We start from the raw sequence: 112,040 nt of genomic DNA, 5'->3' as shown, positions 1-112,040 counted from the left end.
ATTACTAATTTATGCATGGATATTTTTCGCAACAAATTCTGCCCAAGACAAAACCACTTCCTGAAAGGGTGGCCAAGGAAGCAGAGAAGTAGTTTAACTTCAGAAATTCAGCCTAAAAAGTAAAAGTTCAAGGCTTGAAGATAATGATTTTCATACTTATAAAGGTTCCACCAATGGAATGACAACAATGCCATTTCCATCATAGCTTATACACTGCTCTTCTAATTGAACTTCTTTGGCATCTCAAAATGAATGCTTTCTCAGCTCAACGGTAAAAAATGTAGACCACAAGAGAGAAAAGTATCCATGGCTTTGGGGGGATGAAACTCCCTGCTGGGGGCTTTCAAATTCCCTAAAAAATTTTTCCCTGTGATGTATATACACAGATGGACAGCTGAGGTGCACCCCTATGACCAAGAATCACAGTTTTATGCACAATGCAAAAAATATATATCCGTTGAATGTAGTGAGTTTTGAATTTGAAGATAGATGAACTTTTTAAGGAATCTCTTCAGAATTTTCTAGCTAAGGAATGCATTGAGTACATATATAACATGGGTATTATTGATTGAGCAATGGACAATTTTTTTCAAAATGAGATAGTGTTTACTAATTCCACCAGAGCCCATTAAGTCTAAAATTTTTCATGAAATCAGGGGGATTTTGGGATCAAATACCTATGGAGACCAGTCCATGACAGCTATGGCTATTTAAGTGGTACAAATGTTGAACTCAAGTTTCAGCATCAACCAAACGAAAGTTATAGCTTGTTTAAAGTAACAAATAAATGAGTTAACTATACGTGCAAATATAGCACATACGTGATAGCAATAATCTAATTTGAAATTTGTTTATATTCATATTTCATGAGGAATTAAAATTATTAAGTACCAGTAGGAGGAAACTGCATACCATCCAAGCCCTCAAAATCTCTGGCTAAATGCTCTAAAAGAAATTGTGTGCTTTTCAGAGAAAAACTGATGCTTATATTGTATTGATGCTTATTCATAAATTTATATTGTAACTTAAGTTAAAAATAGAATTAAAAACAATGATTCAGCCAGAAGGTTGGTTTTTGAAGGCTACGGTAGGCAGGACAGCTCATTTCGCAAGGACACCACACACAATTAGAAGACTCCTGCTATGTAACATCCAAAGGCTCCACCCTAGATTTGAACCTGGAACCCTTTATTCAGAAACGAAGTTCTCTACCTCTAAGACTACTATGCTCCCTAACAGAAGGTTAGTTCTATTTCTAATATAGTTTTAGTTTAATGAAAATGGTGCTATGCTTACCAAAAAAAACTGGAAAAACCATTACAGTAGACATTACATTATCGATTCAAAATCATTTTCTTTACAATTTTCACTTCTATTCCCTAGGTCAGCGGTTCCCAAACTGGGGGTCGCGGGCCGTTAGGAAAGGGGTCGCGAGATGTATACAAAAATATGGTGAACTATGTACTTAAACTTAGACAACAATTTTTAAGGGGTCGCGGCTAAAACGTATGGGCTAAAATGGGTCGTGGAAAGAAAAAGTTCGGGAAACGCTGCCCTAGGTCATGCTTTCTTTGTATCTTTTGTGACCATTCAATTAAAAAACGTTTTTTTTTTTTCGATTGAATGGCCAGTGAAGGAAAGTGAGAATGAAGGAGAATGGGTAAATAAGGGTGTTTGTGATGACTAACAAGAGAAATAGAACAGTGAACAGCCAAACTAATGGCAAGTAATCAAGGTTCTACAAGGAGGTTGTAAATATCTGGAGGCGCTGTTTCAGAGTTTTTAGCATGGCCATCTGTTTGCCATCTTGGTTTGACAATTTTTGGACTTGGTCAACAACTGACATTTTGAGGTGGATAAGTTTTGTTCTGAAAATGAACTATATTTGGAGAAAAATGCTTCTATAATCATTAGCATTTCACTGGTTATTATGATATGATTTTTCCCAACATTCACGATATTTATATTAAAGTGCAAACTCTGTTCGTGTTAGCCTCTTTAATGGTGAGGATATCCTTGAAAGTGTACTTTATTCTGTAATTGTTGGATTTTCCTTGGCTACAATAAAATTATATACCAGTATAAGTGCAGGAAAATGTTTAAGTTTACTCTCGTAAAATTTTATTTTCAGCTGAGCTGGTTGTAGAACATGACCGTGGTGATTGATATGAATTTTTCCTTGGGAAAAGATGTTCGAGTCATAAACTCGCAAAGCCTACCAATGAAAGAAGAAGAAAAGGTTTAAAATTGTGCGTTCCATGGTTAATTTTAATGTATTAATGAGTTATGACCAAAAATTTCACCAAATAGTAAGCATTGACCATTATGGCATTGTCAATGTTTTGGTAGAAGTGGGCGTTACCCAAGCACCCCTATTCCTGCCACACTTCGCTCCATCCTCAAAACCAGTGGTGCCCCCTCCAAATATTTATAACATCCTCCAGGTTCTACTAAAATCTGAAAAATATATCATTAGACTTATCCGAATTGTACATTACCTTAATTTGCTCTTCAGCATCCCACAATCCAATATGTGAAAGCAGTATTTAAGTATAATAATTATTATCTGAAATAATTTGGTTAGAGTTATGAAGCCGTGATGGAACCTCCAGATTCTTGGGAAAAAAATTAAAACAGCACCTTTTCAAGAGAATGTCAATTTTCTTAGAAGATATATTAAAATAGAAATTATTTAGTTTTTAACTTAGTTAAAAACAAAATATCTCAGCTGCTTTCAAGTAAGCTATGCTCCAATTTTAAACATCATGTGTATATATGCATATTTAACATATTACAAAGGTGATCCCACAGTTTATTTGGGCATTCATTCGATTGTTCTTAGATACACATTTGATAACTTACAAATTATGTTACAAAGAAATGTTTTGTACAACACTTTAGACAAAAAGCAAGCCCAAAGACAGTAGCAACAATGCATCCACGTCACACAGCCCTGCTTAATTCCATTCGGCATGATTGTGTGATACATGAATCATGTGGCAGCCTTCGTATTAAATAACTCTTTGGCAAGAAAATAAGGAATTGATAACAGTGGAAATTTAAGGTAACCTTACGGTGATACACCTCAGGATTATGATAAATAATTGCTCAATACCATGCACTGGCACATTAACAGGAATAATTGAGGACCTTTCCTTTTGTTAATACTGTACAAAATTGATACATGGTCCTGAGTTCATCAAGTGGTCAAAATAATTAATTAGCACAGCATCATTCCCATCATAATAGATGGCCATTAAAGAGTCTTCAAGGAAAGAATTCCACGTTCTCTCCACCAAGAAGAATGTAATTTTTGACAGTGATATATTTCATTGTTCGTTTCACTCACTTCTCATCACAGAAGCACTTCTGTGTGCTAAATCGAAGTGCAACAAATTCCTTGTCATTTAAAGTCTTTTCTCTTTATATGGAAAGCACAAGGAGAGTGAAAACAATTTCACAAGATGAATTCGGAAAGCGGTAATAACAAAGAAAGTAAATATTTATACAATCTTTCCCATCATCGATAACAACAAGACACTAATTTTTGTGCAAAATCACAATGTCTCTTCCACATAATATCAAGGGTTGCTTCAGAAATGATTGCGATCGTAGAAGGAAACAACTTTCGACTCAGTTGAAGAAGAAAAAAAGACCGAGTCGCTTGTTTATGTTAAGATAAAAGGCCCTGAGCTGGTTAGCAGAGATGAGCAATATATATTCAATTGACTGGAGTCATTATGGGGAAGGAAGTGGTCCCTTTTAAGGGCAAATATCCTCGTCACCCCACAGTCACTTGTACACAGCACCAGGCCCATACCCTGCGACACCATATCTCCATTATAGACTGGAGTACACCGATGCTAACAAAATTTCCCTTTTCATTTGCTTTAATCCCATCCAAAGTCTCAGTTAGGTCGAGCAGGTATGTTGGGCCTGTCAGGAATTCTGGGAGGTATTGAGGGTACAGGACGCCTAGAAACAAAAAAGCAAAGAAAAATAAAGAATAAAATCATAATGGCTGATAATACGTAAAAATAATATGCCAATTACCAAGGATTTAAAAAAAATCAGTGCTTAAGAACATAAGCAGGCCATAAATATGAAATAAAATCCAGCCAGGGAAAATTAAGGGCGAATAAAAGGTTCTGAATATCTAGCAAGCAAAAGATAAGAGGTGCTTCAATAATAAGATTTACTGTTGGCAAGACATTTATTCATTTGAAATATATACTTTTCAACAGCTTTTCATTTTATTTTTTTCAACAATTCTATACATACCAATGTACATTTCCAACAAAATTGTGCAACTGATATATATATTTATATATATTTAATCAAAAAAGGAACAACATTTTTGGTTTGTCGTAACCTTTAATGCCATATCTACACATGAATATAAATACATATGAAATGTTCATCATTTGAGCTTATGTGCTTCACTTGGCTGTTAGTTGAAAGTTGAAAGCCAATGAAATCAAGTGATAAACATGCTGTAATCTCAAAAATATTGCCCCTTAATTGTGAAGTTTTCTTACAATAGGTACCCTTCATTTAAACTTCATTATTTGTCCCCGCTTATCACACATTAGACACAAAACAAAGACACAACAATGGTAAAAAATGCCGACAGCTTAAAGAAAGACCCGACAGGATTTTTGAGATCAAACAATGATATGCTATAAAGCAGTACATGTCAATCAGTATCCCAAGGAAATGACAAAAACATGTTTATAGGAATGTCTTTGGTACATGGAATCAAACAAAAATATGTAAAGTCAATTGAGAAGATTATTATACATTATATTACGCAAAATATACATGCCCATTTTCTGGTTTAGTATGCTTCTTTCAAGAGGTAACTAAAATATTAAAATCATTATTTAATTAGATATCTACAAAGTTTCATAAAGAACTCTATGAATGAACACTCAGGAATTAATACATTAGTCTTTGCATTTTTTTATATGAGCACTACTCCACCTAAATGTTTATATGCAATTATATATTTCATGTCAATATTTACATTTATCAGTGTGTGCTAACAGTTACTACTTTACAGTCATGTGAATCCGAGGAGTTTTTTTATGTATGTACATCCTTCAGTTCTACATTGCTTCAATGATTTTAATTGACTTCATATATGCCTATTTTTATATACACACCTATTACAATGGTTCTCTAGGAAACCAAACCTTAGGCAAGAGCATTCTTGGAGTGCCCATTCTACGTTGAATGAGTGGTAATAACATACTGGTAATCTTTAATAGCCATGCTATGATTACTTTTCATGTTTCCAGATTAATTGAAATTCCCACAATCATCTTAATACTAGCCAAGGTTTCTGCCATATATTTTTTTTCACTCGACCACGCCTCGATACCACGACATTTAAGAACATTAGCATATACCAGCATAAGGCTTTGTTATGAAAACTGCCAACCTCTTTTTATGAAAAGGCCAACAATTCAGACAACAAGAATATAAACGTTCATTGGAACCTAATTCCTACCAGAAATTAGAAAAAAAATTAGAACCCTCTTTCAACTATCAATTACAAAGCGCATATTAAAACTAAACGACATGGACAGTATCTGTACAAGAATCATTCACTGGCCTTGTTATGATTCAATTGGTCACATTAAGAGAAGTTTCTATACACCCATTTACATGGCATTAAAGATGCACACACCTAAATACGCTACTCTCTTAATATCGAAGATACACACAGACTTAACAGCATGTATCAAATGAGATTAAATCCAGAGAGACTAAGCCACAAATGGAATGAGATTCAGGAATGAGACAATCAGATTGGAGCAAAACAGCATTACTCTCGAATATCTTTACCTTAAATGCACAATAAATATACCCTCTGCACACTGAGTACCTTGGGGTATCCTTGAAATTTCATATTCTCTTGACCAAGGGACCGAGCCCAAAATATGCCTACACAATTAAATAACAACTTTATTTTATTTTTTTAAAGAGCCATTCAGAACTGACTATTGACATTTGACATTCTATTGGCTCCATTATGCACTAGTGTCAATCTCTTACAGTGTCAATCTCTTACAGTGTCAATCATCTTTTTGTCCCTCGGCGCATGCTACAACCACGGACAATAAGTTTCAATGAGACTTATTGTCCGTGAATGAGAGAGAAAAAAAAAACAAGGAGTGCAACAATGGTGGGATTTCGTATTTTTGCCCAACAAACACATGAAGGTTAGGTGCAGACACATGACACCCAATCACACAACGAGGCATCCGCAAAATTAAGGCTACAGCCACAGCAGACACTGACAACCATTAGTCCCACTCTGGGATAGAATTTCTAAAAGCCAAAATCGTGTGACAGCAAATCATTGCAAGAAACATCAACAACAGCAGTAAACACCACAAATCCTCACCCAATACCACCCTCTTCGTTTTAACAGCTGACGAAATTTATAATCAAAGAGGACTGCTCTTTCAAAGACCTTCATGAAATTTCATTGGGTCAAAGTTCCTATTGTACCTGAGGAATGTTTCATTGAAGGCGGAAAAATAAGCAACAAATAAAGTTCATTTAATTTGTTTACAAAACTTAAAAAAAAAAAAAAAGTCCTGCAGACTTTTTTTTTCATGAGGAAGGGATCATATTATTAAAGCACACTATTGTTTATCTCAGTCGAATCGTTGTTACGGCAGCACTCTGAATATTTCTATTTTACTTTTTGCCTCGGAATTGATCCATGAGCTCGTTGACAGCAGCCTGTGTCACTGCCTGCCCGACAGCCTGCTGGACCCTCTGTGGTATGGCCGGCATCCCAATACCACCGATACCGCCAGAGCCCCCGCGAGTGCTTCACAAACGGGGCAAAGAGATTGTTATGGCAAATTGACTGACCAAACTTCATCATTCGATATAGACACACAAAATTATCTCATGCTGTTGTATAATAATTAACCATTAAATAACAAGTGTCTATCAAAGAAACCCCAAGAGTTTTTAGTTTTTACACAACTTTGTATTTTAAATGAAAACAAATGAATGTTAATATTGGTCATGCTCTGCACCTGAATCCAATTTTTATCATAGAAAAACTGTTGCACTTCGCCATAAACTTTATAATCTATACGATTCTTTTCAACTCACACACCAACAGCCAGGAGCAAGACAATGTAATCATGCAAGAACACAAATATTTATATATTTATACTAATTCTAGGAGCAGGTGAAGGAGGAGCAAAGGCTGGCTTGAAAATTAATTCCCCAGGGCCGTACTCTTCGGTGGGCAAGGTGAGAGGTGAGAAATTACAATGCTAAAAAGGGGAGTAATACACTGAAACAAGATAAAACACTAAGAGCTGCACGTTTGTTTATCTTTTAGTGTTTTATCTTGTTTCCGTGTATTACTCCCCCTTTTAGCATGGTAACTTCTCACCCCTCACCTTGCCCACCAAAGAGTACGGCCCCGGGGAATTAATTTTCTTTCAACTGTTTCACAGCCGTAGATCGTTCAATCACTTATAGGAGCAAAGGTGTATATTAATTGTCCCTGGAAAGGAGAAGCAATCCCCGAAGTACTCCTCAGCTTGCTTCTCCTTCCAAGGGACATTAACTTTCACACAAAGAACATTCATCACCTAACCTTCTGTCCATTCCCTCACTTCTAGAATTTGTACTTATACCAGCATTCTAGCACAATTACTTTGCCTAGGACCTGATAATGGCACTGTGAGTTGAAACACTAGAGTGCAGTAAATTTTTTTTACAGAAAAGTGAAACAGTTTTGCAACTATGGATACCTTTCCACTCAAGCCCGAATCAATCGATATCAATGCTTATCAGTATGTACTCACACTTGCTTGATAAAAATAATTTGAAATAAGAGAAATTATGTGCTTAGGTGTATGAAAGGTGCAAAATATTTCCTCAATTTCATGTTTAGCATAGTAGTTATATAATTTAGGCCAAGAAATCCCAGGTCTATAACACTTTCCCATTCCATCACAAAAAATATACACACTTCAGGGCAAAAATTAAAGATCATCGTAAATAAGCACCCAGAATTAGAAATTAAACTTCAAATCAATACTTAAATTGAGATCCAATGGCTCCCTGCATACTTAAGGCCATAATTAATTTTAAAAAATATGAAACTAAATGAGAAAAAATTTTCATGAAATACCAGTGACACCATTGAACATTTGTGCAAAAACTATGTATCTAAGCAACTGATTTTAAATTATTCACAAATACCAAAGAATTAAAATATGTAACTTGACAAGAGCTTTGATAATTGTAATTGTACTATCAAACAATCCCCAAGAAAATTGGTTTCTATGATGACAACCCTTACATCATTGATTAGAATAATGATAAAAGCAATGTTAGAATAATATCTAACACATTCAAAATACATACAAGGTGATAGAGATCTTTCGTAGCAAAATATTGTTTGAAACTTAAGATTTTGAGTCTAAATTTTGATGCCAGCAGTATCATTCAGCCATATCAGCTTTTCAAAGAAATCTAGATTGAATCACAGAATGATCTGTTTTTCCAGAGGGGGCTAGAAAAGATATTCCATAAAATTTAGTAAAATTACATTTACAGTCCCAGTTAACCATTCCTCAGAGTAACTATTGAAACACAATTAGGTCTTATTTGGCAATTTAAACCATTTTCCAAACAGGAACGAGTCCCTAATACAGTCAACAGCTGTACATATTCAAGATTTCGTCTCATCAATCAAAAATTCTCTTTCACAAATCAATCAATCAGAAATTACTTTTCACGTTATCAATAACATAACGGCATGATGGAAAAAATATATATCCTCTTTAAACCCTTCACTTCATTCGCAGGTATGAGCTCAGATTTAAATGCAGCGTTTTTCATGAAATGTCCCTCGCTATTTTTTTTAATGGTAAGGCCACTATGTAAGTGTTAATCCTACTTCCCTTGAGCTTTTGGAAAGCAGCATTCATAAGGCACCCAGCACTTTAAGAGGGGCCCAAAAAATTTAAAAAATCTGAAGTATAATTACACGAAAACCTGCTAAGACTAAATATTACATTGACAAAAAAAAAAGTAGTAACTCATCGGAGCAACTGCGTACTTTAAATTACATTATAAGAGTGAACTTCAAAAATCGAAGAGTGATTATCACTAAATTGTAACTCTCAAATTTATTCCCTTACAGATAAATACCACTGTTCCCCCATAAAGTGTAATGGAAGACATACAAGGGTTTGTTATTTGCTATGCCAGTCAAAGTTGGACTAGCTTAACATACCTAGGGTAATCTTAAAAATAAATAGTCATTGATTACGTTAAATATAGATGCTGAACCTTAAGCCTCTAACTTCATCTGTATAAAATCATTACGTTTTCCAGACCACAATTTTCCCACCAGGAGGAAAAAATACTAATCATATTAATCGTTTAAACTGTTACCACGCTAACAGCCTAGATTACTATGGTGGCAGTGGGTGAGATTTGTTGGTATATCACTATGTAGAAACAAAAGTTGTACCAGGATGAGTCAGAGGAAGCATTAATCAAAAAACAACTAAGTACATAGCTTTAGGCAATTGCAAAAATTTTTCTTTTAAACACCATTTATCCAGGAGCATAACATATCTGAACGAATAATGCCCAATCACAATGCATCACGTTTCAATCAGGTACTTGTGGACCACTTTTGCCAAGCATATCTCAGCAGTGTCTAAAGTATAAGAAATACGCAACCGACAACATGCATATCAAGTCCACACAGAAGAAGAAACGTGCTCTCGACTACTATAAGTCTTATTAAAAGACTGAATGCTTAAAACTCCTGCCAGTGCAGAGAAAAATGAAACATACAGTGAAATCTGAGAGATTTTTTTCTCCTTTTCAAAAGACCTCTGAAAGGGACTTAATCCGTAGTACATACTTGATTTTCAGCGATACAATGAGATGTGTTGCATTGAAATGTGTCAATACAGAAAAACGATGATTCTTGTCACTTTAAACATCAGTATTTCGTTGTTTTCAACATTATTGAATACATTCATTATGTTCGATCGATTTTAATTAATTTAGCTCTGAATGAGTTGCCAACCTCAAAGGCAAGTATCCACTTTTAATAACCTTAAACTGAGTTATGTCATCCCACCCATATAATAATTAAAGGTGATGACTGCCCTTCAACTGCATAAATTAATATCATGGCATCTGAAGGCAATTACATTCCAGAAAAGATAAATCGATGTGAAATCGATTTGCAATTGATTTTTACATACGAAAAAACATTCCAGATAACTAGTCAATTTCATACCAAATAATTCCTCACCCTCATTACCCACTGAATGTACATGGTTAGAGAAAAAATACTCAGCATGATCAAAATAGTCATCCATTAAGTCCGCATCAAACCTCTCTTTGGAAATAAACTTGAAATAAAGTTTAACAATCACAGGTTATCACCAAAACATTTTGGTCCCCACACAAACTTTTTTAAAAGGATTTCACTGTATGTTAATATCTAGGGTGCAGAACATATACTAGCTCTCCACATCCTAAGCTATGTTATAAACACCCATTTGGAAATATAATTTCTAAATAAAAAAATCACTTGAGTATGAAACACACAATACATTTCAGTCCAACGACTGACAAAAATTCCTGAAGAGGTTCACTAAAGTATCGTTTGATTACAAAACAATACATGTACAATCAGACCCAATAAAATTATAATTCATGACAGGTCATTTATGCACATAACTTTAGAATATAAATTTGCCAAAACAACTGACTCATGGGATTTTTCATATTCAATCACGTCCCATTTTCTTAAACAAATATTTCCTTTCAAAGTATCACCTGTCAGTATACTATTTACAGAGCTTGGTATTATAAAAATCTTCAAACTGGACCATTCATACATGACTTCATTACATGTACGACCAATAAGTGTTTGGCAAGCTCAGTAATTAGCTATGAATTGAAAAGGGGGAAAAATAGCCAGGAAAATATTCATGTTGAACCTGCTAAAGTACACAGAATTGTTTTGTGCATTAATGTTACGTGTCACAAAGATCAAACTGGCGTTCCCACGGAAATCTAAGTCTCGCTCCTTATGTTCGAAATGCATAACGTAGGCAAGATGATGATGACGACGACGATACCTCCACACCCTATACGGCACTTGCCCAATTGTTACAAGAGAAAGCAAGGGAGAGATGGAATGAAATGAGACAATTCATAGGGTAAAAAGGCTGTAATGAGAGGATGACCGAATGAAGAGAAATGCAGAGGCAACTTGGGCAAGCTGCCTACTGCCTGCCTGAGCGCCTGCAAAAGACAAAGAGACAAAAGATTCTCTTACACAAGAACCAAACATGTTCAAGAAAAATCCTAAGTGAAATATGTACTTTTGGAAAGTTAAACCTCCACGAGCTTAATTAATATTTACAATAAAAATCATTGGTAGAGAGAAAACTCTTCAAATTAACATGACAATTGCCAAATATCAAAATAGGGTTCAGAATTTTGGACTTCCCTTGAGGGAAGTTATTAATATCCATACAAACAATCCAATGATTACAGTCCAGCTGGTGAGAGTTGTCCGATGACATTTCAAAAGGAGGGGTAGATTACCCTGCACCAGCACGGTTGGCAGCCAATTGCTGTCCCCCAAACGCACATTACACCCTCGCTTAGTCATACAATGTTGTCACATGCATATGAAGTACTGAAACAAGCCTGAGCCACCAAAATAAGCCCTTTCTTTGAATCACCAAAATAAAGGATTCTTCCTATGGGTCCTTAATGTTCATCGTCCCTTCTGGCTCCCTCCTTCACGGAACCATTTTGTTTACATATGACGAGGATTTTTCCCTTTCTAACCTGGCAACCTTGCCCCCCCTACCCCGAACTAGACTTTTCTGTCATTGGACAACTCTCAGCGGCTGGACTGTACTTATCCACAGTAAAATTTTCCTGACATACTGAATTCACTCCCTCGCAACATGATCAGGTGGGTGCAATGGAGTGAAACCAATCATTCAGTGAAAATAAAACGGTGGAAAAGTAAAAGCCCTTCAAGATTTAAAGTTATACTACTGCAATCCACATAAGCATCCAGCTGATAAATGTACCATTTACATGGAATAATAGCTAGTTATTTTGACTTTCAAATAAGCAGCAAATGGAATGCTGATCTATTTCTATCATAAAAGAGACAAAAATAGGATTGAATGTAGAGAGAATGGTGCTCAATCCTATGACACCAACTCCAAAAAACTGGTAAGCAAATTGGATCCAATTTTTAAATTTTTAAACATCAATTTCCTTCAGCTTCCAAACGCAGTTACGTCAAGAAAAAATATTCCACCGGTGACTGAAATTACGAAGGGCAAAGAGAAATTGTCCTAAAAATATCATTTCTTTAGAAGCTACCCCATATTAAGGCCTGGTTACACGGTACATTAACACGTACAAGTTATTGTACGTTTGCGTGAATGATTTTTGTGGACCGGAACTGGACATGTATGAATGCATGAACCAAAATAGAAGAGGTTCTATTTTCCGTTCATGCATTTGCACAAGTTGGGTGGTTGCACGGTGCATTTTTGTGTTCATTCACGCATTCATACATTTAGACATTAACCCGTGCATGTTAATGTATTGTGTAGCCAGGCCTTTATGCATTGAAATCAAAGCCAAATTAATGATGAAAATAAAAAATGCACCACTTTCCACATTGAAATTTAACGATTCCAACCAATGAATCAGATTTGTATTCCTAAAATTATAATTTCAGTCAATGAGGAAAAAACCATCATCATTTGAGTATCTCATCATTGAAAACAGCAAATTTAATGTTGTTTTGATAACGTGACTGATTTACTATTATCACTGTTTTCATCATTGAAACTATATAGTAAAAACAGCAGTAACGTTATCTCCAATCATTTCAATTAGTATGAAATAAGACCCTGTGGCACGTCTGAAATATTATTGCTGATAGAAAACTAGTGATGGTGAACATACAGAATATGTATATAAGTTTTAATCACTAGATTGTAGATGATGCTGTATTTTACATACATTTAAGCCCTCTATCCAACCCTTTATCATGAAGTTGGGAGGGAATAATTAATGCTGAATCATATGATAATTTTTTGTGCAGGTGATTTGGTATTGAGCTTTAGCTTTCAAGTAATTTAAATTTAAAACTCTGTCTATTATTTTACCAATCACACGGAAAATCATCATCAACAAAATTTTCATATTAGCCATTGTATTTTCAGTGTTTATGATGGTTGTGACATAGCACTCTAATTAATGACTACCTGATATGGAAAATGGACAATGATGTGCATAGAGGTAGCTTTTAAAATTCATCATACATTCTGATGAAAAACAATATTAACAGAGTAATTATTTAAAGAATGGCAAGGGAATCACCACAAAACAATGCTGATTCTCATTTGACTCCACTAGTCCCTCGTAATTTTACCACCATGAAGATTGAATGGCAAAATAGTAAATAATTTTTACAATATTTCTCAAACTAATTACATCTGCTGATAAGAGTAAAAAATGTCTGAATGAATGTAAGCAGAATGCACATTCAAAAAGTCATTTTTGCCATTCTGACGTCTGCAGTCAATTAAGATTTTACAGTGGCATTGCTCTAACTTTCATAAAATTTGTCAAATAGCCAGTTCTACGCCACAGAGTGAAGACATAAAACATTATGCAATAATACAAAAAATCTAAAGTTCATAACTTGAACTATCAAACGATGATAAAAATCCAGGAGACATTCAATATTAAGAAATTTACCATGCCAACTTTGAACATTCAATGCCTACTTCGAATAATTTTCACTGATACCACATTGGACACAATTTACATTCAATCATCCATAGCAAAATATTCTTTCTCAAATAGAAATATCCTGATATAAGACCCTCAAACCACTCAAAAATATTTTATTTACAATAATGCTATTAAGATTATGACTTCGGCAATAAACTAAGTTTTGATCATGGAATTCCTTCTGCTGGAACTAATTCATTTTCTCCTTTCACAATTTTTATTATTAAAATTATGTAATTTCAACAAATGAACACATCACTAACAGTAAATAGCAAGAATAATGCTTTGACAGATATAAATTAACTAAAATTTTAATTAAAAGCTACATATCCAATGCCGGATAGCTAAACTGAGAAAGTATAAACACCTGAGTACAGAAATTTAAAATTGCACACTTTTAAAAAATTTCAAAATAAATTTTTATCCTCAACTACAAGACCATAAGTTCCTATTTGAAGTTCCAACAATAAATTCTTATTCTTAGCTGCATAAAATACTGATATGATCATTTTTTAAACTACTTGGTAGTGTTCCACCAAATCTAACACCCAAAGCCACAGAATTATTATAAATATGTCCTACATCAGAATAATAATATAAGTATTAGTTTCTAATCGTAAAATGGCTATAAAAAACCTATACACCACTCCATAATTGTCCTGCATACACCAAATGGCACACGTTTAAGACATCAATCCAATTTCACTTCTTTACATACCAAAGGAAATGCTTGTCATTCAATCAAAGAAACAATCAATTTAAGCTCCCTGTCATCATAGCAATTTCACTATGGCCTTCTTGATTCAAAATTCTTCGTGATTTCACTATGCTCTTCTTGCTTCATCTGGATGATTCATGGAACATATCTCATGCTTTCCTGACATATGTTGGCCGTGACATATGTTGTTCCTGTATGACCTATGCTGTCAGTGAAGTCTACAGAAGTTTCCACCTCCTTATTGCCATGGTCAAGCTGTCCATTATCCATGGTATTCTTATCATTATCTGCAGAAAAATCTCTGAATCATTCTCCCTTGGATGGATCTTACATCTCAAGGAAAAGTAAACCTGGTTTCAGCTAGTCAAAGTGTGCGTTGACCTAATGATAGTGCCCCTTCCCGGGCCATTGTTGGGGCCCTCAACTGCGGCACCTCCTTCCTCCCCCTTCTTGAGGTCAGGGCATGAAAATCACCGACTCATGAGCCCTGCCTCAAGGGTGTATCCAGGCGTGAAACGCATGGTTTTTGATCCAATGGTCCATTGCATATTGATAGGAGAATCTCTGGACCATCTCATCCATAGGTTGGTCTTCACATTCTCTCAGATGTGTAAATGTGGTTTTTAGGGATGGACGGATCCAGGATTTTTATCGAATCCGGATTCGGATCGGATCCTTGATTTTCGGAACTGGATCTTTCGGATCGGATATTTTCGTATCCAAATGCATTTTCAAATTCCTGACACTGAGATTCCCCCGATGATTGTTCAATCTCTTGGGAAGAGTCACACTATGTGCCAGTCGTATTTTGCCTTTTTTATTTTCCACGGCTGAAATTCTCCTATGTAACCTCTGCGAGAGCTTTCAAAAAAAGCGGTTCACAAGTAGGACAAGAATCACATGCGACGGCGCATTCGAAAATAGAATTGGAACTCTTTCCACCTTTATGGGGTGTTGCATTCACTGAAGCTATTATTTAAAATTTCAGATCCAGATCCGACCATCCCTAGTGGTTTTGCTGATTCAAGCTTACACCAATCAAAATGACAGCACCAGATTCTTCCATCCTCTCCTTCCTCTCCTTTACAGTAAGTCCTCCAGGTATGAACATTCGACTTACTAACTTTCAAAGATAGGAACACTCAAAATTTAAGGGTGCCCGAAATTTCAAATTTGGTGCCTCACACTTTGAGGCTACAAAAGTGTCAATTAATCCGTTGTGAAGTCTGGAGGTGTTCAGCATTTTGCCCATCCTTTCTTCCCACGGGCAGCAAGACTTTTTCCGCTCCAAACGCATCGCACAAGCAGCAAAATCAGTTTGTCAAAGTCGTAATGCAAAATTGTAATGCAGTGTTGCATTCTGCAGCATAATTACACTTCACGATGCCTAGGGTTTTCAACTCACGAATAAATTCAATTTATGAACAAGGACTTGGAACACATCTTGTTCGTACGTTTGAGAACTTACTGTACCTACCCCAAAGGCCATCTTCGGGCTCATTATCATCTCTTTCCTTTGTTATCCTTCTCATTTCCTCCGTCCAGGGTAAAAAGTTTAGGACTTGTTGACCAGGGCTTGAGGGTGCATCCTTGCTGATCCCACTCCACTTGTCTTTGGGGCTTCATCCCTTGGTTGCGACTATACATGGCTCACGTAGGTAATGTTTCGCCTCAAGTGTTATCTAATTAGCAGGTTTTCTTAACTCTTCCTTTCCTCCTCGCCAACTTTAAGCTCTAGTTTCCACTATCTTGTATGATATCCGGCACAATGTGGTGGAAGTTCGTAATATTAGTTTAATGAAACATTGCAATATTTCCACAGGATTTAATAGAACTCAATACGTTTCATTGTTACAACAGCATTGTCAAGTGCATCATATGCAGCTAAGTTATTCCTTAATTACAGTGAGTCCTCTTTTAACGTCACTTACCGTTCCTGAAAAATGTGACGATAAATGAAATGACGTTAATCGAAACATAATATCCCATAAGAAACAATGTAAAAAGTGAATATCGGCTCCTATACCTAACAATTCCTACACGAAAAAATTTTAGCGTATCATATCCGGGGCATTTTTTACGATGGGAATGCCAAACTATCGCATAAATACGAGTTCCTGTCTTCATTGACGACAATAGCAGCAGTGACGTAAATCCTTCTCCATTTTTGTATCTTCCCATATTTGCTTTTCGGCTTCGATATGGTGGTCGCCTGGGCGAGCGTCGCCTGGGCATCATCATCGCTGAAACATCGTCGCAGTTACAGGAACCAAAATTATTGTTATCACGGCGAAAAAAGTACGACAAAAATTAAGAGTTCTACACGGAAAAATGCCTTGCAATCACTTTTTAGGTTCCTGAAAACCATTATTTCAATTAAAACCTTGCACACCTACCTAAGAATTCATTTAGCAGAAAATTTGCTAAAACCGTAATCGCAATTAACAATAAACACAACGTTTTAAACTTTGTTTGGACTGACTGTATTACCGCCTACAAAACGAACAACCTGCAACGCCCGCCGCTTCGTCTTTTTTCTCGCGGGAAATTTAAAAGACTTGACGTTATCACGAAGCGAAGGTGCGATAAACGAATGACGATCTCCAAATTTTCGTGACGTTATCGCGAAATGACGTTAAACGGGGTGACGTAGATTGAGGACTCACTGTAGTTACTTCCTTTCACACTTGAACATATTTAACGGAGAACTAGGATGCATATAATGTACTTGATAATGTTGTTGTAACAATCAAACATTTTGTGTTTCTATTAAAACCTGTGGATATAATGCAACGTGTCATTTAACTATTATCAAGTTTCCAAGATTAGTTTTTTTTTTAGAGCATCCCAAGTCATGGTTAAGATGGCCACTCAGAGGCATATTTCAATCGATTTGACAAATCTCTCCAAGAATCCATCATCCCTCTAGACAAGGTATATTTGTCCTGAAGCACTCAATGGCATTTGAAAAGTTTGATGTCGAGACATATTTACACTCTGAGCTGAGCAACCAGGGGCATATATTTGTCAAATATCTAATATCAGCATCAAAGAAATCCACCTGATTTCATTAAACAGTCGCTCATAATTAAACTTGAACAACAGCCAAATTCTGAGAAAGAATATCCTGGTCTCGAATTCACTACTTCAATATGGTCATCATTATAAGTACTGTAGTTCACAGCAGACAGCCTTTTCTTTTTCCAAGGGCAGGACTCACTCACTTGGATGGGCACAGAAATTACTGGAGGGGCATCAAAGGTCACAACAAAAACTTTCAAAGGCTCCCCAAGGAAAACAATAAACGGTATTGAATTAAAGGCAAAATTCTTATTTTTTACCTTTTTTTCTTAGTACCACAACTGATTTCAATACCTCTCCACCAGTCTCTATGGGAAAGAATTTGAATCTGTGGCTCAAAAATAGATCTTTTTACAGCCGTACGGCTTAATATCATGTGTATAAATTATATGAAGTTTCGATGATTGGTTAGAAAGGTGAAAGAACAAGTGATGTAATTCACCATTCACAACAATATCATGAAAATAAATATGACATTGCAAGACAGCGAATTAAGCATTTTTTATCACCTTTATGGTTTTTAAAGGACAATTGTAAGAGGACAGAAGTGAGCGTCAATTTTACTCTTTCCACTAATGCTGAGCAAAACTTCTAAAGAAAAGAACTTAGAACTCAATACACATCAAGTATAACAGCAGCATAGTTTGCCAGGCATAATGTATTTACAACTCTGGTAAAATTCATCAACTCCCGTGATAACAATTTACTTCATTCAGAATGAGATCTGTAACTTCAGTTCTTCTGTATTAGTGTTGAATATATCAGTGCCGGCCCTAGCAGGTGCGGGGCTAGGGGCGAACCTTCAGTGCGGGGCCCTTCACTTGAAATATTAAACTCTATACCCCATCTACAAACTCTAGCATTTTGAATCCCTACAACTCTCTGGTTAAGTATGTGTTCCCCTCCCAAATTCAGACTTCGTAATTACGCCGTTATGATACCATCACGCAGTTGAGTTCAAAATAGTACAATACAAGTAAAATTTATAATTATATTTATTCATAAATTATACGTAAAATAAACATAAAAAGCGCGCTTTTTCAATTGGTACGCATTTTTATAAGTTAGATTATGAAAGTTAATTAGTTGTAAGCCTAAAGCAATTACTGTAAAATGAAAAAAGATAGTTTTAATTTCACATGCAGGTCAAAATGGTAATAAATTAATAAAAATGAACTTTGCGATGAATCATCACTCCTCCCCTCGCCACACTAAGCCTTCAACTACCTAGCCGCACCCGCTCACACTCATGTCAAGTTCTCTCACTCGTTGTTATCACTCACACGACACAGTACTGTGCTGACAAATGCAATTGCACAATAAAAATTACTGCATTATTATTCATTTTTCATAATATTATTTTTTGTCTAGCACGGACTTAACAATACAGTAATAGTTGAAATTGCATTTTCAAAACTATCGTATATTTTAATTTTTTTTTTCGAGAACACGGGGCCCCCCAAAGCGCGGGGCCCGGGGCGGTCGCCCCGCCCTAAGGCCGGCCCTGGAATATATTGTGCAATGCTTCCACTAATTGACAAACCTCAAACTGATAAACAATATTTACAGACTCCTTTAAAGTATGCTATAAAAATATCGTGTAAGACATGGCAGCAAGGATACAATATTAAAGCAGTCTGGATCTGTAGTAAGGTATAAAAGAATAAGGAGTTCAAGTGACAAAAAATGTTACCTGATTAAAAAAAAAAGGTTCGCTATGAAGAATAATCTTCTTGCTTCATATTTTATATTGCTAGCTAATATGTGCACAAACCTATACACTCCCATACTTAAGCGCAACATCAAAGACACTTAATTTTCACTCAATAACATTAACTTATCAACATCTAAAAGTGGAGACACTTTTAGAATTCAAGACAACAGTTTCTGTGGTTAGCATTCATATATTTCAAATATACATTTTTCTACTTGGCGAGAAAGATAACTATTGAGTGATGAGAAGAAACTTCACCAATACCAAAATGATTCCATAGCCATAACCGTTCAAACTTCATCAATAAAAGCTAGATATCCCATTTTTATTATTTATCATGTTTGCTGCCCCTTAATTGTGAAACAACTTTCTTCAAAGCCTATTCTATACGTCTAACTTTATATGTATGTTATATGTAAAATCAATAAGAGTTCCGATAAAAATGATCATAAACGGCCACAACGAAAAGAAACGCTCACCTTGATGCTCATAAGCTTTGTACTGGGAACTCATTCCACAGAAGCAATTCACAGTTATTGCATATAATTAGCTAATGAACAAAAAGAGCAAGTGGCGCAATAGAAATTAAATTCATTAAATACGCAAATTTCCACGCAAAATTCAAAGTACAGAACTCCATTTACAAAGGTGAGCCATTAGAGAAAAGCACAGCTATAATTTCCTTGGTCCAAATAGAGACAGGCCCAAAATGTACACAAGTTAGCACTAGTGTACTCATGCAGTATTATTGACAGGTACTGCTACTGAAGATGGTATGTGTAAGAAACATGTCACTACAATACAATTAAAAGTTAAGATATTGTTTCGGACCTTTCATTTCGCTATTCCTAGAAATCAAGATTGTTTGAGGAATTAACTATCAATTTAACTTGATAATTTTTTTTTAAACAACCAGAATATAATGCTCCAAGACATAAATGGTCATTTCAATAATCTAACGCTCCGAAAAGTGAGAAGCCATTTTTTTCATTAAGAACTGAATTTCAATTTATTGCTAATTTTTTTCTGTAAACCAGTCTTAAATCTCCTACACCATTTGAACCAAGATTTAAAAAGGCTTAATTTACAAGCAAATGTAAAGAGCAGAAATAGAAGCCCATAGGCAATAATTTCCTTGGCAGATAGATTAAATAAGCACTTCCATACACGTAAGCTTAAGTTTCCACGGCCATTAGTATTTAAGCACATAAATGATAGTATTGCTGAGTGAATCAGTATATTTTACTCAAAATCAAACCAAATCACATCTCTTTAACAATTTTTAAAACAAAACATGTCTCAAAAAGTTTTGAAGGGAATAAAATAAAACCACTATGATCCATTTTCAAATCAAATTGGGACCCCAAACAAAATATAAAAAGCTTAAAAACTACTAGTAAAAATACATTTTGACAGCAGTTCAGGAAATGACAGGGAATGGAAATTTTCTCAATTTACCCCACACATGAAAGAACCCTTTATCTTCTGGTATCGAAATATTCAAGTAGATAAGATTTTATTTGGTACATTTGCACACCCTTAATTGAAAGACACACACACGTGAAGCTGATCTTTGACTTTCCCTCCCACATTGTTAGGTTATGAATGATAACAACTGAGAAAGTTCTGTCCTTCTTCAGGAGTCACGTTTCCTAGTTATATTTAACACACGATTAAGTACGTGAAGCAAGTAGAGACAAAATATGTGGCAAAATAGAACCCTATCTCTGACTTGACTTATTGTACATTCACAACGCTGTATACACTATGACTGCCACTGCTATCAACGCATTAATCTTACGTCCATTAATTACGTGAGGTGATTTTGGCGATTTTTATCCCCCCCCGTGAGATACAGTAGACTCTCATTGTTACGAAGAACCTTATTATGAAGTTCTCGTTATTACGAAGCTTATCGTTGCTCCCGACGAAATGGCATATCCAATCTATGGTAAAAGAAACGTTATTGAGAAATTTTCGTCAATAAGAAATTACAACTCTCAGTGAGGATTCCCACTTTAACTACATTATAAAATTCACAGTTTTTTCTAGGTTTTCACGGTCTAAATGTCATCAATTTCACGGTTTATAGATAAGGCATTTTAGGCAGTAATATTGATCATGAAACAATCACTGGCCACACATTAACTAAAAACGTAACAAACACAACAGATGCCTTCAATGCAAACGCAGCAATGAAAGTGCTTTCTCTCATGACGTCGCCTATAGTTAGCAAAATTCAGGTCAGGCTTTAGGGTGTGAGTGGGAAAATGGAGAGAGCAGGGTGGCAGGGAAGTGGAGAAGTGCCTGATTTTTTGCCAGGGCTAACGTCTTCAAATCGCAGGCTTAAGGTCAATGTGCTGTCATGGCGCACGGACCAATTAATAATTGCTCTTCGAATACACGTGTGCAGATAAATGCGTGGACAGTGCAGGCGGTCCTCGACTTTCGTACACTTGACTTTCGTACAATTCGCACTTTCGTACGTTCAAAATTGACACCTTTTACTTGACTTTCGTACGCTAAATTCAGACTTCGGACGTTGGTCTGTAATTTTTTTTAAATTCCCGCGATGTTTATTGCGCATCCCAACATTCAATTGTTTCAAATGGCAGTATATGCGAACAATACGAACGTATATAATAAAGGGAATTGTTAGTAGTTGACTCTAATCTAGGTGATTTATTTGGGAGAGAGACTGCCTGCTATAGGCTCCTTTATCAAAAGAAGAAGAAAGCCTTCATTGAAGATATTTTTCAAAAGAAGTTGACTAGACATCATCAAATAGCTTTCAATAAAACTAGTAAGATCTTCTTTCTAATTGTGTTTTTTCGTTTGAGTGCTGTTTAATTCATGTACACCTTCAGCAACGATATTGCACGAAATATCACACGAATTCCGTTTGTCTTTTGTCTTTTTTTAAAAACATGCGAAATATACGCGATCACAAATGTCACCTGCCAAATGTCGAATTTTGGTGTAAATATTAAAAGGTATCCAGAGTGCGGGTTCAACAACTACATTTTGTTATGCTTCTTGATATGTCTTTTTATTTATAGTGGACGTAATAAGTGGAATGTCAACTTAAACGCCAAGAGGAAGTTTCACTCGATAGCCAACGGAGTTCTTGTTTTTTAAACTTTTATTTGCATTTTCTGCGTATTTTTTTCGAAAGAAATTAGATGATTTGAGGAGTTTTATTAACATATTATTAAAATTAAGTCAATTGAAATGAATTCCGTGAAAAAAAAGGTTTCAGCACGTATATTCCGCTCTTCTGGAACGTAGCCCCTAATTAGTATGGAGGTCAATGGTTCGACTTTCGTACATTCGACTTTCGCACAAGTTTTCGGGAACGCATTGTGTACGAAAGTCGGGGACCGCCTGTATTGGCACCTTTCGAGGTGGCCCAAGAGACCCGGTGTGGCGCAAAGGAACTCCCACTTTGGGCATAATCTGAACAAAGTATGACTTAAAGTGATGTGAAGTCAGGAATTGTTCAGCATTTCGCCTGTTTTTCCTTCCTGCAGACAGCAGTATTTTTTTTGGCTCCGGGTGCATCACATGCCCTGTCCAGTTCGTCACAATAGTGAGTTCTCACACAATTGTAATGCAGTGTTGCATTCTGCAGCATAACCCCACTTCTCGATGCCTTGCATAGATTTATGAACGAAAGATTCCTAAAAGAAACGTTCATCTAAATTTCATTATTACAAACCTCCGCTTTTTCGGAACCGTCTACTTTGTAATAAATTAAGTCTACTGTATCATAAAATTCGACTCAATCCCCTTCACCCTCTAATCTCATGTGACATTGTTCAAAATGCATATGGTAACATACCTCCAAGGTGTTCACTTTACAAAAAACGTTCAATTAGAATCATTGCAAAAAAACCTTTTGATGCTTCCTCCAAGCCTATTATTAAAGCACTGAACATTCTCCCACTCCTGTATGTATATTTATTATCAATTTTAATTTTTTACATTGTAATCTTGATATTTTTATACTCAATTGTAATGTTTACAAATATGAAACTAGAAATAGTAATAAACTACATATCAATTAGGACTAACAGATCAAAGTTGGGCCCACGCAAGTTGGGCCTCAGAATTTACAATAAACTTCCTAGGCATTTGTAAGCAATTTACTATATGGTGTCATTTAAAAGGAGTTTCAAATCTTTCATTAAGGAAAAGAATTATTATTCAGTGAACGAATACCTATCAGAATCTTCGAACTAATCATTACGGTCCTTATTACTCCATGACCATACAATTATTTATTTATCTATAGTATTTTTTCATGACGTGTCTTATATCTTTTGTTGTAAGATCTTTGGACAAAATTAATTATTATTATTAAAATTATCACTTTCTGTGTAAATACAATAATCTATGTTTTATTGCCTAGGATTTATTAAAACAATACAATTTGTTTAATTTAAACATTTTGCTTTAATTCAACCCATTTTTCTCACAATTTTTCCCTGTTTCTTGCAGAAAAAAATTTCGTGATACTTGCCAGGACCTCTCCCTCACTTGAGATTGGGTGAGAATCGACTTGCCCCCAAACTCCCTGAATGCCTCACGCAATTAATGGGTGCCATCTTATAACCTCAAACTTAAAGAAATAAATTTAAAAATTTTCAAATTGACAAGTCTATTATGACCAAACAATGTGAAAGAGGGAATCCTAAAAGACCAATTTCATCCAAGACACTCCGCAATCGGTTACTCCACAAAAAAAAAGCCATACGTAGGTAATACTTACGATGGAATGAGGGGTGGGGGGAGTCCGGCACCTCCCTGGGGTCTGCCGGGTGGCATTGGTGGCATGCCGCCACCGCCTGGTCTCGATGGGATGGCCGGGGCTGGCCGCCCGGTCGCCTGGGGGGGAATCGGTGGGGCCCTGCCTCCTCCGCTCATACCGCCCATACCGCCACCCATGCCGCCTCCCATTCCTCCCATGCCGCCCATACCCTGCGGCCCTGAACTGGTTGGCGCCATCCTGCGTGGTCCACCCGGCGATGGAGGTGAGAGCCTGTAAAGTGCCAAGGCTGTACCGCTTTTTCGTGGAGGGTATCGCCATACGTCATGCGGATATTAACATGCCTTTGGTGCAGTGCAGTGCTGGTTTTGTTCTTTTATTTTTTAATCATCTACGTGCCGTGAGAGCTAACGTGTTGGCATCCGGTTGTATGCTAAGAAATTTTCTACACTAATCAATTCAAACTAGTACATGAGTGGAATACCTTATCCCTCAAGGTCATGTAGTGCTCTTTTATATATACTGAATATTTTATCAATGAGGCCACTCAAATATCAAATTGTAATTCCCACTCTATACCAGTCTTTGTGACTACTTCAACAATTTTCCAAAATCATCAAATTGCTTAAACTTTGGTGGTCCATGCTCGTCAATATTAATGGCTTTCTAACTGGGGTCAAGATTTTAAAATGTCACTAGCCCTGATGAGGTATCAGACATAGGATAGGAAACATATATATAATAACAACAAAGAATAATCCAATGTACAGGCATCCCCCGAGTTACGTAAGGGATGCGTTCCGGCATACTCTGCGTAAGTCGAAATTTACGTAAGTCGAACATTCTGCGTTAACGCTTCAGAGATTTCGATCGGTGGGGTGAATTCTCAGCGGAGAAATGCGCGGTACATTCCCGGTGAAGTTTCATTCTATTCACTGCGATATTCATTAACTCTTCCGCGTATTATTACGTTATTAGATACAAAATCAATAACATTGTAATAGTTGGCGAGTTGCATCTCAAGCATTGCCAATCAAAATGCGTAATATTATTCACCGAGTTGACCGATCGCGTAAAAAACTCTATAACTATTCGAAATTTTTTTCTGTCATTGGGTATATGAGCGAATATCTACTTCACGCGCTCGAATATGAAAATTAACGTAATAACTTGAAGTACGGTTATCACTTACGTAAGTACGGATTTGCGTAAGTCGAGGCATACATAACTCGGGGGATGCCTGTACATAAAAAAAATAATCAGTTTTCCCATATTTGCATTCATTAATAAAAACTGCTAATAACTGTGACTATTTGAACATTACTCATGGAGACTAGGATTTTAAGATTATGTTTCTGTATACTTAAGGTACATCTATGTTTGATTAACAACAAACATTACACCCTTGGAACAATAGAGATTGATTCCTAGATTGATGTCAAGTTACATGATTGTAAAGTATTTAAGCAACACATGTGCACATTCCCTCACAATGATATTCAGAATTATCATTTCTCCATAATTTTAGTCCTAACACCAATTCATTAAGTGAATCAGTATTTAGCTCCAAAATTTGCTGCGACTAGATTTTACGTACTGCCGTATGTCTACAATTAGTGCATTATTTTGGGAAGATGTATGAAAAATATAAAGTAGAAGTAAAGAATTCTGGATAGATGCTATTCATCTCAACGTGACAAGATTTAAAAAAATTTTTGGGGGGCTTTTATTAGGCAAGACAAATACTATCCTGCAATTACATTCATTAATTATAAAATTATTTGTAAAGTAAAATGATAAAATTTTAACGATTCAAGAAATTTGAATGAAATGCATTTCTCTTCATTCCATTTCTCTCAAAGACATCTCTTGATACATGTGGCAAGCATGTGGTGAATATATTTACAATAAATTGTGCATTACAAGTGTTAACATTTTCCTACTATAAGAGGGAACAATGCATCATATTTAAAGACAACATACTAAGATGCACATAAATGCAGCTATTTCATAGAGACTTACTACCAAGACTGTAGTTGTTGAGAGAATGTGCTGGTCACACGTGGTGCATGATCAACTTGACTAATAAGCATTGCAAGACCTAAGACACATTGTAGTGAGTTTTTGGAAAGGATCGAGTTGTGTCTGTTGAAATATTAGACTTTTGAAGCCTTAAATGATATTATCGCTCAATTTCACTTAATTACATCTCCATAAATAGGTGCTTATTTGGATTAGAACAGTGAACTAAATTCAGTTCTCTCCATATTAAAGCAGACAATTCAATTAAAGAACTCCATCAGATGCTGCTGGTACTACCAACAAGGGCTACAACACTTGTAATGAGGCAAGATTAAGTAAATAACGAGAGAAACCAAAGCAATTTTGAAGCTATACGTGGCCAGAATGTTTCCAGCAAGGTTAGAGATGATACTTCACTCTCAGTTTGATAACAATGGCTATCTTTTTCTCTTCTGGAAGTGATTTCAAATCTAACATATAGACTATAACTGTCGAGAGAGTTATTTGAAATTGACAGAAACAAGAAGTTGCTCCTAAATCCACCAATCAATGCCTATCACTTTGGATGATGAATTACACATAGTATTATAAGATATTGCAGAACTGGATAATCCAGTTCAGCAGTGAAATACTTTGCACAAGTAATATTTTCTAAGAGCGCCAACGTTTTGGGTTCCGACTCGTTACCCATTCTCATGGCTACAAAAATTTTTTGTTCAGTAGCCGTGAAAATGGGTATCAGGTCAGAATCCAAAGCATTGGCGCTCTTAGAAAACCTTACTTCTTACTAATCTTACCCGCTTGGAATTCCAAGAAAAGTTTAAATATTCTGTTCGCCGGTAAAGTGTAAAACCTTACATACTTTGCGCCAGTTTATTTTCAATAAAGAGACCTATACAGCAATTATAAAAATGATACACACAACTGCTACTAAGTGAATCTTAAAGTTGTTCAGCAGAAAAAAGGGCAACCCTCCATTAGTTGAGTGAAAATAGTCATCCCAAACTACTCATAGAACACAAATGACAATTTCTCAGCTATTTACAATTAAAAAAACAAGCTGGCAAGTAAAGCCTACAATGATGATATTTATCTTGTGAAATGTAAAATTTTTCTAACGTCGGAACACAATGAACCAAAAGACAGTGTTAGGACCATAAAAATATTAAGGTGGTTTGAGTTTAGGGAGACCTAAAATGTATCTGACAATTCTCAAGATGCAATATTGGAAACTGCAGATATTTTACTTTGATAAATTGGCCATGTAAAATGGGACACTATTTATTGTTTTTCATGGATAAATCAATACATAAGTTTAAGTAAGAATGTATCATGCAGATAGAACCACCTATATTTAATTACTTATTGTCTTTTTTATTTATGCCAATGATTTCAACCAGCCGATACATCATACAATGCTAATCCAAAATGCACTTGGCCAACTGATTAAGTGCTAACAACTGCAATCTAATTTCAAGTTCATGAACACTATTTGAAGAGGGTCATAGGAATTGTGCTGTCTTTATCATTGGATCTACAAGCAAATGCATACTTTTACACTGGATAATGAAGCAGAATATTTACACTTGCAGCATAATTATATCATGTGTGAACATTTTTATTATAATGTAAGTGTTGTTTGAGTGCTTATGAGGACCAATTAGTACCCAATTAATAATTTGCTATTACCATTCCTATACAACTTATTTTAATCAATAACAAGTTGCGTAATGTCTCTTCTTCTCCTTTAATTTTCAATAACTATTTTTGTACTTGAGCACAACAAAATAAGCGTACAGCAGATGAAATTTTGGGCCAGGAAAGGAGAACCTTGAAGGATTTCCTACATTTCCTTTCCACTTACATCTGGATGTTAAAATTTTAATGCACTATAAAATATCCCATGAAGAAATTGGTAACTGCAATAGTTGAACTTATTCAACAGTGGAATGAAATAAGTTGTTTAAAAAAAATTAAAATGCAGAGAAGAGGAAAAATGTATGACATCATACTGGGAAATGTCTATTTCAATCAGATGAACATTACGCAGCCCTCAATATGGGAAAGAAGATACAATTCTACACCATTGCCTGCTTGGTATTTAACTGCTGCTCTACTCTAGAGGCTGTTGACATAATAAGACAATGAATACCACAGAATAATATTTCATTGAAGTATCTTCTAAGTATCTTCTAATACATGAAAATTAAATTAAATTGCAACACACTAATAGGAACCTAATGCAACCTAATATGAATAATGCAATGGCGTATCTGCTCTACCAATACTAACTGCAACAATACGCAGATTATTATTTGTTTTTTTTTAATGGATTTAAAATTTTCAAACTCAGTCAACACCAGGGACGCAGACTTACAAAAAATATTGGGGGGGCCCAAACCGGGCATCTTGCCCCGGGAAATTTTAAAAGTAGTGAGTTTTGAGTTTTTTAAGCATTTAAGAAGAGTCATATGATCAACATTAGAACCCTGATAACTCAAATCTCGATATCTGGGCACTCCGGGGAAAATCGACAAGCCTGTCACTTTTTTTTCACACACCCATAACGAATTTTTGAGGGGGCTCGGGCCCCCTCAGGCCCCATGGAGTCGGCGCCACTGGTCAACACACTACTCTCTCCGGACTCTTTCCTCATTCAGGGTTCCCACTCTACCTGAATAATGAAATTCACGGCTTTTTCCAGGTTTTCACGGTTATTTTTTACGTTTTCACGGTTTTTTCAGGTTTTCACGGTCACAATTTCGCTAAATTCACGGACCGTTAATAAGCCAACAGTAAGAAAATCACTGGCCGTATATCAACAGAAAATTAACGTACGCGGCAAACGCTGTGAATGTTAACGCCGCAATGAAAAGTGATGTCTGTTATGACGTGATCTATCGCTTGCAAAATTCAGGGCCGGCTAAAGGACCAGCCCAACCGCGCTCCTGCCTGGACGCCAAATACCCTTCGGACCTCCTTCCGTCCGGACACCCGAGGTCCTTTTTTAATTCCTCGCCGAGAGATTGTTTTTGCGCACGTTGTTATTACTGTACAGTAACCGAATTTCCCCACCCCAATCATTCTTATTTAACGGAAAATATTTTATTTAAATTGTTTATAGAATATAATAAATTGATTCTCTCTTATTTAACGGGAAATATTTTATGAAATTTGTCTATAGAACATAATAAATCGAAAAATAATTTCATACACCGTATTAGCACACATCTAAGACGAACACGATTCTAAGACTACCCTCCTTTTTTGGAACTCCACTAGGGGAAATTTTTTTTTCCTAATAGCGACACGATTATAAAATGAATGCGGAAAAACGATCAATGCTTTATTTTTTGCTAGGTTGCCTATGTCCCAGGAAACGCAGGATTTTGGTGAGTAATTAAGATATTCATTTAAGGTTTCAAACAATATTTTTAGATAATAACAGGAATAGTAGTACTTTATCAAGACACATAGGTCATATTGTTGATTCGACCCATATCCCTTTCAAAATTCTGAAGGAAAACGCCACCTCACTAAAAAAAATGTTTGCTCTCCACTCGGCATTTACACTGCTATTATGGATTTCAGTCTGATGTAAAAATTCTTATCCATCAAACACCATTTCCAGTACACGTTTTCACGAAAGCAATGTGCATGTTGTGCCTAAAACAACCGCATTCGCAGGCACAGTGACTGGTTGTGAGATGGATGATGAACGCCAAAAATAGTCTATTACTTGAATTGTTCCTGTCTATTGAATATATTTTTAATATAATTGAGGTAGTGTGTAAAGCGTGAACAATGTTGCCTTAATCGTCAGTGGCACGCTCATCTGGATCTTCGCCTTCATATCTCTACTTGTTTTCTCCAACTCTACCCCCACCCCTACCGTCATGTGCTAGCGGACAACCCAAGGCGCTCTGCAATATTCACGCGCATCTAGCCCGGATTCTTTTCTCCGTGTTCAATTATTTTCAGTCCATCTCTTTAAGTTCTCAATAGTTTCTTCGGAGGGGCCGAGGTCCGAAGACGAGTAAAATTAAACTAGTGAAAATGAAACCTGACTTTATTAAACCCACATGGAAAACACTCGGTGGTTCGAAGTCCAGCCACCCTGGAAAGTAGGGAACCACTCGTACGAGGTGAAGTTCGGAACTGATGCTATCGCGTGCGGGGGTACGCAGAGCATACTGCAGAGGGCGAAGCGTGACCGTATGACTGCGCCATCTAATTTTTTACCCTAAAGATACTCATTCTTTTCTATCGTAGCGCCAGATGAGCAGATGTATTCGGATTGTTAGTAGAGAGAAACAAAAATCCTGAGAAGATATTCCTTCGTCAGTAACTCTGACAAGTGAGACTTATAGTATAGCTCGTAGATTTATAACTGATAACAACCTGATATCATGTTTCCGGGACAAAATGCCGAATTAACTGCCGAGAAGCTCAGCTACGACGATATCGCGTTTCGCCAAAATGCACCATCGTATTTTTCCATCTATTTCCTTGCTTAAAATACGTCGCGTTTGGCCTCTTTTAATTACGTGCAAATTACTAACATTTCAATCTAATAAAAGCATAATAGCTATTGCTGAATATCATTGTTAGATACCTTTTGGGCTAATACGTGACTCATGCAGCAGTTGACCTCCAGGAACTAGGAACTTTGAAGGAGTTAGGCTGAAAAAGGTCAGTGGGCGAGAAGAGGGGGGAGCGCGAAACACGTTTCTATTGTTCTCGTGTAACTCGATATTTTTTTCGAAGCTAAGGTCTTCGTAATACAATCCCTGCGCGAGCTGGGGCCTTATTTTATTTTGAAGAACCGGAAAGCTTCAGAAGGGGAGAGGCGAATGCTGAATGGAAGGGGATAACGAATCTTGGGAAATGCGCTAATGTTACTTCCCCACGGCACTGAGCTTCTCCCAATGGTAGTTCCATCTCTTGGGGAAGATTCCAACTATGGGCTACTCGTTATTAGTCATAAATGACACATTGTATTTATTTCGTCTCCTTTTCGTCTAACGATGGATGCGGGAAAATTATGCGTCGGAACTGCGATCTTCAAACGATCAATGCGAGAAACGATACTTCGGGGAACGATAGATGCGGGAAAAAATTACATTGTCTATAAGGAACTTTATTTGGGACCAGAAACGGCGAACGATCAATGCGGGAACGATAGATTGAGGTTCCACCGTATAACTTTTCTTTTGAAAGCGGCAGTGTAAGGACTTCTTTTCTCTGCTATCGTAATACTCTGAAACCAAAACTGAATCAATCACTCTAATCAGAGGCAAATCATGTTCCCTTCATACTGTTGCTCTGGGAAAAATGGAACGACTTTGTAGCAGTTAATATCGCGACGGCTTTGAGGCTTTAATGTAACAATCCTAGGCGGATATAGGGAGGGGCACGGGGGCACATACCCCCCAGACACTTAAAAAATATGCAAGATTTTGAATACGGTCACATTATCATTGCGCTCGTTTTGTATCATGAGGTATCCTTGTGCCCCCCCCCCCCCAGAACAAAATCCTCGATACGGCTTTGCTTGTGCTCCCCACTCCCCAGAAAGAAATCCTGGATCCGCCTCTGGTTAAAATTTAGGTAAATTGTAATCAATCACACAAACATTTTGTAAGTTGATCAAGCTCTAACTTGAATGGAGCCGAATTCAGGGTAAAGCAGGCGATCTCGCGGACACGGCAGAAGTGCACCCGGCGATTGATTGGCACGCACGCTTTACCTGCTGCCTAAAATGGCAATAGTTTTTCACTTTAACACAAAATTAAATAAGCTAAATTACTGTTCAGGTATTTTTGACGTCGAGTTTTCGTTGTATGGCTATATATATATATATTAGGTGACAACCTCAGGTATCCATAATTTTTTCCGACGAAAATTATGCAACCCAATTGACGTCGAGAATTTTGCATTCAATTGTAAGACGAACCCTCTTTTCTGCAGGAGTTAGGAGGAAAAAAAACCTTGTCTTCGATAGGTGCAAATAAGTACATTATAAATCACATGGTTTGAAATACATATATAAAGACATAATAAATACCTGCTGAAACATGTTATTTTCACATTCACTTTACTTTATCACTCGTCAAATATTTCCACACAAACTTTCCGATTGCGACGTAAAACTGGCAAGTCCCAGGTCGACGCATGCGGAAATCGTGTAATGCAGTATTGCCATAAGCGGAAATCTTCTCTCGTTTTCAGGCCGCAACGCGCGAGAATTAGTAACGTCGCGCCGAAAGCTCGCTGTCGCCCGGTTCAAACGCAATGAGCGTAGTGTCCACAGCGCATAGCAGGTTGTCCAGGTTAGCGGTCTTCCAATCACAGGTTTAAGGGTGTTGAATAAACGTTCAAATTTTTCGACACAAATGCCATCTAGATTTAGTTTCGAAAGTGGTCGCTGCAGCCATTGGGACGCCTATTTGGATGGAAGGGGGACTAAGCAGTAACCGAGGGAGGGGAAACCAAGACAGTCGAGGAAAATAAACAAGCTGATGAGAAGTGGCGTCATATTTCAGGTGGGGGGAGAGAAAAGGCCTGCGCTGGGAAAATATTTTTTTTCTTCAGGCAACATTCGTTCCCACGCTTTTCTGACACATGCGACGATGCTCGCCACAATGAATAGAAGTGCCCTCGCTACGAACGAAGTTGAAAATTTCTGGGAAGGTATTATTATCAAGATTGAGAGATTTTTAAGGTTTTAGGACAAAATTCACGGCTTTTTCCAGGTTTTTTCACGGTAGACGAAATTCACGGCTAATTCACGGTTTTAAGGTTTTCACGGTTGAGTGGGAACCCTGCTCATTAAACTGCCACTTTCCAAACCAACACTTCATCAATTTTGTCGCAAATCTTGCCTGAGTGACATTCAATAATAATTGCAAATGACGGATAGATGTAACTAAAGCTCTCCTGAGTTTTACTCTTAATTATTGACTATCTTAATTTTTCAATATAAGCAGCATGATAAGTTCACCACTCCTACACATAATTCAATGTCTCTTTTCAAACAACTAATATGAACATTGTTTGGTGAATGGTCTGCAGCAAAATGCTTCAGTCTAAGCTATCCAGAGCTCTAATACCATCACAACCACCAAGAGCTGTGTAAGTAATATGTTCAAAGTGTGGAGACCTGTAAAGTGCAATTACAAGCAACAGATTGCAAGACTAACAGACCACTGATGAGGAGAAAGGAAGAAAAATGAACAACAAAACCTTCAACCAAGGCTAGTACCAAATTCCTGCCACTCCCAACGAAATTACTGCAGACCATTATGTCATGCATAAGTACAGCATAGACCAGATAGTTATTTCCCCATATTGCACAATGCCTATGCTTTTGTACGACACCAAAAGCAAAGTTTCCGACACCCATGCACCAACAGGCATATTGAGTGACAAACGCCACATGCAACGCACGCACCTGGGATTGTCCAAACCTGACCGTAGCCAGTCATCTCTCACTGGGGGAGGCACGGGAGTGCTGACAGTTGCCATTGAGACATCTCCAATGATGCGCAAAGCTTCTTTGCAAGCGTGGTACATTCTAAGCATCTCCTCCCTCTTCAATGCTTCTTCAGGCGATTCCTCCATCATACTTGCCTAAACCAAATCAACAATTAACACAAACATTAATATAAATATGAAATGTTTCTGGAAATTAAGTCTACAATAATAAAGGGCCACATTAAAATAATCTAGCCATGAAGAAAGAAAAAAGTAGCTCAACAAAATGCGTGTAGGACACAGTTTTTCAGGGTTGTTAACAGATGAAAAAAAGAAAGATTGGACATCATTTACCTAACATATTCATGAATTGGTTTACTCTACAAAAGACAATTATCACTTGGATTGATTCATCACTGTGGAATATCAACTGAGTTGAGGCAAACGTAATTATTTACAAATTAAATGCCAAATAAATTCTGTTACCCAGAGTTAATCAACTTCAATGCAGTCATAAGTGTAAACACATCATCTACAATACACCTCTGACTTTAGACGACTCTTTTTGAGAACATATCCATACATGTCATTAACCTCTTCCACTTCAATTTATTTCCTGAATACCAAGCTCCTAACCTCTATCATTTCTGATTTTCTTTTTAAATGGAATGATAGGTTATGAAATGATATTTTATACTTTGTAATCTACGTAGAAATGCAATAAAAAGTGATTACGTTTTAAAAATCGAGAAATCAGCTATCATATAAAATCATTTTATTCCTTCCAATGAATCATATTTCATGAAATATGAATTCTTTATGCACATTATGGATGTATTAACATACCGTATTTCTCCGAATATAGTACCCCACTGAATATTCCCCCCCCCCCCTAATTTTGAGGCTTCAGTTTCGGGAAAAGTTAAAAAAAAAAAAATGCGTTTGAATATTGTCCCTCCCATTACTTTTACCACGGGCATTTTTGGAAAAAAAGGGGGGACTATATTCAGACATATACGGTAGTTAAAATTTCAAAATATTCATATTGTTCCCCTAAATACAGCTAAATTCATAAAAATTCCATGATGAGCTACACTCGTAATTTGAGCACAAGGGATTAAGCCAGAAATACAGGTATACAAAATTATCTCGTTAGATATTTCAACTTGCCTGATCTCCAGATGCATACAGATGAGCTAGAAGTTCTCCATTGATGAAATCCTTAGCGTTGTTGATGATGAGGTGCATTATGGTTTTGGGTACTAGATCTCTAGTCGTTTTGGTCACAATCTTCATGTACGAATCAACTAGATTTCTTATTGTCTCCACCTGTCTCTCCAGTTGAGGATCCATGGATGAACTTCCTTCCGAGGAACCCTGAACGTAATGTCCCACCAAACAACACAAGGGGAGATAGGTGCGGAGGGAGGATGAAGACCAAAGCATATAGGAACACGTGGGATACGTAGGAAATAATTTCGTTCAGCATTGGAAGAATAGTTGGTTCATTTCAATACCAACAGGTTATATGCCAAGGATGACATTGAACAAATTAAAAGTTTTTAAGATTAAACAAAAAATTATTTTGATAATTTTCAGAAAATAAATTTTGTTTATTGCATTCCAAAATAATATTTTTTTATCAGAAAGTAAACAGAGAAACCATAAAAGAGAAAACAAGAAAGTCAGAGAAGGCCCAAGATTCAGAAATTAAAATTGCCGGCGGGCAAATCGAAGTTAATTTTCAGTATTCACAAGATGGATCAAAAATGTATTGAAAATCAACAAAAGGACAGTAATAATGAAGGATGTTTCATATAGAAAATAAAATTTAACAAAAATTTCATAAAGTGTTCAAGGAAAAAAATGCATTGGGGAGCCAACAGTGTGGAAGGTACAAGACAAAACCAATCCCGACCATTATTGGGCCACGACAGAAGAAAGTGAAACATCGTAGATGCCATAGTGATGATAATCCAAGCAGTTGGGAAGTACAGTTGAGTCAGGATCCCACAAGCAATGCAGCAAAACAACCCAAAGAAAAAGGGAAAAATTACACGGTAAATTAGTCTCCGGCCACAAACCTTATATTTAAAATGACAATGGCCTTGTTTAAGTCCACTATTCAGAGACAATGACAGCCCTATTTTTAAACGTGGAAACAACTGCTTTTCAATGCTTTAATTTTTTAATTTAAAAATTCAGTTTCAGCCAAGTTACTTCAGTTATTAAAAATATGAAAATTACTGCGCTCACAGCAATCAAAATATCGATAATTTCTCAAGGGAGCCACAATGGCCAAAAAAAGATGAAATTTGAAACTGAATGGTTTTGAAATGAAAGTAAAACAAAATGAAATGAAATGTAATCATGGTACAACATTAAAATCCCACACATTAAGAAGCTTGATTAAACTATGCAAAGTGAACAGGCCAATGATGGAAAAAACCAAAACCCTAGCAATATACAACAGATTTTTAAAAAACAATCCTTACCACACATTAACGAGAAAAGGTATGTAAAACTATACACTAGCAATACGAAATTTCAAATTAGGATAATTTCTGTGCACTGTGATCACACACCAAAACAAATGCGTAAGAAAGACTCAGGATCCAATCAACATGAAGGAAGTCAAATATTTAAGGATCACACAATCTAGAGAAGAGACTACATACATGCATATTATTATAGACCTTTCTAGAACTATGGTAGCTATCACTCACACACCAACACTAATGCTTTTGTATAATGGCATGAAATGATGAACGTTAAACATGAGCATCACCAAAGTACTGTTGGACCACATCCATAACACAAGCTAACAAGGACCTAACTACAGGAGTCTATCATATATTTGAACACCCTTTTCCCCACTTGCGTACTCCGGAAGAAGTCATTCACGTTGCCAGACAAATTCTAACAAAAAAATCCTATTTTTTTCTGCCGCAAAAAAGCCAAGCCTGAACCAGTCGAACTATGCATTAGAATTACATCTGCGTTTCATGCAAGAAGTTCCTCATTGTGTATTATTTTCACATTTATTTCAAAGCAGTTAATGATAAAATGCAGCCATCCTTGAGCTTACTTTGCCACTCATAATATTACTTCTACAACTTCAAAAAAAAATTTACTTTTCCACTTAGATTTCAGCTAGATTGATTATGAAAAAGAAGTGACAGTACCTAACAGGCAAACAAAAGATATATGTACTTGCACAAAGCAAGTAGTGGTGGTGCCAATGCAAGGATTTAAGTAGCTAAAAATGAAATTATTCTGAAAACTGCACAGAAAAAAAGACACCCTGAGGTTTTATTTGTAATAGTGGCCCTTTCTAAGTAAAACTCACCTAAAAATAATGAAAAAGTTTGTGCCTTTTAACCTTCACACGCCATTTTTGTGGTTTTTGCTACTCTTTTTCTCGTATCTCAAAGGCTACTTGAATAATGGATTAGAAATATAATGGTTTCCACAATGTTTTCTCTCTCCGGATAGTAATATGTAGCAAAAAAAAAATAAAGGGACCGACATTTTTCAATACATAGCTTACTTTTTAGTCTAGAGCATCAACTTCAAGTCGTTTGTAGCCTTGAGAGCAATTCTTTCCCTCAATCTGTGGTTCTTTCAGTAAAAGCTAATAAGCAAGCCTTAAAATGTAGTCATCACATCATGAAAAAGGGAGGCAACTATTTTTCTGTCATAACTTATCTTTCTCTACCAACAACTGAATTCTTTGAGCGAAGGATTTCTCCCTTGATCATCTAATACCAAGAATACTTCATTAGTATTTTAGTATGTATTCAAGTTGCCCATCCGTACTTTTAATCACAAAAACACAGTTACAGATGATTTTCTCATTCCATTTCTACGGAGTAGAAATAAAAAAAAAATTCTTGTGTTATTCCTGAGCATCCATCCATCTCTTTAGCAATGAAATAAACATTAAAAATATCTGCGCAATGACTATGCTGTGTAATTAACTGAGCCTATAAAACCTTTTCCGCTTCATTGCAATATTGCATTCCCACTACTTATAATGAACTGCAGTTTCACGTCTGAGTGAGCAACCCTGAGCTCAGTTTGAATCCGAATTTGAAATCAGAAGAAGGTAAATCTTCCTGCATATCGACATTCACCTTTCTTTATTACACGTAAACATCTATTAAAACAATAGTAACTGTCATCAATTGCATCCTTGCTGATACTCATGTTTTATGTGCAATTCACATTGCAAACCAATGGTGTAATTGGAGCACAGACATTCAATAATTGTACAAACCTCAGAGGACTTCAGAGGGAGAGCATGGAGGAAAGAGTGGCAATAAAGCAAATGATTAGTGTCCTCCTCTTTTCACCGTCAAAGATTAAAGAGAGAAATTTACCATGAAAACTCCACATCTGAGGGCCGCTGAAGAAAAAAAATATTAGAAATATGGAGGAATACTGCTAAGTAGCAATAGAAAGACGGAAGAATCCAAAAGTTGCGGTTGAATTAAGTGTTAAGACTTGAAAAAAAATAAAGTGAAGTGAGATGAGAGCAAAATGAAGAGAGGCGATGAGTTTCATACACTTATCAAGAGAAAGCAATATTTTCTGTGTTACCATGATGATCAACACAGGATGAAAAAAATTCACACCCATTTCTTTAACAATAAAAAAGGATAAAAGTGAAGTGTAAAGGTGATGATAACTTTAAGGTTTAAGATGACCACTTTAAGGTTTGTTTGAAGATAAAAAAAACCATCCCATTATATCCATAGTTTGATTCACCAATTGTTAACTGCAAAACTTAGCTAAACAGTGAGCATGTAGAAAACAAACTCGAGAAAGCCTTTGAAGAGGAATGATAAGTTTGTTCTACTACCTTAAAGAAATTAATAAGTAGGAAGCATAGCTGAGATTGTGTTTGAATGAAATTCAAGGGGTATAGGTGAAGTTTTATCCAAAATTAACTGCCAAAAGAAATTTTACTGAAAGAAATTAGTTATTCCAGGCAAGATCAAAACAAATCCAAGACATAAGAACTTTTCAGTAATCTTAGGGCACCCAAGGAACTAAGGTATTGTAATTCAAAATGATTCAGCCGTATGGCACACCCATCATGAATGAATGCAGCACACTTTGACGGAAGAAATGTCTGAAATGTGCCTCATAGAAGCTGCTGGCACAGCATGATGATAAACAACAATATACTCCACCGGCTTTGATACACCTCAACAAAAATGGGCAAATTTAGAGAGATGATGAGACTTATGCTGACTGGAATATAGTCCACTAACTACCTTAAAAAGTATCAAACTTGAAAAACCATGGTGAAAAGGCAGTTTTAACAACCAATATTAATTTCTTCTCTCTCTCCTGAACACCAAAATGCATATTCCAGCAATCAAAAAGGAAAAAAATGAGTAAAAATGTCATTAAGAATAATGCTACAAAAAACATTAACAGGAAAATTGCATACATTTCCACAAAAAAGAATAAGTCTGGAACCTGTACACACAGCACGTCTGTTGACATTAAATTTACCTTTAGAACAATTTATCACTCATGAAAAATTAGACTTAGCATGCATCATATACACAATGCAACCATTATTCATTCAACCAAAATGCTCGACAAGGATGTTTCAGAAGCAAATGTATGGCTAAATTTGAGGGTGCTCCCAGATTTAGTGTGAAGAAGAATTTTATCTTAATAAACCATCCATCTCTGGACCGTGGCAGTCTAAATCCCTTTCCTCATAGATCTATAGCGATAGATAGTAGCAATATGCAAAATTTTTGAATTCATGTAAAGAACTAGCGACAAAAAACCATCAGACATTACAACCACGATTTCTGCACGGTTTCAAGTAAAAAAAAAAAAACAAAAAACTGCCAATATTTGCTTAATTTGCGGCAAAAGAAGACAAAATAGAAACTAAGACAGCTATTAGCTCCTCTTAGCTGACACTTGAGAGTGTAAAAAGTGAAGATAGCAGGAATCACACTAATATTTAGACTAATTTAATGAATGTGCATGCTGCAAATGAATTATTTCTATGATGAAAAATTTATCTACAGTCAGAATATATTTCATTTAGGTGCAGAGGCTGACTAAGTTATCATGTCCTTCGTCTAACAATTCACCAGGCTGCACAGAAGTTCATGTTTAATGTTATCACCATGCATCTTTCAAAAAATAATAAAAGGTCGTCGAATTAATGAACGCAGACCGTTACTATTATTTCTCAGATGTAAACATGAAAAGCCACCCCGAAATAATATCAATTTGAAATTATGACTCATAATTTACTAGGAGGAGGTAGGCAGGTGAAAATACTGAGATTAAAGAGAGATAAATGAGCCTACAATAAAGCAAAAATGGCTCCAAGTGACCTGATATACCTGCTTTCCTAAGTAAGGAGTTTGACCATCCATCATGTCCTCAAAATAAGTTTCAATCAAGTGCTTTTAACCTAGCATAAATATTTCAATACAGAAAAATAAGCTAAGAGCAAGTGTAAACAGGCAAGAAGGGAGACACCTCAAGGCTGGTAATGCAGGCAAAAATAAACAATTTTTAAGTCTGCCAAGCCACATTGAATGATTAAGTACTATTTGAGATCCACCATCATACAACACTTAACACAGTATTCAACATATACGAATGGCTTTTTATTTTTAAGTTCAAATATGTACCCCAAGCACCACTTTTTGTCTAGTCCCAAATAAGTACCGCCACTTTTTTTTCTCACCAGCAAACAAAATGCATTAGCACGAAAAATAAAATCAAGACATAAAAGTCCTCGTAAGTACCAAAAGAATGAAGGTAACAATTTACTGCGTTTACGAGACCTTGAAGAGCCTCGTGTAGAGGAAAACAGTCACAAAAGGGCAAGTAACAAGAAGCAAAATTAAACGAGCCATGTACAGAACACAAAAGAGTGAGACACACACAAAAGAATGACAAGGAACGAGCGTAAAAACGGCACTTTTTGTTGGTGCTTGCTCAACTCCATAGAAGCAGGAGGTCCACGAGGGAGAAGAGTATAGGAGAGCACCTGATTAAGAAGTGGGGGAAGAGACTCACCATCTGGATGGAGGGATTTTTTAGGGGCCAAAAGACTTGGAGAACTTACCCTGGTTTCCTATGTTTTGGGATTTTGGGGAGGAATGAGAGAACGGAATGGGTAGGGGAAGAAAGAAAACAAAAATGAACAAAAACTGGATGCTTCCATATCGAGTACAATCAGTCTGTTTTTTAAGCAATCAAATGGCACTTCAATATACACAAAAAATATCAATATTACTCAAAGAGCATTTAAAAATAATTAATCCTAAAATGTTTTTTGTTGAATTTCTTAACATGCTGACCGCCATGATGTTTTAGCACATATTTCCTGTGATACCTTGATGTTTATTTTTCATCAGTTTTGAATTATGGATTAATGTCATAGAGAAATATCATTACAGTAAGTCCTCTCCTTATGAACCTTCAGGAATACAAACAGTTATTGCCCTAAATTTCAAAGAGCATAGATGAATAAGAGGGTGAAAAGTCCCCCCTCCAGAATTTTTTCTGAACTTAGGGCATCTGATTTGGGATCAAATATGACCAACCTCCCCACACTTCCAGCCCACTAGAAGCCCACCAGGGCCGGCTAGCTCGAAAATACGATTCTCACTCTTTTTTATACGTCTCGGTCAAAAAAGTTTTTTTTAAATGCAGTTTGCTGTATTTGAAAGCATCTAACGATTTGATCGTTGGATCCTTCTTCCTCATAGAATGGTCCTCCAAGATTGTTAGAACATTAATTGCGTAAGCTTGGTTTTGTTAGTAGTAGGACCCGACCCGCCTTTGTGACGGTGCGGGATTCCTTGTCCCCTCCCTTCCTTCCCTATCTCCTCCCAGGAGGCGTCTCGCGGCGGCGCCTCCTTCCCTTCTCCTTCCTGTCCTCCCCCTTCTGGGTGCAGAGGTAAAAAGCTCGCGCTTATAGACCCTGCTCCGGGAGTGTATCCTTGCGAGCCCGCCCTAGGGTTTCCTTCCATTTGTATTTGAAAGCTTAATTAATGGAGCAAATGTCAAATTTTGTTTTAAAGAATTTTCAGCGGGAAAAGGAGAAATGGCGTCAATTTGAAAATTTCTAACGCATGTTTTTATAAAATATTTTTGAGAGGGCCATGAATAAAAAATGTTTTCCAGGGGCGTTTTTTAATACCTTTCGGCCAGTGTATCGGAATTTTTTTCTAGAAGCACGAATAATCCAAACCTCAACTCCAATTTCTTGCAATTTCCATCATATACGTAAATCAATCAATCTATTATTATACACGCACATTTTACATTATTTTAGTTTGCTTTCTGGAATCATTAGCAGCTTTCTTTTCCCTACTGCGATCTTTTTTGCTGCGATAACGCTTTTTTATTTTTTTTAAAAAGATTGCGGAAAACATCGAAGGAGTATGAACTCATGCCCGGATAACCCACAACAAAGATAAGCCGCACCCGGATAATTGGGAGTCTGCTGTATATTATCACATTACATAGATATTATCCTTCAGGGACACAACTTCGAAAATGTTGCTTGATAAACAACGTTACTAAGCATGCCTGATCGGGAAACTGATGGTAGATAGAGAATCGTGCTAGATAAGTTCATGTCTGTCGTGAGTCAATGTAAAATAGTGCAGCACTCTACAGGATAACAACACTTTTCAATGCCTTCCTTGTGTTTTTCAATTTACGAACAAGGTCTCAGAACGCATCTCGTTTGTACGTAAAGGACTATATGAATAATGAATTTAAATATAATCGATTTAAATTTTTCCTGCTGAATAATATTCAGGAATCCTTCTATGGGTCTACACCAGATTAGGTTAGGTTGGCCAATACGACTGAATTAACCAGGTGTAGAGCCTGAGAAGAATTCCTGAATTTAAATATAATTTCACTCGAATTTGAAGTAATTTGTCCGCAGTGACCACTTCAGTCACTGCCCATGCCAGAAGAATCTCACTCAGTAATCGCTGGTGCAAGAAATACCCTGGTACTTGGCTGCTCTGTGGCCTGTCAATATCACTGCTATGGTGAGGTGGGAAGTTTCGTTCTCTGTCACTATGACACATATGGCGGTCAACGTGTTAATGCTAAAAGCATTCCTTTCACGCTGCCAATAATACTTAAGCATTTCTTTGTTTCCATGTCTCGTCAAGACATTGCACCAATCATTACATTAAAAATGAGGACAAACGTTATAAATTGTTTTACCACTCGATCGATTTCCATTTCAATGGATAATTTTCCATTACTACAGCCCAACTTCAGTCAGCACTAAAATTAGGGAGTAACAATCAAAAGTGGATGTCGCTTAAAAGTAATAATAACAGCACATCAAAGTGAACACACCAAATGATCTATGGTTGATGACTTTCAACAATAACAGAATAAGATGATGAGGGAGCAAAAAAACAATGCACCAATCATTACATTAAAAATGAGGACAAACGTTATAAATTGTTTTACCACTCTATCGATTTCCATTTCAATGGATAATTTTCCATTACTAAAACCCAACTTCAGTCAGCACTAAAATTAGGGAGTAACAATCAAAAGTGGATGTCGCTTAAAAGTAATAATAACAGCACATCAAAGTGAACACACCAAATGATCTATGGTCGATGACTTTCAACAATAACAGAATAAGATGATGAGGGAGCAAAAAAACAATAAAAAAATAAAGGATAAGCAATGCTCAAATATGACATGATAACCAATGTCCCCAATATGTCCACCTCTCCTGTAACAACATGGTCCAAAACAGCAAAAAATTTCTATTACTGTTGACAGGCAACCATATCAATAACATTAACACCAATTTTTATTGCTATTAATGAGAAGAGCTTCAAGAATGACAAGAAAAATACAAACCTCATCTCCATTTGTTTGGTCGGTGGACTTCTCAGGATAAACTCCAGCCCTCAGGAATGACGCTTTCCATGAATCAACTTCATCCTGTGTTTCACAGCTCAGCTCCAATTGCTTGTAATCCTACAGGAGACAAACAAATTAACCTAAGGACAGGACTCATACTGATCTGACTTTCCATTTTAAATTTTCCTGAATTTATATAAATGGCAAATCAGTAGTGTATAGGAATTTCATGGAAAATTGTCCACTCTAGCTAAATTATAAAATTCACGTTTTTTTCCAGGTTTTCACGGTCAAATGTCGTCAAATTCACGGTCTGTTGATAAGCCATTTTAGACAGAAATAGGGTAGTTTCCTTCATCAAAGAAAACGAAAGGCATTGATTGCGATTCGTTACCCACCATTAGTGTATTCAAAATATACAAATTATTTCGTTTTAGAAATAGCGGTTTAGACGAATGGCAATGGTCCATTTTTATCCTCATTTGAAAAGGGCCAGATTGGCGCCCATGCGATGCCACTCCACGTGATGTCACAGGGACCTAGTTTCTATACGAGAGGATAGGAGTTATACATCCTCTGAGGTTACCAATGCATGCATGAGGCGTAGAGCTCAAGGAAACATGTCTTAATAATCACTTATTAAAACTGGCTAAGGTCGGAAAGTTTTCTTCATTTGATAAGGTATTAATAATCCTTATTTAAGACAAGCGCTACCAGCCAGCAGGGTACTCAGCTGCCCCCTAGCAGCCTGCGTCGTATCAGCCTCAAGGTCACCTCACAGGGGGGCAGCGGGAACCAGAAATAAGTCTCACGGAGAGATTTACCGGCATTCATACTTACGCGTCGCGTTTTCGCGTGCTTGAAAATTTTCACTTTTCATTTAATCGCGAAAAATAGAATTGGTCTTTTAAAAATCTAAATGCGTGAAATATGCACTCCAGGTGTAATAATCTTTCGATTTAGGCAATAAAAAAATAATAGGAAACCACCCTATTTTGATCACAAAACAATCACCGACCGCACGTTAACTAAAGATTTATCAAACGCGACAGACGCCATGAAAGCAAACGCAGCAATGAAAGTGCTGTACTGAGCCCCAAGAGACTCTTCTTTCTCGTGGTAGGGATCATTTTTGGAGGACATTCGTTAAGAAGGGTCTCGCGGATAATCACATGCTTTCAGCCCTTATGACGTCACCTACTTATCGTTAGCAAAATTCAGGGCCGGCTACCGGTTGTGAGTGGGAAAACGGAGGGAGCAGGTGTGTAGGGAGAGAAGAAGAGTCTGTTTCTTCTCCAGACTTAATGAACACTTTGTCTTCCAATCACAGGCGTAAGGCCAATGTGTCGTCATGGCACACGGACCAATAATTACGCTTCGAATATACGTGTGCAGACTAATTCGTGGACAGCGACTGCACGTGACTGACCTTGAAACATTATCGACGTATCGATTTTTCTTTTGATCAATCAATCGCTGGTCTACAATCAAGTTTGAATGATTTTTAAGGTTTTATGATGAAATTCACGGCTATTTCCAGATTTTTTCACGGTATACGAAATTCACGGCTTATTCACGGTTTTAAGGTTTTCATGGTTGAGTGGGAACCCTGGCTAAAGTATATCTGTGACTGTACTGTAATTATTGTGTGATGTTAGGAGAAAAAGATGCACAGTAAAACAGGCGGGGCATTGCGATGATATTATTATGTGACACAATAAATTAATAAGAAAGATGCACATTAGCACTTAATTTAAGCAAAGAATTTTTATTTAACCCTTTCGAGACGGTGGAGTTTTCGTCTTAGAATGACTGCTATACTGAGCCCTAAACGACTCTTCTTTCTCATGGTAGGGAGCATTTTTGGAGGGCATTCGTTAAGAAGGTTCTCACGGATAATCACACGCTTTCAGCTCCAACATTTTTCGACCCCTCCCAGCAAGGACTCCGCATTATCGCGGACTCCGAGGGTAGTTGTTCTCCCTCCTTTCTGGGTTCACGGCCATACCTGTGGCATTAGTTCGTGGTCAACTAATGGATTGCATATATGTATTTGGCATATGGATAATTGTTGCTTGCACATAAATTGCAGACTTTGAATTGAATTCCCCAATTTTTTCTGAGCATTGTCAAATTTTAAATGAAGTTCTAAGGTCAATATTAACGCATTTAATTCAGCAACAATTTCCATGTTGATGTTTATACAGAACTCAAGACATAAGTTAATATTTATCATAGAATTTGGTTTAAACATTGCAAAAGCTGCTCAAAAGACAAAGAATTCAACTCTTAGTTTATATTTCTTGAGAAAAGAACAAATATTTATTTTGAAAACTGACTGGATAAACAATTCCATGACCCTTACCGCTAAGAGGGATAATAAAAGACGAGGGGTCCGGGTACCTGCTCCCGGATTCCGAGGGTAAAGTCTAAAACCCGCAGTATTGGGTCCCGAAACAAAGACGTCGAACACCCGCAACCGTCATAAAAGGGGGAGAGCTAGGAAACGTATATATATGGCATTTGTTCACTAGTGTAAGAAATTCTCTGATGCAAATATATGGCTTTAGTTTCCCGGGTCAAGAAACATCCACACGTATATTTACGTCTTTAGTAGGGAAAAGGTTAAAAGTATGAGTTCATTTTCTAACAACATTATGCAGGCTCAAGAGAAATAATTTGATCTTTTGAAAAAAAAAAAAAAAAATTTCTTCACAAGCCGACCCATAAATGGGGGTGCACTAGATACCCAAGGTTTACATGAGTAAATACAATAAAATGTTTCACATGTCTGGGATACATATTATGGCAACAGAATCATATTTTTGGAACCCTAACCATAAACACAAATGATAGGTTTTATACACAGGTCTTACAGACAGAATTACATTTTGAGCTTTTTTGGCATAGATTCATTTAAACAATTGTCATAACTACACAATTTTTTTCGAAAAGTTACCAAGAAAAGTGTGAATGTAACATTAATGGATGCCATAAACTTCATCATAACTTAGTTTCCAAGCTAGTATATCATAGAAAATTAATTCAATAAATTTAATATCTTAAAAGTGAATTTCGCAATAAGATTTTCCTACTTTTGGTTCCCCAGAATTCTTTTTTTCCTGGGTTCCTCAGTAATTTTATTACAAGAATGTTCAAAATAATGCAAAATCAACATCATCAAACTAGTTAACGTTAAATACATGAACCAAAATGGGGAAATACATTTTTTAATGACATACCTTATATACATTTCTGCCTTCTGGGTTGAAAAGAGCAAATGTATGTCTTCGAGACATAAAACCTTGCTCCAGATCCCTGAGCTTTAGGCCATCCAAGGGCAACATATATTTCTTTTCTCTTTCCTGAAATTTGAACAAAAAAATCAATGCTGAGAACAACTCTAAACAAGAGGGTTGAAAATTAGCCAACAAAAGTTTTTAAAACTTATTTTGACACCTGAAAATCACTTTCTCACCAGTCATCATGCTTGCATTTAGTATTTTTAGCTTTTTTCAATGCATACTTTATAACAAACGTTAATAACCTGTACTGCAATTTCATTACTTACTATAACTATCATTTAGAGGTCGGCAGGATTGAAAATAGATTTGAATTATTTATTTCATGACATTCCAATAATAATGCAACGACGAAATTTAAACTTTACTCACAAGGTAAAAAAAACCATGGTAAGATTCTCCATCATCAAAAGTAATCGGGCATCTGTTACCTGCCACTGGCATCTACAGTATTTTACCTCGGCCCACCTCTGACTATTATGGTTTTCTTAAAGAGTACACGTAAAGAAAGCAATGTTTCGAAAAGAGCAGAAAATGAAACAATTAGCTTCACTTTAGACTCACTTAAATAAGGCAATATGCCATGATAATAGAAAAAGAATTCCAACCAAGTACTGACACAACCTACAACAGTGGTTCCCAAAAGGGGTGCTACTGCCCCCTGGGGGGCGTTGCTACAGTCTATAGGGGCGAAAAGTGCCAAGAGGGCGGCAGGGGGGTGCCGGAGGGTCCTGACAATGTGACAAATGCGAACCTTCCTTTTGTCTTTGTTTTCAAGCTTCGCTTCTAAAGTTTATTTTGTTCCCGCGTATGGAAGTAATTTAAACCATGTGTTTTCCTACATTTTAAAGTAAGAACGGTTGAAAAATATTTCCAAGCCTTTCTTGGACGAGGGAAACTTTTGAAGGGGTTTAGTTTCATTTGGTCTATCGTTGGTACAACTTCACGACACAGAGAACTGAATTATTTATTAGTCATTTAATTAGTCATTGTTTTTTAATTTAATTTTTACAATGTTCCTGATTTGTTTAATTAGTACATATAAGATTTTGATTAAAAGTTTGGGAAACACTGACCTACAATAATAACAGAATCTCTCAAATAATGGCTACGTGGAAATTCAGCAATATGACCACGATGAAAATGTTCATGCATGACTACAATAACAAAATGAAGTATTTTTGGGTACGATTTAATTACGAACACTTACCTCATCATCCTTGAACCAAGAAATACTCTCCGATGTGAGGACAAACCAATAGTCTCTCGAGCCTCCTTTCATTATGCCCAAATTGTGTATGCACATGAAACCTTTCCTAATGACCTGGTTGCCCAACTTCCTCCCTGCTTTATTTGAATTTTCCGATGACTGCTGTGCACTTGAAGAAGGCAATAGAGAACTGGATGACAGTTTTTGAAATTGCGCTCATTATTCACCCTTATAGATAGAGTCGATCATCAACACTGATGAATTAAATATCTATAGTTTACATAATTTGGAGCATGAAATTGAATATGCTCCCTATTATGTAAAAACAGGGCAGAATTGATTTGTTAAAAAAAAGCTTACAATAAATGTATAGTACATACTTAAAAGGAGCTGTTAGTAATTATGAAATAGTTTTGAAACACACACAGTAAACTTTTGATTATCTGAATGAATGAAGTGGAGGAGTAAAAATGCATGATTATGTATATAATCCCTAATTAATAAACTATTTTTTTCCTACACTATTTTAACTTGCAAACAAAATGGGTTGTAATGTGGTAACATTATCTGCCAGATTCAAATTTTACCATTTTTAATCCTGTATTTCCATGGTTGTGAAGTAAGTCTCAAGAACACCAAATAGGATTGGTGAAAAAACATGACAAATTCTCAATGAGTTACCAAGGAAATAAGTTGTGATTAATGACGTTATTATCTTTGGCAAGAAATGGTAACTCAAATAGCAATGGCTGCAAGAATCAAAACACAAAAAATTGTAGAATACGGAACCTGACCTCTATATAAAAACAGCAAAAGAGTGATAACTACCAACGGATAACTTACAAAATTGATAAAACGTGCTGTGATAATCAGGAGTTTACTGTATTCCAACTAATATACCCACTTAACATAGGTAGTTACAACTGAGACACAGGCCAGTGCTTATGATCAAGGAGAATACCTACAAAAAAGGAGGTAAAACAACTACTTACTTAGCAAAACCTATGAAATCTTCGTGATTTGTGTTCATGTATGCTAATTCACAGTCATTCAGAAGCACTATTTGTTCTTTACACATTTGTTCCCTTTGACGTACATAATGTGCAATTATGGATTCTGTCTCTTCACGTAATCTTGGGTACCTTGCCATCTACAGGGAATGGAAGAAGTAAACAGTTATCAAGATTAAAAAAGCAATGATGCATGATCATCCATTCAAGTACATATTTAGTTGAAAATATCCTAGTAACTGGAGCCTGAGGCCAAATTTAAGACATCGAGAAGAAGTTCCAGACAATCTTCTGAACAAATCTCTTGAGGGATATTAATTATCATAAAACCATTAGTCTATTCTTAAAAATATTTGAAAAAGCAAAAATTATTCTTATGTTTTATTTGGCTTCGAAGGTGTGCAGTGAAATATGACATGAGATAGCTGAGATGCCATTTCTCTACGCCACAAAACCTTATTAATGACATTCAGGACCATATTTACCTACGTATATCATAATGAAACCAAACTCACCGAGGCTTTTATTATTCAAATTTGAACTTCATTAAAAAAAACAGTTCTGGTTCCCACATTATAAAACAGAGTGCTGGTCGCTAATATAAATGCCTTTCTGAAAAATCTGGCCATTTTGACAAATTTCATGTCATTTTTTCAGACAGTAACAGAAAAATTATATTTAATACAAAGAGTAATTCAATAAAAATAACCTTTGTTCTCATTGATGAATGAGTTGAACAAAATTTCTTGCCGATTTTTAAATACATCATGTAACTATGAAAACATACTGTTTTTGAAAAATAAAAAAATATTGAAACATCGATCTGCAGCCATTAAATGCATAATATGTGTTGTACAAATGTTCAATATGAACTATTTTATTCAAGGAAATCATAAAGAATGTTGTTCTACATGCAATATTTTGTACTAGGCAATCTTCAGAGATATTACTGAGATGTAATATTACGACCATGGCACGCAAAGTGTTAAAACCTTTTCACCACAATGCTATTTCACTGCCAATCTTCACCTACATGCACCTTATACAGTGGAACCTCGTTAAAGCGAGTACGGGCTATAGCGACACCCCCGCTATTACGAGAGATAGCCGATGCACCGTCAATTGACCCTATAATAAGAGTGTTAAAAAATTCTTTTTTACGAGACCCTTTCGGTGTTGGCTCTCGCCATAGCGAGGGTTTCACCGCCGGAAGACTTTCATGAAGACTCCTTAACCTCTGTAATTGCTAGCGATCTGTTAGAAATGAAGTTAATGGAGTGCTCAGTCTCAAATTTATGTGGTAAACTGTCGTTCGATAAATATAATGATTGACGAAACAATGCTTTGCATGATTTTTATTCAGTGCGGCGCTTATAAATTGTTTGAATAGTTAGTCGTTATTTGAGTAAGGAAATTTAGTGATGCAAAAAAACATCGCCTTTCGTCTGGATTTATGCTTACATTTATCGGATAGATGTTTATCTGTCGCCGCACCACTCCTGTTCCTGTATATCTGTTCGCAACAGGTATATTGGCTATTATTTGCTCCACCTCCGGTAAAGCGACAATTCGCTATAGCGAGTGTTTATTAGTGCACAGTGGGGTGTCGTTATATCGAGGTTTCACTGTATATGACTTTTGGGATAAAAGGGGCCTTTATTAGCTCTTTATGTCCCAACACTACAGTGGGGTTGAATATTTCTTTCATTCAGGAAAAATAACAATTTAATTATTATTATAGTAAAACATTGGGCAGATAAATCAGCCCAAGGAAGCTTTTGCACATCTGACATAGGCCCACATATTAGCCTGCTGGTTCTAAAAGGTTAAATATACATTCTTTAGGAGTTCAGCTAACACTCATGAGGTTCAGAATAAATTTATCTTAAGTTTTTATTCCCGACTTCAATGCCCCATATGTTTTCACCACAAATAACGTTATATATGTTTCACAATGGAATAGTAAAGGACCCTATTAAACTATTGATGAATACCTCCCTTAAAACATTAATAAAGGCCAAAGAAATATGTGAAAGAGAAGAAATACGTAGGTGTAAAAAGATTAGCTGACAAGGGAATTGAGAGGAGTGCTGCGTCAAACCAATCATAGGATTGCAGACCAATGATGATGATGATATCCCACATGGGGAAACAACAATACGAGATACGAGGAGGGGGGACCCAAAAATAATGAGAATTTTGCAATAACTTTTTTATTCCCAATATTTTGCCACCGAATTTTAACCACCTTCAAAGTAATCCTCATTGACTGCAACACATCTATCTAATCGTTTCTTCGACCGTTCAAAACAATTTTTAATTCACTTAATTCAATGTTCTTTAGGGCTTTTAGGAATTTTTTAAAACTCATCTACAGTCCCGAAACGTTCTCCTTTCATATCCCTTTTCAGTCAAGGAAATCAAAAGTCACAGGTGGCAATTTCTGGTGAAAAGGGGGTTGAACAATTGGCGTCATGTCATTTTTATCAAAAACCGCTTCATGGAAGGTGTGGGTGTGGTGGAAGAACCAATCACCTCTGCGCCAAATATCTGCCCTTTTCTTCCGGATATTTTCCCTTAACCTCTGCAAAATATCTACAAAGTTCATCAATCGTTCGGCAATGATCTTCTTGAACGAGGGAGTGGAGTTTTGCAACATTGTAGTCCATTCTCGTTGACGGGTGCCCTGAATGAGGATGGTCATTAATCTACCTCTGTCCATTCTTGAAATGCAAAAACCAGACATGGACACGTGTTTTACTAACAGTACTATCCCCATGAACAGTTTTAAGCATCACTAGAGTTTCTGCGGCATTTTTCCCCAACAAAAAACAAAACTTACAGCCGCCTGTTGCTCGCGGCAGTCAGCCATTACACGTTTTCCCTAATTCGGAAAAAGTTGGTCAACCAAAAATATCCCATAGACAAATGGATGCACTCAAGAGCGACCAGGATTGGCACACTGACTCAGGAAATATCATTGCTTAGTAACCTTTACGGGAAAAACTGATCCCTAACTCAACCGCCCTCCCCCCCCCCCCCACCCCATTCCCGTTACTTTTGGGTCCCCTCTAGAACATGAAAACATACTCAGAAAATATAAAATTTATTTCTACAAATAGTACATGAGCCTGGATTTAATGAGAAAATGAAAATTAAATTAAGCTATTAAGTCATATAAAAGTCCTTCAAAATAATCTATTGGAGAAGTGATGATTATCTGTAGACAGCCCATTTCTAGAGATAAGACCTATCAATATTAGATAGAAATAAAGAGGCATTCTACAGATAATGATAAGCCTGTGACAGAAATCATACCTTTAAAAAATAAGATAGATTACAGATAAAAGAATGAGATTAGTTCAATTCTTAATGGAAATTGGAAATGTCTTGTAAAAGGGTTCATTGTCACTTGGGAGGATTAATGCCATTGCTTTGGGATATGGGGCATGTGGGCTGTGAGCTACGAAGTAATAAGCTATTACAAAAAAGAGAAAATGCTTGAAATAAAATTTTAAATCATTCACTTTAAGGGAAACAAACAACTCACCTTATCAGTACAGGTTCGAACAACATTTGACAGCTCCATGACTACTTGATCAACACACTTTAGACTAGGTTCTTTCAGCCTACTAATTTGTTTTTTAACAATAGCCTCAAAGGCCATATCAGGAGTGAACAATCCCACACGGATACCTGTAAAATAATCATGCCGTACAATAAATATACCAAGGTTATAAATGATACATTGAGCGATGGTGATAGACAACTTAGTAAAGATGGGTTGAATAGCAGATTACTCGAACTTGATATATTGAATTCGAATATTAAATCATAGCTCGAATATTTGAATACCTCAAATTTCGAATACTAGAGCTGCACAAAGTGTATAAAATGTCATTTTTCTATTTCACTTGATGGATGTATATATAAAAAGGCATATAAGGTGAAAAGGTAATTTTCGGTGGCACTTTTCCTAAGGTATCAGTTTCTGCAAGGTGATACTGTTTAGACAGACTCCAAAGCAAATTGATTCTTTATCATCTCTACATTATTTGAAACTTGAAATACACTGATTTTGAATCGTGGATCAAGAATAATGGCAAAAGGGAATACCAGAAATTCATACCTACGTTTAATAGAAAACAGCAAATAATTGACGAAACCTCGTTGATGACTATTCAAAAACTTTTTAAGTTTCTAGGTCCAGGTCACCTCATACGGCGACAGCAGGAACCAGAATGACGTCACACGGGCTTTTCCCTGCTGTCATACTTAGCCATCGCGTTTTCATGCACTTGAAAATTTTCACTTTTCATTTAATCGCGAAAAATAGATATCGTCATTTAAAAATCTAAAAGCATGAAATGCATACTCCAGGAGTAATAATCTTTCAATATAGTGAATAAAAAAATAATAGGAAACCACCCTATTGGACGTACAGGAAGTCCTCTTCTTACGAACTTTCGATTTACTAATTTTTAGAGATGCATGCATTCGAAAAATTCTAGCGTGCCAGAAAGTTCAAATTTAGTGCCTTTCCAGTTGCCCAATGTGACAGGGTGTGGCGTAGGGAAACTTGCACTTTGGGCATAATCTAAACAAATTATCATTTAATTCATAGTGAAGTCGGGAACTGTTTAGCATTTTGCACATTCTGCCTTCCTGCGGTCAGTGATTTTTTCGACTCGATCTGCGTAGCACGCAGAGCTGAATCATTTCGTTACAATAATGAGTTAATGCATGATTGTAATGCAGTGTTGCATTCTGCAGGATAAAAACACTTTTCAATGCCTTGCATAGGTTTAATACTTGCGAACTAAGACTTGGAATGCATCTTGTTCGTATATCATATTTAATAGCGTATATTATAGACATGACTCTGAAGCTATTACACAGTGCGACTATAAGTACGGGAGTTAAAAGAGACAAGAAACTCTGACAATGTTTTTTTCTAATGATTCCTAAAAGAAAAGTTCATACGAGCTTAAATCATAAACATCCAGTTTTTCGTCACCGTGATTTTGTAATAATGAGAGTCTACTTCATAATATAAGCACAAAACCTAATCAATTCTGATTTAATACCACAATGAGGTTGTTGACCACTAATTTTAATACAACTGGTGTCACAATTAAAAAGTCTTAATATAAGTACTAGCTTTCTGCAATTGAGTCATTCTTAACAAGAGCACCATTTATTTCATTGCTAAGGGTCATTAATATAATTAAGCCTGAAAAAGGTTTTTTATCATTTGCTAAGATTGATTGATACTCAGACAATATCTTTATGGTACTCAAGTATATTGCCACAATGGTTGTTGCACTGTGAAACATGATAAAAAAATCTCACCGTGGATGTTTCGGATTGCAAATGCAATTTCTCTCCTTAGTTCCTTTTCATCAAATTCCATTTTTACAATTTCAAATGGAAACCTTTCATGGAACAATCTGTTGATTTTGGCACCACCAGAGAGTTCCATTGTATTTATCTGGGCAGACCCAGATCCTTCGATGGTACGTTCAAAGTCCGATTGCAACTGCTGTATCATTCTGAAATGAAAAGAGATAAAATAAAGTCTGTGAAGAAGATTTTTAAAAGGCAGGCAACAAATGCATAAGCTTTAACAAATACTGCAATGAGTTAAAAGAATGAGCAAATTGGAGATAAGTTGTGTAAAGCCATACCTAGATACAACTAATTAGCATAATTAAAACCGGGAAAATATAAAACTTACTGCAGCATAGCTTTAGTTTTGATTGCTGGATCATCAGGCCTGAAGTTTTTGTACTGTTCAACATCTTTTTCCAATGCAAGTAATTGTTTCTAGAAAAAATTATAATAAGTTATTATCAAACACAACGTCTTTAATACATTTCTTATCATTATAGTCCCAGGTTCAACTTTGTCGAAGTTCATTTTAATGTTAATGAAATGAAAAACTTAGTTGTATTCTGCCAATTTATTTTGAGGTATGACTAGTTTTGATGCAGAAATGCCGAGGATGACTCCGCTGCATCGAAACTAGTCTTACCTTAAAATAAATTGATGGACTATAACTAGTGATGGGTCGATTCCAGAATTTTATCGATTCCGATCCCGATTCCGATTCTGAGATTTCGATTCCGATTCTACCGATACCGATTCCATCGATTCTGATGCCATAAGCTCCAAGAAAAATATCACTTAATTCCAGGCAACAGGAAAACCACTCAAAAAAATATTACTCTGTGAAAGAGTCAGTTGAGAAAAGCATCTTTCATATCATCACTATGTAATTAAAATATAATAGCTAAATTTCAAAACGAAACATACCTGAAAAGTGTTGTTACATGATAGGTATTACTTAAGAATATTAGCACTCATGTTTAAACTTAAAGTAAAAGTATCTCCTTTAATATCATATCATTATCAATAATGTCTCACAAATTTAGTCTCCTTTTACAGACTGTAAATTTTTGCTCAGAAGGCAAACCATCTTCCCTCTGTCAGCATAAAGCCTGTTGTATTTTACTTCACATATTTTTCCTGCAGAACTAAATGTCTTTCACTGAACACAGGGGATGGCGGCATGGCAAGAAACCCCTTCGCTAATACTTTCAGGCTTGGGTAGGAGATACAAGTCTTCCAGTATTTCCCAGGGAAGGAAATTGGTGGTGCATTCATCTCTGATAAATAAGCTTCCACTTCAGCTTCAACAGTGTTTGCTATGGTGACTTTGGGTACTTTTCCAAATGCATCACTGTATCTTGACCAGCCAGCAGGTTTTGACGTCTCCATGTTACAGTATTGCTGCTGCAGAAAATTGCCTCTTGCTACACAATTGTGTGACTGAGCAAGTACTTTCCTACCAAAATTGCAAGATTTCGGAGACTTTGGAATTTTAGTAAAAATTATATCAACGATTTTTTTGGATCTTGAATCTTCATGGAATTCAAGTAGACGAAGCAAACAAACTACAGAACTAAACTTTAGTTTTGTAGAGCCGAAAAAATTCTATGCTTCTCACGTCATTAAATCAACCTTAAAATCTCTTACTTTTTTTAAGTTCAAGAAAGAAACTAAACGCTACAAATGAATATCACATCGGACGGACGCAGTAATAAAAAAGGCTAAAAGAGCCTTGTGGTGTCAGAACTTCCCTTTCCGCGCGACTCACCTCGGCGAAGGTGGAAAGGGAAAAAGGGTATCGGTCGTTGCCTTTCACGAAAACAGTTCATTTTCCTCTCTCTTAAGCATGCTGACTTAATCTCTTCACTTTACTTCGATACCCGAGCCATATTTCTTATGCGTGGGATGGTTCCGAAAAATATCCAATCCTTAGTATTTTCACTCGAGTAATGCGCTAAATGGTCCAGTCGATCTATACATAATCCTTTTTAATATCCCCAGTTAAGTGTTTTAAGTCAATGAAGATGATTATTCATGCTTAAAATGATGATTTTCATGGCTAATGTTTTAAAAAACTTGAAAAATCGGCCTCACTCACCGAGCCTGAGAGTTCCGCGGCGTGTTGCTCAGCCTTGACGCGCGATTGAAAAATTGCTCTTATTTCCTTCGTCGCAAACTTAATTTTTCAAGATTTCTAATTATTACTCTTTATAAATCTCTACTATATATTTTGATTCAAATTTTCCGGGTTATATTTTTCGTAAACGAAAGATAATGTCTACTTTATGTCAAATTTCACGTGAAAAACGGGTCGGCCATTTTGCGTGTAAAAGCAGACAGATGAGAGCCAAAATCCTCAAAAGTCATTGAAAGTATAGGCAAAGCACCAGGTCAAAGGAATATTGCGTTTTTTATTCCATAAAACTCATACCAACGCAAACCCACCTGAATAAATTCAAAGATTTTTGAGGAAAAACGATATCTCTCGTGGCATTGAAAAATTGGTCATGTTTGGGCCACTGTATCTCACTAAAGGGTCGTATTTATGTAAAATGGCATATAAATCTATATCTGGTAATGATTTATGATTATTCACACTAAGTTTCAAGTCTCTATACCCAAAAAGGTCATTTTGGACTTTATTCCAGTTTTTTCCGATTCCGGGCCAGTGTGCGCCGGGTAGGAAGACGATCGGCCGCCGCGGCTGGCGTAAAGGTATTCGGCGCCCACGTCGACAAATATAGTGTATTCGGCAAGCTGAAACTACCAGGCCAAGGCATTAGAATGACTTATCGGCTTTAAAAACTGCATTATTACATGAGTTTCATGATAGCACCTCCTGTCGGCAGATTGCTGGACCTACTAGCCTCGAAAGCTCTGTAACCTTAACTACTCGACTCGACATTCGTAATGCTACTAGAAACGCTCGAGTCGAGTACCAACTACTCGACTTGATTCGAATTTTCGAGTACTCGCACATCCCAAGATATGTGTTTTGTTATTACGATTACGTGGCGCGAAAATTCGAATAACTGTTCGAAACGCGGTTGTATATAAATTTGTGGTTTGAAGTACTACTGGAATCGGAATCGATTTTTCACCTTGGCAAGTACTCGTTTTCGATTCCGGTTCTTGGTCAAGAATCGAGGAATCGAAGAATCGAGGAATCGAACCGACCCATCACTAACTATAACGAAGCTTTTCATTTCATAAACATAAATACTAGGGATGGGTCGAATAGTAGATTTCTCGAATTCGAATATCGAATTCGAATATCGAATTCGAATATTAAATCATTGCTCGAATATTCGAATACCTCGAATTTCGAATACCTCGAATTTCGAATACTAAACGATGAATGTGAAAATGTTTGACTAGGTCGCCTATGCAGCAGGAAACCCAAGATTTTGGTGAGTAATTGTGATTGCCTTTAAAGGATTCAAACAGGAATTTAGCTGATTAATGGAATATTTTAATTTTATGTAAACAATAGGGTAGTTTCCTTCATTAAAGAAAACGAAAGGTATTGATTGTGATTCATTACCCACCATTAGTGTATTCATAATATACAAATTATTTCGTTCTAAAAATACCGGTTTAGACTAATGGCAATGTTCAATTTTACCTCATTTGAAAAAGGCCAGATTGGCGCCTATGCGATGCCACTCCACGTGACATCACAGGGACCTAGTTTCTACACGAGAGGATCGGAGTTTTACATCGTCTGAGGTTACCAATGCATGCATGAGGCACAGAGCTCAGGGAAACATGTCTTAATAATCACAAAGTCTGTTTGATAAGGTATTAATAATCCTTATTTAAGCCAAGCGCTACCAGCTAACATGGTACTCGGCTACCTGCTAGCATCCTGCGTCGTAATAGCGCTCAGAGCCTCGCCCCAAGGTCACCTCATTTGCGGCAGCGGGAACCAGAACGACGTCACGCGGAGTTTTTCCCGGCATTCATACTTACCCGTCGCGTTTTCGCGCGCTTGAAAATTTTCACTTTTAATTTAATCGCGAAAAATAGATATCGTCTTATAAAACTCTAAAATCGTTAAATACGTACTTCAGGAGTATTAATATTACGATTTAGGCAATAAAAAATAATAGGAAACCACCCTATTTGAGCATTACGCCTCCGTCGTATTTCTTCTTCTTCCCGGTAATTATTTTCCTGCGCAAAATGCTTAAATAAAGTCAGAAATATGTCGTGTTTGGTCTTATTCTTTTTTAAATTACGCGCACATTACTAATATTTCAATCCAATAAAGGTGTAATAACAATTGCCGAAAGTCATTGTTAGACACCTTTCGGGCTAGTAGATGACTCATGCAGCAGTTGACCTCCAGAAAGGGGGAAATTCGAAGCAGGTAGGTAGAAAAAGGTCAGTGGGTGAGAAAAGGGGGTGGGCGCGAGACACGTTTTTATTTTTCTCGCGTAACTTGATATTTTTTGAAGCTAAGGTCTTTGTAATACAATCCCTGCGCGAGCTGGGATCTTTTGTTTGATTTCGGAGAAGAGGAAATCATCAAGAGTGGTTGAGGCGAATGCTGAATGGAGGGGGATAGCAGATCGTGGGAAATGCGCCAATGTCACTATCCCACGGCACTGAGTTCCTTCCTATGGTAGTTTCATCTCCTGGGGAAGATTCAAAATAAGTGCCTGTCATTATTAGCCACAAAGGACACACGGCATACACCTCCTCTCATTTTATCAAAAGATGGATGCGGGAAAATGGTCAGTGGGGAGAAAGAGGGAAGGGTGAAACACGATTCTATTATTTTCCGGTAACTTGATATTTTTTTCAAAGCTGAGGTCTTCGTAATACGATCCCTGCACGAGCCTGGACCTTTTTTTTGTTTTCGGGGAAGAGGAAATCGTCTGAAGGGGTGGGGCGAACGCTGAATGGATGGGGATAGCACGTCGAACTCTTTTCACCGCTCGAACCCGTGAATTTGATGTATTTCGTCAGCTTGCCTAAAACGGCGCTGCATGCACTAGACGACTAGAGTTCTCATTTTTCCGAGTCAACTACCAACGACGTGCGAGCGACAGTGTATGACGCGAAATTCAAAGTATTCGAGGTATTCGAGACGGTACCTTTGGCATAACTATTCGAGATCTCGAATATCGAATACTTTCTATTATTCGAGGTATTCGAGTATTCGCGGATACTATTCGCACATCTCTAATAAATACATTTACTAATGATCTAATCCTTATTCAGAAATATTAACCAACACAGTTACCTTGAATACATTTCTATTTACACAGAAAAATCAAAAGTGGAGAGATAAATTGTTTTCAAGCTCAAAAAAAATAGATACTAAAGTTTTAAGCTATGAAGCATATTTGTGCCTATGACTTATTTTGTGCTGTAAACCAGTGTCAAAAAAAAATTACAATTGTGGAACGTACAAAGACAATTTTATTTTACTCTATTGTAGTTCCACAAAGTGAAGCCTGAAACTTAGACAGAGTAACGCTAACCTGCAACTTGTCCCTAAGGCCAGGAAGTGTATCACGAATGTGGTTAGTCAGCTGCTGATTTAAAACTCGTTGCAGATACGGAGTTCCTTGCCGATCCACTAGATGCCTGTATGCTGGATGACTATAACAAAAAAGAAATCAAATTAGAATAGCCGAATAACCATTAGTCAGCCGTTACTTCTGTGAGTGAAGCATTCTATCTGCAATATCTAACCCAAATAAAGATAGACAAGGACCACAACCTTAGCATTATATGTGCTTTTAGTTCACACTACCTGTGAAAAATATTCTAAAAATCAAATTCAATCTTAGACCTAAACAGCCCTGTAGATGGGTGCAACTTAGTTTCGTGAAACATAGGCCTAACCTTTATACTGAACAACCTATTGTAAGTATTTTTCTGTCTGCATAATATACCTAAGAGATTATTTCTACCTGAAGCCATAGACCTAATTTTTAACAAGTTTTGTCAAATAATCTTCTTCTGAAATTTAATACCTCACACTAAATTTTCAATGCACTATTTTCCAGAAAAAAATTAAAATGAGGTCTTAATAAACACAAAGAAGAAGATAATATTAAGAAATTTATGGCATTTTCCCTGTGGTTGTAAATTACTTTTTTCTAAACATTCCTAAAAGGAATTCATGATTTAAATATTACATATGGATTAAAATATACATTCAACATACCTCAAAATTCAGGTGATAAACGATTTAGCAGGAATTTCTACATCCAATCTAGTTTTAAGAGTCACTAATTTAATATTTATCATGGCTAAATGATTTTAATGAAAAATACTTTGCAGCAGAAATTATACACCAAATTTAGCATGACAGGAGATTCATACCTTAGAAAAAATTTTCTTTCTGCTGCTAAGGCAGCTTTAATATCTTTTTTGCCATCAATATCTTTCTGGCTCCGATTGACTACACCGATGTAACCTCTCCGGAGTGGAAGCAGCTTGTTTTCTAATATATCCCGAGCATCTGTTCCAGCATCCATTAAATCCAGTTTGGTGATGACACCAATGGTGCGGATACCTATAATTGAGACATTCATTCAAAGTAAGATACATGGCAATTGATTGTTATGACTATAACTAGATTTCTCACAAACCAATAAACTTCTTCCTAATCACATCTACTATGGATTTAATCAACAAAATACATCATTCAGCATTGAAAGATTTACAAATACAATCACATACAATTTAACACTCAAAATACATTACACATTCAGGCTTTTGAATGCATGTATTCTAATTGATGAATGATTATAAATAGTCTGAAAATAAAAAATATTTAATAATAAATAATATTTTCATTAATATTCAATAATAAACAATATTTTCAGAATATTTATAATCATGTGACATAAGACCATAGCCAGTAAGGGGGATCTTAAGGTTCAAACTCACTCAAAATGCTTGGAGGATAGACTTTTAAGTATCCCCCTGAAATGTAACCCTTACACAGGTAAACCCCTAAAAAAATTTTACTGGTGACAGCCTTGACACAACAAGAAGACATCATCCATCGAGAAATGCAGTGGTTGATACCTACACAGTGAAGTTAAACTAAAATTAATAGGAACAAAGAGTTGAAATTTCTTTGAATAAAAAGCCTTTAGCAATATCTTGCATCTAATATAAAAGTGTTAACTCCTGCTCTAAGAGCTATTAAATTCTTAACACTCGATAATTTTTTCTCATTAAAAATTACTTTGTTAAATAAAGGAGTGGAAAACCCAGTGCCAGATGATTTTAAATACTAATAACTAAGGCCAATGTTTCAATCGGTGGAATTTATATTGAAGTATTCTCTGGTATTTTTCCGGCATTTTTTTAACTTAGCCCTGAAGATGGGGGCAATTGAGTTTCCTGAACGACAGGCCTAATCTGAGTACTGAACAACCTATTGTAAGTATTTTTCCGTCAGCATAATATACCTTTCCACCCGAAGCCATAGACCTTTTTTATAATGAGTGTTGTTAAAAACACTGATAGCATGTAATGAAGACAGAATAAATGACAAGAAAAATATTTTTAAGATGAGCTCCCAATACTATGGTCTGCCAATAAATACTTGAAAAAAAAAAGTTCATATTTTTCTCCACTGGCAGTGGCCAACACAGCTGCATAGTCGGGACAAAGCATACCTACATCAGCATTTTAGGATGACCTTGAATGACCTTCTTATTTAGAAAACAGCAGAAGCTAATAGTTCAACACAGCAGATGGCCGACTCAAATGCTGTTGTATTCCATAGCTTGCAACACAAATTAAATACTGAAGAGAATACCTAGGCAGTTATTTTTCATTCCCCTCCAACTGAATCAGGTGACGATGGGGTACTTCACTAAAACTGAAAAATTTATTTTATTAAATAAATTTGAGAAAGATATATGTAGTAAAAAAAATAACTTTCTCGTTCAAAAATTCTACCATAATTGACACCAAGTATGAAAACGATCATGAAAAATTCATTTAGCTCAGCCAGGATTAGTACCTGGATCCCCTGATTGCTGGTTAAACCACCAATTCATTATCTTCGGTGGCGATTCTCAGCATAGCAGAAGTAGTAGCATATTTGAACAGCAATCAAGAGATCTGGGTTTCAATCCCAGCTAATCCAAATGATTTTTTCACAGCATATTTCATTTGGTGTTATTTTGAAGCCTTGTGAATGACAGTGTATTAAGTTACATGCTATATACGCAGAGCTTTGATAACATAAGTTTAAAATTAAAAAAATTAAAGTTGTCATCTACTTTACATGAGTTGTACAAGATCCAATTTACAAGAGTTTTACCAGATGCAATTCGAGTTCTGGTTCATCAACTTGTTCAGGGAGAATGCTCAAGAAGTGAAGGAATTGCTGAAAAGTGTGAGAACAAACAAACGACCATGTGAAGAGGACAGGAGTAGCGGACCAGCTTGACAGGAAGATGTGATGTCATCAATGCATTTGCAAAAGATTTAAGGCAGACAGGTTTTTGCTGTGAATAGCTCTAAAATTAGGAGATACATTGAAAAATGGAAAATGTGGATCTCCAAACTCAATCAAAAGTGAAAAAAAAACTTAAAGCACAAACACATTACTGATCAACAGGTCTCTTCAGTGAAAACATTCTCTTCAGGATCTTAAGATCTATTGGAAAACAAAATGACTACTGAATAAAAATAATTATTAAATCAAGCATATATCCAGGTTTCATGGGCTAAGTTCAAAGAGTTGAGAGGTTAAATTAATGTTCATTCCAAAGCTGACTCTCCCTTCCAGTGCAGTGAGACCCACAGGTGGTTTATGGATGTAATTCAGTCTGAGGAGTGTACCCACCAGTGAGTAACACATAAGGTCATCTTCTAGTCATTGTCAAGAGTTGGTAATTTGCAACATTGAGTATAAATGTTCCATTGAATTTTCCCCCTGTTTTTGGCCTGCTAATACATTGATGCTTTGAAAGAAAGGCATGATTTTTCCTTGAAAATTTTTCAGCAGTTCACTTCCAAGCACTGTACAGTATCATCGCAAAAGAAATTGTTTGTGTTTCCAAAAATTATTTTTATTCTTCAGGATGTGGTTTCTTTATTGTTGCTACAAATTTTTAGCCCATGATTATAAAAAATTATAGTACGAAGAGTGTTAAGTGTAAGTAGAGTCTAGACGAAGGTAGTGCTGAGAAGTGCCAGGCCATCGCAATTGAATGAAAGATCAAAACAGAGAATTCAGCTTAGAGAGAAAATGGTTGATATCGCTCATTCCTACAACATGAACCATCCACCATTGCCATTATACTAAAAAAAGATGAAATAATGGAACATTTGAAAAGTCACGTTCCAATGATATCCACCATTATTTCAAATAAACGTGACAGTGATGGAAGAGATAGGAAAACTACTCATCATGTGGATCCAACCAGCATCATGTGCTTTGCCATGCCATGAGAGTAACCAGCAGCATATGCCAATGTTCCGCACTACGAGGCGGGAACTACGGTGAAAATTGCCAGAATCCTGGCCAAACACAATGAGAAGACAAGGTTCACTTGCCCAAGCCGAAGGATAAGACCTCTTATTTACTTCACGCAGGAGTACATCAACTCCAAAGCTCCTGTGGAAAATCATACATAGGACGGACCAGGCAGTCAATAAAAACCAGGATACAAGAACATGAACATGCCATGAAGAAGAAGAAGTTCCACCTTTACCCTGTCTTGGAGCAGGTGTAGTGTGAAACTGGCCACATGGTGGGCTTCCAGAAGACAAAGGTCATCTGCAATAAAAGCTACTTATACCCCAGGAAAATCCAAGATGCAATAGAAACAACAAAGGAGCCAGAAAATTACAAAAACAAAGATGGCTAAATATTAACTATACCCTTTTTCCCAACTGATGGTGGGTAACCTTGAATGCGCTCGAGACCCACCCACTCTTCTAGCCAATCACAGAAGAGTGGCAGGTGTAAGTGTGTAGGGGCACTTTCGTGCAGTGAACATCGCTCTCTGGCTCGCAGTGTTGCCAAACGTAATCTGTGGAGATCACGCTCGTACTGCCTCATGTACAGTTATTTCCACAGACTGGCAACCCTGGTCGGCCTAATGGAGGGGAGCGGAAAGGAAAAGGGAAGGGGATGGAGGGGAAAGGTGAGGTGAAAGGGGCAGCGCTTCTGATTGGCTACTAGCTCTCTACCGTCCAGCCGCCAACACTTCGGAAACGTTTGGAAAAGAGTCTTCAGAACCAAGGACCAATCAGAGCCCACCTGCGACAATAGGATTTATCTGACCAATCAGAGTCAACTTATGACCCCCCAACCTCCTATATAAGACAGCCAATTTCAACACATCAACAGTTCTGGGATCGGGTTGGTGTGGTAGCTAGTGTGTTGGCTTCCCACCTTCCCACTAGAGTGTTGGCTTAGAGATACACCATGGAAACCTCAAGACCCAACTCCAGCACCTCTTTTCCTAACCCTAGAAGCATATCAACGGAGGAATGCCACCTGAAATTATTTTTCAAAATTTAGATGAAATAATACAGTTGCATTGAAATAGAAGACGACCTGTTTGTTGTTAACCCTACAGGAGTAAGAAGGCTGGAACTGTTGATCTCAAATATATTACATACCCCATCTCCCACTTATTGAAAAATCTTCAGGCTGGATGCAAAATGATTATTATTCCAATTTAATGGAAAATTAAAATACATTTCACATAATTACACCATACAGGAAAGGACTTAGCACTTTTTTAGCACTCGTAGAATCTTTCTGTGCTGAAAATAAAAGATATTTACATCAAAGAATTGATTCGTTTCTGATGAAAATGGGAGTCATTTCCCAGAATAATAAGTCAATAATTCTCAACAAATAAACACATGGGGTATACTTTTTACTTTTTTACTATTTTTAATTGGTTGAGATAGACATTGATAATTTTGGACACATTATTGACTCTTCCAAATGTTTTCAAGGCATATGAAGGTAAACACTGAATATCCACCAAAGGGGGCGTGGCTAATACATAATAAACATGGCATATTTCCACCTGTAACATCTGACTGCATTTTATTTGTATTTGTAAAGGGGGTATTATAGAGGGAGCTTTGAAAGAACTCATTTGGAAGATAATTTCATTAAATTGACGAAAAAAAATTGTTTGACAATAGCCACAAAATCCTAACCTTTAGCTAAAACTACTAAACTTTCATTGTTTCCAATGAGCAATTAAAACAGAATTGTTCTTCCAAGATTGGACTCTTGAACTCTATGATGATATATTGAGCATAGCAAGGACTTCTATTAACTTCTACTATTGGAATTTTAATTTACAGAGAAATGACAACAAAGGAATCTTACACCCACAAATATCCAGTAACGTTACTAAGGATACTCCTCATATAAGTGAAGCAAATTGGCAGAGGAAATTAACATGAACTCCACAAGCATCTGAATGGAGGAGAGACAAGAACTTCCTGAAGAAAACTCCGACAAGAATGTGACAACAAAAGATACTCATACGACAGGACCTATAAAATTTCCTTGGGCCCAGCAAAATTAAATTGCACGTTTGACAACATAACAATGCATTTAAGATGAAACTGAAAGGTTTCCTCCATTCATATTAAATTATATCTTAGCTAATTTCTCATCAAAAGTGGGAATCAAAGCCATTGAAAAATCTGTCACTTCCCTCCATCCTGAACTTAGAAACACTTTAAATGCATCACTATCCTGGAATATCGGGGAAAGCATCTTACTCCACTTCCGAAGGTTGATGGTTCAAATATCAGAAAAGTCTGATCAAATGCTCCACTTTCACATGGAACATATTTATGGTCATCCAATTTCTCAATGTAATCCTCTTAGACTTCATTCCAGTTCAGAAATAATGCCATGTCAATGGCATTTTTGAGTCTTGACATCAAAATAAAACTTAACAAGCCATAAGAAGACTAGGCTACTTGAGGAATAAATGGTGCTTATCTGAAATTGAGTCACAAACTAGGTTGAGGTGCCAAGTTTCTAACCATTCAAAATAAAGGTGTAGGTGCAATCAGATCTTCATTTGAATTTACTGATCATTTCAAAGTAAACTTTGTCGTACCTCACTACTCAGAGTGGATGAGCGTCTACATGCTACATAACACATGGAACATGCTCTTGACCTGAATTTTCATCACTCGTGATCAAAAATGGCCATTCAGAGAGGAATTCATCTTCTACAGTCTTCTACAAAGGGCTTAAGCCACCTACAGACATGAATTTCTCACCAACAGTAATCACTAAAGCCTTCGATTGCCATGGTAATAAGTTTTCACTGTAGATTTTGAGAGTTTAACACAAAAATTGACAGTGATCTTTTTGCAAAGGTGCTGCATTAAGCTGGAACTTGAGTAGAAAAAGTTTCACCAAAAATAATGTCCTTGCTCTCACGATGGTGAGAAGTATATGAGCGAAGACTTTTCACAAGCAGTCTTCATTCTCCACTGATTTCAACCACTAAGGGCACTGTAAAGCTCAGCCACTACACAATAAAATCACTGATTTTGTTTTATTGATACAGCTTGTAGAAATATGCCAACGTAGACATGAAAGTGAACGATAAAGTTGTTCTCATGTTAACCAAAATACTACTCCATCACATGAAATAGCAACTAAATAGTGCAAAAGGCCAATTAAAAAGGTATATAGTAAAGCTATAGACAAGTAAATACCCAATTGACCTTAATGGCTTCAACACTAATTCCTCTTGTAGAAATCCAAATCCAGAAGGATCGAGTCTTAAGGAACCGAAAACCTATCAGGGGCAGTAGTCATGCAAGAGCCATTGCAGGATATCTCTGTCTAATCTAAGGACTGGCATGGTGTATTTGGAGGAGGCAACTGATAGCTCAGCGTATATGCACCATGAAGGAATGGCAGGTAGAGAAGGAAGGAGAGAAACCCAGCATTGGCATTAGCCTTCTCGTAACTAAAGCCACAAGGGGATCACAGCTTAACGTCCCATACGACGGATGGAGTGCTGGGCTTGAAATGTCTTCCAAATAGCATTCAAGCAGAGATCACGCAGTCTCTGAAAAATATCCTCTGCCGCTGGGATTGGAACGAGAGACCACAGTGTGGGAAGCCAACACTCTAGCCACGACACCAACCCGATCCCCTCCAAGGACTAATCCAATAGATAAGTAATGAGCATTCAAGATTATTCTGCACAGGAATCAATTTAAAATAATTCAAACACGTCCCTTCTATGGCGAGTGAGGCTACTAGATGTTAAAAGTGTTAACAGAAAAGGCAGCTTTTGGCAGGCACCAATATTTTGAGAAGGTAGTTAAACTTTAATACCTATACCGAGAAAATAATGAAATTATGAAACTTACCTGCAGGATCAACTTCCTTAACCAGTTTTAATGCATCGGAATTAGCCAAATCCACATTGGCAGGGGTTACTGCAAGGCAGAGGCAGTTCTCCTTTTTGATGAACTGCATAATCATGCTGCGAATCTGCTGCTCAATATCTGCAGGCTGGTCTCCAACAGGTACTTTGGTCAACCCCGGTAAATCGATCAAGGTGAGGTTCAACACTAAAAATAGGAGGGGATTCAGATAAGAAAACTATTAAGGTGAATTGCAGATGTTAGATGAAAAAATGTTCATACAAAGAATTCAAACGTTGTACCAGGCAAATAAAGTAAAAATGAATAAAAATACCAGAACTCATAATGAGCAACTTAAAAAATTTCCAAGCCAGGCTGTCCATTATGACTACAGAATGGTTTTACATGCAGAATTGAAATCTGAACTGAATCATAAAAGCATCCATTTGTAATGCTGTCTTCCTGTCAAGAAGATATTTGAATTCATTTTATGACCTGAATTAACAGTGACATAAATAAAATGCAAGAGGCAGAACTAAATTACAACTTGGCTCAACTCAGGAAAAATACTTTTTAAGGATAAAAACTATTCAACTGCATGCTATATGGGCTGGCATTCCATTAGAATAGGAATTGATTTCATTCCTCCACCTTATGCACCTCTATAATCATGATTGCGCTATGAAATGAGCCAGAAAAAATTACTTTCAACCCAGATATTTTGCTCGACTATTATTGCGGATGTTTAAACATTATTCTTTCAGATAATTAGCCACCCTTGTGGCAAGTTTTTAGCCTGAAAGTAGGCACTATGCTATCGGGAACAATACTTCAAGCATAGAAAAATATGAAGTGAGGAGCCTAGATTATCTGCTCTTCGATTAACTTTTTGTTGAATATTCCTCATATTACTTTCCTACCCAGTCCTCCCCAAGCACACTCCTCCTCTATTCTTCCTTTCATACCCTTCACCACCTTAAATAGCTTGCATGTCATGGCAGAGTTCATGCCCACTTTCCATTTTAAATTTCCCTGACTTTGTATCATTGGAAAAGCAGTCATGTCTTTAAGGAAAAATGTAGCACAGTTGTGAATTTAAGTCAAGTAGAAGAAGCAGTGGCAGAAATAGACTCAAATAGCATCAAGTCAGCACTACCCTGTGCCAACCAGCTCACAAGATAACAAACACCTCACTGGTAGGGTAGCCAGGAATTTCATTAGGGGGGGTTCCAAAACCAGGGTGGAAAGTTTTTGAAAAAACAGGATACTAATTAGAGGCTTTTAAAATAATTTTAACACTTTTCATAATTGAAAAAACTACATTTGTCAAAGAAATCTTTTGTAAAGTCATGATTTTTCATATTTTTTCTTTTAAGAAGAAGAGAAATTGTGTTTATATGTTTTGAGGGTCCGGACTCAAACGCAGCTACACTCTGCATGATAATGATTTGGTGTTTCCCTCGTGAACTAATGCGATGAACTTTTCTCCCGCTTCCATCCTAGCTCTCCATTTCAGCCGATGTTTCAATGACATAATTTTCCATTGAAATGCTGGCAGAAATGGAGAGCCTGACCCGTTCATCACAATACCCAACTAGTTCATCTACAATTTTCATCCTTTTGCTACACTTCTGGAGTTTTTATCTGACAGTGACCTAATTTCCATGACTCCTCTAACTTCCATGGGAATTCACACAAAGATGCAGTGGAGAGCTCGATAATGAAACCAAAATGAAAACTGCTGAAATAAAATTTTCTTGAAAGTCTTATGTGACATCTCTTTTGATTATCCATTTGAGCTTCCCCATCACTACTACAGAAATCAAAGCTCTCCCATACCTATTAGAAGTTCTTGGAGACGAGAAAATTAATGAAAACAGGCAATTCAAAGACAAAAATTATAAATTGCTGAAGAGGGTTAGTTGACCAATTCACAGTCGCTAATATTCATTCCATGGTCCAATGACAGTTCTCTCCAGGGAGCAATATGTGTTGCACACTGAGTACGACCATGATTAAGTACTGATAAGTGTAATCCATTAAGAAAGTGTTACCCTGATTTACATTTGCAATTTTTTTTAAATTCCATGAATTTATATCAGTGGCAAAGCAGCTGGATGAACCTAGTACTGTTCCACAAACTTTTATTTACTGTCGACCAGTTTTGATGGCTATAGCATCATTATCAAGACAAACAGGAGGAGCATTTTCAAATTTGAGTCTTATATGACCGATAACAGTAGGCTTGACTTTGTAAGTGCTCCTTCTTTTTGTCTTGATAATGACGCCATAGCCGTCAAGACTGTACTGTACTTTTGCTTCACCATGAATATCTCATTATTCCACTAAGTCACGCCAAAATCAATTGATTTCATTCATTAGTATATACGGAAGTGAGGCATGGACAATGACCGCAGCAGAGAAAGCAAGGATAGAGGCCTTTGAAATGTGGTGCTACAGAAGAATGATGAAAATCAAATGGATCGACCGAGTTAGTAACGAGGAAGTCCTAAGAAGGGTAGGAGAGAAGAGAAGCCTCATGAAAACCTTAATAAGAAGACGGAACAACCTTATAGGCCACATCTTGAGACATGATGGCCTGATGAAGACAATGGTCGAATGACAAGTGGAAGGCAAGAATGGATAAGGAAGATCCCGAACAAAATATATGGAACAAGTAAAGAGAGATGTGAAAGAGAAGAAATACGTAGGTGTGAAAAGATTAGCTGATAGGAGAACTGAGTGGAGAGCTGCGTCAAACCAATCCTAGGATTGTTGACCAGTGATGATGATGACAATGAGTATAAAGAAATAATAGAGAAAAATGGAGCAAGGTACGTTGTGAAATGAAGTAAAGCAGAGGTTGTCAAAGCAGAAATAAGTCAGGTAGAACCAAGTCAGTATAAACCCTAGCCACCCAGCCAATACCGAAACGAAATGTCAACCTTGCTGCTTCGTTTGCAGCAGTCTCAGTGTTTAAGCAAGATTTTCATCTGTATGCCACGCATCTGGAGTTTTCCCCAAACAATAACCTAATTCTTATATTATTTCTATGACTTCCCTGCACATATATACCAGCTTGGATGAAATAATGAAAGCATGATTCTCAACGCATAAACGCAACTTAAACAGAAGTGTAGCCAGGATTTTGAGATGTTGAAAATGTCTTTTAAAAAAAATTTATTAATTAAAATATATTATTTTTTATTCATTGCGGCCATCTCACTCATTTTTAGCACATCTTTTAAAGGTTCAAAGGGGGGGTGGAGGGTTGTAGCCGGGAAACTCTTTCTGCCCCCTAATGGCTAGGCCACTGAACTGCGTGAGTTTAAATGTGCAGCTTTACACATGGTATGCAAAAAGGATTACAGAAACTAACATTAATTTTCTGATCCTATTACTTCTATCACAGTAGATGAGGTCATTAACTCATACCTGATTGCTGAAAAATTTGCATGATGTAAGGGAAAGAGAAACTACACAGAAAAAAATGTTCCTCATTCAGCCGTTCCATCCAGAAATAAAACACCCGAAAGTTGCTGCCCACTTTTCACGAGTTGATGGTGTCATTAGATCTGTGGTTCATTAACCCATACGGAAGAAGTGGTGAGTCATTTGGTAAGAATATAAGTCATGAACAAGCAAAATTGGTGGAATAGAGGTTTAAGTCGATTAGAGGTGGGTGGGACTGAGCCAATGACACTGAAGTGATACACCCAAATCAGCTGAAAATATGATACCAATCTCACAGAACATACTTGGTACCAGAATAAATACTCAATAATCAATGTTAATTTTGCACTTCCAAATTCTAAGAACTCAATTTTCAATCAATAACGACAAATTCACGACCAATTTGAAAAATTAAGAGAGCTATTTTTTCTGTTTTTCATTCCTACTTCTCAAGCTACTTGAGGCTAAAAAATTGATGGCCTTTTTGCTGGTCAAGTTGATGATATCATGAATTCCTACAGAGAAGGTAACTGCATTTCAGCGCCACCTCACCTATTTCATTTCTGTTAACACTCTTGAGAGCAATTATATCCCTCAGCATGAGGTTCACCCTCAACTAGTTAATAAACCAAAACTTTCCAACAAGTGGGCGGCAACCATCACATTTCCTTACTGGGTCATTCCACGTCAAATCACCCAGAAATTTTCAAAATGACACCCACCGTCTCGGATTTTAATGAAATTTTTGTCACTAGCTACAATCACCTATCTAATGACCCATATCAAATATTTCCTCTCTCACCCTCATAGTTTGCAAGATATGAGGAGTCGAAGTTTGAGATGTTTGCTCACACGTGGCGCTAGTGGGAGTCAAATTCCAGAGTGCAGGGCACTGGGTAAAAATTCATAACTCAGAAACCACAAAATATATTTGAATGAAATTTTGACCCCTTGTCTATCCAAGTACACAGTTTCCATAGTAATTTCTTTTATTCCCCTTGCATTGCTATGTAAGCCAAGATGATGTCAACAGTTGTTAATTAACCGATTTTTTTAGGTCAAAAACATTACTTCATATTTTCAGAATTATCACCAAAAGGCAGAGTAGTTAACTCATCCAATTTTTTTTTATTGAAGGTTAATATGTGCTCCAATATACTGTGAAATAAAAATGGTGGTGTTTTGACTGCCACTATGAGCATTTCAAGTTTTACTTTTTTTCTGCCTCCGTGCACCACTAGCGCCACTTCTGAACAAACATCTCAAACTTCGACTCCTCATATCTTGCACACTGTGAGGGTGAGAGAGTATATATTTTATATGGGTCATTAGATAGGTGATTGTAGCTAGTGACAAAAATTTCATTAAAATCCGAGACGGTGGGTGCCATGCCTGGGTGAACAGACATGGAATGACCCTACTTGAAAATTAAAGCGAGAATGACTGAATGAAGGAGAAGTTTTTATCATAACTTATATTTTATTCCAATCTACCGAATTCTTAAAAAAATTGCAATTTTGCATCCGATTGACCCCAATGACTTAGTCATCACTTTGAAAATAGTTACACACCACATCACCCAACGTTAAACAACAACCACAATATTTAAAATAATTGTACACCAAAATCAAAGCGTTTGTGTTGTCTCTTTTCTTACAGGTACCCCAATTCAAAGATTCAAATTATAGGGTGTATTAGAAAAAAAAATCAGTCACTATTGTAAAGTCCACTAAATGTGCTCTGCTATAACATCGGAGGAGGTTGAATTAGAAAATATTTACAAGTAATAATAATCATTTACCATTGTAACATAAAATACCTTCCTGAGATAGGTAAGAAGCCACCTCTATAACTTAAAACCAATTTAATTTATCCCTGATTGATGACTACCACCTGTCAGAAACTGACATTTCACTGTCGATGCACCTTCCTGGTATGACACTAATAAATATTACATCTATGCAAATCAATAGTAATTTTATGGCACAAATCTACATATGAAGAGACGGTGAATAAAAAATTCGTGGAACTGATGCAGTAGTGCAAATAGGAATTTTTAATTGGTGATGCATCACTTACTGGCATCAAATTCATTGCTATGATAAGCAAAAAATTAAATTAAGACCATTTTATAAGACCTGGAGTAATCAATACTAATCAATGTCAACTAAGGAATATTTAGGAAAATAATGACTGACATTTACTGGCATCTGCCATCAATAAAATTAGTGGACTCATTCTCTAAGTTTCAGAATAAAGTTAATAAATATTGGCGTCGAATTTGGTACAATTACCAAATGCACCAAATATTTTGAACGATGGGAATTTATTGCGGAAATACTCCTGACGCACGTTACCTCTAAAGGAACGGTCAAGACCTAAAGGGAACACCCATACTGTGTGTCAATTAAAACGTTACTTCCGCCAATATCTTGACATTTAACTATTGAACCCTGTATAAATGAATACGTAGGGGGATAAAAACATACCGCCATCTCATTCCGAGAATTCTTGGAAATACTTGGTTAGGATAATTACGGACAGATAAACGATTAATGGGACGAAAAAAATACTGATTATGAAAATTCTTCTTCCATAGAAAACTAACGCCATATCACATCCAAAGAGAACCTTGAAAATTGTCTAAAAAATGCTCCACTTACCGTTTGGCGAATACACACGAAGGTTTATTGGAATGGGAGATAATCCCTTGTTAGTACCCGTCACTCGATCCGTTTCCCCTTCGATTTCCTTGCGTACTTCATCAAAATCAGTGAATTTTTTGCCCTTGCAATGAAGAAATTCGGCATATTCTGAAAAAGATTGAAGTACAAAACGGTGTTATCAACAAACACCCAAAGACGAAGAGACAAAACAATCGTCAAATGAACTGCACTAGATAACTTGCCTATGCTACTGTTGATTAGCTGCAAAATAAGAGGTCTTCGTGTCACTATCCCCGATCCTCTTGGCAAAAAATCCCTAGAGAGATGTGAAATCACGATAAATGACTCATACAAGGGAGCTGTCACTGGTTTGCGTACGTCAAAAACCGTTAAGTTTAAAATCACGTTTGTCGACAGATGAAAATTGATAGCAAAGAATTATTAGGCCTGTTAAATATGAAATACAAAACTTAACAGTAATAATGAACACTTACCTTCCCACAAAATTTTCTAGCACAGAACTTTTACCAGCACTCTGCCCACCTACCACAGCGATTTGTGGTAAGTCCAATTGCATATTAACTCCCAACTGGGTAAATGCATCTTGAAGTTTATTTACAATGGGGATGAGTTGCTCCATCCCCGTATTCCCCGACATCTTTACAATATCTTAATTTACGCCCTCCTTGTTATCCCGTCTGAAATTCTCGACACCCCTTCCGCCGTCCTAGGCCTCCAGCCGACACGGTACGGAATACCAAGATGGAAGGCTTATTTCCCACAATGCTCCCCGTCGCCCGGCCGTTTCAGATCGAAGATTGCCCTACGTTGAGAGTGGATCTAGGAAGGACATTCTCTTCTTCGTTAACGCTTGCCCTGTAAAACCAATTATAAATACCGATGACAGAAAATTTAAATTACACAAAGATGACTTTAATCGTCATCATTTGAAAAACGAGTTAAAAAGTGGGTCGCATCAGTTTTCGCATAGCGTAAAGATTGACCCATAGACTTTCAATCAATATGTGCAAGATCGTGAACAGAGCGTGCGCAGAAGAAAGACTACTAAGCCCCTTCCTCAGAACCTCATGAAAACGATTTCTGTGTCTAGGCAAGGCGAAAGTACTGTTTTATTGGGTTAACAGAAAAATTAGACATACTTTTGTAGTAAATGTTTTCATAAGATTGCCCAAACACTTCCATGACCTATCATCATAGAACACGGAAGAGATGAAGCCTGAAGCTTTAAATGGTCATCATCAAGTCCCCCATAGGAAAATAAATGAGAAAACGAGTAATTATTACGTTTTTACACTGACTACCACAAGATTTGGGCGTGATTATTAAAGTTGATTATGCTGCTGAAAACAAAGTACATACGAAATTTATATTAGTGACTTCACATCATTAAATACTCAATATTTGCGATAAAACTGATTATAATATTCTTATTTTCACAAATTTTTATTTTTGTCTATATATATGGAGGTAATAATGAACATAATTCAGAGATAATCTTCAACGTCTTTCACAATTAACCGTGTTTTGAGTGGTTCAAGTAGTTCATCTCTTTTTCACCTCTGTGGCGCTAGTTGTGAGGTCTAGTTACCCAAGATGTCGGAATTGGACAAGTGGATTGATATAGCGAAAGAATGTAAATACCTCCCTGAAAATGATTTAAAGGCAAGTCAATTTATGAGAAAATGACATCAATTAGCCGTATTTTGTACCGTAATCGGTGTGGAGATTTTGCTGGGGTATCTTTCTGTTAAAATACGTTAACCACTTGTTCAGAACAGTATTTTGTGCCCATGAGCCTCTGTATCATTGTTTTTTAAATATTTTGGTTGATTACGTTTCGGTTAGCTTCTTAAACACCCAAGGTGTTTATATTCATGCATAAGAGTGAAATTTTACATTATGTTCACGCGATTTTACTGTTTCATTTTAAGTTTACAACCAAGTTTACACCCTCAACTTCAACTGATTTGGCGGTTTATGTATTTCAGAAATTATGTGATATGGTGTGCGATTACCTTCTCGAAGAATCAAATATTCATCCTGTTTCCACTCCTGTTACTGTTTGTGGTGATATTCATGGTCAGGTAATTATCCTTTCAGTGTGAAGTCTATATATAGTACTTCATTGTGCTCAAACGATTCATTATTAACTATTTGTTTTCAGTTTTATGACCTTGAAGAGCTTTTTAGGAAAGGTGGACAAGTTCCAGATACAAATTACATATTCATGGGGGATTTTGTTGACAGAGGCTACTATTCTTTGGAGACATTTACCCGACTATTAACGTTAAAAGCCAAGTGGCCGGATCGAATAACATTGTTGCGTGGGAATCACGAGTCGCGACAGATCACACAAGTATATGGATTTTATGGTGAGTTTTAAATAGTTCTCATTAGATATTTTAAGCACGGAAACATCTTAATGTCGAAATCCTTTTAACTGACTGTGCATATGACATTTCTTTAATATCATTGATATAGGCAGATGTTGTAAATGGCGATAAAACTGTAATGTGCGAATTACACATTTTGGCGACTTAGTTTTTTTGTATTAATAACTAATAATAAGTATAATCTTTTTTGTATATAAATTTGCTGTAATGGGAGGGAAAATGTAATTACGAATTACGCCTGCAATTAATACTGCCTTAATTGGCCAATTGATTTTCTTATTATTACTCTCTAGATGAATGCCAGAAAAAATACGGCAATGCCAATGCCTGGAGGTATTGCTGTAGAGTCTTTGACCTTCTGACCATAGCCGCGGTAAGTACACCATGGTGTATATAGCTATCATACAGGTCTTTGCACAAATGACACATGTACTGACTAATACATTTCCTTATCATTGTTTTTTATTGTGTACCTTCGTTATGTAACTTATTGTTCATAGCAATATAAGCCATAATAGGCATGATGATAGAGTTGTGGCCAAAGTTACAGATATTCTTATGCATCTGTCAGAAATCCTGTTGGGAAGATATTGTGAGCTGATCAGTACATTTTTGAAAATTTTTCTATCCTCTTCCTGTTTTTCCACTTCATATTTCTGTGAGTTGATTGTGCTGCCTAATTTTTGAAGTGGTATTTCATTATAGTCTTTCACTTTCTTAAACACTTGAACATATTATTAGGGACGCTAAATGATATAACTTCGAGGTATATGTTATTGACCGTAATAATCAAAACAATGGTGACAATTTGAAAGATTTTGTTGAACGTTTTCAAATGGTTCTCTTATTTCATGCCACTGGAAACAGTCTCATGGGTTGTGTATTTTTCTTCGAGATAAGTGATCACAGTTCGTTCTTAAGGTCTCGTTATATTATATATTACATGTATAAGTTTATGTCTAAATGCACAAACACGAGAATGAAAACCAAAATGCCGCATGTAACTTCCCAATTATGTGAATGCAGGAACAGAAAATAGAACCCGTTGTAACTCCATTCATGTAATTTTAAATGCTCCGATCCTGAACACCTAAATTGTGTGTGCATTTAGACATTTAACTTGTTTTAGTCAATATATCGTGTAGCCAGGTCTTCACACAGCATTTTGTGGAACAATATCCAGCTGACTGATAACTATTAGATTATTTTCTCCTATAAAATAGCACTTGTGCACATATTCAAACATAAATTAGCAATCAAAGTCTTAAAAACTGAACTCTGTGGGCTTATCTCATGTCTTTTTCCTTTTTGTTTTAGTTAATTGAAGAGCAGGTTTTATGTGTGCATGGTGGTCTTTCTCCTGATATTCGGACACTTGACCAGATTCGGACTATTGAAAGGAATCAGGAAATTCCTCATGAAGGTATTTATAAGAGGGTTGTTACTTTTGAAATTATGTTGGTATTTCATGTACAATAGTTAGAAATAGCCTTCCCAGCATTCAATTTTATTCTTTTGCTACGGTTCAACATGCCCTCATTTTAACTGCAGGGGGGTCTTCAAGTCTTATTGATGCATGTTCACCATGTTTTCTTGGACAGTGATTTATTTTCTTTGTAAATATCACCTAAGATTGATCAATTAAGCCCTGTATGGGTATATGTCCACTATTTTACTTTATAAGTCCCCAATACTGTATTTTCTTGTGTACTACGCACATATTTTTAAGTCTGAATCACAAGGTCATTTTTTTCCATCCCTTGCGACGGACATCTCCAGAGATCGCCCCTGTGATGGCAGAAAAAAATGACCGGTTCACACAATCATTTTCTGTGATGGCCGGAGTTGGGAATCCCATCTGTTTCTCCATCACTCAGCTAGCCCCTTTTTCTGTCCTTTTGCTGTAACCATTGCTGGCACAGTCCTTCAGCCAATCAGAATGTACGGCCGCTTACAGTGATTATTATGCCATGCTTGGCTTATAATTGAATAACAGTTTTAAATGGATAATGACGGAATGAGCAATGAAAAATGGCACGGTGGGAATGACAGTATGATACAGAAAGTATGGGTCAAGCAATCACTCTTTTGGTCCCTGAAAACCTATCACTGGAGCCATCATTCAGAGGGGTGGAAAAAATGACCGTGTGGTTTAGGCTTTACCAATACCCAAAACTGGGTGCACTTAATTCAAGAGGTTAGTATTTTTAATGGCATTGATAGGGAAGGCTTGTAATGGATACGAAATCCACAATCTCCAAACAAGCTGTTATTTTGTTGCCTTGATATTTCCCTGCCAGTTTTGGCACACCTAGTCGGACCCTCAAGGTACAGTTGAAGTCATTGCCATTTATCTTGTGTGCATGGTGTGCAAACGAGTTGCTAAGGTTGGTGGCTTCTTATTGTAAAAGCAAGTTTGCTGCATATTCTGGGAAACAGTTGAGCACTTTTTGTTACAGTAATGTAAGTTTTATCATTTTTACAGATAATAATACACATTTTATTGTGCTATTTTCAAAATTATTATTTTCCTCAAGTCATGCCCAAAAATAAAGGTTGTGTCGCACACTAGGGAGAATGGTACATGAGAGTGTACAGTATATTCCTTCCAAACATGGTAAATTATTATGGTTTCATTTCAAGGGAGAAAGTAGTGCTTCGAAATGATTGATTCAAGTGTTCTGTTGGTATGGCAATTATTAATATTTTTCAATTATTATGTTAAGGTGCATTTTGTGATCTGGTGTGGAGTGACCCTGAGGATGTTGATAAGTGGACTGTGAGCCCAAGAGGTGCAGGCTGGCTGTTTGGTGCTCAAGTTACGCATGAGTTCATGGATTTAAATTCACTATCTTTAATCTGCCGTGCACATCAATTAGTACATGAAGGTATGGTATATCCGAATTTCTTATCTCCTCTCAATGCTTGCTCTTGGGTGGTTCAAATTTGTCTACGGCTGGGCAATATCTCAAATACACGACCTGAATGTATCTTGTATTTCATATACAGATTTGTTTTGTGTTTTCCCATTCTAAAATAAAAAATACATTCGTGAAAAACTTTTGAAGTAGCTCTGATAGCTTTTCTGCAACATTATGCTTCAGAGATAACTTCATTATCGTTAGAATTGTTTTTTCATGTTTGCAACTATCCATAATGTGTCAAGACAGGTTATATTTTTTTAACACGTTGCGTACCAGGGTATTTAAATTCCTAGGAATGCCGATTTGGAAATATGTGTCTATTAGGGCGTAATGCCTTTGGTTTAAACATGGTTAAAAAGCTAATGTTTAGAATATAACGTTACCCAATCAAACGCCATGATGCATCAATTCATTATGAATAACGAACAACAACTGAAAACATACTAACGAATACGTGTTGTACGCTTTAAAATTGTTTAGGTTGACGTGCCTAAATGACGAGAATCTTTGTCATCCATCCGGAACGTTCGGGAAAAAAATGACATGAATTCTCTCCATCCGTACACAATGTGTTAAGATCTCTTAGTTTCCATACAAATGTATTTTTTATTTTAAAAGGCATTTAAAATTTTAATTTGTAGTTTGTTTTTGAAATTCCCAAGTCAAAGGTATTTTGTATTTCAAATACTCCTCAGCCTATATTTTGCACAGCCCTGGATTTGTCGTCCTTAAGTATAATGCCTCGTTCCCATTATTATCGTCAGAACCATCTTAGGAATCTTGCTGTCCTTCTGACTACAATGCCAGCAACTTTGCCCTCAACCACACTACAGCTGAACTTCATGGTGCTCTAATGGATAGTAGAAGTCAGCATGTATCATTACTTCATCGGTACCCCTAGGGGCATAATTTGGGGGTTGGGGGCTTTAGTCTCTCCCCCCTGAATTTTTTTTCTTTGTGGCAACTACCCAGGATGCATCCTCTTAAGGACCCTAGAGGCACTTACTCTTTGACTTCCTCTCAACCACTGATGATTTTTACAGATATCAGGGGTCTCCGATCTGAAATTTAGTCTTAATGAAATAATATTTTGCATTGATGTCAGAGCACGAAAGTTTTGAATGTGTTAAAAAATGAGGTGAATTTTGTAAACAAATTTCTTTAGATACCTAGCCATAATAACTATGGCTGTTTTGGTGAAAACTAAAGATTCAATTAGCCTTATGAAATGTGTGTATATAAAGTCATTGGTAATCATACTGATGTGCTGTAAATTTTACCTGGTGTGGAAAACATTCTATTTTTTTATATTGCATCCTTTAAGATATTAAGTATTAAACATTATATGGTAAAAATATTTAACTGTTACAAAGATTTTGAGTCAGCCTGAACCACTTGCCAGGCGTAAAAATTTACGACCTCACTGTGAGCCATGTTGATACTTTTAGTGTTAAAGTCATTGTAAACCATCAGATGCTCTTCAGAATTTTCAACTCCTTAATTACACCAAGTGAAGTTGTGAACAAGGCTTTATGAACTTGCTTAATCTAGGAGGAAATTCCATGTGTGTACGCATAGCAGCGAGTGAGTGGGAAATTATTTCATTTTCAGGTTACAAATACATGTTCAAGGATAAATTGGTCACAGTGTGGTCTGCCCCAAATTACTGCTACCGCTGTGGAAACGTGGCTTCAATCCTTCAGTTTAAGAATGTCGAAGACAAGTCACCTCTCATCTTCCACGCTGTGCCCGACACGGAACGTGTGATCCCACCTCGCACGACGACTCCGTACTTTTTGTGATGTCTGCAGGCTGTATGGGTGGGTGGCAAGGATCTGTTACATGGGTGTTCGGTGGCAACGGACATTGGAATTGTGAAAGGAGGCGCGGATAAGGGTGATTTGGTGCAGCAAGCCATTTGGGCACCCTTGACTTTCTTAACCTGCTTCTACTTGATATGCCAGCTGAGTGGGCAGCATTTGAATGGCGCGTTGGTGAGCCAGTGCAGCAGGAGGAAGATTATGAAGATTGTGTAGGAGAAGAAAACAGTGATGGTGCTGCAGGGAAATGAATCATAACTCCCTTTGCCCTGATGTTTTATTTTTGTCCTTATTATTCCTCTATAAAGACAGTATTGCCAAAGTACCTACTGCCTTTCTCTCCTTTTATAAGCTTTTTTTCTTTCCAGAGGCCTTCATTATTTTTCTCCTATATCATGTTCCTCTCCTGCCAGCATATGTGCTCAATATTGGGAAGGTTTTCAATGCCTCTTTCCTAGTGGAGACAGGGTTACATGTCGAAAAGTGTTTGGTTATATATGAGCGGTAAAGGCTAAGATGAGCTGGAATGTATTCAGATTTGCAATGTGTGAATGTGAGGTTTTCAACCATCTTTTCGAAGTTATGAGAATCGAAACGCGTAGCAGCTTTGCTGTTTTTCCCCATCTCTTTCCTTTAGGAAAACTGTCATGAGTTGGGAAGCATAGGATTTGTGTGTGATTGGAAAAGATGGGTTTGGAGATGGGTGAAATATTGTGAGAAAGTAGGAGAGCACAGTTTTGAGCTTTATAGTTTGTGATGGGCTTGATTGTATGAAATCTTCAGGCAGTATTCCCTCCCCTACTATATAAAAAAATGTCATTATGTTAAGTGGCACAATTATTTCCCAGCCCAATTTTGTTGGGTTTAACCTATGTGATAGGTGTTTAACCCAGAACTGTTGTAAAGTTGAGGAGCTAACTAATTTGGATGAAAATTAAGGCTTGCGTACTTAGTGTTGTCTCACGTGTCTTTGGACATAGGTTGAAATCACACTTTGTCTTATCAATCAAAATCAATCGGGCGATACTTTCATCAAGCTGATCAAGTGAAGTTGGTGATGGAAAAAGTTGTGAATTTGTGTTTCAAGGACAGAATTGATAGTACAACCAGCTTTACCAAACATCCAAAATTGTCGATTAAAATGTCAGTGTTTACAGCTTCTCTACTTCCCACTTCTTAATACTACTACGTGCATATCATACTTGGAGAGGCTCGTTCATATTAGTACACCATGAACTCATGGCTGCTGGGGCTAAAGGTAACCATTGAAAGAAAGAGCAAACAAATTGTATTGGCAGTGGAATTGTTGGAGTGCATCAATCAGAACTTAATTTCTGGATTCACTATCTACAAGACTGAGAAGTTTCTCGTGCATCCTCAATATGAAATCCTTACATTTGAAAATCATCTCTCATGTGCATGGAATACCTCACTGTCCTCAACAATGAGGCTACAAAGATTAATAGTCCCATTTTTTAAAATTATGAATGTAAAGTGTCCTAAATTCATTTTTTTCCGTGAGTTGTGGAAATTGGTGTCAAAATTTGCTCCATGTTAATCTGTTCATGTTACTTAAGCTGAGTAACTGAGTGCAGGCAACCACCTCAGCTCAAAGTATCTTTAGAGACACTCCAACTGAATCCACTAGCTCTTGGTTTATTGCATTATAACACCTAACAATGGCCCAAAGCTGTAAGTTTGGGGAAGATGAATTCTCGTGGTTTTGAGAAATTTTGCAGTGATGAAAATATTTATTAAAATTTTTAATAGAAGTAACTTTTTCCTAACTTTAAAATAGCTGGTATCATTAATTCTTGGTTTAATTAATTGTATTTTCCTTTTTCGTTCTTTTCATTTTGTAATTGGATCATGTGGTAATAACAATGGGCTTGTTCACCAATTTTTTTTAAATTGTCAAGTTTACAAAATGTAGAGACCCATATTTTTTTTCTCGATGTATTGCTTACTTCCCGAGTTATTTGCGGCAAAAAATCAATGACTCCTAAATATCATTGTTTGTTTTTGTTTACACTCATAATAGCAATTCCTTCCCTTTATGAGCTAAGGAACCGGAACTCTTAATGGTGTCACCACCTCATGATGAGTAGGTGGCAACTTTCACTTTTTTTAAAATCTTATCTCTATTACATTTTTCAAATTCTTGCAATGAGTCAAGAATTCAAGTGAACAAGCCCATCAAATTACTGGGAGATATTTTTTTCCATATTACTTTGTCTCAAAAATTAACCACATTTGCAATATCTTTTTCTGTTAACAAGCCAGAGGTTTAAGTAACTCTTCCATTTCATGGTCACATTTGCTCAGTTATAAATTTTCATAATCATTTAGGGATAACTAGGCCAATTGAGAAACCAAGGTAACTTATGTGTTCTATTCCTGTGTGCAAAATTAACAAGGCCAATATCACTTGACATCACATCAGGATAGTATTGAAAATTTTCCCATAGTATGGGCAGTTCCTTCATAATAACATGGACTCAGGATTGCTACTTGTAAATATGTATAGAGTTTTCAGGAATTTTCTTGTTTGTATGGCTTATTTCATGCTGTAATAGCCACTCATCGTACATTGCCAGTGAATGTAGAGACATGGGAAATTCGTCAGTTTTTGACAGCTCTTTCATGAACCAAGGTCAAAGAAAAGGTTTTTTAAAGTTTTTTCTACGGCCCAATCTCAATTCTTTTTCAATGAGAGGTCAATGCGAAACTTCAGTGACTCCTAAATAGACAAAAACTTAGCGTGAACTAATGCAGTTTTATGACATGCTAAAAAATTTATTTTAATGAAATGAATTGGAAATGTGCATGACTATTGTAATTCATTTAGGCCCCGTAGTGTTACTTAAGTTGCAAGACATTCCAGTTTTACACCTTCACAGCAGTGCCTATTTCTAGTAAACTTGTTTATTTTTAACTTTAAAAGTCATGAAAGTGCAAGGAATGAAGTCTAACAGCTATTCACTAGCTGGAAGCTATTTTTCATGGCATTTAGGTAACCCGTCGTGCACTTATTACTTTCTTCGTTCCATAATTTAGGCCATTTTTGACAGTCTCTTCCACCATTGATTGATGTGAAAATAGCTCATTTGTTGCGATACACCAAGTTTTAAGGTTTCATGCATGCCCGTCCTTTTAGACTTGTGCTGAAATCTATAGAGTAACATTTATAGCCAGTTACAGTGCCTGTGAATATATGGGTGTGCAGAGTTATTCTGTTATATGCAATTCTGGGAATAATTATTGTACATTTGTAAGTAGGAACCTACCCTGTGATGTGCTCAAATTCAAACATCCAAGAGAATAATTATTGGTTATATGCCAAGGTCTTACAAGCTAATGACTTTTGAAGGCCTTGCTGTTTGTCTTCCTACATGAATTGGAGCATTGTTAGCTGAATATAAAGAATTATTTTTATTTAAGTCGGTGGTAAAATGCTATGGGTTTATTTTCTTACATTCGCATGCTTTTCTGGATTACGTTTCCTGTTTTAAATCCTTATAAATAATTTTTGAACCTTCCAAAGTGTTTACCCATGGTTAAGTGAAAAATGTCAATGGGTGAGCTCCCAGTGATTATTTTAATTGAAATTCTAAGCAGCTGCTTATCAATCAACGTGTGCATTTCTCATGTTGGTAGAAGATGAAGAATTTTTATTAATACTTGTGGCAGGATGGGAAAATTTGTAAATGCCAAAGAAATTTCTAAGTTGCACAGTAGGATATAATTTTTTTAAATTTTGTCAATTACAATGTTTGTGATATTTTTTGTCTTGAATACACTTACTCATGTTTTAAAATTTGAATAAATTGCTTCATTTAAAACTTGGGGCCATAAATATTCATGAGAATTTATGAATACCATAAATAACCTTATTTTATTATGCCCTAATCAGTTAATAATGAATTTTTAAATATATTAGATTGAATCGTTCAGTGAACTAATCTTTCCTTTACAAGATAATTCATCCAAAAAGAGGTGAAACCTTATCTAATGCCTAGAAAGAAGTAGACAGTAATTCCATCGTGGATGATTTACCTAGCCATTTATAATTAACATCTGAGCAGTAACAACTTTGTTGCTTCTTTTGCTGTCTGCAGGTCCACATTTATTTTGTAAGTTATTCGTTTATGTTGCAGTGCTCTTTTGGGCCTAATTACTTCACTAATAAATAAATTGCTGTTTGCCATTAAGAGTTGCCGCCTAAATGTTTGGCTTCATACCTGGTGCTAGGGCTCAGGTTAAAATTAGGGATCACTTTCCTAATTCAAATGCAAGGTGTGGGTCTGAGCATTTGCTTAAATAAATGGGCAATTCTTTTTCAACTTATCACACAAGGTGAATGAACTTTCATTCTCCCTAGTATGCATACCAATAGCTAGGAGATACGAGAGTATTATCTAGAGAATCCAGGTTTTACCCTAAGTGGAGGAAATTTGCCCTCTGAGAACTGCATTAGGTTAGTTGGAGGGATGGCCTTTCCAGCCAACACGTTATTTAAGAGAGAATAGGACATTCCTTCCTTCATGTTGAGGTACAACTTGGTACTGACAAGTACACCACAACTACTCTATCACCATGGTCTGAGAGAGTTGCGAGTTTGATCATGCTTCCACCTCTTTAAGGTGCACAGCATGTCTTATGCCACATTATGTTTCCTTCCCTCACTGGTAGTCTTTCTAAAGAATATCATTCGCGAATAACTTGTAGGATATCAAGATTTCTTGTGATACAATTCCTTTGTCAATGAAGCATTGTCTGGCTTGATTAGGAGCTGTATGATTGATAGTCTTATTTTAATTCTTTCAACGGACAAATGACTTGTTCTGTGAATTTATTCTTAGTTAAATCCTCGGGTATCACAGAAAAATGAATGCTCTGTGCCTTGTGACTGAAAACACACTTTCAGTCGACTAAGTTTTCAGTACATTAGATGATGCATCTCTCACAACAAGTAAACTTGTTTCCCAAAAACCACCGACTTTCCAAGAGTTATATATCCTGGTGATCACATACCATTATATTCACAAGTAGAGGTAGTGACGTCAGTTACCCCACGCCCATTTAACAGTAATACCTGAAATTCCAACCCTAGAAGTATTAAAGATATAATTTAACTTATCAGTGCCTTGCTTTAGAAGAATTCAACTACAATGTATTTGAAGAAGAATATTTGACGTGTTTAAAGAATACATTCCTTTAAGAGATTAACCCACTTCCTAGCAACCAAAAAATTTCCTGCCATTCCTTCATTATTTATTGTGCACACTGCAACACAGGTTTCTATATTTTAAAAAGTTTTTGAAGGCTTATTTGGTATGTTGATTATCATGTTAATGTTATCTAGACAGCCTTATATTACATACAGAACTTGGAAGTATTTGTAAGGGAAGAATAAATGACATTGACACATGTAGAGAATGAAGTCTCCTGAGGGATTTAAGAGACATAACATTTATACAATGTGTATTAAAACCTGCAAGTTGCCTTTGTACATAATGAACAAATAAATGTAATGTTTGTTGTAACATTTTCCTTGTTTTTACAATTGAAGTCCTACACATTTAGTGGTTGATTTTCCTCCTTGCACATAAAGATTGCAACTACATACTTCAAAAAGAGCTGGTATTACATTTAAAATCAGTCTTTGTTTATATGCTAATCCTTTCAATCTAGAAAAGTAAAGAGTTTGCAAAAAACATATTAAAGAAAAAAATGATTTTGGCACAACCCTGGACAAAGGAGTGATTAGTTTTAAGAAGCTGGGAGAAGTTTTGATGAACAGAAGTGTACAGTTCAATCATGCTAGATTAGCCACTGGTATATATGATAACAAGCAATGAAAACACAATGTACTCATAGAATTTTAACTCATTTTGCACAATGATTTATGATTTCAATTAAAAGATAAGTACAAGGAGTGACATTTGATGATAAGCACTAACAACTACTGGCATCTTTCACTCAACATTACAGTGGCATTAACAAAATCATCCCAGAATGATTATCCAAAGGTTTCCTACGGTGTGTGCACAGACCAGCACTACATCCATAGGAGAAGAAAAGCTAAACACAACATAAGTTACATATTAGGAATTTCTGCATGAACTGTGAAAGATTGGATTGATCACTTAACAATGAAGTATAAAGACAATTATCAATAACCAAGTGAATTAGCACTCATTAATTGAAACTTACAAGTACTAGAGGTAGGCTGCATCTTTGCAACTACCACACAGGAATTTTAGCCCATTATACATTCAGAAGGAAAAGGACTTTTATTTCGAAGACTAACCTTTGTCAAACACCCCAAAAGTCTCTCCAAAATATAATACGGAGATGAAATTTCTAATTATTTAACAGGGCACTCACAACTTTCCCTTAAGTTTCATGATCAATAGAATTATAAGTCAATAGCAGCTATTTTTAGGGTTGAAGTAAAAAATTAAATTTCTTGAGGCAATAAATAAAATTCTCTGTACTTATTTCACTATTTATAATGACCAAAGTTACAATACCAGTGTGCCCTCCATAATAAAGGTCCTCTTGATAGTTTTTTCTCTTAATAAAAATTAATAACAAGCAAATAAAATTACTTCCTCTTCAACGTGAACATTCAGCTATTTCACAAAATAACACCCTATATCATCGAGGAGAATTATGCAACACGGACACGAACTTAGGCCTAAAGTCACAGCTCCCTCCCTACTGTGAAATCAATGATCCAAATAATATTAAAACTGGTAATACAGTAGACTCCCGATTATCCGGGCTAATGATGAGGAGGGACGGCACGAATAATCAGAAAACGCGGATAACCCAAACCTCCACTCCAATGTCTTGTAATGTACATAATTGACATAAAACAAACAATATATTATTATTTATGCCGTTATTCTGCTATTTTAGAGTGCTTCCCGGACTCAATGAGAGCTTTCTTCGCCAGTTCGCGATCTTTTTAACGGCGATAACATGGTTGTACTCGTATAATTAATGCTCCATGTAACGCCTGGTTTCGAAATCCACACATTCGTGCCTGTGAGATCGCGGATACAGAAAGGTGGTTTGCACGAATGCTTCAAAACCACTGCTCAACATCGGAAACTACATTGTCAGGCACCACGCTATGCAGTTGCGTCTCGCACAAGTTGCCCGGGTTGCAACTGCTGCCGGACGTGTATCCGAAGTGCGTTCGCGCACTGCTAGGCTTGGAAAACACGAACTCGGTGCTCCCGTGAATGCAGCTGGCGCACGATCGCTTCCGTTTTACGAACGGGATTCTGATGGAAATGATAAGTGCGGTGTATCCTGGCATTTATGCAGTAATTCCGATGATTTTGGGTCCTATTTTATTTTTTTATAAAGATCGCGGAAAAAATTGATCGAGAGTACAATCATGCACGGATAATCCGCAACCCGGAGAAACCGCGGCCGGATAATAGGGAGTCTGCTGTATTTGAATTTTAACAGGGGAAGGTTGGTCAAGAAACTGAAAGGAGGACTAGAGAACAGGCAAACATGCCACCCAAACATATTTACACATTCATTTTTCCAACAGTTGCCCAAGAAACAATGGAAAAATCTTTCCTGTATCTCAAGGGTTAAGCATAGACTGGAGACATGACAAATACATATTTACATGATAGGTAAATACACCTTAAATTCTAAAATTAACTAATGTAAATATATTACAAATTATACATACATATATTGTACTTAGCATTTGATGAACCAAAAAAATTCAAATAACTTTATATTTAAAAAGTACCACTTAATATCATGATATAAACTATCTACATAAAATTTTGCTTCTGTAGTGCAAAAAATTAAGTATATATGATAATATACAGTATAAAGCACTCTAAATACATCGCTTTGTCATTAAAAACCAAATTATACAGATGAAGTGACACAATATCAAACAAAAATTATAATACTGTACCTTCATCACAGTTAAGTAATGATTACAGTCACTATTGAATTAATTTGGTTGAAATCTATGAGTAAAATAATACCATCTTAGAAGAAAATAGCCATTAACAAAGATCAACATAAAATACCTGAGTATCTAAATATTTTGATTGTGCATGCGAAAATTTTCGACATGCAAAAACTTTGGATTCTGAGATTCTAAATAAGTAGACTTTTCAGTTATATATATGAAAATATATAAACTTTATCATCATCTTTCAGCATACTCAGAAATGTACTGACTATCTATTCCACTATAAAAAATAATGATACAGAATAATAAACGAGAGTAAAATTGAGGCAAACTTTGACCTAAATATACAGATTCACTTCAAATTTGATATCATCACGCATTTATATACTGCAAATGCATTGAGAGTATCATGAGGTCTTAGTGATTTAATCACTATGCATGCTTATAAAACACAAAAGATGAGTCAACACCGCTATATTCTACATGATATTGCTAAAATTATCATTTTTTTGACTGCCAAAACTGGTAGCCAAAATTAAACGCAGAGTGCTAAATTATTTAGGCCTTTGAAAGCTCCTATGGAGTGCTATTCTGAGTCATTTCACTCCATCATGACAAATATCAATGGAATACCACTTGATTTATGTCTAGTATAATAATCAAGTCGTTTAGCCAAAGGGGAATATATAAATCTCGACCATTTCACTTGTCATTGTCAAAATAACAATGTTCAGCTAGCTCAAGCATGGAATATAAAAATAATATGCACTTATCAACTCTATCCGCAACACTCAAACGGACACTTCAGGAAATTTTATGTATCCTATCGTATTCAAAGTTCATACTTTTAAATCTTTGGTAAAAATGTGGATCAAAACCGTAATCCTTCACTGCTAAGACCATAAAAAGGTGAATACAAGCATCCTTAATTCCAGCTGCCACTAATCTACTGAACTCGGAATGCAAAAAAATAGATGGGAGTGGTTGTGTAGACAATTACAAAAATTATATCCCTAAAATTACATAAATGTAGAATTTGCAGTGAATAGAATATTAATACTGACGGCAAAAAGCTAGCCAACCACCTATCCCTTAGGTACTTTGGTTTCCTGCATTTTTTTTAAGGTTGTACATGGGAATATTTGACATTAAAATACAATTTGGTGTAAAGTTTCACACATCTGACACGTGTCCCAATATCCCTCACAGAAAAAAAAGGAACATATTCCATGAGCCTTGGCCATGTCAGTACACTTCTGAGAGACTAACTATGTTATGGAATTATTTTAAATACATACATTTGTAATGCTCAATGAATCTGAGCTGTTGATGAAGTTTTAAAATTATAATGAGTAACTCATGAATATGAGTTGCATAGCTGCTCAACAACAAACATTCCTTGGCACTGCCACCGAAAAACAGTAACAATGCCCAAAACCAACTCCTGCACGTTTTCCCACTGCGTCTCCCCATCCAAAACTTGTCAATTACTGACACAGTTTTGAAGCCGGAATGCTACTTCTTGCACGTTAAATAAGACAACATCTGAGAGACAAGACATCATCAATTGATGCTGCTCTTTGGTCCAGCGTTAAATTGGTTTCTGAAAACTTTTTGTGATGGGTTTGAGGTGGAAAGACTAGCAGATGGCCGTGGCCAGCTTAAGTCATTAGATAAAGCTTCGAGAGATGACTCGACGAATGTCGACAGCATCACCTCTCGGGTACGGTTGAGGATCAAATCTAAATCCTCCGGACCAAGTCCACGGGTTTCAATTGGCGGAAGAGCTGTCATAATCACATGACCTAAAAGAAACAAAAAGTGTTGGCACGCATACTCAAATTCACTCTCCCTGTCAAACAAACCGAACATTTATGCATTTTCTTCGGGTTCGCACCGTGTCCGTTGGCTTTTGTTAGCAGTGACAGCATCATCAGGTCAAAGGTTAGTCACAAAATTAATTAAAACATTAAATTGTCAACAAAAGCCAACTGACACAGAACCCGCAAAAAATGCAGAAATCATTTGATAAACGCCGAGAAAATCTTTGAGCCAACATGCAATCCGAAGGTCGATTTGGATAGGTGAGGGTAGAGCTCCAGATGTAGGTTTTTACAGCATTCAGGTTTGCAGTAGGGTAGATTTATGGGTTCCGTTCACATTGTCATTTTGATGGCGATGTTTCTCCTACTCTGCTGAAGGCATCCTCAGGCCAGGCTGAAGACGCCTACAGCACAGAGGTGAGGTGTCGCCATCAAAATGACAGCACGGATGGAATTCGGAAATCTAACCTACTGCATGGGTAGAGCTCACCCCAGACTAAACCACAGGTGTCATTCAAACTTTGAGCAAAGTCAAACCAATATGATACCTATACCGCATGAACGCTCAAAAATTGCCCACCAGATCAAATGCGCTCAGCTGGCAGTAGCTGGAGTAAACACGCTCACCTCCAAGTCTCCACGCTTCGGAGGTGAGCATTTGTGCTCTGGCTACTGCCAGCTCAGCGCATGCATATTGTTGGACTCCAAATGAGCGCATTTGATCCGATGGGTGATTTTTGAGTGTTTGTGCAGTGGAGGTATCGTATTGGTTTGACTTTGCTCAAAATTTGAATGACACCTGTGGTTTGGTCTGGGGTGAGCTCTAACCTTGCAGTAGGGTAGATTTCCAGATTCCATCCTATTTTTCATTTTGATGGCGACAGTTCGCCTACTGTGCTGTAGGTGTCTTCAGCCACGCCTGAGGACGCCTACAGGAGAGTAGGAGAAACAGCCATCAAAATGACGTGGATGGCACCCCAGAAATCTACCCTACTGAGAACCTGAGCACTGTGAAAATCTAAATCAGGAGTTAGTGAAGAGTTCTCGGGATCGCCACCGGGTCAGGAACTCCAAATCTGCCAACGTTTTGATGTCCGACTTGGTCATCGTCCTCAGGGCTGTGAATGTCGAGTAAGAATTTTGACTTGCTTATATACAGTCACTCTGGTGGTCAGGTGACTGCTGATTGGCTGACGTCAGCGGCATGCTCTGATTGGCTGGTGTGATGGTTTTGTCTAGCCTTTCGTATAGTCTTGAGCACAGGTTTCCAAGTGCTGCTCAAAGTCACCTGACCACCAGAGTGACTGTATATAAGCAAGTCAAAATTCTCACTCAACATTCACAGCCCTGAGGACAATGACTGAGTTGGACACCTAAACATCGGCAGATATGGCGTTCCTGACCCGGTGGGATCCTGAGAACTCTTCACTAAGTCCATTCGCCGGGAAAGCACGAAATCTTTCTGAATCAGGAGCTCTACCCTCACCTATTCAAATCAACCTTTGGGTTGCACGAATCGAATATCAACAAAAAAGATATGGTGACATTTACCAGGATCAAGGTGCTTTTGGTGTCCATCGAGGAAATAATACGAAGAAAACACGACAGGTAGGATTGGAATCTGTGCCGAGAGAGCGACGTGGAATGCACCCTTCTTGAAGGGAAGCATCATTCCCGTGGAGCCACTGTTGCCTGCACCATTTCCAGCTTTCATCAGAGCAGCAGTTTTCATGGGACCACAAGCATTGCGAGTTCCTTCGGGAAACACCCAGAGTTTGATCTACATCAAATAAAAAAGAAGAAGCACAATGAGAAGAAACACGAAAAAAATGCATCTGCCACAACGCTCTGTAAGAAAAATCCAATTCAAATTTTTGCAAGTACCTACTCCGAGTAGTTCGTTAAATTCTAAAGCAATTAGCACTGAGTTGCAGAAACATTTGTAACACAAAAGAAAATGTTGAAATTACGCTAGGTTAACAGATACTAAACAAGATCAATCCGGCAATTTAAAAAATTTCATTCACTCCCGATAAAAGAAATTTAAAAAGCTTATTGGCAACCAGAATCCAAGTGAATACTTTGCATGACTGATTAAAGAGAGCAACATGAGATAAGCTTGTTTACTGACCATATAAACAGCTGTGGCATATCTGTTATTATTATGTATTATTTTCATTGATGCAAATAAAATATTTGTTGTCAGCCTAATATGTGACAGCTTACCGACCTGATGTTTTTCCCAGCAAATCATTCGTGTGAAAATTTTCCAGGCTTAACACAGGTTGATGTACTCTAACGCAGGCAATATTTATGGGATTTAAGAAAAATTTCTGATCCAGGTCTCTTTCGGAACTTTTTTATAAACCTTATTATAAAAAAACGGCCAATCACGACAAATAAGCCCCTGCCTTACCACATCAACCAGCTGCTCACATCGCGAAGGGCTGTTAGAAAAGCTCCATAGAAAACCACAAATGGAAAAGGTTCATCTCCAAAATTTCAGCCCCCATGGAATATATCAACCGGAGGGAAGTCAGAAAATTTTACCTAAGCTCCATGAATTGTACTCCGACAACTGCTGATAGTAAATTAATTTATTATATCCAGCTATTATTTCAGAGTCAATCCATTATCTATATCAGGGGTTCATCTAGGAATTAAGGCTTTAGGGGGTAGTTTAGGTGCAACTAATACCAGATTGTGTGGGGGTATGGTATACCCACCTGGATAAGAGGTAGGTGAGATTAATAAATTGTGGAATTTTAAGATAAATGGTTGAAAATGGTGAGTTTTACGGCTTTCTGAGGTATATTTTTATTAATCCTTACACTATTCTATTAGTAATATCAATCCAATTAAGTAAAATGGATTTAAATTAAAAATTTCTCTGAGCTCTGGGGGGGGTTTATCCCCCAAAAAACCCATCCCTTGCTGCGCCACTGATCTTTCCAGTTGCTATATCTTGCCAGTTGCTAGATTTGAGTTGGTTTGTTTGGGTGCATCGGCAGCTCGAGTCATTTTGCACAGACAAAATCATTATTTAAGCATAAAAGCATTTTACTAACTATAAATATCTGCTACTGCATAATTTGAAGGTGAAAGACCATAATTATTATCATTTGAGTACTTTACCAATTAAGGTAGGTTTGCATGGAGTATTTAAAAATTATTCTCAGTCTCCCTTCCCTTCATGTACTTCCCACTTCAATTCACAATAAGGCCCACCCCCTTACATTCCATCTAAATATCCTAACCTCATTTTTTTCACTCTATCTAAAAATTCCTATTCTCTTCCTTCCTCTCCCTCGTTTACTTATCGTTCTACCCTCTAACACTGTGTTCAACATACCCATACTCCACTCCAGGGATGTCACTTTTAAAAAATATTGGGGGGGAAAAACCAGGGACCTTGCCCCGGGAAACTTTATTAGGAGGGGGTCAAACTTTATTAGTAGTGAGTTTTAAGTTTTCTAAGCATTTTAGAAGAGTCATATGATCAACATTAGAACCCTGATAACTCGAATCTCGATATCTGGACACTACAGGGAAAAATCGACAAGCCTGACACATTTTTTCCTCACACCCATAATGAATTTTTGAGGGGGCTCGGGCCCCATGGAGTCAGCGCCACCGCTCTACTCAGTATTCGCTCCATCCATACCTTCTGTCTCCTCTGTATCTCAGCCAGAAACTGCCTCTCCCTTTCAAAACTATTATTTGTTTTAATTTATTAAAAACCTTTATGTATTTCATTTACGAAGTAGATTACTTGGGTACCTATTATGATAATTGCCTATGACTGTTTCCAACATACCCCATTTGCTTTGAGTTTAAGTTGAAACAGCAAGTATTTATTGCACCTCCAGCAGTTGTTGTCAGCAATAATCTAATTGAGACCAATTTAACTGAGACCATTGACGATCAGTAGCCATTATTTTCCATCCCCACCAACATCACAGCCAAGGCAATAGCGAGAAGAGGCTCAACCATTCCTCCCAAAAAAAATTACCCTGATCATAGCATATTTTTTTCTTTTAGCCAGTGAAAATCAACAGTACATAATAACCCATCAAACAAGCCCTGCCATAAGTCCTAGCTATAAGGGGAGGGGGCCAAAAGCTAGGATTAACGATGCTCAGAACAATCGTGAATGGGACTAAATAGATGGTATAGCACAGATTAATTAAGGAACTAAGGAAGGTGGAAAGGCTGAGGATAGGCCTTTGCATACTCCAGAACAATCACTATTAATTCAGATTGCCAGCCCAATATAAGACGAAGTACTCTGACATTTCATATACCAGTGATTCAGGTGTCTTGCAAAAATATAATCTGAAAAAATCTTCTGACAAAATTCTTCTTACTAACATCTACTGTGCAATTCCAAAAAAAATTGTGATTGTTAAAGCTGTTTTTTCCCAGAGAACAGCAATTAATAAAGTAATAAATCAAAAATTGTCTTGCCATTTTTCACCTCAGCCCTGCAAATAACACCACATTTCAGCAATAGTCACTCTCCTTCAGGAGATTCTTCCAACTACATTCCAGAGTTATTCCATGGCACATAATACTAGGCTAATCTAATTTTCTACAAAGATAGAAAACAGTAAAAGTAATAAATCATTCTCATTGAGGGAACTTTCCACAAACATTAGACAAGACAGCATTCCAGGTGTTTTAATAATAAATGGTGCTTAGAAAAATACCAAGTAAAATGGGTTATAAGAATTAGACTCATGATAAAAATTGGTAAAACTCAAATGTAATTAAACCCCTTTACATACCTAGCAATCCACAGCCTCATCTAAAAATGAAAAAAGTGGCCTAAGGATTCTTAAGTTTGTATAAGCTGTCCATCAGCTTTGGAGGTTATGTAGGGCTATTTTATACATGTATGATGCAAAAACCTGCATTTTGCGTGTCACTATGGTAATCTTTGTATTCAACATGAATTCTAAAAGCAACACCTTAGTTTTCAAAGACCATATTTCTATTGATTGATAAAAAGGGTGAAGTATTTCAAGCAATAAAACTAAATTCACCATGAATAATGATAAATAACTATGTATTAGGTAAATTACACTCAAATTAAGGGGGAAATCTTTTCTTAGGGTCCAGCATAACTAATCAGTTCCTGAAAAGTTGAAAGAAAAAATGACAATAAATGATAGCAATATTCCAGAATCAGCAGCAACCTGAAATAGCTCTAACTACAATTCAAAATATGGAGAGATTTAACTTGTAACACAATGACTCACAATAAAACTTTGAAAAACTTGAATGCATTTTAACCCCTTTACACATCAAGTGAGCACAGTGTTATTTCTCGGACTATTCTTTCTGGGTTTGAGTATTTTGTACAGAGAAAATAGAACCCATTATTGGTGGTGTGTATAAGGCAATTGCTGACTCATTTGATGGGGAATTTTAGGGTTATGCAATGCAGCAGCGCCAATTTTTCAATGTTTTAATTTATGGCTTGAACTTACATCGAGGAATTCGTTTAAAAAAATGCTTATTTGTGCTGTGAAATCAAAAACTTAGCAAATTCACCGAAAAAAGCTTTCCCAACTATGTAAAAAGTCATTATATAGACCAAAAATACTAAAAATTGCACAAGAACTAAAACTGCGCTTAAAATTGTGAAAATCAAGGAATCGTAAAGATTTTTTGACAACCCTCCCACATTAGATGAATACAGGCTAAGTAACATTTCCCTTGTTTTAGTTTCTCTCGTTCTTTGAAGTAATCACAAAATTTGAATTTTTTAGCCAGATGATTTATAACAGTAGAAGGCTACTTTTCACAGTAAAGAAATCAATTCATCTAGCATTTCAGAAATCAAACTTGGAATTTGGGTTAGAGTAAAAATTTCTTTTGGTCTATGGTTTAATTTCTCCAGATTTACCGATAACAAGTGATGCCTATTTTTTGAAAGACTCATGACATACCTTTACCTATTTGCCGGAGTATAAACGTTAAAAGAAATTTTTAATATATATCCAGGGAACTCTCTAACCACACCCTCGCATCTTAAAAGAGTGCTATATATGATGAGAACAAAGCATTATCATATTAGTACCCAAATGGAACATGCTGGAATGCATAATATCATGAAAAATAGCACATTTCACAGAAAACATGATTAGACAACAATAAAAGCTTTGAAAACCAACACCAAACACACCTCACAAGGGTACCTAAATTAGCAAAAAGAGTGAATTAGAATATTAACATTAACTTCGATCCTTGTAATAATTGAAGGGAAGGTATTTATTTAACATAAAAAACAAAACTGCCCACAATAAACATGACAAAATAGAAATATGTATGCCGTACACAAAATATGATGGAGTTTTATAAAAAAACATCACATTTCAAAAGCAACACTTACGTAGATGATATTAAAATAGAATTTAATGAAATGAAAACTTGGTTAACACATAACCTACCACCTGCATGATTTTCTTCTCTCAGATGAAAAAAATTAATAACCATATTCTAATATTTAATCACATTGACCTGGAATTACCAAGGTATTATTTTGTCATTCCTCCTGAAAAGAAGCATTAAAACAAATAAGTTTCCAAACAAGCAATTATATAAATCTTTTTCAAGCCAGCCTCAAACAAGTTCAAACGGTTGTTTTACATGGTGCAGATTTTTACACATGTGAAGGAAATGAAATGATATACATGTATTAATGAAATGATTGCAGATAATGTATTCAACAGTGTTCGGCGAGATGTTGTGGAACATAATGATACAATGATAAATGAAGAGCAAACTTAGTGCATGTCCACAGTAATTTTATTTGGTACGACGCGTTTCAGCGACCTTACTTCGCTATCATCAGGCATATGAAATGGCATTTATTACGAAAATATGGCATTTTGTACCTGATGATAGCGAAGTAAGGTTGCTGAAACGCGTCGTACCAAATAAAATTACTGTGGACATGCACTAAGTTTGCTCTTCATTTATCATTGCAGATAATGCCCAGTTCCGTCATTCATACATCCACACAAGCATTAAGAGACATCTCCATTAACAACAGCAAAACAACCCTCATGCAAGTATTATACCAATAAATTGTGGAAAAAAGGGAACCACGTAAAACAGTCTAAAGGCCTGGTTACACGATACATTGACACGTATGGGTTAATGTCTAAATGTATGAACGCGAGAATGAACGCCAAAATGCACCGTGTAACCACCCAACTTGAGCGAATGCATGCACAGAAAATAGAACCTATTCTAATTTAGTTCATGCATTCGTACATGTTCCGTTCCCGTTCACCAAAATCATTCACACAAACGTACATTAACTTGTAGGTGTTAATGTACCGAGTAACCAGGCCTTTATTGGAGGGACTTTCTTGAACACCTTATCATCCAGTCAGACCATAATACCCGCACAACCTCCGTTTCAGAATAAACAATTCATTGTATGGAAATATGAGGAAAATCTACATCTTACTGAAAGTATTGTGGATATTGCCAGCCTCAGTGGCGGCAGGATGAAGTTCTTGCCTGCCAAACCAAAGGTCGTGGGATCGAGTCCGCCTGGGTAAGTTACCCTTATCCAGTGCTGTTTATGGGTTAATGAAAATAAATAAAATAAAATAAATAATAAATATAATATTGATACTAGAGGGTAACCAATGTAATATTTAAAAAAAATCCTGAGACTAATAAACAGTCTCTGACCAGGGTACTGATTTGTTAGTACCTTACTCACTGCAGCAATAACAATGTCAAAAATTTCCATTTGATCATAGGATAAAGTGAATATGACAATCCAACGTAAAGCATGAGGTAGATACCCCACCACCATATGTACAAGGCTATGCAAAGATTTCTTAATTCTTAACGCCACACACCAGTTAAATAAAGGAAAAAAGTGATAATGTGGGGGTTAGAAAAATCAATGCCGAGAGATGTAATTTTTTGTTTCAGAACACCATTCACCCAAGCTACAGAGCCTAATTATATTGGGCGACCTAATTTGTAATTGTAGATAAAGTGAATGAAATGATAAAGTGGAAACCAAAAATTTTAACAGTCTATCAGACTTAATATGTAAAAGTTGAATATGCTAGGCCAAAATAACATAATTTTATTTGTTTAAAATATTACAAGGCCCATAGTTTTCATTCAACCATACAGACCCATAACTTAATATGATATGAAAAATGATGATGACCAAGCCAGGGAAGCTTGTGTTAAACCTTTATGTGCACAATTATTTACAAAAAAAATAAATCACCAACACATCACACGAAGAACCAAATGCAACTTACATATATATAATTGAAAAGAAACCAAGTTTTGCATTAAAACACCACCATTAGTAGAAAACAAATGCAGTGATACCATCATTTATAGGCTCCAATGGTATTTCCTCCGAAGACAAGAGCATACAGAAGTTACCCAATAGGCCATAATAATCTTCTTATCAGCAGCTTTCCCCTCTATCCTACAAACTTATTTTGCTTTTGGTTACAGAAATGATGACATTTAAGAATTCAGAACCAAGCCTAAAAATAAATAACTGACTAATCAATTCTTTCCGACCTGAAAACTACGCAAAGTTGCCAAAAATAGAAGTTAACAGAATAACACCAGTGCTGTAGTTGGGCCGGTACAGGCTGGTACGGTATATCCCCTAAAATCCAAACACGTTATAAGCGTACCGGTTAAACTATCTTTTTAAATCTATAAAAAATAGCCCTACTGTAAGTGTTCCGATGGATTTCAGAAAGAAAAATCGGGAATGATTATTTACTTATTCAGAGTTATCTCGTGGCACAACTTGGAACTAATACAAGAGTTGGAGTTCGACATTTCAATCGCGGCCGGATGTATAATACATGCTCAGATGCTTGCAAATTCTGGTGAGTATTGCCTAAATTTTTCTCCCAACTACAGCACTGAATAACACAATGGATTGACTATACGATATGAGACCTAAGGGAAGGTAATATGATATGGAATGGAGATTGTGACACTTGGTAGCAACCAATTTAAAACATAGATTCAAAAACCTATCAATTCCATTATTGCAGACTCCACTTTTGAATCCATTCAAGTGAAATGAACAATTCAGAGCCTTAAATACAAACAAATTTAATAGATATAATAAATTACGGGGGTGGGGAATTATTGTATAAGATAAAAGCTAGTCAAGTGTCTGATCTGAAGTGTAGTGCTTTGCAGTGCAGAAACTGATGCTGATAAATGAGTATAATACTTTGTTAGGTTCCCAGAAAATATTTAAATTGGCACATCCCGGGTTTTGTAGGATGGTTACATCCTCAGGTGACTGATCGTCAGGTAACATCAGTAGCATCATACAATAAGATCTAACCATGTCACGAAACATGGGTGGTGCCAATTAAAATATTTTCAGTGAACCTAACAAAGTTTTATCTGTTATTAAAATGGAGAGGTTTCACAAAATTAAGCTTGAAGTTATCACTTATACTGAGGAAAGAGGATGAGAGAAGACTGGAGGCATTCGAGGTGAGGGTGAGGAGGATAATGGAGAAGGTGAAATGAATCGAGATAAAAAGGAACAATGAAGTGCTTGACATGGTGAGCAAGGAGAGGAAACTTACAAAAGAGATATGGATGAGACAGTGGGCTAGGTTGGACCGAGTACCGAGCTGAGAGGAAAAACTGAGAACCATTTTAAAGGGAATATTGTTGGGTAATTGGGGAAGGAAGAGGAAAAAAATAAGATCTATAGACATAGTAAAAAGGAAGAGGCCTCAATGATAATTGAAGAGGGAAGTTCAATTTTGGGAGAAGGTACAGGCCAAATGCTTCAAGCAAACCTCGCTTTCATGCTGGAATACTAAGCTCCAACAGGAACCGACTTAAAATAGAGATTCCACGAGGCTGGAAGCATAACCATAAACATTTACACATAAAATAAAGTATTACTTAAATGAGAAATTATGTCTCGTATATAACTTTTATAAGGTCAATCCAGGAATAAACTGCCTCTGAAGTTCTTCATCTCATACATATGGAGGATGTCTGTTTGCCAGCCCGCTATTCATTTCCACACTGAGACACGGATTGCAACCTAAGTTCGTAAATAGGTGGACCTCATGCTCCCAAACCCAGTAATGCTACTTTCAGTTGTGTCCTTTGCGTAATTTTCCCATTTTGGTCTGTTACGTCACGTCCGATAACTTCGGCAACTTGACATCCTGAAAGGTAGGCACACCTCTTGACGCGATCATAGAGAAAACTAAAAAACCCATATGATCATGTAATCCAAGTTTCCCACTCCTCCAAGCAGGCACGCAGCTATGAATTACGGCTAGGGAGGGGTCTTAGGAGCAACTAATATTGGGGGGTATGGTATAGGCGGATCCAGGGGGGGGCACGTGCCCCCCCCCCAGACCCTTAAAAATATGTTAGATTTTTAATACGGTCCCATTATCATTTCGTTCGTTTTGTATAACGAAGTATACTTGTGCCCCCCCTGAACAAAATCCTGGATACGGCCTTGCTTGTGCCCCTCCCAGAAAGAAATCCTGGATCCGCCCCTGGGGTATGGAATATGGGAGGTGCGGGTGCCCTCCCCCAGAAATTTTTAAGATAAATGGTTCAAAATGGTGAGTTTTACAGCTTTCTGAGGGATATTTTAGTAATCCTTACACCACTCTAAGAGTAATATATATCCAATTAAGTAAAATGGATTAAATTTTAAAATTTCTCTGAGTTCTTGAGGGGGGTTTTATCCCCAAAAACCCCCCTTGCTGTGCCTTCTATCTAAGTACTATCTTTCTTGGGCAACGCCGGGTGGCCTGCTAGTTAACAATAAATATTTTTAAACTGAATATGTGATTATGGTAATCTTGTGAAAAAATATGAATTTTAAATTGCAAAAATGTATACCAAATTTGCAATGCCTAGGGATTGCCATTTTTTAGCCTGGATGTATTAGACCAGGGATTTATCTGTAACCTTGGTATCAATGGTAAATGAAACATGATCCCTTTCCCAGTGAATTAGTTGAAGAAATTCTTATTGGGATCTCTATCGGGTCAAATAATACCTAGCCAAATGGAGCTGGCCATGGATAATTTGACCAGGTGGAGTACCTCCAAAGAATTTCTCAAAAAACAGCAAATCATAGAATTTACTAAAAAGAGTGACATGATTTTTTTATAATTTCAAATACCTTACTTTATAAAAAGCGTTAAAGCTGTAATTGGGAATATTGAATAGATGACCATATGCCACTGACTCCGCCAATCTGAGCTTAACCCATTAGTGCATAAAGTTATTTTTCTTAAATATTCATTTAGAAAGTAAATATTCTAGTTCATTTTAACTTATTTATGCAATTTTCAAATTTTTATAATCAATAGTTTAAACAATACAGCCCATCCGACATCTCGGACGATCAGATGCCAGTGTTGATTACAGATTCAGAATAGTACACAAAAACTTGATAATATAGAAAGTAAAAAGATCAACCCTTAGAAGAAAAATGAGATAAAATTTATCAACATATGGAGCAAAATACTACAGTAAAAAATAATTTACTTGCCCCGTGTAGGTGACTGAAAATTCTTCCAATTCCATGTCTCACATAAATGCTTCTCAAGTCGATAAATTCAAGGAATCAACTAAAATATTAGCAGGGCGGTGAAGACAGACATCCATTTGCACTTAACCTTTTCCCTACTGTACATGTATATATACGTGTGGACGTTTCCTGACCCGGGAGACGACGGGCGTATATATACGTGTGAGATTTTCCCGGCCAGTAGAACGAAAGCCGTATAAATACGTTTTCTAGCTTTCCCCCTTTTAGATTGGTCGTGGGTTTACGACGTCTTTGTCTCGGGACCCAATGCTTAGGGGTTTAGGATCAACCCTCGGAATCCGGGGGAGCAGGTACCGGGACCCTTCGTCTTTTATAACCCCTCTCAGCGGTAAGGTACAGCGGTCATACAATTATTTATACAGTCAATTTTCGAAATAAATATTTGTTCACTTCTCAAGAAATATACACTAAGAATTGAATTATTTGTCTTTTGAGCAGCGTTTACAATTTTTAAACGAAATTCTACGACAAATATTAACTTATATCTCGAGTTAATTATAAACATCAACATGGAAATTGTTGCTGCATTAAATGCGTTAATAATGGCCTTAGAACTTCGTTTAAAATTTGACAATGCTCAGATAAAAATGAGGAATTCAATTCAAAGTCTGTAATTTACGTGCAAGCAACAATTATCCATTTGCTAAATACATATAAGCAATACATAAGTTGACCGCGAACCAATGCCGCAGGTAGGGTTGTAAACCCGGAAAGGAGGGAGCGCAACTACTCTCGGAGTCCGAGATAATGCGAAGTCCCTGCGTGGAGGGGTCGAAAAAGGTTCAGCAAGACCCTTCTTAACGAATGCCCTCCAAAAATGCTCCGTACCCCGATAAAGAAGAGTCTCTTGGGGCTCAGTACAGCAGTGATGCTAAGACGAAAACTCTGCCGTCTCGAAAGGGTTAATATAGTATGAAAATGTGGCGAAAGTCAACTGAAGCCCAGAAAAAAAAATTAAATACGCGTGTCCGATATATGCGATGCTATGAACTAATGGGTTAATAGGCCATCCTGCAGAGGAGTGTCCCATTTTTTGTTAGTAAGAAGCAGGACTTATTTATTTCCACCCTCCCAAGCATTTTTGTCGCTGAGTTATGAAATATCTGTTATACCACAATATTGATCGATAGAAAATACCTCCAAACTATTTAATACAAACTCTCTCCACATCAACAATGGAATTGGAGTATGCAAACAATGTACTGCCATGAAACCTCTGCCAATATCAAAGTTCAGCATGATTTTCAAGGAAAGTAAAAGACCAGCCCCTAACTTATGAGGTGATTACATTCATGACCATTGAATTATCATAAATCATGCTATCATTGCATTAGCTTTCAACCGTTACGGTACATATAATCCATCTGAAAAGGAAGAATTAAACACTTGCCCAAATGAGATACAAGACCGCTACAAACCCAAGATCCACACACAATGACCACCACTGACAACAAAGAATGAAGGTTAGTGAATAGCCGCAAGGTATTTAGCAAAGCCCAGAGGTCTGAAACCTGAAGAAGAAAGGACTGATGTGATTAAATATTATTTACCTACTTGGCTGATAAGAAAGCCATCAGGTGACATACAGCTTCTGAAAAGAAAAAAAATGCAAAATGCAACTGTGGAATTAATGAAAAACTTCAATACATAGGGATCCGAGGAGTAAAAAAATAACCAATTCATAATACGTTTGAATTAAAGAGTATTTCTCAATATCATAGAGAATAGAAAAATTTTTCTAGAAAATTGATAAGATATTCTCAAAAACATAAATAAAATTGATGGTAGAGGACAATGGTGCTTTCACAATAAACATAAATATAAGCTAGGCAGACATAGATCCAACTCCTATCTCTGAGCAACGCAGAGAACTCTACATTGCCCATTCATAACACCTTCATCTACTAAATTTGACAAGTTCAACTTACTTCATGTGAATCTACTGTGGGATTCAAAAGCAAAACATCCTAAGCCAGAGTTCAAGCAAATAGGTAACAGTTTTACTAATATCAATGACTCAACCGATTGAAAATATGCACTTCATTACTGCTTGCATAGCTAAGTACCTTGTAAATTCCATAGAAGCAAAGAAAACTTTATTAGGATGGTTTTATCACCATGACCCACAATCAGGTGAATATGAGCTAACAACCATTGACAGAATATATACCCATAGGGTTGGTAAGGAAGATAATTTAAGCCTGATACTGTAAGATTGCATAATATCTAAAGACATGCAGATTTTACACTGTAAAAACAAACCGCAAGCAGGTGGGTGGTAAATCCAAAATAAGGAAAATAAAATTTTAGAATTTGATCAAACTATAACATTAAAGAAAATGCTGAATTCACAGGATTTAGGTATGTGAACCTTTGGTTCTCAATTAAGTGCAACTATCCCAGATGTGTTTATTCCCCTAATGTGCTTTCAGGTAGAGTCTACAAAACCAGTTTTTCTAATTCATCCCCGAGAGTTATACTTCAACCTGTGTGTTCCGAAGTCTCTCTCTGGCACCTCGGCTGTCAAAATATGCATATATAGGAATAGATACATTCATAAAGTATATCTTATTAAATGATAATTATCTCCAAATGTATATACAGTGAGTCCTCATTCTACGTCACCCTGTTTAACGTCATTTCGCGATAACGTCACGAAAATTTTGAGATCGTAATTCGTTCATCGCTCCTTTGCTTCACGATAATGTCGTCTTTTAAATTTCGCACGAGAAACAACGTGAAGCGGCGGGCGTTGCAGGTTGTTCGTTTTGTGGGCGGTAATACAGTCAGTCTAAACAAAGTGTAAAACGGTGTGTTTATTGTTAATTGCGATTACGGTTATAGCAAACTTTCTGCTAAATGAATTCTAAGGTAGGTGCGCGAGGCTTTGCTTGACATAATGGTTTTCAGGAACCTAAAAAGTGATTTCAAGGAATTTTTCCGTGTAGAACTTGGAGTTTTTGTCGTCACTTTTTTCGCCGTGTTCACCATAATTTAGGTTCCTGTAACTGCGACGATGTTTCAGCGATGATGATGCCCAGGCTACGCTCGCCTTGGTGACCACCATAGCGAAGCCAAAAAGCAAATGCGGGAAGATACAAAAATGGAAAAGGATTTATGTCACTGCTGCTGTGCGAAAAATCCACAGAGAAAAAATCATTCGCCTTGACCGGGATTCGAACCCGGATCCCTCGATTTCCGGCCGAGTGCTTTAGCCAGTTAAGCTACCGAGGCGTCGTTCATCCCTGCGGAAATTTGCAAGTGACTCCCGTAAAAGTTATCACCGTGGCTAGTCCCGGTATACTTAAATTCGTCACTGCTGCTATTGTCGTCGATGAAGACAGGAACTCGTATTTATGCCATAGTTTGGCATTCCCATCGTAAAAAATGCCCCAGATATGATACGCTAAAATTTTTTCGCGTGGGAATTGTGAGGTCTAGCAGCCGATATTCACTTTTTACATTGTTTCTTATAGGATATTATGTTTCGATTAACGTCATTTCGTTTATCGTTACATTTTCCAGGAACGGTAAGTGACGTTAAACGAGGACTCACTGTAAAATCAACTATAAACACTATCAAAATATATGATTCTTGACCCTTTCTCTAAAAGCTTGACTTTGTTCATTATGGGTGATTATTCAAGGCAACCAAGTTGACAGAAAATAGATATGATGGTTTTGTATTAAGCTATGGAAATCAAATTTACTATACTTCAATGAAAATATTTAGCTATCTACTACAGATCATCCTGTGGTAAACCTTTGCACAAGGAGACAATTAAACTTTTTCCAAACCCATAAATCCAAAGTTTTTTTTCTAATTAATGGCTTATTAAGTTTAGAGTATATCAGATTGCATTCAATTTTGATCATTTTTAACGGCTTAGAAATTTTTAAATACTCAGAATCCGATGGATAAAATTATTACGAAGGCTTCCGCCGTGTCCAATCATCACTCAGAATCCTGTGTTTTAATAATTGGCTCAAACTTATTTCTAATGAATGACATAATTTCCTTTCATTAGTAGAATTTCAAGTTCAAGAGCAGTCAAACTATGTCAGATAGTCTGCAATTTTCAAGGGCCCCCCCAGGCAGTAGCGGATACAGAAAAAACTCAAGGGGGGGGATTAACCCTTAACCAGTGACGTGAAATATTTGTTACACTACCAGTGACGTCTTGGAGACCGCAATAAATCAAAAATTCATAAAATGTTGCAACGCCATTGTTATTGTTTTGTTTAATTTTTGTTTGAATGCTTAACTATTCTTAAACTTATATTAAAATTTTTACACTCCCAATACGAACCAATTTGTCATTAAAAATTGTGATTTGAAGCAGGCTCAAAAAACTGATGCCCAAAACACTTGAGTTATTATTATTCTATTTATGCATCAATATGTCGCCAGATTTAAAAAAAAGCCTTAAATGTTAAAGTTGGAAGGCTAAGTAGTAAGTAGCTATGACATTTATCCAGCTTATTCCTTTCTTGATGCTTTATGCTAGTGACATACGGTCTCACAGACCGCTAATCGAATTGAAATTCAAATTTACAAAATTTTATTAAAATGAACATTAATTTTTAAGAGTAGGATGTCCTTGTTATGCAAAAATATGAAGCTAACGAGAATTATAGATATTTTGAAATATTAATTTTGAAAATATTCATAATTTTAGAAATGCAGCGGTCTCTCAGACCGCACGTCACCGGTTAAGGGTTAAATATATCTTGACCTACCTTGACTTTTATTGTATTGAAAAATAATTAAGGGACATGCAAAGTTAAAGAACTTTAATTTAAACTTACAATATGCATATACAAGACAAGGCCATTTAATGATATAAAAAAGTTACAATTGTGGTTCTGCAATGTTAGGCAATGGGGACGGCTCTGCAAGGGTGGGGGGGGGGGGGGTGCACGCACCCATTGCGCCCCCATATGTATCCACCACTGGCCCCAGGCCAAAAGAAGCAAGGAGAATTTTGACGGAGACCATCTTATCACCATTTTTCCATTCCTCAATAAAGTGAGGAGTCTCAAATTCAGTCACTAATTAGAATCCACAATAATGATACACCACACTCTCATGGATTCTAAATAAACTATTATTAGCACATTAAAAAAACCTTGCTGCTTGATTACCTCACCTTGGAAGCTTATGTATCTTAAGTTTATTAAAATTAATAAGAATAAAAATACTCTGAAGGCTTGAGCACTTAAATTTCCACAATTATCAACAAGGCTGGAAGATAAAAATGTTAACCATTGAATGCTTCATTTTATATAGGTTGAGAGAATTTAAAGTGAAAATTATAATACTAAGAAATGAACAGCAGATTCATTTATGATCCAGGATATAGTTCAATTACATCAATAATATCTTTATCGTTATAATGCAGACAAATGAACCATGCATTCAATTGCTTGTGTGCCTTTAAAAATTTCCATTTGGGTTTATAAAAAGGGCTATAATGAATAAATTATCAGGAAATCTGCTTGCCGTAATAATGAATTAAACATAACTGCATTAGTAAGTGATAAAATGGTAACCACTTCAAACATTTCATGATGCTCCTTGCAACATAAATTACAGAGCATAAACATAATATAAATGTCCAATGTACATTAAAATATAACTTTAATAGTAAATCCGAACGAAAACAATCATGAGATTGAAATATGTTAATTGGGAACACCAATACTGGTAATTAACATATGTTATCACTGGTACGCGTAAAAATATCCAATTACCCACGTTAAAAGGGGAACAATTAATGGTAACCGTCAGCACAGTTGCACTCCACACTACCACAAACTTATCGCTATTTAATCATGGACAGGGAACTTACTTTCTTCTCCTTTATTTTAAAAGTAGCGGCATTGATTGTTTCGCGAGCTTTCTCGGAATTGAACCGATCTATAAAGATGAGCCCACACAGCCAAGCAGCAATACCAAATGGCCATGCATACAGGAGCTCCTTCTTGGCCACCACAGTACATTTCTCCATGACAGGCCATAGCTCGAACATCCCTATAATAATCACAAAGATTGTAAACTCATGAAAATGCTAGGACAAGAATTCAGCTAAAAACATATACTTACCCAAAACGTCAAGGGAGCTTTGATGGTTCGCAACGATAACACAAGCCTGCTCCTTTTCGAGATGTTCCCGACCACGCAATTCCCATTTTAATCCTAACAGACCCGATATGTGCCGACAAAGGAAGGATGCCAACCTGCAATACAAAACATCAATTAGTAAACAAAGTCTTTTCGAAATAGTAAATAGCATATACGTGATATTATGTAATCCTTTCACTACATCGATACAAACGTAATTAGCGGGCTAATCATATTACTCACAAAAGGTTTTTCACTTCTCCAGGCCTCCACATCATTATGGGAATCACGAATACAGCAATTGCCATCACAATTCCATAATATAAACAAAATTTGATGTAATACCGAAACACTTTACTGGTTTCATACAGAAAAGGTAAAATTAAAACCAGTCCTACTATGACTAACTCTGTAGAATTCAGCGCCATTTGAATCATAGGAGATATATTGGAATGATATCTTCCAGCGACAGAATAATAACACCTCAATCCAATCTTCTTCACAAACCACAACAAACGTCGCCCATCACGATTATCCAGACGGCCCGGAAGCGACTGAAGCGACGACGAAGCATAAAGCGTATTAAACAGTTGAAACAAAGCGGACAAATGAAGATCTACAAACTACTGCCGTGAAATTCAAGTTAGCCGAGCTCAGAAACACCACTGAAAACTACACAGAAGAAGAAGAATAACCACACTAGGAATACTTATTCTGCATAAATAGGTGACATACGGCATAATACACGAATTGTTAAGAAAGATTCTTCAAAAGAATAAGATTCATCGGCATAAATGGATAAAATCAAAATCAGAAAAAACTGTGGTCACACTCATTCCAACGATATCTTCCATCTGCATAAGCAGACGATGTAATTAACTATAAAAGAATTATGATTCTGTTTGTCATCAAATTACCTAAATCCGTTTTCCAAAGGCACACCATTTTATTCTGCCAATATTCATTAACAATCGTACTTACATCGAATTTTTGCTGGAACAAATGACTTTGAGGAATTTGAAACTACATAGCCACACAAAGGCATGCGTCAACCAGTTATCCTTCGATCTAAAATTTTCAGCATTGGAGTGAGTCCAGCTTGAATTTAAATTTCCATTTTGAATTCAGCCCATTGATGAATCCACGGATCTGTGACCAAGGCGAGGGAAATCCTCTCCCTCTAAAACCAAGAGAAATTTTTTGCCGAGCCTTGTAGCTTTACTCTATAAAATTTAGCGTGATCTTCCAAATGGCGCGCATTATATCTTATTGTATAAATCTCCAATTAAAGCGGCTCACTACCTTGACGAAAAATGTCGTGTCAAGCCAATCAGGATTGTCACTTATGTAACTTAATCTTGGCCGTGGTTGGCTAAAAGTTTTTAGCATATCCGTGGGAAATAGACTGTGCTATTAACTTATTATGTTATGGATTTATATTTATTACGAGGTTATGTTCATCATAGCATTGATACTAAGGAAAAAATATACTTAAAACTTGAGTTTTCCTCCAGCTTTCAACATATTTTCAAGCAGTTTAGACTGCAGTAAGTTTCTAAGATACCATGTAAAAGTAAAAATACCAATCATTTCTGAATGAATTAAAATAGTATGCAAAGCTTCATTGATGAATTAAAAAAGCTACGTAATTGAAAATACTAACGGGTATTTCGAGATATTTTGCTAATTTTACCTCGGAGTCACCGAAAAACTCAAAATATGCGTTGGTATAGTCTATACTGTATACAATATTAATAAACCAGACACCTGTAATGTTTTCAATCAAAATAGAGGCCTAATCGCCGCAATCAAAATATAGGCCTAAGTTTGAATAGTAACACTTTTCACCAAGGTAGTGAGCCTCCTTCCGGAAAAAAGTATTAATTATTAATATAAAATAAAATTGCTCGCCCGTTAGACTCTAAGTAAGCCTGCACTAAGCATTAAATTTTAGGTCTTCCATTTTGGTAACCCTTCCTTCCATTCCCACATCTATGTTTGTGGATGGTCTAAAACTCAATCTCATTTATACTGGCCATTAAATTACGATACATGGCCCATATTGATATAATATCGATGAAAATAAGGTGTAAAATTACACGCACCGCTGCTAGACGTTTTTGGGCACAGTTTTCAGAGTAAATAAAATATTTTTGACAGGAAATTTTTAACCAAGAACACTGAAGTATACGCAAAGAAAGGGAACTGTAGGAAAAAGATCCAGTTGAAATGCAATGCCATTAGACGATTCCCAGAGAAAGGCCTGCGGCTTTTTCTGGGCATTCCATATGACGCAATCCCCTCCCTCCGTTGTTGAGATGATAATTCACGAAATAGTGACAAAGCACGATTTTTCCGAAATTATAAGTGCTCCGATCCGTCTGAAAATTGGTTTCTCGTTGTATCACGTTGTCTAGTTTCGAAAAATTGCATTTTTGAAAAATCGATTTTTTGACCCCCAAATGCTGCCAAAAAGTAAAGGTATACACCGACGTACCCTGCAGGAGAGGGCAGCTGCTCCCCCTTAGAAGCAAAATTAAATTTAGTCCAAAGAAAGTCTTGACAATTTTTTCTTTATATCCAAGAAAAGTGATATTCGTATAAATCATGCAACTAAATATAAAAACATTCTTTTCCGAGAGAATAATTTTCAAAACTAATGAAGCGCTGTTATAATTATATGAAAATTTGGTTTCCTTAGCCTTTCCTGTGTTACAACTCGTACGACCACGGCTTGCCCCCTCTAGTTTTGATCCTGAGTACGCCGTTGGAGGTATATCATCAAGGAAGCCATAATGCTGAAGGAAATTGCGTCAGTTATTTCAGTGCTGATAGTGCTGTATTACGTCAGCAGTACATTTCGTTATGTCGCTATGTTTTTCACCTGCTGAGCCTGATTTCAGCTTTTATATTTATTCTACTGATGCTGAGGAAGCCAGGGTCCCATTGGCACCTTTCGTTAGGAGCAGGCTAATGCCGACACCAGATTTCTCTCCACCCTTCCCTACCTACCCATCCCTCATGGTGCAATGACCTCAGATGTCGTTCGCCTCCTCCAAATACCATTCCATACCATCTGTATTCTTACCAGCCTGAATCACACGATCATTTTATTCGTCATTTCCTAGTGGTCACTATCGCGATCACTCGCAAACGATCGTCGCCCGCAATAGGGTAGTTTCCTTCATCAAAGAAAACGAAAGGCATTGATTGCGATTCCTTACCCACCATTAGTGTATTCATAATATACAAATTATTTGGTTTTAGAAATCCCAGTTTAGACGAATGGCAACGGTCAATTTTAACCTCATTTCAAAAAGGCCAGATTGGCGCCCATGCGATTCCAATCCACGTGACGTCACAGGGACGTTCCTAGATTC

General features: G+C 36.6%; 3 protein-coding genes across 11 annotated transcripts; 1 reads left to right on the top strand and 2 right to left on the bottom strand.

The window, feature by feature from the left end:
* Positions 1-2,751: 2,751 nt before the first annotated feature.
* On the bottom strand, positions 2,752-74,958 carry LOC124169221 (dynamin). 9 transcript variants are annotated; one of them, XM_046547745.1, is made up of 19 exons: positions 74,452-74,958; positions 74,200-74,273; positions 73,955-74,104; positions 67,842-68,045; positions 60,810-61,002; positions 59,960-60,080; positions 54,814-54,902; positions 54,429-54,628; positions 52,627-52,772; positions 49,059-49,216; positions 48,067-48,256; positions 46,797-46,919; positions 43,552-43,671; positions 40,763-40,771; positions 34,813-35,019; positions 33,620-33,798; positions 24,148-24,417; positions 6,716-6,847; positions 2,752-3,975 (listed from the first exon to the last, which is right to left on the bottom strand). In XM_046547745.1, the coding sequence occupies exons 1-19, from the start codon at positions 74,613-74,615 to the stop codon at positions 3,909-3,911; spliced, it is 2,796 nt and encodes a 931-aa protein (XP_046403701.1). In that variant the 5' UTR covers positions 74,616-74,958; the 3' UTR covers positions 2,752-3,908. The 9 variants fall into 9 exon arrangements, with proteins under 9 accessions (XP_046403701.1, XP_046403706.1, XP_046403702.1 ...); XM_046547750.1 differs by having other exon boundaries at positions 24,148-24,384; XM_046547746.1 differs by lacking the exon at positions 40,763-40,771 and adding an exon at positions 37,922-37,930.
* Positions 74,959-75,537: 579 nt separating this feature from the next.
* Positions 75,538-86,661, top strand: LOC124169292 (serine/threonine-protein phosphatase 6 catalytic subunit). The gene is made up of 7 exons (XM_046547858.1): positions 75,538-75,640; positions 75,967-76,062; positions 76,143-76,350; positions 76,665-76,744; positions 77,689-77,794; positions 79,098-79,259; positions 80,907-86,661. Exons 1-7 carry the CDS (start codon positions 75,572-75,574, stop codon positions 81,095-81,097), a joined length of 912 nt encoding a protein of 303 aa, XP_046403814.1. The 5' UTR covers positions 75,538-75,571; the 3' UTR covers positions 81,098-86,661.
* Positions 86,662-90,207: 3,546 nt separating this feature from the next.
* On the bottom strand, positions 90,208-109,202 carry LOC124169291 (1-acyl-sn-glycerol-3-phosphate acyltransferase alpha-like). Its single transcript, XM_046547856.1, has 5 exons — positions 108,904-109,202; positions 108,643-108,776; positions 108,389-108,570; positions 92,453-92,681; positions 90,208-90,883 (listed from the first exon to the last, which is right to left on the bottom strand). The coding sequence occupies exons 1-5, from the start codon at positions 109,095-109,097 to the stop codon at positions 90,642-90,644; spliced, it is 981 nt and encodes a 326-aa protein (XP_046403812.1). The 5' UTR covers positions 109,098-109,202; the 3' UTR covers positions 90,208-90,641.
* Positions 109,203-112,040: the final 2,838 nt, after the last annotated feature.

This window comes from Ischnura elegans, chromosome 12 (genome assembly GCF_921293095.1).
Source record: "Ischnura elegans chromosome 12, ioIscEleg1.1, whole genome shotgun sequence".
Taxonomy (NCBI): domain Eukaryota; kingdom Metazoa; phylum Arthropoda; class Insecta; order Odonata; family Coenagrionidae; genus Ischnura; species Ischnura elegans.
The sequence above is the reverse complement of the archived record's forward strand: the minus strand, read 5'-3'. Positions and strand labels throughout refer to the sequence as shown.

Coding starts and splice junctions, on each gene's coding strand:
- LOC124169221 (XM_046547745.1), bottom strand. CDS start 74,615: ATGTCGGGGAATACGGGGATGGAGCAACTCATCCCCATTGTAAATAAA. Junction 49,217..52,626: donor TTCGAACCTGTACTGATAAG/GTGAGTTGTTTG, acceptor CATTCCCTGTAG/ATGGCAAGGTACCCAAGATT. Junction 6,848..24,147: donor CCCCCACCCCTCATTCCATC/GTAAGTATTACC, acceptor CCGTTTGTGAAG/CACTCGCGGGGGCTCTGGCG.
- LOC124169292 (XM_046547858.1), top strand. CDS start 75,572: ATGTCGGAATTGGACAAGTGGATTGATATAGCGAAAGAATGTAAATAC. Junction 76,351..76,664: donor ACAAGTATATGGATTTTATG/GTGAGTTTTAAA, acceptor ATTACTCTCTAG/ATGAATGCCAGAAAAAATAC. Junction 76,745..77,688: donor ACCTTCTGACCATAGCCGCG/GTAAGTACACCA, acceptor TTTTTGTTTTAG/TTAATTGAAGAGCAGGTTTT.
- LOC124169291 (XM_046547856.1), bottom strand. CDS start 109,097: ATGATTCAAATGGCGCTGAATTCTACAGAGTTAGTCATAGTAGGACTG. Junction 108,571..108,642: donor AAGCTCCCTTGACGTTTTGG/GTAAGTATATGT, acceptor TGATTATTATAG/GGATGTTCGAGCTATGGCCT. Junction 92,682..108,388: donor TTAAAATAAAGGAGAAGAAA/GTAAGTTCCCTG, acceptor TATTTGATGTAG/ATCAAACTCTGGGTGTTTCC.